The sequence below is a fragment of the Eurosta solidaginis genome, chromosome 4 (genome assembly GCF_040869045.1).
Source record: "Eurosta solidaginis isolate ZX-2024a chromosome 4, ASM4086904v1, whole genome shotgun sequence".
In the NCBI taxonomy this organism is placed as follows: Eukaryota; Metazoa; Arthropoda; class Insecta; order Diptera; family Tephritidae; genus Eurosta; species Eurosta solidaginis.
In genome coordinates, this window is record NC_090322.1 from 13,238,356 (window position 1) to 13,382,534 (window position 144,179).

Consider the following 144,179-nt stretch of genomic DNA (forward strand, 5'->3'; position numbering starts at 1 on the left):
GCCATCTGCTGCTAATTAGTCACAGCACGAATCACAGATTCATTGACTCATGTGATTGAGATTATAATTAAACGTGATTGTGAACGAAGTGCAGATGCTGTCACAGTCGGTCAGTCACGGCTATTCCTCAGAAGCAGTCACAGCGTTCAGCTGTGATCATGTAGTACCTGTGACAAAATCACAGGTACACGGATATTTGCCAACTCTAGTAGTCATATGATAAACCGATTTAATACGATTTTTAAAGTAAAAAGTGAATTAATCTATTTTATGAAACGAATAAAAATAAAAGGAAGAAAATAAACTCTGTGTGGGCCTCCAAAAAGAAGAGAAATCAAAAATTGAGCGCCACTGGTAAACCGTATTGATCTAAGGCACCATAAAACTCGTAAGTTAATTGATATCAAAGAAATATTCACATATTTTAATATATTATCCACATATTATTTGGGGGCAACAAATTCACTGCTGATATTCATTGTAATTACATCAGAAGCTCTGCAACACAATCCAAATGGCTATGGCTGTCGCATCGAATTGCACTACAAGGCAACGCCTGCCACAAGTGGAATTCCCTGAGGTTGCTTACTTCATGGAGAAGTTAATGTATAAAATTCATGATTTTTTTGATGATCAAACACTTATTGATGTAACATTCAAGGTGTCCAATCCAGAAGATCTGTAAGTTACAGATGAATTTTGAACGAGTATATCTATTACCCAATTTTTTCTCTTTATACAATTCTACAGAATTCCTGCACACCGATTAGTATTGTCGGCATCAAGTACATATTTTATGGATCTATTCAACAGCGAGAAAGGTGTTACACCTGTAGTAGAAATAAGTGATATTGATAGTGACACTTTTGAACGCCTCATTGCCTATTGCTATACTGGCAAGGCTCTAATAACTGTGGAGAATGTAGATAAATTGTTGAAAGCTGCCATATATTTGAAATTGGATGAAGCTGTTTCTCAATGCGTCGATTTCATAATGGAAAACATAACCGTATACACACTACGGCGTGTTTATGACTTGGAGCGGGAAACCGAATGTTCTTTACTACAAAATAAAATCGCTGAATATGAAAAGAAACATTTTATGGAAGTAAGTAAACTGAAAAGACCAAAGAGGGGAAAAATTACTTTGAAACCCTGAGGAAAGTTTTTTTTTTGGTGCTGTTTGTATGGAAAAAACACTACCGTCGATTCCCGCGGCAACGATTTGTTTGAGCCACCTAACTTTCAGGTCGGCTCATTCTGCTTAGCGGTTTTCCAAACAGTGTTTGGTGGTAACAATGCCATTCATTGAATGAAATAGGTAATTTATAGCGGGAGGTGATATCCCTATGTCAAAGGATCCAAGGGGTTGACAAGCGCTATACAAAGCTTTATATATTATATTCCCGAGAGGAATCCTGTTACTGGCATAGACAATTTTATCAGGTGAAGCTGTGGCGAACTCATGTACTTCATGGAAGTAGAGGAAGGGACGGGATGACCTAGTTCAATATGGTCATGTTATGTAAATCGTTCCCGGTGGGCTCCAGAGCTTAACCGCTGTGGAACAATATTCTATAAAATCGTGCAATTACTGGCATATGCTGATGCCTTTTATATCATCGGCTCAACACCCGCGCCGTAAGTTCTGATATCTGCTACTTTGGACTAAGTAGGCAATTGAAAAGTGAAGTCCTCTCGGCAAAGGAAAATCATGCTCTACAAGTCACTTATCGTACACGTCCTGCTATATGGTGCAGGAGCATGCACATTGACAGCATCAGGTGGAGAGGCTTTGGGAGTATTTGAGAGAAAAGTTCTTGGAAAGATGTATGGACCTCGATGGCGATATGGTAATGGCGAGTACCGAAGAAGATTAAGCGACAATTAAGTAAGATGGTCGGCTGGTACTTAGTGCTGATTTTTGCTGGAATGTATCTTTCTAAGGACAAATAACAGATAACACCGCCCAAAACCTTCGCGGATGTCTATATCACTACAACAACAACGGGCATATCCATATGTTTGGAGGAGCCAGCACCGTTTTGCCCTATATGATGCGGAACAGGCAAGTTCTGCTGGCAGTCTGACCCCTCTCTTCAGTTAATTTTAGCAGCCCTATTCCCTTACACAGAATTTCGATTAATTTCAAAGTAATTAAGATAATTGCGTTGGGCGTTGGGAAGACAAGCACACGATGAGGAAAGGGGTGCTAGAGCGATTCCAATCCAGCTAACCTAATTCCCAGTCGCTCACTATTTTACAATTACAATGAATTATTTTCCAATGAACTTAAACTAAGTTCTTCCAATCTGTTTCTTTCAGGTATGCCAGAGCATTGAGTTTTTGGATTTTGAATATGAAAAGTTATATAAAATTGTCGAAAGTAATAATTTGAATGTAAGCTGTGAGGAAGACGTATTTGGCGCAGTAAAACGTTGGTATCAACATGATACTTTGACACGTCAACAACATATACCCAATTTAATCAATTGTCTACGACTTACCCAATTCGATATTGATTTCATATTGACACATATTCAATCCTTGCCTGGTTGTGAGTTATTAGCATATAAGGCACTGTCATGGATCGGATTGCCTGCAACACGTCAAAAACTAACAATAAGCTATACGAAACCACGGAAAGGTCTAAGTGAAAATTGGGATGATATACAATTGCTGGCAGTAGTATCCACGGTAAGAAATTTTCTATTTTTGGAGCAGAACTTCCCACGGCTTACGGCCCTTGCCGAATGCAGGTCGAATCTTTGCGCTGTTTCGCCTTAGTTATCCACCTCCAAAATATATTTGGAGTTAACAATGCCATCAACGGAAACACGAAACTGGTATTGGGAAGTCAAACGTATCATATCCATAAATCATTTGTTTAGGAAAGTAATTTTTAGTACATGCCCATTCATCAATAAACTGCATTAAGAGTAAGAAGTCATTAAATTTCCACTGAGGCCCAAAGGGCGTGCAGAATTTATAATGGGGAGTGCTCATTATCTTTCAATATTGCTTAGCCTAGCTTGCACTTTTTACTTATATGTCATTAATCTTTTGATTTATATTTTATAATATCATTAAATAGACAAGTCAGGACAATTCCAGGGGCCCAGGTAACGTTTTTCAATATAATAAAACTGCTGATGAATGGCATAAATATGCTGATATAAATATTGATACCGTATGCTTTGGGGTGATACTCTACGACCAGTCTTTAGTTTTTGTTGGCGGTTTTAAAAACAAAAAACCTGTAAATTTTACGAACTGGTGGAACGTGCGCGTTAAAGCATGGGATCGTGGCCCTTCAATGTTGCAACCACGTTACGATCTAAGTGTTATAGTGCTAGATGAGAAAATATATGCTATAGGTGGCGCAAGATCAGATGATCACTTCTTACAATCAGCAGAAATGTAAGTAAGACATTAAGAATTGCATAGTTCAAAAGTTAATTTATTAAGTTTGTGTAATTTTTCTCACTTAAATTCAACTGTCTTCATATTATAGGTATGCAATACCAGGACAATGGAAATCTATCGCCGATATGAATACAGCACGCTGTAGAGCTGGTGTAGTGTCTTTAAATGGGAAAATTTACGTTATGGGTGGATACAATGGCGTCGACCTAAATTCTGTTGAATGTTTCGATCCCACAACTGCTTGCTGGACTGCATGTGCCAATATGAATGATGCTCATGATGCTCCCGGTGTAAGTGCAGAAATGTTATTGAAAGTAGTTTTTCTTATATATTATATGATCATAAAATTTAAGGCTGCTGTACATAAAGATGAAATATATGTTTTGGGTGGCTGGTGTGAGAACTTCAATACGTCGGTTGAGCGTTACAATCCCAAAGCAAATATATGGACTAAGGTTTGTTTAAAGCACATTTTTTAACATCTTAATTTTCAGAAAATGAAACAGAAATTTCTTTTGTTGCTCTTAGATTTGCTCTTTACCATATGGGCGCTGGGGCACAGGCTGCGTTTCTATACGTAATCAGCTATGGGCTGTAGGAGGATATGATAATGATGAAAAGAATGGCGTAACTGTTTACGACAAGGAATACAATGAATGGTTTGAAAAGAAGCCATTACCAATTTCAGGTGTGCATTCGTGTTATATTGCAACAGCAACAAATTTACTACAAAATGAATAAAAGGTTGGCAGAAGATGTAAATTACACATCAATAAAATAATAATTGAGGTATATACAATCAAGTATATATACGAGTACTTACAACAAGATTCGACTAGCATTCAAAGCAACTATCGCATATAACTTTTTCCCAGAAAAGAATTTGAAGATAGTATTATATATAATAAGAAATTTTAATCCAGACAAAGGTAAAAAACAGATTAACAAACATTCATATTGAATCAGCCACTTTGACTTTGGAAAAGTGAATGTTGGTTTTCTAATTGTTTCGGTTTATATAAATCCCAAAATTAAGATCAACTTATAAGTATTTATACAAAAAACCATTAAGTAACTCCTAAACTCCAAGAAAAATTATGTTTAGATGCTACATGTTATATTATAGTATTTTTTTTACTAAACTTTGCAATGCGTTCCACTTTAATATAAATATAGGCTTAAATGTTAAATTTGTACAATCATTATAGTTTATTTGAAAGTTTTGTAGCAAAGGTAAGTATGTTAATCGATTTTTACAGATACAGATCAGATCTTCATTTAATTTTTACTTTCAGATAGATAGATAATTTATTGAGGATTGCGCTGCGACCATTGGTCTATTATGCCCTCAGCACCTCATCCAAGCCGACTTCCTTGATAAACCCCAGCAGGTATCTTATAACTTTAAACGAGCAATTCTTGTATATTTGTATGTTTGCATAGCCGAACGATCTCGGGAACGGCCCAACCGATTTAAATGAAATTTGGCACAGAGATAATGTATCACCTATCACCAGCTATCATCCCGTGTCAAAATCCTGAGCCAGATAAATCCAGATAGAAGTCTGGTTCAATTTGTGAGCCAGATAATTAGTTAATTACTTCTTTTTAGTTTGGCAACTCTGCCTTTAATAAACCTACCTTTTCGAAAATAGATGTCTCTGCTTAGCCTTTCGCCGTATGAGTTAAATAAAAACAGCGGCGACATCTGCCTATCACATTTCACGTGTGCGAAAATTTCACGACATCTGCTTCTCAAGTCTCTCAATGTCCAGAGCATTCCCGTGAGAATTGAGCGTGAGCCGGAGCTGTAAAACTCACTAAAAGACGGCATAAAGCTGGAGACATTGGTGCTTTATCGGTAACCGTATCGGTAACCTTATAACAGCTGATTCGACCAATCTTATGAGAATCAATGCAATCGATTATTGGTGCCGCTAAGGTCGTAACCGTATCGTAGCCAACCAATTAGGTTTTGGTTTACCGTCGTAACGATAAACAGCTGATTACGTTAGGGATACGGATACAGCGATACGACATACGGCACCAATGACTCCGGCTTAAAGACTTTCTACCAAGGTGTTGCCACTCAGAATGTTTCACAAGGTTGCCACCTATTCGAAAAAAAAATTGCATGATATATGCCGATATGGGTATCAAACGAAAGGTATTTCACTCCGCATTACAATAGGGATATTTTTATTAGGGTTGCCACCTATTCGAAATTAAATAAAATTGCATGAGATATGCCAATATGGTTTCAAACAAAAGGTATTCACTCCGCATTACAATAGGGAAATTTTTGAGTAGGGTTGCCATTTAGGGTTGGGGTAGTTAGACGAAATAGTACTCTACTTACTCATATTCTATCAAAGCTTTAAAGGAGAACATTAAAGTTAAAAATCTTCGTAATAAAGCTTACTCATGATTCGTTTTAATTTTCTTAATTTCACACTCGCTAATAAAATTGAAATGTAATATCAAGGCACCGTGGCAAATTCTAGCAAAATATATCTAAATGCATATTTTTGGCAAATATGAAGTGAATAATTGCAATTTCTCACAAATAACTATTAGAAAGATTTCTCACCATAGCATAAAGATATCTCACCATGGTAATTTGCTACCGCTGAACACTAGAGGCATATGTTCAATTTGAAAACGACTTTTAACCATTTAACTACTTACCAACAGATGGCGCTTAGGAAAGTAAGTTGACATTTAATTAAACTAACCGATAGTTGTCATTCGTGATATTTACAAGTTTTTGGAGTGTAATAAAATTGTGAGACTTTCATAGTGTATAACTAAAAAAAAAATTTTGAAATTAATAATTCGGCGCATGAAGATACTCGACCTAAATAACTTAGTTCTCGATTTCACTAATTGTCATAACAATCCCTTATACTATAGGCTGGAATTAACCATTTCAAATTTTTCATTACAGTTCTGTTCCTTGTTTGATATGTTTTTGAAATCTATTTTTAAGGAAATGAAATATTGGTAAGTAAAAATATATAATATATGTACATATAAAAAAAGTAGAGTTTGATAAACGATGACATGTAGAACAAGGTATGTTATGCGGCATACTCGAACATTGCCGAACAAAGCTCGGTCGCCCAGGTACTTATCATATTATGCAGTATATGTGACCCGGTCTATGAAAAGGTGGCTTACTCAAAAAAGAAATTGCGAGAAACAGCTGTAAACAGCTGTTTTTTTTTTTGAGTCATAAGCCACCTTTTCATAGACCGGGTCACATATAACAATTCCCATCGAGCGGATAGCCCTGGCAACTAATGCTCATTAGACATATTAACTTGTTAATTTATTTTAATAATGATAACAAATAATAATAATAATAACAAATAATAATAATAACAAATAATAATAATAATAACAAATTGACAAACATTTTAATATTTATGTACTTTTAACAGTTAAATCTTTACATAAACTCTTAACAAATTAAAACTTATTACTTAATAAGGCTCTTCAGGAGGTCCCATTGCAAACTTAAAATGAGGCTCCTGTGGCGTTTGTCACTTTTTGTTGATTAAACATATTCATTACAACTATTAAAACACTTGGGTTTTATAATATACATGTATGTACATTCTAAAATGCATACCTCGGAAGTTAAGTACAAGTTCCTGCTATAAATTAGTATGCAGTTAGCCCAAGAGCATAAAAATTATAGTGGACACTAGCACAATATAAATTTGGTATTCGTAAATATAATTACGATCTTCCACGCACATACAATGGGCGCAGTGCTTCATTGGGTCCCGGTATATACTCATTCATATTAAGCGTCATTGTACCAAGAAAATTTTTTCCCTTCACTTCACGATTTATACGATAGCTACTACGATATGGCTGTATAGTATTCGCATACGTTTGTAAGCCATAAGGCTGTGCTGCTGCTGTGTGCGACACATCAATCAATGTCTGTGTCCCACCCGATATTGGATGTTGTTGCTGCTTCAGCTGCTGTTGCACAACACTACTATTGATAGGCTTTGGCGTTAATATCGGCGGGGTACGCGCTGCATAATCCAAGGCACCACTATTAATAGCTGCAGTCAATGGCCGATGAAGCGGCTCATTAGCAACAGTTTGTGCTGCTGTCGGCGGCGCAGCGTTTCCATTCAAATACGAAGTTATCGGTACAATCAACGGACGCGTCGGTATAAGTTGGAAATAGTGTATGCCAGCTTCTTGAACTGCCTGTGGTATATATTGCATTAAGACCGGCGTAGGTTGCTGTATATTATTATTAACTAAACCATTTATATTAGGCGATACAGCTGTTAACGGTGATGCATGTGGCATTATGATAGCGCTACTTTGTGTTTGTATTGGCGTAAAATTATTTTCCAACTCGGGGAGTTTATATGAAGGTTTAAAGTTATTTGTATTGATGCTTTGTGCAGCATTGTTGGAACTTTCAGCTGCCATTTGACCATAATTGATGGCATATGCATTAAGCGAGTTCAATTGCGCATCATGTGCACTAGACTTTATCATTAACGAAGCAGATGAGGATGTGCTCCCAATATTTGCAGATTTGTTAAAAGTATCGGGAGCGGAAATGGGAGTGCTGTTTGTTGGTCCAGCGATATAAAGTAGTAAAAGTATTACGCGGATAAAATGTGTGATGTGTAACCACGTTCGTTGTGGATCAGGCTTTGTCGCCTTAACTGCTGTGAGGCTACGTTGCATCTACATGAAAGAGATAGAACGAATTAGTGATTTTAATAATTTTTATGAAAGTAAATTTTAAATATTATAGCCTATTCACATTAAAAAAAAAAAATCAAAAGTCCTCAGCCGATCTTAGGAACTTTTCACAGCAGATTCATGCGATTGCTCGCTATATTCAAAGAATGTATACAATTTAGAAAAAGTGGGACAGTGCCAGGCTGCCAGGCAAAATAGAATTCATTTTGTTGAATATCGGGGTCTGTTGGGCTTAAATCTGGATATATGAATCCCATATATTACTCGGAACAGAAATGTATAAAATCAGGTGGTATCCGTCACTATTTGAAGCGCCTGTCTAATACTTGGTGTATAAATTCTATATATGAGGGAGTTCCGTTGGAAGTGGCAGTGAGTTTTGGACGGAGCAGGAAAGTGTGGGAGGAAAGAGGCAACAGGAGAAGAGTAGATATAGGAAAGTGAAATGGAAGATAAGGAATTAGAGGAAGGTAAAGAGAGTGATGGGAAGGGGAAAAGATAGTTTATAAAATGTAGGCAAACCAATTTTCGAGCAGTACGACGTCTTTCGGGTATTCTAGTATGTATATAAAGTTTCTGGCATCCATAACTGACAGACTAAGATTCTAGCTGATATAACTTGTTACGTTCGGTGAAACTAGTTGTTCAATAAAGGCCTCACAAAGATTGAATGAGATCATAGTGTGGCCAGAATTCGTTTCACGAGCAAATAGAAAAACCAAATTTAGTACCAGAATTAATGTTATAAAATAATTCATTAATCTTGGCCAAACCTAGAGTCGTTCTATTGATCCGCCGCCCATAGTAACTATAGCCTGGAATTGGTGAGCGCAGGACAAGAACACGGACCCCGATCAACCGTTACTTTCTGCATCCTGCACTTCATACATCTGCTGTTATTGACGAGGCTCAATTTGCAAGCCTGTAACGACAGAACGCAGTGTGCTGTTAGAGATATGAGCAACTTTGTTAGTCTATTATCGGAAGATTTTGCAATATATCATACAGATTTTGAAACTCTCCGCTTCAATCCAGTATTCTTCCTATTGTAGCGATAAACACTCACCGAACGTTTTGGTGAGTGTTATCGATGATTATGGGATGGCCCCTTTTTTGGAAATAGATCCGTTACGTTTCCGGTAATAAGCTTCATTAAGGTACTAACGCGACTGTCTCGGGAGGGATTAAATATGACCCCCTTTTTCATTAAGAACAAGGCCTCGCGTGTTAAATATATGTATTCTACATTCATATTTATAGATACGTTTGGCAGTTGGGTTGGGAAAGCTATGAAGCTATAAAGCTTTGTAATGCGCTTAACACCTCTTGAATCCCTTCAATATACACCCTTTTTGCTTGACTGTCGTGTTCTCGCGAGCCTATTTGTACAGCTACCATATATTTATCGACTACCGTCCCCTTAGAATTTATTTCTGGAGCGGCACAATATATATATACCCCTATTGTGAGCTTGGATCCATCGATTTACACGTGTATGTTCTGTCAATTTCGCACCCTTTCGCCAACCCTCCACCGCTATTGTTGCTCCAGGATCTATTTCGGAGTTGAGGCACAGGACCATGAAGTCTACTCGCCTTATATTACAATCTCACATTAGCCCTTTTCTCAAATAACTTTGCCAATTTTCCAAAATCAAGTAGTAGATATAAGATCCAGAATTGGACTAGGCCCAAGCCTAGAGAAGCACAGCCCGAAGTATATAGAAATTAACCCAGATAGTAAATTTTTGTGGGAGCACGATGCGGAAGGCGAGGAAAGCCTTCACGGCATTGTATGCATACAAGAGATTAAGACTTACGCTTGTTAGGGTCTGCTGCTACGGTCTACGGTTACGGTCCACTTGGGAGCGTATTCGCGCGAACACACCTAGTGATGGGGCGAAAGTTGCGATAAAAAGTAACGAAAAACAAGGAAAAAAAATAGACCGGCCATCACTAGCGAAAATTGCCATGAGTTTCCGGCAAAAAGAAAAAGAGGAAAGGTGGAAAATTGCGTGAGCGAAATTTTGGCGACCCTACAATTATACAAACGGGATATATAACATCTAGGGGCATAACTTCAGCAGCAAATGCGTCAAGTTCCGCTGATATACTGCTTTAGTAACCTTATTGCTCACTTCGCACCCCAACGATACTCAACTATACTGCTTTGGTAACCTTATTGCTCATTGCGCATCCCCAACGATACTCAACTAATCACAAAACATCCTCGCCGGCTGTGCGCGTAAGCAGGTGATTGTCCATAAACTAGGAAAGAGTCTATAGCGCAAAGCACCGAAACCGTTCTTTCCGACAAATCTCGTTTCTATGCGTCTATTTTGGGTGGTAATAAACCTTGCACCGGTTGTGTCGCGTGGACACAAGATCCAGTTGAAGTAGGTCGGCGCTCGCAGTCACACCTAGTGAGATAAACCCCTTCCTCTACGTTTACGAAGAACCCTACCATCTGCGGAAAAGCGTCCGACACCACCTCTGCCTCCAGGGCCAGCAGTACGCTGCCGCGTAATACAATCAACGTCAAAGGGCCAAGTCATCCGGCTCGAAAAGGGTAGCACGAAGCTTTATCGCCACCCGGTTCACTCGGTTACCTCGACCCAAAGCGCCAACCACCACCAACGGCGCCTACTATTATCACGGGCACCACCATAACGGCTACAACAATACTAGCCGCATCCTTATCAGCTACGACTATACCGGCTATGACAATGCTAGCGCAACCCTATCAGCTACGACCACAACGGCTACAACAATACTAGCCGCATCCTTATCAGCTACGACTATACCGGCTATAACAATGCTAGCGCGTATCAGCTACGACCGTACGAGCTACAACAATACCAGCTACAATAACAACCACAGGGCAGCGAACATAGGCCTGCGGCCATCCCAATTGCGACAACGAATATCAGCGGTTAAAGCGGTGAGTTCGTTCCAATACTGAACTAAATATACGTATTTGTAGTCTCAACCTTGTTCTTTAATTTTTTTTTTTGACTGCAACAACATATATTATTAATATACAGACATATTCAAATTCAAGGCTATCACCCTAGTATAGAATCTTAACACGTAATACATACATACATGCATATACATACCTAAGTTAAAGAGAGCAAGCTGCATCCACTTGTAGTAAAATTAACTTATTATACCATGCAAAAAAAAAAGAAAAAGTAGACGTAACGTAAAGTTAAGTAGATAGGTTTAATTAACTTAGAAGCAAGAGAAAAAAAAAAACAAAACAATACCAGCACTGACTGGTAAATGCAAAACAGTTTACGTTTTACCTGAACATGTAAAACGATTTCATTAATTTTACTATAATTTTAAAAGTTCACATTTTGCCTGAACAGGTAAAACGATGTCGTTAGTCTTACTATAAATTTAAAAGTTCACGTTTTACCTGAACATGTAAACGATTTCGTTAATTTTTCTATGAATTTAAAGTACACGTTTTACCTGTACATGTAAAACGATTCCGTTAATTTTCCTATAAATTTAAAAGTTATGTTTTACTTGAATATGTGAAACAATTTCTTCGAGGAGTATGATTTACCCCAAATTTAATCTTAATTGCGTTTATAACAAATTTTCTTAGTACATATTACATATTAGTGTCATTATACTATGCGTTATACCGAATTGATATTTTGTTAAACTCAAAAATAAGTTTTACTACAACAACATATCAATTTTGTAAGGGGGCCCCAATTATCGGAATTTGTATCCAAACTGTATAGCCCTAGAATAGGTTTGTGAATGAAACGAAAACAGGCATTTAACCAAATTTTTACTTTGTATGTAATATATCTACCATTCATAAGCACATTTATTTACATTTTTTTTTTCACACCAAGCGCTTATAACCCTTGTCAAGAAAAAAGGGGGTGACATAAATATAGGTATAGCTTTAAATATTTCTTTTATAGCATACATACGTTAGTAAAAATGAAATTTGAATAAACTTGTAAATAATATGGGAATGCTGTCGTCGCCATTTATTTAGAAGGCACGTAGGGTAAACCAGGTAAGGGGCCACCGAAATATAGGTGCGTCGGTGGCCATGGATTTTGAGGGTGGGTATATGCACCGGGCGTCGCAACAACACCCGCGGCGCCCCAAGATATATTCGGCCGTTTTCTTTTTTATTTTAATTTTCAGCTTTTTTTTTGCAATTTTATTTTTCAGCAGTTTTTTTTTTGAATTTTGATTTTAGAGTTAGTAAACGGTCATGCCCGGTTCGGTAATTTTTGTTGCGTTAGATTTTTTTTTTTTGATTTTTGAGTATAAATTTTGAATGTTTTAACGGTCTGTCCGTGACATCCGGTTCGACCGGATGTTGTTTTGGTCCATTTGAGCGTTTTGAATTAGTTCTGCGCTTTTGTCAGTTTTTTTAAAGGCATGATATGACCTTTTTTTCTGATTATGGCGCAGGAACAGTAAGGTTGGCAAGGACCCGCCCCAACCGACAATGACTAGCCAATGTGCACCACCACATCATGCCGACCGCCTTCCTTACTGCTTCCACTGTAAATGCGAAACCATAACACGCTACCTAGATGGGAGAGTATCTGCCTTGCCAGAGAGACCGCTTGGCAGAGAATATGAACCGGTGTTTCATCCTCCAGTTCACAAAAGTGACCGATTTGTGTATCGGGAAGATTTAACTTACTTAGCTGCGTTGTTGTTGTAGCGATAAGAACACTCCCCGAAGGTCTTGGGGAGTGTTATCGATGTTGATGGTCCTTTGCCGGATGCAGATCCGGTACGTTCCGGTACCAAGCCCGACCATCTCGGCAACGATTTGGTATAACCACATGCGACCTTCTAGGCCATACCGCCCTCCTCCCCCTAGATCCATGAGGAGTTCGGGGTCGCCAGAGTCTCGGTTTTTAATCTAACAGGATTCGCCACGGATAGGTGAGGTTGACAACTGGGTTTGGAGAAGCTATATATTGCGCTGGCAACCTGAAAGGGTTTCGCTACACAACCCCTTGAATCTATTTGGTATTTTGTCGCCTCTTAGGACAGGCATACCTACAGCGGGTTTATTCTTACCCCCTAACCCGCTGGGGGTTGTAGAATAAATCTTTCGCCTTTTACTTAGGTGTGTCATAGACTGCAGTATTCCATATAGTACCAGTGAGGGCTCGAGGAACTTGTATGCTTATATTAATGAGTTTGGCTGATACTCTCGTTGCTGGGAGTGTAAACAGTTTGACCAGTGTTGCATACACTGCTTTGTTTCCCATTTACTTATGTTTTCCGTGGTGTGCGACTCCGTGAATCCACCGAAGGGCCCTACTCTACAGACCATAGAATGCTGCTTAAGCACCCTGCATTTGGCTAGATAGTCTGCCTGTGCATTGCATTCGTGTCCCTGATTTTAACCTTCACATGCCCTTTCATGATGTCGATCTTTAGCTCAGAAATATCTTAAAAGCTTAGTGCAGCATGTGTTGCCCCCTTCTCTATTAGAATAGGGAAGGAAGGTATTCCCACCAAGGCTTTGTTTTGTTAAATTGCTTCTAATCACTATGTTATAATCCGAAACACGAGTCTGACGATCACGCCGGTTGGGATTTGGCCCCAGTTTTTTCTTCAAACACTTAAAGGTATACATTTTTTATTTCTTCATATATTTTTGTCTTTAACAATTTATTTGTTTTCACTTTACATTCACACATATCGTTTTTTATTCATATTTCTCTTACAGTTAAATTTTTTCACTTTAGTCCTTTGGGCGAATATTATCCTTCTTTGTGGCAGGATTAGCTCATGTACCGAGCTATTCGTTGCACTGATACGACCCCCTTCTTTTCACTTATAATTTATAATTAATTAATTTTTATTCATACTGTGAAATATATATTCACGTTTAGCATTGAATTTTCACCGCTTAATGCGCTAGATAACGCTCCTGACGACCTTCATAGCTCATTTAGCAGCAAAAGGCTTTTCACGCGCGACTTTTATATGCCAACCATAAATTTTACTGCAAAAGTCGTGTGACTTTGAGCAACTTTAATCTTTTGAGAAAACAAGAAAAGCGTGCAAGTGAATGTGCATATGTGTATATAAACACATTAGACCGTTTAGAAAAAGTTTTTCTCAAATACGCTCTTCATTGAGATGCGTTTGCAAGGCAGTTTCAACAAAAACGTGTTTCTGGTTACCTTTTTATAACTTTCATGAAAATGAAATAGCATATTAAGTTTGCTTCGAAATCAAAAACTGTAAGTTCTTAAAGGAGAAGAGATAGACCCACCAATAAGCATACCGAAATGATCAGGATGGCGAACTGAGTTGATCTAACCATATCTATTTGAATGCAAACTAGTTCTTCAACTCTGATATAACTTGACTTGTAATTGTAATATTTTGGTGTCCGACTTGACATTTGTCGGAACCGATCGAACCACTATATAATCACCCCTATTCTGCATTTCGATTACGTTCCCTTTCTACGCTCCGCTTTAATCGAAGTTGGGTATTCTGCATTATGACGGAATCGTAACGATAAAAGGAAGAGTAAATGATTTTTCGAAATCAGCTGTTTGTACGAAATGTGTGAAAATTGGAACAAAATAAATTAAAGAAAATTTGTAAAAAACACTGAAAAACGTTTATATTTTATTATCCACGCCATTTTGTAAAAAAAAGGAATATAATATATTAGGATAGGATAGGTTAGGTGGTAGCTGCCCTGATAAGGATAGCCCACTTGGACAACACGAAGGTCCGTTGTGATACCACATACACCAAAAATAACGGTGACTTAGATCTAGCTACTTAGAGAATCGTTGGGTAGCAACGATAAAGCTCCGAATGATACCGATCTCAACTTTGGATATATCCTCGGGAGATCCAAGTAAGTCGCGACCAAAGTACTTTCGCCTAGTTCTGGCAAAAGCTGGACAATCAAGCATAAAGTGATTTGGTGATTCCACCTCATCATCCTCCATACAGCTGCAGCAGGATGGAGTTTCCAGTATATTGAGACGTACCGCATGGATACCCATGGGACAGTGCCCCGTCAAAACCCCAATGACCATTGATAGGTGAGCCTTAGTGAACCCAATTATTTCAGCAGACCTCCTGCCATCCACTTTTGGCCAGAAAGATCTTGCTACCCTGCAAGACGTGGTATCCGCCCAACGTTTGCTGAGCTGATTCGAGGCCCAGCTATGGAGGAGCAATCCACAGGTGGCCAGCGGGATCCCGAAATCCCTACAGCCATCTTCATCCGGTTCAGTTGTACCGATGCGGGCTAAGAGATCCGCTTGACAGTTACCTGGGATATCACTATGGCCCGGGACCCAGATAATCTTAATTGTAAAATAATTCGATGCAATCGCAAGCGAGGTCAGGCGCTCCCAGACCACCCTCGATCGCATTGTAGTTGAGCTCAAGGCCTTGATAGCCGCTTGGCTATCAGAGTAGATGTTAAATTCCCTAACCGTGGTAGCACTGGATAGCATTCCATCCACCGCATCCTTAATCGCAGCAATTTCCGATTGGAATACACTGCAGTGATCAGCCAACTTAAACTTGCAGCTTAAATTTAGCTCTTGACAAAAGATCCCCCCACCAACCTTTCCATCCAGCTTTAACCCATCCGTGAACAAGTTAACCGGTCCCATGCCCCAGATAATTCCACTTCCCCAATCCTCTCTCTCTGGAATAACTGGGGTGAAGGTTGTATAGGGAGCAGTTATCGGCATACAGTAGTCCGTTCTGTCCGGGATGAAGTCGAAACTGGTAAGAAGGCTAGAGTGTCCGCGGTCAGAAAGTCTATATCCCATATCACGAAGCCTGACCAACGACCTTGCCGCGGCCGCCTTTCCCGCAATATCTAGTGGGTATATGTTCAGCATGACGTTCAGTGCCAAGGTAGGTGTTGTTCTGAGAGCGCCACTGATACCGATCAGCGCCGTCCGTTGCACTGACACTAACATTTTGGAGGTGCCCGCCGTGTCCAGTGCTTTCCACCAGACCAGCACCCCATATAGCAGAATCGGTTTGACCACCATCTCATAAAGCCAGTGTACTATTCTTGGCGAGAGTCCCCATCTCTTTCCGATAGCTCCTCTGCAGCAGTACAAGGCAATGGCGGCCTTCCTGGCCCGATCTTCCACATTGGGTCTCCAGGACAGTTTCTTGTCCAAAACAATCCCCAAATATTTAACCCTATCAGAAAGTACCAACGGTACCCCTCCAATCGAGGGCGTTCTGAAATCGGGCATCTTATATCTCCTTGTGAAAAGGACCAATTCCGTTTTTCCCGGGTTGACCGCCAACCCACATGACTCAGCCGACCTAGCCACAGTATCCAGGTAGCCCTGCAGAACATCGCGCAGGGTGCCCAGAAATTTGCCTCTGACTAGGACAGCGAGGTCATCTGCATAGGCAACCACCCGACAACCATTGGCTTCCAGCTCCACAAGAAGCTCGTTGACTACCACAACCCAGAGGAGAGGAGATAGGACACCCCCCGTGGCGTGCCCCTGCACACCTTCCTCTTAATTATGGCCCCTCCCCACTCCGCTGCGACAATTCTGCCGCATAGAAGTTTGCTAATAAATTCAACCAGAGCCGCCTCGACTCCTAAACCCACCAGAGCTCTTGCGATTGCCCCCGGTAAGACATTGTTAAAAGCTCCCTCGATGTCTAGAAAGGCACCCAGAGCATACTCTTTGTGTTCTAGGGACCCCTCTATTTGCTTTACAATCGAATGGAGAGCCGTTTCCGTCGATCTGCCCTTGCAGTACGCATGCTGTGAAGCCGACAGTAACCCCCGAGGTATCCTTTCCCGTAGGTACAGGTCAATCAACCGCTCAAACGTCTTAAGAAGAAACGACGAGAGACTGATTGGCCTGAAATACTTAGGTGACACATGAGAGCTTCTGCCGGCCTTCGGAATGAAAATAACCCTAACCGTGTGCCAAGACTTCGGGATATAGTTAAGCCTAAGGCAGTTAGTATATATGATGGCCAACCAGCGGCAGGAAATCCCTAAAGACCTTTGAAGCTGCGCAGGAATGATTCCATCCGGGCCCGGAGACTTATAGGGCTTGAACGACCCTATAGCCCAGGTTATTTGACTTTCCCGTATTGGAATGGCAGGCACTTCTGCATGGCCAACGACCGCCGACCATGCAGGCGAAGATCCCTGCGCAACTGGGGCATCGGGAAAATGATTGTCCAGTAAAAGCCTTAGGGACTCCTCGCTACTCATCGACCAGTCCCCACCATCATCTCTCAGATACCCCATAGGAGCGGGGTTCCTAGAGAGTATTTTTCTAAATCTCGCGGATTCATTGCAGCCTTCTACGTTTTCGCAGAAGCCTCGCCATGCATCTCGCTTGGCTATCCTTATTTCATATTTATAAATCCCCAGACTCACCTTATAGAGCTCCCAGTCCGAGGGTAATTTACTCCTCCTGGCTCTGTTGAAGAGCCGCCGACTGGACGCTCTTAGGTCGTCAAGAGAATCCGACCACTTGCCCTTCCCCCTGTAAGTTTTCAATGGGCAGGACAGCTGAAAGGCGCTATTGCTTGCCGAGGTGAAGTTTTCCACCAGAACGTCTATCTCAGATTCGGACAGGCCCGAACTAATGATAGGCACCGCAGGCAGTAGCTCTCCCAGCTTCCTACAATACAAGTCCCAGTTAGTACTTTTAGGGTTCCTAAAAGATATTTTACCGGGACGTTCTTCGTTCACTGAGAACTGAATATATCGGTGATCAGAGAAGGAGTGCTCGTTGAGAACCCTCCATCCAGATATCCGACCTTCCAGTTCTCTACTAACTAGGGTGAGGTCCTGGACCTCCTCCCTTACCGCAGTAATAAAAGTCGGGTCATTCCCCCTATTACATATACAAAGTCCCTCATCTACAATAAAAGTAAATAAAGACTCACCTCTAGTGTTGGTATCCGAACTTCCCCAAATGCTATGATGGGCATTAGCATCGGCACCGATGATCACGCCAACACTTCTCCGCCTTGCTTCAGCGGTGATTTCACCCAGTATCGCAGGTGGTGGCCCCTCTACGTCCCCGTAGGGCATGTACGCTGAGACCACCCACATTTCATTACTTCCTCGCTCGAGGCAGACCGTTGTTACGTCAGCATTGCTGAAATTAGAGAGAATAAAAGCTTTAATCTCTTTTTTAACAAGCACACAGGATCTAGGCCTACTTGCCTCCCCATGCACCAAGGTGTTGAATTTTCCAGTCCTTAATCCAGAAATCTTACTGCCGTTACTACTCAGCCACGGCTCCTGGACAAGGACTATATCCACTCCGCCTTTTTCAAGGCAGAGCAACAAATTTGCGGAAGCCACCTTAGAGTGCTGAAGATTGATTTGACGGATTTCCATCAAAAGCGCTCTTCTTCCGCACCCCATCCTTGGCGGATTCGTATTAGTCTTGTCCATTCTAAAAAAATCCCCCTCAAGGCCGCTATCCGGAGCCGATTGTGTAGTCGCCCTTTAACGGTCTCGTGGTTATCTATGCTACGCAGGGAGGCCACGCGAGGGTTGACGCATTACCTTATGAGTAATGCGTTCAGAGCCAGACCGGACACGAAGCGGGAAAATCTTCAACCGCACCTACACCACCAACTTAACGGCGACGGAGCCGGAACGTACCTTGAGGCCCGCCACGGTTTTAACGGGACGTGGGCAGGTGCAGCATTAGCCTACCAGCCATTTCGGTAGGGTTTCACCCCGACCTACTAAAGTGGCAGAATACCGCACCTACCAGCCCAAAGTCATCAAGTCAAAATGTAATGTGAAATCAAAGCCCTAAAAGAGTCCAGTTCGTCACCGTTGTGTACCGATCTTGACTCTTAAAGAGTCCTTCCTCCCCTGAGCTCGGCACAATGACTCAGGGGGTGCGGGTTTTATCGAGTTGTCCTCTCTAGATCCGCCATTATCAGTAGAAGCAGGGGCACCTCGTGCAGGACGTGATAACTAATCACGCGTAACATTCGTCACTATGGCCGGTCTAAGACTGATATCAGTCCCTGATCCAGAGCCTGAAACCACTTATGATATCCAAGCCAAGTATCTTAGCCCCCAATTGAATATATTGCTGCAGTATTATATTTTTTTGAGTGAAGTGCTTTCATAATTGTAAGTGTGCTTTTGTCGTTCTTTTGGCCAATTCCCTGCCGTGGCCACCAAGTTTTGTTAAAACGGATTCCTGCACGAATATAGTTGACATTTTCTGAATTTTAAGGATGCTATTTCATTGCACTGCCCTAAAACACTTTATGAAGATTTATTTATTCTTTCCGCAAGGATTGTTTACGTTTTTGCTTCACCTTCCTCTACTCCGGCAGCTTGCTTTGGCATATATCTGGACCCAACGAACAGACACAAATTATAGCTGTCTATTATAATGGAATCAATAGCCGCGGCATTATTTATGGAGTTGGAAAGCAACGCATACGAAAATTGCCAGGCGAGAATGGAAAGGCAAATATTGCGAGATTTGTGTAATCCATTTGAGATGAGTGACAAATTGTAAGAAATTGAACTTAAAAGTGGTATAGTTTAATGACTTATTTTCTTATTTAGGTTCATAAAAAACTTTCGACTTAACAAGGATGCTTTCAAGTATGTGTTAGATACTTTTGCGGCGCAAATACGTCCAAGGACTTCGACATCGACATGTTGTTTTTGACCTGGAAACATATAAAAAACAATCATCATCAAGCCTTCTACGTTTCTTAACAAGTTTTACTTACATTTTTGTTAAAATTCTGTTATAAATTAATAAATAAATAAAAAGAAAATATTTTTCCGCCAACTAATTTGCAACTTAGAAAAACGGAACTACGATCGAAATGCAGAATACAAAAAATCGAACGACTCGAAGTTGGATCGAAAGAGATTGGAACACAGAATACCAAAATTGCCAAATCGAAAAAATTCCAATCCAAGTCGAAATGCAGAATAGGGCTGATTAAGTCGAAAATTTGTTTAACCTAAATAAGAAAATAAGACATTAAACTTTACCACTTTTAAGTTAAATTTCTTACAACTCGTCACTCATCTCAATTGGATTACACAAATCTCGCAATATTTGCCTTTCCATTCTCGCCTGGCCATTTTCGTATGCGCTGCTTTCCAACTCCACAAATAATGCCGCGGCTATTGATTCCAATATAATAGACAGCTATAATTTGTGTCTGTTCGTCGGGTCCAGTTATATGCCAAAGCAAGCTGCCGGAGTAGAGGAAGTTGAAGCGAAAACGTAAACAATCCTTGCGGAAAGAATAAATAAACCTTTATAAAGTACTTTAGGCCAGTGCAATGAAATTAGCATCCTTAAAATTCAGAAAATGTCCACTATATTCGTGCAGGAATTCGTTTTAACAAAACTAGGTGGCCACGGCAGGGAATTGGCCAAAAGAACGACAAAAACACACTTACAATTATGAAAGCACTTCACTCAAAAAAATATAACACTGCGGCAATATATTCTATTGCTTTTTTGTACAAAATGGCGTGGATAATAAAATATAAACGTTTTTCAGTGTTTTTTACAAATTTTCTTTAATTTATTTTGTTCCAATGTTCACACATTCCGTACCAACAGCTGATTTCGAAAAATCATTTGCCTTCCTCTTCTTTTTACGATTCCGTCGTAAGGCAGAATACCAAACTTCGATTAAAGCGGAGCATAGAACGGGAACGTTATTGAAATGCAGAATAGGGCTGAATAAGGATGCTTTCAAGTATTTGTTAGATACTTTTGCGGGGCAAATACGTCCAAGGACTTCGACATCGACATGTTGTTTTTGACCTGGAAACACATAAAACACAATCATCATCAAGCCTTTTACGTTTCTCAACAAGTTTTACTTACATTTTTGCTGTTATAAATTAATAAAAAATAAAAAAATATTTTCCGCCAACTAATTTGCAACTTAGAAAAACGGAACTACGATCGAAATGCAGAATACACAAAATCGAACGATTCGAAGTTGGATCGAAAGAGATTGGAACACAGAATACCAAAATTGCCAAATCGAAAAAATTCCAATCCAAGTCGAAATGCAGAATAGGGCTGAATATATCTCCCACACATCCGTTTTGTTCAGATAACGAGATAATTTCTTGGTAATTTTAACAACTAGAATTTTACCAGAAGCTAACGTATGTGGTATACATTGTTGTTTGAAAAAATTTGCAAAATCGGTCGTATATATAGTATATATATCCCATACAACCGATTGATAAGAGTGTTTTCGCATTTCTTCTACAGCTAGACGCTTGAAATTTTATGAAATGCTTACGTATGTATGTTATTGTCTGAAAAAATCGTCAAGATCGGTCAAATATACATAAGTTCTATACAGCTGATTGTTCAGATTTTAGGAATTCTTAAAAATTCATTAGATTTTTGTACAGCTGCATTCATGGAAGGTATGAAGTCTTCGGCACAGTCGAAGACAGTCCCGTTCCTATTTGTTTTATTTTACGTAATATCTTCGTTACGGGTACTGAGGGCTTTAAGTATGGTAAACCACTGGTTTGGCTCAAAGTCCCCTCTCATACTGTGGAGAAATTCATAGAACAATCGATCGGTACAGGGAAAAAATTTACGTTTTTCATACTGTCTAATGTGTATACATACATACATGCATAATATGCAATTTTCATACTTTTTTTTCGTTTTTCTACATTTTCCTCTATTTTCTGTTTACTCTTTTGGTTACAAGAAAATGAGTTTGAAAAACGAGTTTAAATGGCAAAACAAATCGAAATTGTTTACAAAAGCCAAAAACAACATTGCATGTATTTGCATTTATTTTTAACTATGTGTAACAAAAGAGTTAATTTCATGGCCAATGTCAGCATTTGTAAACGAAGAAAGTGAAGCAGGAAGGAAGCTTATAAAATTAAAAAAAAAAACAAATGGACTTAAAAAAAAATTATGAAACTGCGAAAGCGGGAAGTAATCCCCAAAATAAAATTTAAAAAAAATTTTGGAAAGTCTAAAACTTAAAAACAAAAAAATGGCTGCTCGTCCGGATGTGCCTTGCAAAAATTTCAGATATTTTTTCAATTTTTTGCTCGTTTTTTTTATCAAAAAAATTTCTACGGTCGAAAAAAAAACAAAAATTAAATAAATAACAAAATAAAACAAAAATTAAATAAATAACAAAATAAAACAAAAATTAAATAAATAAAAAATAAATAAATAAATAAATAAAAGACAAAAATTAAATAAATTTCAAAGGGGTGTATCAAAAATTTATATATTTATTTACATGGAAACGAAATTTAATTCAAACTCGAATCTAAAAACAAAATAATGAACAAATTTTGAAGCTCTAGAAAAAAAGCCAATTGAACACCTCTGGCACTCTAATTTGCTAGCTGTTGAGGGGGCGGCAGGGGAGAGGGTGTCAGAATTAATACATAAAATCCCAATCTGAACAGTGAAGAGAGATGCCACATACGAGTCTTATGAAAATGTGACAGCTTTCCAGGTATCATAGAAAGACTTTGGCACAGTTAAGAACACAACGCTACTTAACACTAGTCTAAAAAAGTGGATTACAAAATATTTGCAAGATAGATAGGCGTCTATGCAACTCACAAACGCAACAGGTATTTCTATTTCTCGAGACTCCCTTCCCCACCAGAAAGAATTGCCACAGTTCCATATGCAGACTTCCTGAAATAAAAAGTCAGCGCTGTATATACTCAAGTTCTCAACCTCGTTTCATTGGACACCGCAACCAAACAGATCCATTGAAATCCAGTGACAGTCTGCCACCCTACTACCTGACTATTCTCATTTCTATATGACGTTTTCGCATTTTCAATTAACTATTATCATCTACATCTGACGCTTTCTCATTTCCAACTGACTACTCTAAAATTTAAGTGACTTCTTCGCATTTTTATATGACGCTCTCTCATTTACAAATGACTTAACATAATGAAGTGACGCTTTCGCATTTGCAATTGACTATTCTCATTTTCATATGACGCTTTGTAATTTACAAATGACTAATCTTATTTACAAGTAACTATTCTCATTTCCATATAACGGTTTCTTATTTACAGTTGCGTATTATTTTTTCAATTGACGCTATCTCACTTACAAATAGAAATAGTGTAGATTTTTGTAATTATGATTTGAATCCAACCAAACTAGAACCCCATACAAATGAACTAGCCCCACGAACTTAATACTACTTTAATACTACTTAACTTTGTTACCATGCCCTCTTACGAGTGAGTCTATTGAAAGAATATAAAGCTTTGTAGGCCTTCTCCTGTCACTACATTATATTATTTATTTCGCAGACTCTAAATTTAATCGAAGCCAACAAAATTTCGATCAAATAAATTTAAATAAAAATTAATAACGAAACATTCATTACTCCACTTCCCGAACTCATACTTTGTGTATTCACCTAGAGTTCAACGCTCGTCGCGCATTGCTGTGTCAGTCATTATTCACACATATGCACATATGTATCTATGTATGTACATGTATTTAAGCCAGTCTAACGGGAGGCAAATTCAATTGCAAGATAACAGTACAAATGTACACATAAACACATAAACAAGTACGCATTGTCAACCCCACGCTGTGTACAGTGGGTCATTTTAAAGAAGGTGCTAACAAAATGAATTAAATCAATAGGGTTAAGATAATTGAAATACCAAATGTTGTTGTTGTTGTAGCGATAATGACACTCCCCCAAGGCCTTGGGAGTGTTATCGGGTTGATGGTCCTTTGCGAGATGCATATCCGGTACGTTTGTTATGACCACGTGCGGCCTAGCCCATACCGCCCTCCCACCACCTAGATCCATGAGGAGTTCGGGGTCGCCAGAGCCTCGGCTGTTAATGGAACAGGATTCGCCACGGATAGGTGAGGTTGACAATTGGGTTTGGAGAAGCTATGTATTGCGCTGGCAACCTGAAAGGGCTGCGCTACAAAAACCCCTTGAATCTGGTATTTTAGTCGCCTCTTGCGACAGGCATACCTACCGCAGGTATATTCTAACGCCCTAACTCGCTGGGGGATGAGATAAAAGATCATTTGGCGCTTTGTACTTCCGAGAATATCTAGGCCATGCTTCTACCTTTAGTTTCATAGCCACGCATCATCTAATTTGCGCATGAAACACATATTCAGCGCACTCTTAATACATGTTTTTTATGATTTTCAAAAGTTTTTAGTATATCATGTTTAAAGCAGCTCTATTCAGCTCATTTTAAGGCCTAAAGCATCTATTCAGCGCACTGGAAATGTTTGTTTTGCACTGTTTTAAGTTATTTTGTCAAATTAATTATCAGGAAAACTGCATTCAGCGTATTGTTTATTTATTCAACGTTTGTACTACGTAGTAACGTTCGTTTTCAGCCAGTTTGGCTGCTCAATTATTGTATAAAAGATATTCAGCTATGGACACGTAACATCCGTGATCGTATAACTCGTCACGTGAAAACATGGTTTTCGGATTATAACATATGTGATCGTACTGCTTGTTCCGTATTCTGTATGATGAAATACGTGAACGGGGGTAATTGACCGAAATCGCTGAATCGATTAATTGTTGGTATTTTTATGACTTTAAAATATGTTCCTAAGTAATTTTGGTCCTCAAAAACTTATTTGCTATCGTATGTTGTAATCCAATTTAACTTAAACGACTGACGTATCACGTAATTTTCTTTCGTAACGGATCGAATATCCGTTATCATATGTTACGATTCGGCACCAGCTCAGATATTTTTGAAAATTGTACTTTATTTAGCTATTTTTGACAATATTCGTATCTTCAAAGAGTTTAAAAAGACTTCAACAAAAATATACTATTTTTTTAATATTTACTTTATTTTATTTTCTTATCTTGTAGATCTTCATTATAATTCATAAGAGCGCTCTTCTTGTTGAACTACTTACAACTCTAGTAAATGAAATAAATAGTTTATAGCTGGGGCTGATTATCTTCGCCTACTTGTTTCTTGCTGGCAGCTGCGCAGGAGCTCACTTAAACTTGGTGAAGTCAATTTTGTCCAAATGCCTCACTGTGCAAGTTATACACATAAATATTTACTATGTAAGTATATCTACTTATATGTACCTATGTATTTACAGCTGTATAATATATTATGTATGTATTTGTACATATGTGAGCGCGCTGTCTGTCGCATGCCACACATTGTTATTAATGAATATGTTTACATGTTAGCTGTTGTTGTACGGCTCGTTTAACTGGTTCAATGACGACTTTTGCTTTTGCCGCCTTTACAAATATGTTGGCGTGTACCTTTAGTATGTACATTTACCCCAGTTGTGTGCGCGCATTTCCCCAAATCTGAGCCTATGTACGAACATGTATTTTTCAAATGAATGTGCACACCTTCATGTGTACAAACATACATATATAGATCTTAAACACGGCTTATTGACCACTTCCTTTTATTTGTATGACTTCAACAAAACATACCTGCACTTAATTCAAAGCTCAGCCTAAAAATATGCAAATAAAAAAGCTAAATCCATAGAAACAAATAACTTAAGAAACGAACTTGAAGCATTTTTTGCAGTTACCACGAATGAATTTGAATGAAAAATTTTTATACATGCTTACATAAAGTATATATGCATTATTTACATGTATGTATATACAATCATATAGAAATTATTTATTAATTTTTTGATACAATTGTGTGGACTATTAGCTTACCAGACGATGAATAAGCATACACATATGCGCTTACTAGTTAAATCAACATAAAAATGCAATATTTACTGCTTTCCTACGCGCTGAATATATGCTTACAAAGTGCTGAGCGAAATTTTTTTGTTATTGGCACAAGGTTTTAATACAATTTTTTAATTTTATGGCCATATAATACCTGCAGCAGATGATGTGAAATGCGTTCAATAAACAAAAAGCACGCGGTATATATTTTCCACACTTAGAATCTTATAGAGTAAATTAGCTATAGGCCTAGAAGCATTTGCGCTAGAACAAACAGATATTGATTACGCTGAATATGTTTCACAACTTAAAATATAAATGTAGAATGTAAAACATTAGTATCTTAAGCACATTGATGTGCATGGAACTTAGCTGAATAAGCAAACAATTAGCTGAATAAGCAAAACATCCGCGAAATGTGTATTTTACTCGAAGGAATTCGCTAAATTTGGTTATCACTAGGAAACAAGCATTTTCTACGCGCTTAATAAACCTGGCGTACTTTAAAGTGCCCCAAAAAATCGAATAGAATAACTTGAAAATCATAAAAAGGCTATCTCTAGCACACTGAGCATTTTTTGTGACAGCGCAGAGCATTTTCTACATTAACTAAGTCTATAACGCGCTGAATACACCTTCTTCTTAAGTGCGCTGAATACGGTTTTCGTGACATAGAATTTGATACAAAAGAATTAGCAAACGAAAAGTAAATGCTGAATAAATTTTTCGAACTTCGAAGTGTGCTGAATACATAAAATATTTATAAGCAAGTAAGAAATACTCACAAATACAATACAAATACATTTTTTTAAATATTTAAATTCGCTGAATAAACAAATAACATCCTGAGTGTGTTTTTTGTGCTTTGTAATTTGTTTAAACATGCTTAGAAGTTTAAAATGAGAGGTATTGATTGCGCTAAATGCATTATTTTAACTTAATGGACAGCTGAATGCGCTGAATATGTGCAACAAAATTTTTTTAGGATGTATGCTTAAGAATTGCAAGCAACATATTTTCAGTGCGCTGAATTAATATTGCATGCATATATTTCGCGTTCTTGAGCTAAATACTGTATAATCTTCTGGAATTACAGCGCTGAATATACTTTGCACATTCGTTGGAGTAATATTTCTAAAAGTAGCTTAGTCATTTCTATATTTGCACAAAAAATGCGCGGAATAACGAATACTACTGAATGTATATATTTAATCAAAAATGTGTACGAATAAAATTGGAAAACAAGAACATGTGATGCGCTGAATAGGCGTCACGTGCGTACTACTGAGCTTAGTATGCGGAATTAACTTTCCTTTATGCATAAAATGTGTGCAAATAACATAAAGTAGCTGCTGAATTTCTAAAAGTAGCTTAGTTATTTTTATACGCGCACAAAAACTGCGCGGAAAGAATGAATACTTCGCTTAGCATATTACTGTGATTAAAAATATGTATAAATAAATTTGTAAACAAGAGTTTTTAATGCGCTGAATAAGTGTTACGTGCCTACTACTGAGCTGAATACGCGGAATTAAGATTCCTTTATACATAAGATGTGTGAAAATAGAATATGCTTTGTTCACCCCCCCCCCTTCCCCCGCCCCCTCCCTAGAGGGTGATGGGGTTAGAATATACCCGCGGTAGGTATGCCTGTCGTAAGAGGCGACTAAAATACCAGATTCAAGGGCTGTGTAGCACGACCCTTCAGCTTGCCAGCGCAATATATAGCTTCTCCAAATCCAATTGTCAACCTCACCCATCCGCGGCGAACCTTGTTTCACTGACAGACGAGGCTCTGGAAACCACAAGCTCCTCACGGAACTTGGGAGTGGGAAGGGAGGGATGGCCTGAAGGTTTAATGTGGCCACATAAATCGTTCCCGAGATGGTCGCTAGCACCCTAATGGTGCTGTGTTACAGGATCGTACCGGATCTGTATCCGGTAAAGGACCATCACATCGATAACACTCCCCAAAGCCTTCGGGGAGCAACCTTACCGCTACAACAACAACAACAACAACTTGCTTTGTTCACACAAATTAAATTCTCCTCAACTCTAACTCATCACAGCGCAGTGATGAGCTTTTAATCAAAAATAAATTTAAGTGCGGTGCCGTTATGTCAGTTCATCAAATGAGTAAGCAAGTGATTATCAGCTAAAATTGTGTCTAACAAAATTGCTTAACGACTTTCATTTGAAATGTTTAGTTTTTTTTTATTATTTTTTTTTTTATTTTATTAAACATTTTATTTCTTCAATTTGTATAAATCGCAAATTTTGTTGACTCAGAAATAAGTATTTTGTTGTTGTTTTTCTTTGAACCTATGTTAAATGCTTTGCAGTTCGGTGTTTTGCTTTTGCAATCGTATATCTATTTAATTTTAAATTTTTTTCTTTTTTTTCTATTTTTATGAAGCGCCTTCATTCTTCAATTTAGACATTCACTTTCACGAAAGCAATTGAGTGTGGCTGTAAATGATACAAAACTTAACTCGTGTTGAAAGAAAAATATATGTGTATGTGTGTGTGAGTATGCCAGTCCGCGGAAGTGCCACTCAAAGTGGTGTGACGTCATCGTTCTCGGTTAATTTGAGTAATTTGAGTGCAAGTAATTTTATTTTCAGATTGAATAGAAATAGCTTCGCTTTTTGTTGTTTTTTTAAATCTTTTAACATTTTTTTATATTTTTTTTTTGCTCCATTAATTGGGATATTGCAATATTTACGTTATATCACATAGTTTGATCAAATATTATAAAAATTTGTTCATAACTTAAACAAATATGCTTGCCTTTGTTGTTGTGCTTATGTCGTATATGTACGTATGTATTCATGTACGTATGGCGTATGGTTTTGCTTCAGCTGCTTTAACAAAAAAGTCAACCATAGCCGATGACAGTGAAAAGTTTGGCAAACGATCAGCGAAAACCATAACAAAGCAGCTACGTGCATGTACTCTTCCATACATACACCCACCCATACGCACACACGCGCACATACATACATATGACATGAATGGCATGCACCAATGGAGTATAAAAATTTAATGAATGGGGTTAGTCAACAAAAATTGAAAACAATAACAAAGAAATTAAGTGTAAATGTCACGATACAAGTGAAAATAATTATAGATACATCAATAAAAAGGAAAATGTATGCATCTGCAATGAAGCTCAAAGCGCAATATTTAGTGTATTGAACGCTAAATTGCGCTGCAAGACATTTGGCGTAGGTGAATTTCGCTGAATAGCACTTAAATTAGGTAAAAAGGTTATGCATTTGCATATTTAAGCTTATGTGTGCGCTGAATTGTGCCGAAAAACAACAAGTTTAGCTGAATTGCACTGTAAAGCACTGCAATTAAAAAAATGTGCTACACTTACTTATTTTCTGTTGTAACTTTATTTCAATTGCTTTGCACCTGCGTATTTATTTCTTTTACTTGAGCTGAATTGTGCTGAATTGCACTTGCGCTGAAAATTAGTGATAGTATTTACGCAGTAGTACAAGTAGAGATACAAAAATGTGTTATACTTACGTATTTTCTGTTGTAACTTTATTTAAAATGCTTTTCCCCTGCATATATATTTGTTTTACTTGAGCTGAATTATGCTGAATCACACTTGCGCAGAAAAGTAGTCATAGTATGTACGCAGTAGTACATGTAGTGATAGTATGTTCGCATATCTGCTGAATTGACCTTAGGGAAGCTGAATATCACTTAGAGCTGCTGAATTATATGTACTAGCATCCATTTGATTTTTCATTGAGCTTAAACGCAGCTGAATATCTCTTAACATAGCTGAATTTAATTAAATAATATTAAAAGTGTCCATAGCTATATTGCAATATAAATTGTTTTTTTTTTATAAGTGCGCTGAATTTGTTCTTAGCTGAATAAAAGCTGCTTTACATGAGTCGATATTCTGATATTTGTGATTTTGGTTGAACCTCGGAAAATCGATAAAAAAATAGGCGCGTGTAAGGCAGCCTTAACACTATGTTTGGTCCTCACGGGCCGGCCAGTTCAACTTACCATTTACAATAACGATTATCTGTGCTGCATATCAGGTTATGTAGCTTGCACTCAAGTTCAATGAAATAACGATGTGCTCACACTTTTTTGTGAGCCTGAATAGCGCTGAATAACTCTTATAGTAGCTGAATTACCAATATCATCACCAATAACAAAGGAAATAACGAAGTTTTTGGCTATTGGCGTGCGCTGAATAGTAATAAGATTAAATTAATTGCTCTCAATAAAATTAACATGAACAAATAACAATGAGTGTTTACAAGAAAAGAAAGCTGAATAGACTATTATTCGAGATTAGCTGTTGCATATTATGTAATTTAAGCTGAGAAGCTTTAAAAAGTGCTTGTTTAAACCATGAGAGAAACGACTTGAATATATTTGTATTGTGCTTAATCTGAGTTGAAATCTGCTGTGTATGTTCATTAAAGAATTTACTACAATTTAAATTTCATAAAAGTCAATAAAATAACTCAAGAAATATTAACAAAAATTTATTTCTAATTAGTTCTACTGCTCTTAGCTTTGAAATTAGTGCATAATTGTAGTCTGATTAAAAAAATTTTACGCTGGCACTATAAAAAGCGTTAATAAAACGTAAGCGCTAAACGGCTATAATTGCCGCAGAAAAGGCCTGACTGATTAGGAATATGCAACAAGAAACATCTTTTTAAAGTGTGTACGCTCACTGATAAATTTGATAAGCTAAGATATGCTGAATGAAGAGCGCAAACTGTGCTGGATATTATATCAATTTTTTAGATGAACAAAAGCGCTAAACTCGCCTCAAGTTCACGCCTTAATCACAAAGCGACCTTCGTGCTGAATTAGCTTAAATCACGCTGAATAGTGTGCAAATGAGGTGACCTGCTTTATTAAGAGTACAATTAAGGTACTTTTGACATCTATATATGTGCTGAACTATTGGATGAGAAGGAATTTTGATTTTTTAATGGTAGTTTTTTATAACAAGATCACGAGCCTTTTCAGTACCACTATCAGTATGCAGCTTAATAGATGCTGAATACAGTTCAGCGGGCTTATTTCAGTTTTCTGTAATGTAAGTTAAAGTAATCTAAAAAACCTAAAATTGACGCTAAATTACTATTAACTGCGCTTATTGAGTGCTAAGTGATCTCATAAGACAACGAATTCTTTGTTGTATACATAAGCTTTTATAAGAGCCTGCTGAATTTGCGCTGAATGCGATTCAATGTGCTAATTTGGGTTTTAGTATAGTTATAAGCAACGAAAAATCATTCTAAAATATGTAAGCTTTCCTAAAGTTCTGCTGAATCAGCGCTGAATATAATTCATTAGTGATGAAATTTTGTGTTTTATAGTTCTTTTAGCAAAATTGTCTACATTACCAGTTCTGAAAAGCAGCACGCAAGTTTAAATTATTTCACTTTGCTATCCACGTATGTAATAAACGCTTTAAGCTAAACTGCATATATAAGACGCGCTCAGCAATCTGTTGAGTACAATTCAGCGCGCACAGTTCTTACACAAATGCAGTTTTATCTAAAAAGTTTGATTCGACTAGAAAAATAAAATTCTTACTTTTTTGTTTGTAGTAATCGGTTAAAGGCTAGTCTAATTTTTAAGACAAGTCGCTTACTTGACGCTGAATACAATTCAGCGCTATTTTTATAGTCATGAGCAACAAAGCAGTTTTACTATGATAATCTATAAACAACTCACTATTTTGAAGCTGAATGAAGTCTTAAATTTAAATTCTCTTTAATACGTCCCAAACGACAAATGTGCTGAATAGACGCTGAATACAATGCGGTAACACTTTCTTAATATCTTCTGTGCGAATTTCGTTTATTGTTTAACTGATGCAACTCACACGTACTGTTAAATATTCAAAAATATAAATTTCCTGTGCATATGCCTAAGCGACAGCGTACACGTTGACATTTAAACACAAGGTCAGAAAATTTAAATTATCAAATAGTGTGACAATGTCTTGCGTAGCGAAGAGGAAAACCATTGGCGCACAGAAGGTTACTGACTTTATAATTTTGACAGATAAGCGAATCACTGCCTTGAACAAAAGAAAAAACTCGTTTGAGTGTTTTATTTCTTAGTTTTGAAATTTTCCAGCCATATGTATGTGCATGCATACAACCATACACACAATTATCTTATTTTTTTTACAATAAATTTATCCGATTACAATTTTTTTTTCTCATTTCCCCCATATCTGCTTGCCAATTTTGTGGCTGACAAATCGCTGACATCAAACCACACCTTCAATTTCGGTTGGCCGCCTCATTGAAATTTTAATGCCTTCGTCTGGACGTTGATAAATTTAAAAAATCGAAGCACGGCTGTGGTGGAAATTTTAAAATTCTCGTACAGACTCAGCTTGATTTGTGTCGCTATTAGATATGCTTGTGTAATCAGACCATTAGGTGATAACTTTCGTTAACCGAAAAATCATTTAACCTTATTAAAATGTGTAACATGCGCTTCCAGTATACACATAAATAATTCGCGGATTTGCGCTGAATTGCTGGCAAATAAGGCAATTAATGTGCTCCTCTTGACATCATTTTATTGAAAAAAAAAAATAATAATAATAATAAACACAGTCGACCCATCTTTTGTAGTTTTTATCTTTTAGCGCTGAAGACATTGTTTTTTGCTATTTTATCACATAACTTAAAAGGATATGCTAATTTAGGCTAGCACATGAAACTCTACATTAGTTGCAGAAATACATACGGTCTTTTCAAGACAGCATTCATTGTTGTTTTATGAATTCAGCACATATTCAGCGGAAAGTGAATCACGATTTTAAGTTGAATTTGCGAAACTTGAAATACGATTTCAAGCTAATCATATAAATTATTGTAATACATTTGCTCGTTTTAACATAATTTAACTACAAATAACATTTTTTAAGTGCCAGTCAGTACGAATTTTATGCGCTGTACCTACCAGTTATCACATAGCAGAAAGAGATTTGTTTATACAGCACAGCATATAAAATTTTAATTGAACTAAAATTAATACAAAATACGGGTTTCGGTCTCTAAGCGCTGTTTTATAAATTCAGCGCGTATTCAGCGAAAAGTTGTTTACTCACTCGAAGTAAAACTGCCACGTATTGCAATAAATTTGCGCCTGTTGATATAATTCAAATATAGAAAAAAATTTAAAACATAGTCAAAGCTATGGTTTATTGAACTTTCGAAGCGTATGTAGAAGATACTTGGCAATTCAGCGCAGGACTTATAACTATCGTAGCGCTCTACCAGGATATCTTAGCTTTCTGCGTATTCTTACCTCCTGATTTAACTATTCAGCACATATTCAGCTACAAGTCGGTAATGATATCCACATAGATTGCAGAAATACCGCAAATTATTTTCTTTTATTGGTATAACTTAGCAATTTTGTGGACAGGACACACATGGTTTGCTAATTCAGCGCAGTGTTTATAACATTAAGGTGGTAAGAAATAGGTCAACAATTTTGTTCCACTTCAAATGTTGATTTATTAATTCAGCTCAGATTTTTCTAAAAGTCGAGCTTAGAAACTGCTCCTTCCTTGAAGCTTTTTTATCGCAAATAAAATAATACTTTCAGCGTATCTCTACTTGTATTCTTTGTTACCTTTATAGAAGTAGAGCTGATTCTTTCCAAAGCTATCACTTCGACAACGTACAAAAGCTAATTCAGCACAATGTTTCAAAATTTGGTTTATTATTTTATTCGTTCAGCTCACTATCCACAATTGCAGGGAGATTACACTCAAAATCAAACTCTTAACTTTATAAATTTTTAATTGCATGATATATTCAGCGCATATTCAGCTACATGCTTCTTTATTCTTCCTACCTCAATAGTTGCATAAACCTGTAATAAAGTGTTGGAACGATTGAATTGCAGAGGTGTACTAGGAATACGACTGAAATAAACAATTCAGCGCATATTCAGCAAGGCAAACGGAACATCTCAGTTTTCTGTGATTTTTCCACGTAGACTCTTCTCAGCAGAATATATTAATTGTTTACCTTCAGCATATATTCAGCTATACAAACCACGTACACACATACATACTTGTTGTTGTTGTTGTTGTAGCAGTGCTTCGCTCTATCTAATAGGTGCGACCGCTCACAAATTTTCATCAATATCCTCTAACAGTAGTCCGAGGAAACTTGCAGTTTCAACAGGGGTATTCCAGAGAGAAAGGGGTGTTAGAGGCGTTGGTTCCACATTGCAATTGAAGAGATGGTTGGTGTCATGTGGGGACACGTTACAATCAGGACATACATTATGTATGTCTGGGTTGATTCTGGATAGGTAAGAGTTTATTCTATTACAGTATCCAGATCGATGCTGAGCTAGAGTAATGTCGTCTCCCTGGGGATTGGTATCCTCTACTGAGAGTTTAGAATATTTGTTTTTAAGAACGCGGTTCGCAGTGCAATTCCTGGCGTAGAGGCCCGACGCCTTTTCCTTGGATATCTCTGAGGACCTCTTTGTGCTTTTTTTTAACACACTGCGGAGTTCTTAGGTTCCGTATTTCCTAATAGTCCCTGGGATGCGCGCCCTCTGCAATGAGATGTCAGCTGGGTATACATACTTGCTCACATTCTGCGTAAATAAAAATAATTTTTTAAACTTTATTTTTAATATTTTTTATTGAGTTCATTTGTATAAAAATTTACAAATATTTGTGAAAAAAAAAATATTTAAATAGAAACTTCAATATAGGAAACTGCTTTTAATAAATAAGAAGCAATAAAGAACTATAAAATAAAATTAGCAATAAATATAGGAAATGAAAATGTTGCGTATCAAGGACGCGTGTTTCTCACTGCTGATGCGGCGGCAAGTAGCTTGTGCCTGGCGCTGATCCCGCACTTCCCGACGTAGCACCGTGCAATACAGAAGCTGATTCATATTGATAACCACCTGAGGTAGGCGGTAAATATTGCGAGCCTCCTTCCGATGATGTCTCGTGTGTACTGCCCAAAAAGGTGGATGGCTTGAAGGGCGCTCTGCCGCTATAAACAGCGTAGCCAGATTTACCTAAAGTAATAAAATTATCGCTCAATGCTTGTGGTTTGCTGGCACTAAAACCAAAATGACCCAATCCTTTTTGTCCCACTGCATAAGAGGGCGCATCTTCACCGCTGTTTTGATAGCTTTCACCTGCACCATCACCGCCATGATCCGTAGTAACAGTTACATCAGCAGTAATACCATAATTCTCTAAAGTAGTGCTTTGCAAGTTTTGCGTGTAGTCATGTCCGTCGTAGCCTGCAAAAGAAGTTGTGCCACCACCACTGCCGGCGCCACCATGTACAATGTTTGCGCCGCCATGAGCGCCTTGACTGCCGCCATGCGCAATGCCACCCAAAACAAGCGCGCCGCCTAAATAACTTTCAAGTGTGCCAGCGCCGTCACCACCGCTACCTAAGTAACCATCGAGTGTGGCAGCACCGCCATGACCGCCATGACTGCCACCGTTAAGTACGTGAACATGCGCGTTGCCAAATTCACCTGCGTTCGATGCATATTGATGACCATGACCACCACCACCTCCACTACTACCGCCACCGCCGTAAGTGCCAACCACATGTATTTTAGGTTCCAGATGCAAATGCCCGCCGTGACTACCGCTTTCACCTTTGTATATATCACTAACCGGTATGACGAATGTTTTTACAAATGGCAGTGATTTGTGATTCGATTTATAGCCGCTATACCCAGCGCCGCCATAGTAGTGCGAAGCGCCGCTACTTAAACGACCTCCTCCACCGCCTCGCTTATACCCACCGCCTGAGCCACCGCTATAACCCGCACCGCTACCACTGCTGCTGTGTGCCGCACCGCTACTGTACCCCCCGCCGGTGGAACTGCTATAACCAGCGCCTCCACTGTATCCTCCACCACTGCTGTTTTGTATCGAGCCTCCGCTATAACTTGCGCCTGCGCTACTACTTTGCCCCTTGCCACTACCATATAACCCACTACCGGTGCTGCTTTGAACCGTACTATGTCCCGTGCCACTACTTTGTCCAACTGCACCGCTGCCACTATGTGAAGCACCATTACTATATCCCACACTGCCACTGTTTCCAGCTCGGTTGCTACTTTGTACCGCACCAGGTGTGTATACCACTCCACCATTGGATGCAGCACCTCCATTATGTCCGGTACCTCCGCTATAGCCAGCACCTCCACTATATCCTGCTCCACTGCTGTACATCGCACCTCCATTATGCCCAGCAGTTCCACTGTATCCTGCGCCGCTGCTATATACCGCACGGTTATTTTGCCCTGCACTACCGCTATATCCAGCGCCATTGTGTCCCGTACTTCCACTATATCCATTGCCACTGCTATAAACTGCGCCACCGCTGTGCCCAATACCTAATTGGTTGCCATTCGCCCCACCATTGTATGCGTTGCCATGCCCAGATTGTGTTTGTACAATATAGGTTTTAATTTTGGGTGTGCCCACGTGCGCAAAGTCATAACCACCACCGCTGCTGCCGCTTAAGCCATAACCCGCTAAGTTACTACCGTGACCGTTGTAATTATTTGCTTGGTTAGTGCCAATCGAAATAGGCGTTGGTGGCAAATATTTCAAAGATGGTGAAAGGTAATTAGTGGCACTATTGCCGCTGCTGATAGACACCAGCGCCTCTCGTTTGACCGCGTCACCTTTAGGAACTTCAGATTTTGTTGTCGTGGCGATGGCGCAGGTGTTGGCCACAAAAAGCGTCGTTATAATGCCCAGGCGAATCTGAAAAAAGAGAATAAAGGAAAGGCGAATTAGGTGAAAGCAAAATTAAAGCACATTTTATTTCTATTTTAACCCTCAATAACCTATGATGCCTTTAAAAGCCTCAGAAAAGGTTTAAATTGATTCTGACATGCTTACGCACCTACCTAAATGCCAACCTCCTCCACTTCACCAGGTATGTCTTTTGCTGGAAGCTTTCACAGCCCTATCTCCATAAGTGCTGTTCTGTCTGCTTTCTAATTAAAGGTTGCATTGAGCCTAGCTCCGATGACCGCCTTAGAAATGCAACTAAATTTGCTTCAATTGACTTTCCGACATGAAATCGACCGAAGACTTAAAAGCGACAGGTATTAAACTTTGGAATGCCCCATGACTGTCGCATTTGAAACCATCCTGGGTGTGTGAGTTACATAAAGAGGAAAAACTATTCTACTAAAGTTTCGAAGCCAGCATAAACCTGCAGTTCTCTTCAATTTGCAGGAGAAGTAAAAATACTCAAATTGGCAGAGAGTTTGCCTAATGTATTAAGACTTGACTTGACCCAATGGGGATCTCATAGCCCTAATATAGAGGTGGAAGGTTGAATAGCGCTCAAATGGCGGACGAAACGATACCCGCATAGGCTGATGGTTAAAAACTAACGGTAGTAGTGTCTGCGGTATACTGTATTGAACCGGTGATAAGCAGATCCTATAAGCTACCAGATCTCTGAAGAGTTTTTCAGGTGGAAGTAGTAGCCGCGACCTAAGCAGTAGAAGCAGTGTAAGAAAATAGCTTAAACTGCAACAGCGTTAATTTTTATATTGACAGCAAAGCAGCAATTAAGGCAATAATATCGAAAAGCACGACATCTAAAAGTGTGTTAGAGTGCAAGCACCAGTGGGAAATAATAGGGATAGGAAGAAATATGGATCTATTTTGGGTCCCTGGGCATATGGAAATAGATGGATATGAAAACGAGGATATGCTAGCTAAAAACGGCGCAACCCTCGAAACTTGCACCACCGACGTTCCAATCAGATTGGGATAAAGTTTACAACAACCAAGGCATGACGTGGCTGAATGCGTTTGTAACACTTCAACCATCGTTGGGGTGTGGGTTCAAATCCCACTCCCGGGAGAAAAGGCTTTGAAGAGATTTACAAGGTATAATCGCTGTCGCCTTGTCCGTCCTGATGTCACGGTTATTAAATTTTTCCCAAATTATTAAATAAATTATAAAATTGCTTCAAATAAATGTTTTCATACATATAATAGCAATGAGGGCAGTCCCTGCTTAATTTATACAGATTGGACAAGATTAAAAGAAGGCAAGAGTTGCACATGATAGACCAAGCAAGAAATGCGTGGAAACAAGCGCGGGGCTACAAAGTGTTGAAGATCATGCTTAGACTTACAAGTGATCGAGCATGTTCTGTGCTCGTGTCCGGCGCTAGCTAGGCTAAGACTCCAGTCATTAGGATTGACTCAACTATAAGATCTAGAAGCACCAAGTAGGATAGGTCCTAAAAAGCTTCTAGTTTTTGTCAAGAGGGCGGTGCTATTTTATAACATAGGTCCTGTTATCGGATAAATAAAAAATAAATAAATGTAAGGCGCGATAACCTCCGAAGAGATCTAAGGCCGAGCTTCCCTTCCAATTTACGTCGTGCTCTTCTTGATTTTCCCTACAAATTGGCCGGACGGGACCTACATGTTTTATGCCGACTCCGAACGGCATCTGCAAGGCAGATGAGTTTTCACTGAGAGCTGTTCATGGCAGAAATACACCCGGAGCGCTTGCCAAACACTGCCGAGGGGCTACCCCGCTTAGAAAAATTTTCTTCTAATTGAAAAACCTTATTTCTAAAATTTTGATGTTGCTTTGCCCGGGGTGTGAACCGAGGGCATACGGTGTGGCAGGCGGAGCACCCTACCATCACACCACGGTGGCCGCCATGTTATCGGATAGCGTTTGGATATTGAAATGATTCCTTTGCCTTACGAAAACAATAAACAATGAAGGATATCTTGTTGAGTTTATGTTTTTGGAGAGCTACTGTTGCTTTCGATCGCCCGTTCAACCAGAAGCTTCTGAAATGCCTTCGTAGGAACGGTTGATACTTCAAACATTTCTGATGATGGCTACGTTGACGCTTACTTAGGGGAGCTCTTAACTTTTAAGGCATATACATAAGTGATGCTACTTTATCTCGTGACCTATCGCATATAATGTAATGGGTCAGGTGTTACACAATCAACGTTCAAATTTCAAATATGGGACACATTCTAACTGCCTCTTGCGACTTCCGACTACAAAGTGTTCTTCAGTTTTCTAACGGCCTCTACGTCAAGAAGATTTGGTAGCGTGTTTGTCTGCTGTGGGACGAACTTGACTTGGACGGGTTTTTATTAGGGCTTGTCAATAAAACATTTTTTCTTCATCTCGTGTTAGACACCTAAGTTTGTTTCAATTGATCATTGATCTATGTACATTGACTCCCAACGGTAGAACATTTGCCACCCCCACTTTTAATGGCAGTTGTCAGTGAAATTGAAAGGTCTACTTTGGGTATGTTAGTCCAGCAATCTATCCTTTTTTCATGACTTTTATGAGCGACTTCTACGTCAGCCGGGTTTCAGCTACTTAACCTTTACTAAAACTTGGTGTTCCTAACCGCACTTGCAAATAGTTTTGCTAGGAAGCTTTTTCCTCAGAGAGGATATACCAACTACAGTTGTGTTGACTACTGAACTGACAGTTCCAGATTTATATTAAATATTTTTTTTAATTTTTATTTTTAGGGACAATAGACACTTAAAATTTTATATACAGTACACACTTATTCTTTCATTTTATACCAACAATTATTTTCACTGTGTTTTATACAAAAATTGATGAACAATTTTTATTTAATTTTTTTTTTCGTAAAAATTCTTATTTTTTTATTCTTTCACTTTAACTTACAAAATATTTCATGACTGAGCAATTTGCGACTTTTGCAAATTTTTTTTTTTAAATCCTTCGCCTTTTATTCCTTAATGCTTTTCGTTTATTTCGTTATTAATCGAATCTTCGTGTTAATCAAACACCAACCGCTCGTTTGCCGTCAAATGCACAACTAATGCTTATCACAGCAATACCGTTAGTTTTTATAGAAGAGTCAAAGTTTAAGCTGCTAAATGCTGTAAGCTCTGTGTTTTGGTGGCATGGTCGCCACGTTGTATGAGCAACTCTATACCGTTATATTAGCGCACATACAAATGGATGCCGGTATCATCTTTTTGAAGTTGAACTTTATGCCACACTCTTGCTCTCACTTCGTCTCCCTCTCTAGCCGCGCTGCCTTTTTAATTTGCGCGAAAGTACAAGTTAAGTAATCTTATTCAATACGCTAATGATTAGATTAACTCAAATTTAATGAAGTACTTTTGGGGGAATTTTCCGATTAACTCTTTATCGACCTAAATTGTTATATGTATAGAGTTACTCAATGGATGGGTATTGATTTAGCTAATTGTAGCATAACTGAATGTTGAAATTTTTGTGATCAAAATGATTCTCTGTTTATTTGGCATTGTACTCGTTATGCCTGTTTTAAAGTTGTAGCGCAAATTTTTTGTTCGCAATATGGTGCGTAAATGATGCAATGTTGCAATGAAGTGCGTAAAAATATGCAAATATAGAATGTCTGTCAGTCAGTGAAAGTCGACGTGGAGCTCCCGCAGTTGGTGAACTATTTACCTCAGGATACTTACATAGCTTGCAATGGATTTCAGATAACTCTCTTTTTTTTTTTTTTTTTTTGCTGACCGCGGAGAGGTATTCAAAAACCATAACCACAAGTAGAAATCCTGCTTTTTTGGTGCATATGATTCACATAATAGACGTATTCTGCTAAACGTCATCCCATCATATCAAATGGCTGTCGCACCTAAATGGTCGCGCCAGCACCTTAATAGTGCTAATTTCCGGAGCATACTGAATCAATATCTGGCAAAGGACCCTCAAAACCCCAAAACCTTCGGCTAGTCTCTGTTTCGCTACAGAAAGAAGCACCAAGCTACTCAGATAAAATATACTAACTTTATATTGGGTAGTGTTATCGATGTTGATGGTCCTTTGCTGTAGTAGGAGCACTTGGGACCTGCTAGTTCGCCCATTTTCGTGATTTTTTTTTGGAGCGGTTCTTCTCAAGAGGGAAGATGCATGCCAAACTTCAACTGTATTGTTTTACCCGTTCTCCAGATATAGCTACCGAAAGTCGACGCAAAGCTTTTTAAAAAGGTTTGAGCTGCATAAGTAGGCATCGCCACGCCCATTTTTTATTTGTGAAATTTTAGCATTAGATATAGCTTTTTAAATTACCGAGATATCACGTCAATGTGTCTAGAAACGTGTTTTTGTATTTTTTTTTTATATAGAAACTGGGCGTGGTCATCAACCGATTTCCACCTTTAAATTATGAATGCGCACATCAAATTTCATCACTGTCTCCTTTACCGTTTTCAAGGTATCGCCACTGTAAGCCGATTCAAACCTCCTCTAATAAGTGGGCATTTCCACGCCCATTTTTAAAATTTGTTATGCAGATCGGGTCAGTTCTACTCAGGGAACCAGATCGGGCCAATTTTACACAAGGAACCAATGTGCCAAATTTATAAATTATAAATATGGGCGTGGTTATATTCCTGTTACTCCCTTTTTTAGTGGTATCATTACTGGTGGTAGGAAGAAGATGTGTGCCGCAAACATGGTACCCAGGTACCTCATTCATCATCATCATTTATTGGCACCCAACCGCCTAGGCGATTTTGGCTGTTTTGTAACAAGCCACGCCAGCTATACCTGTTTCGCGATAACTTAAGCCAATTGAGTATGTTATAAAGCGACACGGGCCCTGTTTTTAAATCTGTGTTCGTAAAAATTTAGTTTTTTTTATACAAAACCGTTCAAACTAAAACTAGCTGATTTTGAGTTGTGACTCTGACGCATATGTTGGCGTATCAAACTGCTCTACTGAAGAAATTAATTGAAAAATGTATTGCCTTAACACTGAACTGTTACTATTTTGCTTGTGCGGTTGCACCACCTCACATCTTTTTGCTCTGATTTTAAGTTGAAAAAATGACATAACCTAAATGGAACACATGCCGCTAGCTTTGCAAAGGGCACCAAACCAGGATAGTTACATAGTTGCTGTTACATCAGCTCTTAAACGTACTATGTACATATGTACATAATGGCATTTTTGGTTAGTAATTTTTATTTTTACCGCCAACTGATTTTTCAAAAATGTAACAATTTCTCAAAGATTAATTAAAAAAAGTGCATTTAATAATTGAAAGGGACCGTTGAAAGTAAGAAAGTGTATATATAGCCTACAGCTACTGTGCCAACATATGTATGTGTGTACATCCATCTATCGGTCATAACTCTATACCTAAAATCACACATACACGTATTATATATGTGTGTATGTGTGTATTATTTAATATTTAACCTTACTAGTTACAACTTCTTTTATTTGAGCGCCAGCTTCCAGCTATTAATAAACATTGTAAGTGGGTAAACTCACTATACAATGAAAACAACAACAACAAGAAATAAATTGCCGTCAATGGCTTCCCATTGCGCGCTTAGCCCAATTTAAACGAAAGACTTAAGACACAAACTCGCTCACCAGTTCGCATGCCTCTGGCATTTAAATGATTCAAATGTATTGTATAACGGGAAACAACAACAAAGCTAATGATAGATACAACATAAAATTAGCGGAAAATAAGCAATGAGGATGTGTATAGCAGCTACAAAGCAAAACAATCAGAAAACATAATAAAAAACTATAAATTGATAAAAGCAAAAACCAAAACAATGTCAAACAATTGTATGTATGTATTTTGAAAACAAAAGTAAGAGTATTTGACCATTTCACTCGTAATTCGGGCGCATTAAACTACTTTTTGTCGGCTGTTGTTGTTATTGTTGATTGCTTGTCAACAACACAGTGAATTTCAGTTAAAGGGTGCTTATTTGATTTATCATGGGTTGGACATATTAAATGCGTTTCGAGTTGTTTTTTTTTTTGTTTTGAGAAACTTAAAGGCAAGACAGGGAATTTAATAAAAAATTAGTAAATTAAGTTATTAAGTTTATTTATTATATACATTTTTCAAATTTATAGAAGCGTAAACATTGAACTTGAATTTGAAAGGCGGTTTATTTATAAAGCAGTTTAATTTCTCTAACTTGCTGACCGTTTTTGTTTGTTTATTTCCCTGATCTCTTCCTTATTCTTTTTATAAACTAGGTATTTATGTATTGCAGTTATTCCGATACAAAAATTTAATCGCCTAAGCGATTTGGGTGTTTCGTTACAAGTCACGTCAGCTATCCCTGTTTCGCGATAACTCAACCCAATTGCGAACATCAAGTCTTACTCTATCTGCCTCTGCCAACTAAATCGAGGTCTCCCCTTTATCTGCTTCCACAATGCGGTGTCGACTGAAATACTTTCTTGGCCGCAGCGTCTTCGTACATTCGCAAGGGCTTTGGGTGTTTATTTGCTGCATTATCTTCATATCTGCGTACAGCTTATACAGCTCATGCATATACCTCCTTCGATACTCGCCGTCGGCACCATGGACAGAACCATAAATCTATCGGAAAACTTTTCTCTTGAATACTCCAAGAGATATCTCATCTTTCCTCGACACCATCCACGATTCTGAACCATACATCAGGAGAGCTTTTATGAGCGGCTGGTAGAGCGTGATCTTTGTTTGTCGAGAGAGGACTTTACTTTTCAATTGCTGACTCATTCCAAAGTAGAACCTATTGGCAATAGTTCTGTTTGCTTTCTAAGCTGACATTTTTTTACTGTTAATAGCCAAGAAAGAACAGTGTTTCCCAGAAAGGAAAAGGAAAATTAAGGACAGGAATGGTAAAATAAAGGAAGAATGGAAACGAAAAATTAAATAAGAAAGGCAAGCAAAAAATTACTATAAAAGAAATTAGAAGAAAGGAAATGATTAGAGAAACAAAAAACGGAAAGGGAACCGGTATAAAACCTGAGGCAGAATCTATACCATCGAATTGAAATCAGAAACGGTATCGAAACCAAAGTTGCAATCGAAACTGAAGCTAAACCCTAACCGACAGTGATCACCTTCCCTTTTCGGTTTCTTACGCTTTTTTTCTTGGCTTATTGATATTTACCCCAACTGCTTCTCAGTCCCTCTGCCTCTTGAAAACGTTCAAGTTTGGTCGCATGGTTTCCAGGCCGCTTGGTCTATAAACTCTTGTTCCTTTTTTCGTTGCTTGATCTATATAATTTTTCTTCTTTTCTCTTTACTCTTGCGATATTTTGATATCTTGATCTCTTGAGCGCTTTGTCTTAGTATCCTGCTCTTTTGATATCTTAGTTTTTTTAGTGACCATATTATTGCGCTAGCCGCCAAAAAGGCACTCCGAAGGCTTTAGGGAGCAATTGTTATCTTGTTTGGGCTCTTGTTGTCGTGATATTTCCGCATGCTACCTCTTGTACTGTTAATTTCGTTGTTTTTGTATTATTTGTCTCCTGGTTATGGGAGCCTGTTTTTTTGATTTGTTGCATTTTTTTCATTTTGATATCTAGGTATGCAGGCTTATTGATCTCTTGGTCTTTAACTCCTTTCCTCCAGTCATTTTCACTAAACTGTTCTTCCTTTTCCTACAATTCGTGGTTTGATACTTCAAATTTTCCCAAAATCATGTCGGCTTCATCTTTCGGCCGAAAAAAAATTGTGTCCAATTTCCGGAAGACTTGCTCTACTAAATAAGCCAAAACCTCGGCAGTACGAAACTCGTAGCAATCTGAATCTTTCGAATTTATTCGTTCTCCCTCTCTCTTTTCCAATATTGGTTTGATGGAGCAATAGATTTCTCACGAAGCAGTAAAATCATCGGGATAGTCTAGCCTCTCTTATGTTTTTACAACTTCCTCTCTGATTTCAGTTAACTCGTTCTCTCATTAGTAGAGTTTTCACCCTACTTTTTGAATGTTATAAAGGCTTTCTACATCTTTATGGCCTCAAAGACTATGCCCAGAACGTATTTATCTTCCTTCCCTTCAGAAACCTCGCCTTTTTGTTCCTCCCATTAGGACAAGGTCTTCTCTTGGGAAGAGATAAAAAGGTGAGAGAAAATATATCGTAGTATTCTCTGGGACGAAGAAAGATCGTTCTACGTATTGTTTCCAAACATGCACTGCTTATTGGACGAGAATACTTAACAATAACAAATGATCTCCGAGGGAGCGTGTCATTATTCTGTATTACAAAAGCAGAATTTTAGAAAGCAGAATTTTAAAAAAGCAGAATTTTAAAAAGCAGAATTTTGTTTTTAGAATTTTGTACATTCAGAATTTCGACCTTTTTACGATGCTATGGTGTAAAGGCTTAAGAATTATAGGTTTATAGTTGGATTAAAAAAAGTAATGGCAGCTGTTAGCATTAGCCATACTTTCACTGGGATCAAAAACATCGACGTTTAGTCGAGCTTACGTATAGATTTAGGGATTTTCACAGTTACAGAACTGTAAAGCTGGCCACAAGAGAAGAAAGCGTTCCTTTAAAATACTTGGCAGAAATCTGCATCCTCCATATTTATTGTATATATCCTACGAAACTGAATACAAGTTCTTTAGTCGAGTGCGTTTATTCTTCAAATAGTGCATAAGTGTAAAAAATACATGTATGTGTAATGTGTGTATATGTGTTAGTATAAAATAATTGTGAAATTCATATTTAATAACTAAAAACTTAACTTAAAATGGAGCCTATGATTTAGTGCTCCGAGCCATTTAGAAGCTTATTTGTGAACACGTCAAAATTTATAAAAACAAAATGCAAATGAACAACCAGCAATACTCTCTGTCTTTTTCAACTTCTTCCATCCTCTGTATCGCTACCTTCACTCTAACGGGCGCGTTATATATGTAGATAGATTGAAGCTTTCTTCATACGTCTTCCCTTCACTGACTGTCTGTTGTCTCTTTTTCCTCCTGCATTCGCTTTCTCTCTCAGCCTGATCTTTTTATCTTTTCTAAAATCTCTCTCTTGCTCTTTATGCCACTCGTGTTTCCTGTGTCCATTTTACGCCGCCTTGAAGAGCGCATACATATTGCTTGGCGCCATATAAATGTAACGGCCATAGCGCGCATGTTGCGTCGTTGCGCCCTGATAATTCTGTTGTGCTCCATCGTTCATATAACTGTCATGCATTCGCTCATAAATTGGTTTATGAGGCGCCATCATCGGATATGCTTCAGTATAGAGTGGTGCGCGCTGATCAGCTCCTCCACCCATATCCTGCATACCGTTGCGTGGATCATCATGCATATAACCAAGAAATTGTGAAGCGCGAAACGGCGCTTGAAAGTTCAATTGTGGTGGTGGCGGCGGCGGTGATAGTGGCCCATGCTGCTGACCATGTGGCAAAGGTGGTAGACGCGGCAGTGGCAATGGAGGTAATGGCGGCGGTAAAGGATGCTGCCCTGTTGGCAGCTGCGGCGAGTGTCGTTGATAAAGCGTTTGTTGTGATGTGGATTGTTGTTGTTCATGAGAGGTGGGTTGCTGCTGTTGATGTGGTTGTGCTTGCGATGGTGGTAGCGGTGGTGGTGGCGGTGGTGGTGGTGGAGGAGGTGGTTGCGGCTGTGGTGCGTATTGTTGATATTGACCTGGTGGCGGCAACGGTGGTGGTAATGTGTTATAAGCTTGTGCTTGTTGTTGTTGCTGTTGATGTTGTTGCTGCTGCAGCTGTTGTTGCTGTTGCTGCAGCTGTTGTTGCTGTTGCTGCTGCTGGTGTTGCTGTTGCTGCTGCTGGTGTTGCTGTTGATGTTGTTGTTGTTGTAGATGCTGTTGTTGTTGGTGTTGTTGCTGCAACTGTCTGTGGGGATGTATGGGATGTTGTTGTGGACCAATATTCGGATGATACAGTACGCTCATGGGCAAAAAATAAGTTGAACTCGTGCTATACGATTGTCCGCTATTGCGCGCCGCCATCGCGGCTGGTGTATCGGCGGGAAAGACATGTGGCGCCGTACGCCCTGGTCCGATTTGTGAGGATGGCGAATAGACGTGTGGAAAGTAAATATGTGAAAATGTTTGTGGCGCCTCAAATTGCAAGCCCGGTAAACCATTTGTCATATCATCTAATTTGCGTGGATCTTGCGAGCGTTGTTGAAAAGGAAGCAGTACATTTGGTGAGTTTATCATAGCGCCGGAAGAGACTGCTGAGTTAGCGCTTCTGCTAGACATTTCCGATGCCATCTCATGCTGTTGCTGCGCATTATAGCCGGGATCATAGAGTAGACGTGACGCATGCATGAAGGCGTTCGAAGGCGCAAAGCTGCCGCTATACTGCAGTTGTCGCTTGTTCACATTGCTGGCATGCGTTATGGTCGACTCCGTGACACCGTTTTGGCTGCGCCATAGCAGCAGCAGTAGCAATAGCGGCGACATTGGCAATTGCATTTCTTTCCTCACAGTGCAAAGCTCGGATCTTGATTGGATAATTTGTGGAATTGTATGAAACTTCTATTCCCAAATTTGTATTAACATTTTTTTCACTCTGCAGCTGTGGAAGTAGAGAACAAAATTTAAAAATAAAATACTTTTTCAGATTTACGTGACTTTTTCTTGTTTATTTCTTCCTTATTTTTAGTTCTTCTCCCTCCCCGTTCCCCAATTTTTGTTCAAAGTCTTTGCATTTACCTTTCTCCATCTTCTACTTTGTGCCCTAGCTCCTTTTCGTTTTCTTGCAGGTTTTTTTGTTTCATCATTCATCGTTCCTCTCTTTACTTGCTACTCATGATGTTTCCTTCCTTCTTCTTCTTTAAAATTCTCCACCTTAACCTGTCTTCCTCTTGTTCACTACAACTGTCTTACCTTTTATCGCGCATTTTTCTTTATTTCATTTTGTTCATCTTCCAATAAATCTCCCCCTTTTCTCTACCACTTTTTCTTTTCCACTTTTACCTGTTTCTCTCATCTTCACCGCCACTTTCTCTTTTTTTTTGTTCACCTACCAGTGATTATCACTTTTTACTCTGGCTCCTTTTGCCATTACTTTTTGTGTTTTTTTCTAATAATTTTTCTTTCTCTTTTTATACCGTTTGTTCTTTTCAATACCTCACTCTTCTAAGAGGAGGAACAGAAAACGAAGAAAACGAAAATGGAAAAGGATATGCTTTCTCTTTTCTATATTCTATCTACTTCATATTTAACTCCTTCCTCTATGCCTTACTCATAACTATTTTAACTTCCTTTTTGCTTTCCATCTTCTTCTTTAGTCTTCCTCTTTCTTCCATAGTTTCTCTATCAGTACCTACCAGTGGAAGCAGAGCGAGTTGGTCGGGTACCGTTCGAAAGGCAAGGGGGAAAAGGTTTCAAAATATTTTTGTTGTTGTTATTGGACTACCAGTGAAAATACTCCCCGAAGTATTCGAGAACTGCTATTGTTGTGAGAGCTTGCCGAATATAGGTCGGGACGTATCCCAAACTTCTAGCACAAGTATATCGGGATCGATATGATATGACCATGCCGGACCTTCAACTTCCTCCTCCAATCCCAACTCAAACGAAATTTAACGTACTCCCTCAAGAATTAGCTATATCTTAGACATCTAAAGAGAAACAGGATGATCTCTGTGTCGCTCTTAAATAGCCTTTTATATACTCCCTTTTTATGATTGTATTCGGCCTACCTCGAAAGCCTGAATACGACCTCGTGAGCAAAGTGAACTGAAAGTGTATCAAAATAATAGGATAGGAACGAATTGGACAGAATGGATCGATGATTCGATCTTCTCCTCTAATACACCTAAAGGACTAAGCTCATTCGCATCAAGTGCCCTTCATCTTCGTATCTGAGTCTCACAGCACTCGCCATCTATAAAATAAAATGTAAGACGCGAAAACCTACGAAGAGATTTTAGGCCGAGCTTCACTTCCAATTTTCGTCGTGCTCTTTTTAATTTTTCCTACAAATTGGTGGACGGGATCTACTTGTTTTATGCCGACTCCGAGCAGATGAGTTTTCAGTGAGAAGCTTTTCATGGCAGAAATACACTCGGAGTGCTTGCCAAACACTGCAGAGCGGTGACCCCGCTTAGACAAATTTTCTTCTAAACTTGTTTCTAAAATTTTGATATTGTTTTGCCCGGGTTGTGAACCCAAGATCTTCGGTGTGGTAGGCGGAGCACGCTACCATCACACCAGGGCGGCCGCCGTGTTGTATTTTAAAAGAAGTGTTTCCGGTGCAAACACAAAATATTTCGCCAGTCTTTAAGCTGAGACGCTTCAAATGTACAGTTGGATCTTCTATGAAGCTGATGCCTTTTTAAGCTTACCTTGCTGATAATCCTTTCAAGACCCGTTTATTTTAGTGCTAATAATACAAAATTTCTTTGGCAACCATCTACTGCGATTAACAACCGTTAACTATTTGGCTTCCTGTCTCTGCTATGAGTTTTTATTAGAAAATGTCACGCTGCGCATTAATTAGTCTTTCATACAGATCTCGAAGAGTCTACAAAAATTGTAAAGTAATATCATACCGGCGCATATGAACTTAATCTACCACGCAGCAGACTTCACTGACTGCATTCATTGCTCTCATCCGCAATCCATTTTGCTCTCGTTTGACGGCGTTGGTGGCTATAGAGGATCGATATCAGTTCCGGAGGAAGTGTAATTCTATCGCTAACCCATGCATGGACTATTTTTTGTTGTTTGTGACGTAATAAAATGTCGCAATTTTTGCTTTGCTACTTCACACATTTGCATGGTCACGGTCATGATTAAATGATGCAATGTAATCGATACCTGTTTTGGCTGGTTTTCCCTTATTAATGAGCTTATGTAAATTAGTCTAGGGCTTTTTCACAAACTATTGTATATAATGGTATACTATAGCTACAAGTACAGAATGGAAAGTGAGCAATTCGCGACTCTTCAATACTCCAGGCCAGGGGTCTGTAAAAAATTGCATGACGGTTTCGTAATAAAGCTCTCAGAAATTGCGTTATTTTATTCTTTGAGGCCGTCCCAGCTACTAAATAAACTAATACTAATTTGTAGTAATTAAAGTAGTCTATGAATAAATATGCGCCTAAAATTATGTTATCCAGGCTTACAAAGCTTTGAGAGGGTTGAAAGTATATTTACATTCATATATACATATATAAGAGCTTAAAGCTCGCTAAAGCACATTAATATGCTGCCTAGTGATCATCCCATCATTTGGTGCTTGCAATCTAACCACTAGAAGGGCACACCATAAGTTATATGAGGTCGTCTGAGCTGCGTTGCATCTGAACTGAAATAGACATTCAAATTGGAGCTAGGCTGAGTTGGTACACTCGTTAGCTGAGTGGCTTCAGGACTTATTGGCGGCGTAGTTGCCTCCAGCGTTTGTTTCAACAAATGTGAATAAAGTAATGGTTGTTCTTGAGACAGTTGGCGGTGTTGTTGTTGTGACAAATGATCTCTTAACGACGGTTGCGAAAAAACACCATCGGCATGCTGGATGAACAGCTTTTGTGTTTTCGTTTCATGCGTTGGCTCATTTGCAGATTTGTGTATGGGTTGTGGTAATGAATGAACTTGCTGTAGTTGTTGTTGGGATAATTGTTGTGCGTGCAGTGGTGTATTTTGAGGCCAACGCTGTTTTTGTACGAGCAATTCATCACGAGATCGAGTTGCCTGCTGTTGCGATATAACTGGGCATGGGTAACCTTGTGTTTGTTGTAATCTTTGAGGACGTTGTTGTTGTTGCTGTGGATGACTACCCTCCTGTTGTACATGGTTTTCTTGTTGTAAATGATATTTTTGTTGTGTTTGTTGTATAAGCTGCTCCTGTTGTTGTTGCTGCTGCTGTTGTTGTGCTGTATAATATTGTTGTGATTGGTAATTTTGCTGAGTTTTTTGTAGTTGTTTTTGTTGTAAATGCTGTTGTTGTTGTTGCGACAAATATTGCGAAAGTTGTAATTTTTGATATTGTAGTTTTTTTTCTTCTAATGGTTGTTGTCGCTGTAAATTTAACTGTTGTTGGAATTGTTGTAGTTTTTGTTCTTGTTTTTCGTTCTGCAGTTGTTGTTGTTGACGTTTTTGTTCCTCCAAGAGCTGTTCTTGTTGTTTCCTATCAAATGATAGCGATTGCTGTCCGCCACCCGCATTCTCCGATGAAATGCGAGCGTCTTGGTATTTCGTTTGGCCGCCACCTTCATATTGAGCTCGATTTTGTTCACCATTGTAAGGTCGTTGTGTCACTTCTTCGCTAAAAATTGCTTGCAGCTGGTTATCCGCGATTTCAGATTCCACAGCATTATAAGTCGGCAACGCCCAGGACTCTGAAGGCTTTGACAAATAAGCTACATGATTCTCACTTGATACATACCGTTCGCCCTTAAGCACAGCTTCATTACCTATTGAAGGGCGCTGAGCCGCTAGCGGTCTTTGTAGCATATGTACATTTCTTGGTGTTGCTTCTGTACTTTGTGACGAATTCACGTTCAGCTGTGACAGTTGATAAGGTGTGGTGCTACCTTGTGCAGTTTCAGTTGATGACGCTGTAAAGTCCAATTGAGTTTGAGCGCCAGAGAAGTCGACGTGCGTTGGAGCGTCACCAAATTTTTTTTCCTGTTGACTATTTTGTATTTGTTGTTGTTGTTTCGCTTGCGCTCTTTTCCATAGCAAATAGTCGGCAAACTCACGAAAAATGCGTTGATATGGTGTTAATGTTTGCGTTTGTTGTAGATTGTTGTTGTTAATAGTATTCACTTGCTGTGATGTTGACCCTTCTTTGAGTTGTTGCACTTCTCGCCGCATTGACTGTGGCGCTTCAAGCACTTCAGTCTTATTTGGCACCTGATTTGGTGCATAAAATTTAGACGCAGCATCCACATTTTGTTCACTATTGGCTGCCTCTGCTTGTGGCACATGGTAATTAGGTGTGAAATTCAATGAGGGCTGGTCGACGTCACTGTCAGCTGTCAAAGCGGCTGTTTGATAATTGGGCTGACTATATGGTGTATAGTAGGCGTGGTGATTATAGCCTTCGGGTAAAGGCGCGCTGTAAATATAGCCGGAATTATATGTGTGGACCGGCGCTGCGGTGGCAGTTGGCACAATTGTAGTAGTTAGTGGTGTTGTTGGTGGTCTAATTTTAATTTTTGCTGCGGGCGTCGTAAAGCCATAGTCAGTGAGGAAGTACGGTGACATAGCTGGGCTCGTTGGACTCACTGGTGACGCTATTAAATTGTTGTTGTTATAAGGAAGAGATTGTTGGCCTGGAAAGTGCAGCTGTTGCTGTTGTTGTTGCTGTGAATGCTGTTGTTGAAACTGTTCCACGGCTGGCGCAATGGTGTACCGAGACGCCTCGCCTTTGTTCAACACACCCAAAGCTGCACCAATACAAAGTGTCAAACAACAAATGTACTGTGGGGCGGACAAATAAAAATGCAGGGAAAATTTTTATTATTTTTATGGTGATAAAGACTAATTAATATTTATTTAATATTGCGCAATGTCTTACGTTCTTGAAAAATTTTTAATTTTAATAATCGCTTAAACTTGAAAAGTGTTCGAACAAAAACGCATCAAATCTCTGTCATTAAAGTTTTTAAGCAATCGACTTGTTTGAAGCTTAGATATACATACGCGAGTGTAAATATTGAGTCTCGAAAACATGCGTTTTGTGCTCTTAATTTTGCACCGAGGATCCCTTGAGAATTAAAATTTTTTAATAAGCAAAATAAAATTGAAAATCTTAAAAAGGCTTCTACCTAAGGCTCTGCCGCTCATTACAACTTGGCACACACCAAAGAAGTTGCACTTTTTTTTGAAAGGTTGCAGGTCAGACGCCGTTCTGAAGAGGTACTGTGCTAACTCAACTTAAGGTCCCCGACTAAGGTGACATCAACTTTTATTTCAAGCCCAGGTACTGTTAGTCAAGCATACCCAAAAAGACGGCCAAGTTTCACGCTTCACCGATTCGCCAGAAAGTGCACGGATTTAAATTCGTATATTTGAACCAATTCCGCCCGTATTTGGAACAAAAAATAGCCATGGAAAAAGGAAGAATTGGCATTAAAGGAGAAAAATGTAAAAAATTATTATGCCAACACTGATTATGTTGCTACTGGAAACGTTTATCGATCATGAAAAAGATAGAAAGTTAGGTTAGGTTGAACTGGACAGTCAATAAAGACCTCACATAGACTGAGTGTGTCCATCAGTGAGCTGCAATTATTCATCTTTTAAGGTTATTAGTGGACTAACCAAAAAATGAGTATTAGTGCGTACACAAACAAAGAATATCAAGCCCTTATATCCACTAAAACACATTTACATAGTCATGCTTCGTAAAATGAATAACCGCTCATAAGCCACGAAGCTGTTCAGTACTCGATCGTCTTATTGAGCAAGAAAGTCAACTGTGTTATACGAAAACACTAATTGGAATCAGTAAGACTAATAGTGCAATAAAATGAATATAGTCATATAAGCCTTCTGACGCTAGCAACACAACGATGTACACGAAACTAAACTGAATACAGCGCTAAAGAAAAGCCGATAGTAAACGAAGTATACAGTGTATTACACACGAAACCAACATGCTACTGAGTTAAAGCGACTATGATTTCAGTTTATACTTAACAATGTCATATATGTATGAGACATATGTGTTACGGAGCACTCGTATGTATTTTCTATTTTATGTGCTAATCACTCATAGTATTTGTCTGTACTTGACTAAGTACATACACATTTAGACACAATTTTTTGGCTCATAACTAAGTGCACTAATTTTATTAGTACTCAAAGCAGATAACTGGTGTCCGTAGTCTTACCAGAATTTGTTTTCACGACCAAGCGAAAACCCCCTAATTATGTACCAGAACTTATGTTATAGAATAACTCCTTCCTCTTGGCAAATACTATAAGTTTTCTAGGATCTAGCTTGAATTCTTGCCTCTAGCCTTGACCTCGAGAGCCCAGGACACGAGCACAAAATGTGCTCAATCTCCAGAAGGCAAATATAAGTTAGTATGCTCATCGTGCGCCTTAAACTTTTCTCTTTAGAGATAGGAGCCACTTTATGAGTCTGTCGTAGGATTTGGAGACGACCTTGGAAATTTTGCAGCTACGCGCTTTTGTCCTTCCTCGCCTTTCCTGCTATAGATGTAAGGTCCGGCCTGAGCGAAGCGTCTTCAACGCTTCTTTGCATTCCAAGACTGTTTGAGATTATTGCCTTGATCGCCACTTGAATATTAATATATATATATTGAGGCGACTGCGACTTAAGCACGCTTCCTCCAGAGCTTCTGCTGCTTTCTCCACGGTTACAATTTTTGTCTTAAAGACACTGCACTGGTATCGCAGCCTGTACGATGTACTTATTTCTGGATGGAAAAAGTAAACAGCAGACCCGACGCCTTCCACAAATTTGCAACCATCAGTGTATACGTGTATAGTTTGTTCTGTCATTTCCGCGCCCTTGAACCCTCCCGCTCTATTGTAGCCCAAAGATCTTTTTTGAAACTTAAACCAAAACTACGCTTTCTTGTTGGTGGTTCATTTTAAAAACTGGTTTGCTTTATTCCATTTATCGAACCTAACCAAAATTTTTGAAAAAGCCATATTATCTTTTGCTGCAAATGCGAAAATAAATCTTTTAATTTTTTTGGCGTTTTTAAATTTTTCGCAAATTATTGAAAATAATTTATTTTTGATTGTCATTTGTTACATTGAGAATAAAATCTGAACCTTCAAGCAAACGTATTAGATTTTTGAATCCATTAGGCATTCAATAAAGCAATAATGAGATAATTGAGAATTTGTATATTCGTATGGAAGACTGAGTGCAAACAGGGCTTTAATGTAGAAAAATTTACTAATTATTTCATTAACCCCCTATGTGATATTGGTATTGCGCATGTATATTTGTATTATTAAGCGGGGATTGACCTCATTGCTTTTAATGTGTTTTTGAAGCAATTTTTTAATTTATTTAAAAAATTTATATCATCATATTAATATTTTTTCTAGAAATTTGTTATAGTTGCATATTTTTTTGAACGTCACTTTTTTATAAAATTATTTTTTTTTTCAGTTTTTTTTGTTTCACTGCTACATATTAATCTCAGCTCACCCACATAATTTTTGTTATAAATATTATTTCTTAAAGTTAATAATAAAAATTTTCTTTTTATGTATTCAATTCAAAATTGCTTGAATTCTTTCTTTACATTTTTTTACTGCTTATTTTGAAATGTCAATTCCCACGCTTACCGAACAATGCATTCTTTTAATTTTTCCAACAATCCCGTAATCCTTTTTTAAGTTTAATCAAGCGCCTGCGTACTGCTAATACCTAAAATCACCTGTCGAGTGTTGCGTGCGTAACAAAGCCCAAACGTTTTTATACAAACTTTACTCAATAGCTCGATCTCTTATCTATCACCTCATACTTTTTTCTATATGCGCTATAAAAAACTATTTATTTTTACCATAAATTTAAAAAAAGTGAAAATTAAATTTATTGTGTAAATAACAAAAAAAAATACTATAATAAATTCGGCTGATATATTACTAAGCTTTACGCCTGCGCAATGACTTCAAAATGTCTACTTTTAAGTTGGAATATATGCAAAAGAAATTACAATTACTGTTACCATTACGCCTGCTACTGATTTCCACATAAGTTTTATTAAATTTATATATTTTTTTTTTGCTTCATTTTTTTACTATTTTTAATTGTTTATTTATTTGTTGCATTTTATAAAATTTTTTTTTTTTTGTTTTTTTCATTCATAATTTTCACAACTTAGTTTTGACAGTTGTCATATTCAAAAGATTTGTTTATTATGTAATCGTATTCATCATACATATTTAAGTGTAATCGCTCCCACGCGTGATCGAATCATATTTTTGTTACCAAGTCAATTGCTTCTTTTTTTGTACTGCAAGGGCTGACTAACGCTAACATGCGTCACGTTATAGTGCTGATGAAATGTTTTCTGCTAGCAACAAGCATCATCTGGTGGCAAAGATCCTGAGCCAGATAAATAGTGTTGCATGTAAGTGTAACAATATAGATTTGAGCTAGATAAATCAATTTGTGAGCCAGATAATTTGTTAGTTTCTTATTTTAGTTTGGCCACACTGCTTTAAATAAACTTGCTTTTTCCAAAATAAATGTGGCCTTTAGCCTTATGTATTAAATGAAACGCAACTGCGACGTCTGTCGTCACAATTCATGTGCACAAAAATATCACGAACTCTGCTTCTCTAGTCTTCCAGTGCTCCAGAGTATTCCCTTGAGAATTGATCGTGATACGGAGCTAGAAAACTCACCGGATGATGGCTAATAACTCAGTAGCGATAGTTTTAACTTTTGTTTAAGGATTTTATTTACTTATACATCGCACACCTGCATCTAAGGGGAATGAACTTAAAGATTTATTTAACTAATTCAGTACCGAGAGGTTTCCACAATCGATTCAATACAAGCTCCACTAATCGATAAACGGCTTGGTAAGCAGTGTTAGCTTTTCTTTGGCGCATATGAGAGGTCATTTTTTGGGCCCTAATCAAATTGTCCAGCAAATATTAAAAATGGTCTTAGCCGCTCACCAGCAATCTTCATTTCATTTTACTCTGACTACTATCCTCGAGACTACATAGTTCTTTCCGGAATATGCTTAAAGGTTAAAATGTTTCATAAAACTATGGATTTTTATAAAAAAGATTTCATTTCCCACTTACAAATTGTCCCGAAGTACAAATGTCGTTTTCGAAAAAAATCATTTTCAAAATATTTGGATATAAACAAATTTGAAGACTGCAAAATTTACATATTCGCGAAAAGTTGTGCCATGCTTCAACGCATGAAAAAACTATGGCGTTACCCAGCCCTTATTTAGAGTTTTATTATTCATGCTTTGTGCTGCTTCGCACAATTTACACGTTTATGATTTGTGTGACAAAAGTTGTAGGCGTGACCTTGAAAATGAAAGAAAAAATACTCTGCATACTTACATATGGTGGCGCTTTATATAACCAACACTTTAAAAAATTGTGTTGATTTAAAAAAAAAAGCGGGCGCGATAAATTGAAAATAAATAAAAACAATTAAGGAAGGCTAAGTTCGGGTGTAACCGAACATTATATACTCAGCGTGAGCTTCAATTGTACATTTCATTTCAGATAAATTACTTTTCTACATAACACGTGGCACCGCCCATTAAAAAAAAAAAATGTTTCCCCATTTCCTCTTACAATAAACCTTGATAAGTGAAATATCATTGATTCAAAACTATTTTTTACTAAGTTATAGCTTATTATTCTAGTCTAAATTTGTTTTATATAAAAGTGGGCGGGGTCTTTAACCGATCCCGTCCATTTTTACTAGAAATATTTTCTGCTATAAGGAAAATATGTGTACACAATTTCATTACGATATGTTAATTTTTCTCGAGTTATGGCTCCCGAAACATAGAACATTGCTTTGTCATAAGAGGGGCGGTGCCACACCCATTTTTAAAAATTTGAAGTTTTTCTTATTTAATGTTATAATTCATTTTAGAAAGTAAAATTCTATTGATACAAAGCTCTTTTTCGCTAAGATATAGCTAATTATTTTCGTCTACGACCCTTTTAAAAATCTTGTATATAAAAGTGGGCGGGGTCTTTAACCGATCCCGTCCATTTTTACTAGAAATATTTTCTGCTATAAGGAAAATATGTGTACACAATTTCATTACGATATGTTAATTTTTCTCGAGTTATGGCTCCGGAAACATAGAAAATTGCTTAGTCATAAAAGGGGCGGTGTCACGCCCATTTTTAAAAATTTGAAGTTTGAAATGAAATACCATTGATATATAGCTCTGTTCGAGCGCAAGGTTTTTCGTAATAAAACAATATAATTTGCCACATGGTATAATCGTTACAATTTTCGCACTTTAATGTCGTCGCTATTGTTACACCCATTTTCATCGTTGGTCAACCATCTACACCATCATCTACAAATTCTCGCATATTCGTCATTATCTCACACTCACTCTCTTGGATTGGAGTTCCAATCGCACTCTTTCATCGCCACCGTGAAATGCACCCACAACACACTCTTGTGCGTGACATCCACCTCGCCTCCACATAAAAAATAAAAATCATGCCTTTTGGGCCCAACAACAATCACTTACATTTACTAATAATGTCCCGCTAGGTCAACTTGTAAAATATAGCTGGCTACGTTTCTACATATGTACATGCATACATACATACTTACAAGTGTACAACAAACTAATATCTTCTTCCTACTCACATTCTCTACCTTTTGTAATAATTACAGTCCAACTCTTGATACGGTCACACGTATGTAACCGCGAATTTAAGTAATAAATAAATTTAATATTGCAAAATAAAGGTCGTACTTTTCATTTCATCGAAGGGCATTAAAAAAGGCTTTGTGCCCCACCAAAAAGGTCTTTCGAGCCGGATTCTAAATACCGGCTCAGCATTGAAAATAAGGTTTAACAATGTCGGAACACGGAGATGGAGATGACGAATCAACGCCACGGCCAGCTGCGTCGAACAAGATCCGCGTTAAGGTTCGCCAGCGATAACTTACGTTGGAGCGCATGGAAAATTCTCGAGCGAATTTAGCAGAGTTAAATACAATGCCTGAGTCGATGCTCAAGGTCAAACTCGAAATGTTGCAGCGCCAACTTGATAATGTCGAAGCGATTCAGTCTCACTTAGAAGAACTGGATGAATCCAAGTTAGAAGGTGCGCATCGCAACACGTGCGAAACAGCGTATTTTGTTTTTAAATCAGCCATTATGGAACGGCTCGCTCTTCTTCGTGCTGCTGAACTTGAAACATTAAGTACCACCCGTATTTTACCGTCAACATCACATTCAAGGTCCCATCTACCAAAGCTGCAATTACCAAAATTTTCTGGCTTACATGCAGACTGGTTAGACTTTTTCGATATGTTTTCAGTACTCGTTCACACCAATAACGAATTATCAGAGATCGAAAAATTTCAATATCTTCGATCATGCTTAACCGATAAGGCGGCCCTGGTGCAGGCCTTGGAGGTTACAGCCGTCAATTATCGCAAGGCTATCGAGCTACTCACTGCGCGGTATGACAACAAACGTTTAATATTTCAATCACACTTGAGGAGAATTTTCGAAATTCAACGTGTTACGAAGCCATCATCCTCCTCCACTCTTCGAGAATTTAGCGATACTGTCAACGGCAGCCTACGTGCAATGCAATCATTAGCATCAACCCCACAAATAGCGGATGTTCTATATATGCTTACGGCCAAGCTTGACGAAACCACTCAACCCAAGTGGAAAGACGAAGTTGCTACGAAATGGAGCAATACAACTGCGTCATTTAAAATGCCTTCTTGGGACGATCTAGCTAGATTTCTAGAGCGTCGCTGTCAGAGTTTCAATATCATCGAAGTCAGCCCAACTCCCTCACATACATCAGCAAAGGGAACACTCTTTTTTGCAAAGATATGGCTTATTTTATTTGCCCACGGCCCTTTTAAATATCTTTTATATAAAAGTAGGCGTGGCCCTTAACCGATTTCGTTAATTTTTCTTCAAAGCATTCCTTATAGCGAAAGCAACCTCTCTGCCGAATTTTGTTACGATAGGTTTAACGATTTTTTATTTATGATTAATAATATTTGTAAAATTGATTTTATCACAAGCACGCTGAGTATAAAGAAGAAGAATCTGAGTTCGTCTAAAGCCCAACACTGGCTACTTTGTAGGTTCTACTTATAATATCTTAAGAGCGAGTTGCAGTTGTACCCCTTCGTCTCCACATTCAAGCAAAGCCCTTCAATGTGATATTCACTTGCGTCCACACCTCGATGCATTAGAAGATAACGCTTCCTTTTTACGAGCGCCTATAAAATACCCCTGATGCATCAATATATAGTAAACTGAGAACTATAGCCCTCTCTCGACAAACGAACAGAAGCTCTACGGTTAGTAAATACCCTATTTAGGTATCAGGACTTATGGTTTAGAATAACTCCGTCCTTATATCAAATCCTAGAAGTTTTCTATGACCTAACTTAACTGCTGCCTCAAGATCTGGAAACTCTGCCGCCTCTAGTAGCTAGAGCCTTGACCTCGCGAGCGCAGGACTCGAACACAGAACCGGTTCATGACCTTAGGAATTTTGCAGAGTTTTACAAATGATTTACGCATTGGCGACTGCGATTACCGAAGATTTGACGACGAGCTGTATGAGCCTAATGCACACATCAACATACTTCAGCGAATTAAGGCTGGGCCACGTTATGCGAATCAAATAATATGCTCCGACCCCGACGGTTTTCTATTGGAAACCCGCCTATTTAAGCAAAATGATATCGAGGCCCCACTCCGCTGCAACGGCCATGTGCAAAACGATTTAAGTTCGCTTGATGAGTCCAATTTACGCCACTAAGCACAAAAAAGAAGAAACTTGCGCGATTCGTTGGGCGGCCAAAGCCGATTAAACGGTTAAGCGTCGATGAAGTAATGTAAGTTAGTGTTTTAAGGCCAAAGGTTAGTTTATGATATGAGAATGAAAGCTCAGAAAATAATTCTATCGGCTCCCGTATTTCGAAGCAAGAGTAGCGGGATACCCCAATTGAGCCCGGAGGGACAGGTGGGGGGAGATTTGGTCTGATTTAGTGCTCAAATTCAAGGGATTCTTTCATATTTTATCCTACCTCATTCTACTTCTATTGGATGTGCTTTCTTATGCGGCTAGGAGACGGGTCAGGTTCAAGTTAATCTCAGGTGGGAGGCAATGTCCTAACACACCTGCGATTTTGCCCAGTTCGGCTATGTATTCTCGGTAGTATACGCGATGCACAGTTAATTATCGCTTCAATGATGGCTCAGACTCTGTGGTTTGATCGCAGTCGTGATTTGGGTGCAAGTATAACTCCTGCACCTTATATATTTGGGGTTTGATAGCTGGCACCAGACTGAAATCGATATGGATACCTAATGATAGTCTTATCTGGTTTTTACATATCAACGGTCGTGAGCTTAGGCGTTGATAAAGTTGAGTTCATGAAGTGAAAAAAACGAGGGAGATCAAAGGTATAGCAGATTATTTTGCAACAAAGCTAAATGTTGATTGTCTATCCCAATTTTCGAGCAGTCCTAACTTCTGTTAACTACTTCTTGTGGAGAAGTAAAAGTTAAAAGTGTGGTTGGAACACCACTCCGTGTTTAACTATTTTTGGTTTATAGCCACCGCTACGATATTTCACGGGCCATCTCTTGAAGGTCCGATAATCGTTCTTTTAATGACAAGTGCTAGTGCTAATCTGTATTGCCAGATCTTTAGCTCGTTGGTTCATGGTCAAGAGGGGTATTAAAGGGACATAAAGCTTGAAGGCTAATCTTTATGACCGCAAACGTTCCACCACCAACCTAAATGGGCTAAATAGCTTTGGGCTTTTTGTTAGCTACCAGAATTTTTGTAATGGAGAGTGAACGGGATACGTCGCTCTCTTTGTTCTGAAAGGGGGACAAACGCTCACATGACTCGTTGTTTTATTTTTCTTAACACGTCCTTATTTCTTGAAATGGCGACCACATCAATGCGTTCCAGAAATAGTCGTATGAATTAAAAAAAAAAAATACTTCTGAAAATCCTTGAAACTCATTTAGATAAAGACGGCAGCAGGCGTTGAACTTAAGGTGACTCGAATACCTTACGTGCATTTTTCTAATGTACAAAAATGCCTTGCTGCTTGGTAAGCGGGCCAACTCAGTTCTAAGATATAGCCTGACAAAATAACCGTTATATGCCGTTATTCTATTATCATCAATTTTTTTTTTTTTTTGTTTATTATCTAAAAATAGATATTTGGTTGTACATATGTATGTATGTGCAGCTATTCTTTGATAAGGCATGACAAATGGGGGGAACAACTGAAAGCTTCTTATCAATTCGAATTCGCTATCATGAATAAGAAGAGATAGTGTACCTATTATTTGATTAGATAGCCAAATATAAGGGCGTATCGAGTTTGGAGAAAAAAATTTATTTTCTGAAGGTCTTACCTATTAGAGGACAGTCATACATAACGGACAGCTGGCGCATACTCCACTTGAACCACACACTTTCTTCCTGAGAGCAATATTCGACAGCATCGTATAATCGTCGTCATCAAGACCCCTTAAGCAGTTGATCTACCACAATTTTCTATCTTTTCCACCATCTCTTACCCTTAGGACGTCCGCTTAAGTAAGTCGTATTTATAGGACCGCTATAGACGCTTCTTTTTTCGTTTTTGTTGTTGTTGAAGCCGTGAAAACATATCTCAACGGTTTAAGGGAATGTGGACAGTCCTTTGCTGATATTAATCTGGCTCGCTGCGGTATTTACAAGGTTGTACTAGCCCAACTGATGCGGGAACGATTTGTTTCACCCCTCGCGCCTTCATATATGTCGCTGTCGCCGTCGCCAAGAGGGCCGTCTGTGCATGGAAGAACGGGTAAAAGAAATGACCAGAGCTTGGCTTTCATTTGCCGAGAGATGATTTTATTTCTCAGAAAAAGAGCGTAAATTCCAGTGTTTTCGATTGTTGGCTCAGGCTTATCATTCTCCCGAAATATTTCATCGCTCCCTCCAATTAAGGAAACAGATAAGTGTTCCGTCAATTTAAGAACTCTCGTGGTATAAACTACACTACAGATATGATCTAAATTATTGCGATTGCAGCCTTTCAATCTTTGTATATTTGTGAGCATTTTGCCGATCAGATTGGGGTTGCGAATGTTGGTTGTGATTAGGCTGTGATCCAAGTATTTCAGGAGCCGGGGATCAGCCTCAATACATGAGGCGGGTTTCTTAGCGCACGCTAAATTGTCTTACTGTTGGTCCAAATACACCTGCTTTTCCTATCCTGCCATTGAAGTCGACAATGACGACTTTTATATCATGACGGGAGCAGCGTCCGTATATACACTTCAGGCGCCTTCTCGCAGTTTTCCTTGGCCGTTACATGAAGGCAAATGTATGATATTCAAGAATTTTGCCTATTTGCGGATGGTAGCCGCAGATGGTAGTCTTACTCCCAAGCACGAATCCAACAACGAAACTGCACTAAGCTGCTAAGTGTTACATATTTTAATGGCTTCTTCCCATGCTCCGTCCATCACATCTCTTGGATGCCTTCAGGAGGACATCGACCAGCCGGGTAGCGGCCTTATGATCCCCATTAAGAATACAAACAATCCAGATGCATGCGTAAAAAGGATTTTTTTGCTTTACATGGCGGGACCAAACTTAGCGGACAAATTGTATACGGAGTCGCTTGATCCAAGAAAGACACCCGCTTGTAGCCGCACTTCATTTAGATCACACGCTACCGATGAAATCCCCCAGCTAAACATAAAATAGATTATCTCAAAGTGAGCTTTTTAGGTTGCTGCTATTATTATTAGCTCAAAACCAAAATGAGCTCTGTTGCTACCAGAGTATATGAGGAATCTCCCAGCTTACCCTAAAACCTACTATATGGCAGTGAGCTTGCTAGGTTCCCGACTTTTTATATTAACTCAAAACCAATGGAATGTTTAGTAGCTAGTCATAGGATATTTTTGAGTGCAAGCTTCCGGTAGTCGTGAGATGCTTGAACCGCCTGCGAAGCAATCGCATTGGTGCACTGACGAAAAAATGCAGCCCGATATCTGAGAAATCTGGTTATTTTACTGCATAAATGAGATTTCTGGAACGATATGAAATTCTACAACGCCTGAAATGTCCTTGGTGAAAGCTACCAAGCTCTTACACGACTTTGCGACCGTGAACGTGTTTTTTTTCGTTTGTCTAATATCTTTGCTATTACTGTTATTTTACAGAATATTGCGCTCACTCGTAGTGAAAGTAGTGCTTGTTTTTTTAACCGCTAGAACGCTCCCCGGATGTTTAAGGAAGTGTTGTGAATTTGGGTAGTCCTTTCCAGGATATGAATCCGGTCCTAGCACCTTCTGCTACTGATCCGGCTGCCGTCTGAGTCTTACGACAGACATGCATTGCTGCGGGTATATTAAACATTTCTTAGCCTTAAGGGATGACGGAGATGTATGACAGGTATGGCCAAACGAATTTAAAATACTACTCTGTGAGCATTTTTTCAGACTTTGCGGTATACGCAACTTTTAGTTCGCTGAAATAGCTGACGAATAATATTAAAAGCTGTTTTGCCTGTAGCGCACGAGAGGTAGTTATAGAGTTCTTCTTAAGTTTTGTATTTTATTTTTTAACTGTCCTTGTTTCCGGCAAATCCAGTACGAAAATTACCAAATTTTTTTTTTTTTTCTTTTTTTGCTTATTTTCTTTACTTTATTTTGGATGATAAAAAAGTTGTTTTAGTGAAAGTCTAGTTGAGGAGTCGACTGCTGATACACTACCAAAAATATCGAGAGAGGTGTCAAACGACGCGTATTGACATCAGTATTAATAATCCGAAGGCGTAAAATAAAAATGTTAACTCATTCAAAAGATACTAACGAAAAACTGAAAAATGACCCGCTGGTCCCTCCGAAACGGGGGGTGTATCCAAAGTATTTTTGCGCAGAACACTTTTCTGCGTTGGCGGCCTTCGCCCGAGATTATAAAAAATTACCCTGGGTGGGTCCAACACCGGTTTCGAGACCAAAACTATATCCGCGCAAAACACTTAGGATCACAGTTTCTTTTGTGGGTACAACATTACAACAACCACATGAAAATCGCCAACTTCAACTGCAAATATTTCCGCCTTCGTATTATTATTCTCGAGATTAATACGCGTCTTTTGACACCTCTCTCGATATTTTTGGTAGCGTATTAGCAGTCGACCCCTCAACTAGACTTCTACGAAAATTATCTATTTCCGCTTTCGGGTTCGTGATCCTGGGTCCAAAGCGCGTCTTTTGACACCTCACCCGATATTTTTGGACCAGTTTTAGCAGTTGTGAGATAAAGTAAAAAAATACCTACAAAAAATAGATGTGCAGAAGGTCTGCACAGAAATTTTGAACGCACAACGAAAACTCTGCTCCTACTGCGCGGTCCCACAACACCATTGTGAATAATGACTAAGTGTGATATCTTATCTGTCTACTGCCTGACAGGATGTTCAATATGGCTACTTTTTAGCGTTTTGACAGGTGCAGAAGGTCTGCACAGAAATTTTGAACACACAACGAAAACTCTGCTCCTACTGCGCGGTCCCACAACACCATTGTGAATGATGACTAAGTGTGATACCTTATCTGTCTACTGCCTGACAGGATGTTCAATATGGCTACTTTTTAGCGTTTTGACAGGTTGTTCAATATGGCGGCGCCTATCTTCAGCGGGTGATAGAATGAGACAGCGATAGTAAATTAAAAATCAGGTGATCCAATCACTTTGGAATTTTGGCGTCTATGCAGAAGATATCACACTTAGTTATCATTCACAATGCACAACACTGGTGATAACCAGTTTGCGTGTTATCACACAAGCAAGATTGCGCATGTAAACAAAAGATCAGCTGTTTTTATGGGCAATTTTTACGTCATTTTCCTTTAGCTCTTTTTTTTCTCTCTTTCATTCGCTTAAGCAGTCAAGTGTGACGTAGATGCGCAATCTTCTGTGTGTGATTTGTGGCGTGCTATCATGATGGAATTATTTTTATTATTATTCTGTGGGTCAAAGATGACTTGATACGAAACTTTCTCATTTTTTGCGCTCTCACGAGGGATTTATCTCAAATTTGGGCTGGCAACAATCACAGAAAAATCCCTCGCGCCAGCTGAAGCGGGTGCCAGAACAAAAAATGTGCCAACTAAAACGAAAAACGGGCCAAAAATTTTGGTAAACTTTAGTTTGACCTACAACTGTAGAGTAGCGTTAATTATGGGAAAAACGATAAAAATACTTTTTTCAGTGTAAATATTATTAGTTCGAAGGCCTAGGGTACATATTATTTCTCGTTCAAAAGTTATCACTAAAAACAGGTTTTGTAAATATGAAGTCCCGATGCAACCAGTCGATTTTGATCACAGAACCTGGAACGTCAGACATGTAGGATAAGCCTATCCATTAAATTATGTTAACTATTATATCATAGGTCCGATTTACTGAAATTTCAAAAGAGTATATGGTTTTCACTGCGAGTTAAATGCGTTACAATATTTGACTAATTAATTTAATCAAAATGTAAATTTTACTTAAATTTGTTTATATTTAACTCTACTAGTCGTATTATTGTAAAATAAGTTTAAAGAAATAAATATTTTACGACTATCATTTTATTAAATGATTGAAACTATAATCGCCGAAATGTATGTCAAAAATCCCCATATTCAGATCTATTCATTTTTGTTCGGAGTGGCATCATTGATAAATGTTATAAGAGCCTCCTGCGATCATTGTGAATGATGACAAAGTGCGATCTCTTATCTGTCAACTGCCTGACAGGCTGTTCAATATGGCTACTTTTCAGCATTTTGACAGGCTGTTCAATATGGCGGCGCCTATCTTCAGCGGGTGATAGAAAGAGATACAGAATGAGACAGCGATAGTCAAATACGAATCAGGTGATCCAATCACTTTGAAATTTTGACGTTTATGCATAAGAGATCACACTTTGTCATCATTCACAATGCCTGCGATTTACAACCAGATTGACTGAATTTTTGCATTTGTGCGTGTCGGGTATTTGACACTTGCCCCGCGACCAAAGAGTATCCGCGACTATCAAATAAAAAGCCATCAATCAACATTTGCATGGAGAAAAGCCCCCATTACTGATACTTAGCATAGACTTGACTTGCCTTGGCGTAAACTTGGCAACTTAGCCACGATTATACTCCACTTGGCGCATAAAATCTGGCATCATAATCAGCGTTGAAATTTATTTTTAAATAAATGTCAATTTGTATGACAAAATGTCAAAATGAAATGGAAACAAACAAATGACATCTCAAAATGTAAACGTCACTTAGAACTTACATAGAAAATCAAAATTCAACAGACTTCTAAAGGCTCCATTACTGATACTTAACATAGACTTGACTTGGCTTGCGAACTGTCACTTACAGTTCTGTTAAATGAACATTGCATGTTACTGATTACTCAAAACTTAACTTGACTTAGAAGTCTGTTGAATTTTGATTTTCTATGTAAGTTCTAAGTGACGTTTACATTTTGAGATGCCATTTGTTTGTTTCCATTTCATTTTGACATTTTGTCATACAAATTGACATTTATTTAAAAATAAATTTCAACGCTGATTATGATGCCAGATTTTATGCGCCAAGTGGAGTATAATCGTGGCTAAGTTGCCAAGTTTACGCCAAGTCAAGTCAAGTCTATGCTAAGTATCAGTAATGGGGGCTTAAGCCAAGTCAAGTCTATGCTAAGTATCAGTAATGGAGACTAAACCGTAGCGCTCGGACGTGAGAATATGTCGTCATCGGATGATGACTTTTTTTTACTTGCAACTACAGCAGTTTTATTAAATAATAAAAAAATTTTATGAAATAATAATAAAAGCTTTACATTCCATAAAGCTGGTAACCATTGATAATTTTCAATAAATTTTAATATGAATTGCTGTTCTTCCGCGCAGTTGTTCATTTTGAATGTCGACACAAACTAAATACAACATTGCTGTTTTGTTAATCACACCCCGCGACTATCAAATAAGCAAGCGTCAAATGAAAAAATCAAAAATTTTTGATTTTCATCAACGTATAGCCGACAACAAATACATGTGTCACGAAGCCACCCGACTGCACTAACACACACAAAATTCAGTCAATCTGGTTGCAGTGTTGTCACTTCTAAAATCTATTTAGTGGTAGTATTTCAAAAAAAGGGTGGTAGATCTCCTAAAAATAGTGGTAGAATTTTCAATAACATTAAAACCAATTTTTTTCAAATTATTATTATTCAACGATTAAAACGAACATAACAACTTCAAGTGCATTAACAACATACATATAAACATCTGTATGAAGAGTATGTGTATACTGTATAGGCCTTACACCATCAAATAAAAATATATATAATTAAATAATAGTGGGACTCTCACCTATTTTTTAATTACGAAGTTAGTAGTCAGTAGTTTTTAGGCTTTTTTTTTTTTTAATAAACTATTTGAATAAGTATCAAAGAACTAGTCTTAAAAGTTTGAAAATTTGTTTACTACAAAAACCTTAACAGCTGAAATTGATAATGAAATGCGAACTACCGACCAAGAACTTTAACAAACCATGTGTGGATACGACTAAAGTTAATTTGCAATCTCCAAATATTCCATTTTTCATAACACATAGTTCAAACATATAATAATACTACTAAGAAACCTTAAAATATCAAATTACTTCAATGGTATCCAACGAATACCAATAGCCCGAATCTAAATAAATAGACTTGTGCAATAAAACAATTTATTTTTTAAATCTTACAACTTACATCCGTGACATCGAAGGCATCCATCGGATACTGCAATCGACGGCTGAGTGAAATATCGCTCGTATCTCGGCTGCCAGTTCGAGAACGCCCTATCTCAGAATGTTTTTCAAAAATACCATATTTCAGTTTTTCTTTTGAAAACGACCTATCTCAGAACTCAATTGAAGAACGCCCAAAATGTTTTTCATAAACGTCCCAGCTTATGTCACAAATTTATTAAATTTAAGCTGAGATAGAGCGTTTTTGAAACAAAGTCTGAAATAGGGCGTTATTCCAAAATTTTCTGGGATAGGGCGTTTTCGAAACGCCGGCAGAGATACGCTGGTATTCCACTCAGCAGTCGAAAAATCAAATTATTACAAAGTTTTTGGCACGAATTTCCCATCAATAAAGTTAAATTTTATTTTTATATTTTTTGTTATAAAAATCACACATTTCTTTGGTGAAAATTTGAAAAGCTTATACAATGTGTGCTTTACATTTAATTTTCAACATACTTAAAAGCCTTAATTTTAGGTAATTTTGAACAACTTAAAGAACATAGTCAAATTCAGGCAAATAAAAAAGTGGTAGATTAAAAAAAAAAAGTGGTAGGAGTGGTAGATCCGGATTTTAGCCTAAATAGTGGTAGATCTACCACTATAGTGGTAGAGTGACAACACTGTCTGGTTGTAAATCGCAGGGGACTTTGATTGTCGCGGGGCGTCAAATACCCCACACGCACACGTACAAAAATTCATCAATCTGGTTGTAAATCGCAGGAGGCTCTAAAAGATGTGCATTTTGACAGCGCTCTCTCGAAACAAAAGCAATCATCCGGTGGCAAAATGCTGAACCACAAATAGTTTTGCATGTAAATGCAACAACTATTTGAGCCAGATAAATCCAGATAGAAGTCTGGTTCAATTTGTGAGCCAGATAATTTGTTAATTACTTCTTTTTAGGTTGGCAACGCGGCCTTTAATATACCTACTTTTTCAAAAATATATGGCGCTGCTTAGCCTTTCGCCGAATGAGTTAAATGAAAAACAGCGGCGACATCTGCCTATCACATTTCACGTGTGCGAAAATTTCACGACATCTGCTTCTCAAGTCTCTCAAAGATCCAGAGCATTCCCGTGCGAATTGATCGTGAGCCGGAGCTGTAAAACTCACTGAAAGACGGCAAAAGAGTTGCAAATCCATTCACCTATGCTGTGAGTGATTTGTGGCATGCTATCGATTATGTTTTAACAGCTGTGCATATAACTCGAGCCACATCGAGTAATTATGAAGGCTGTGTAATCTGTGTCACCAAATTAAAAAAAAAATACACATTTTTTTTAAAGGCTGTAGCTTGAAATTTTCATTCTTTTCTTTACAAATTATAATCCGACAAAATTGGCCGCGATTGACAGAAAATATTTGCAATTTTGTCAAATTTCACGTTAAAATGGTGGAAGCGGCGTGACATTAAACAAAACCAACAAGAAATGCAGTAAAAAGTTACATGAAAATCAGAAACTGCAGTGCAATTGCATGTCTGCAGTGAATTGGAGCAAAGAAATCTGCAAAAGTGGGATTACATATGAGGTTAGTATAAAGAATTAACTGGCGCGTTTAGACATAACGGGGACTTAGGAATACATACAAAAAAAAGAGAAATCAAGTGATGTAACTTCGCTAGGTCATTAGAGGCTTATCATGAAAACAATGATATTTATATAGGCGTTCAGCTCATGTCGACAGCCCTCCGGCAAATAGTCTGAGAACGATTTTTTCGCTAAAATACTAGCACCAACAACTAACATTGAAGGCATTGCTACAACAACAACATTGAAGGCATTCTTAAAAAAAAAAAAGATTTTAAAACTACGTGATGCTAGTGTGTCATAATTTATCTAATCTGAATAATAGCGTTGAAGTACATACCTATATAATTTATCTAGATTTAAGCTTCAAGATTATCAAGCGTACTTGGATGAATTGAGATCTATTTGCAAGATTTCATTTATAACAGACAGCAGAGAACGATTAGCTTTAAGAGTAAGTTGAAGTGTCTTCTAAGTAGGGCTTAATTCCTGTGAAGCATAATTGGCCTTGTGCCTCAAGATCTAGATTTTGTATGGTCGAAGTATTCTAAGCAAGCGCAAAGTCAACCTAACGTAAACAAAGTAGGACTTTTGGTCACATTGAAAACGATGCTCTTGCCGTTTTGTGAAGCATACTCCTAAACCCACACATGTTTGTGCAATATCTCTGAGTTATTACTTGGATGTCGCCCTTACAATTATAACAATGCCACTGTCGCTTAGTTCTTAATGCGCAATACATTGAGCATAAGGAATCTTATTCGTACATCCTCCACTAGTCTGTCGTTATTGATGTATTAACGTTAAAAAAAAATCCACTTTCCACTGTGGGCTTAAGCATATCAATCCGCCCCTTTATTTCGACTGTTGCACTTAACGGTCGCTGCAGTAGATCACCCGATCTCGGTTCCCGAATCCAGGTCTACCTGTCGAAGAACAGGTTTGAAAAACAAAATTTTTGAGAATTTGGTTATTTTCAGATAACTAATTGCTGCCTTAATCAAAATAAGATAAAAACTCCTGAAATGACGCAAGAAATTACTAATATCGGTGGTTTGCTACACTGTGTGTCCAAGCAAATTCAACGAGCACAACATGAAGCTGCCATAACTGCACTGTTAGCCACTGCGACCGAGTCCGAAAATGTCAAGCCAGATCATTGCGCTGAAAAGCGCGTTGAAAAGTTGGAAAAGGCAGTATTTGAGGTATGTAGATGTTTGTGGACTCAAAGAAATATGTATGAAAAGTAACAGCTTTTGTAATCATCAATTCACTTTTACAGCTGTTCGCAGAAGTTCTACATCTCTATCGGGCCGATGAACTTATGATAGCATTTAATGGCGGCAAAGATTGCACAGTTTTATTGCACTTAATATATACATATTTTAAACGCAACAAATGTATAAGTCACGTACGTTTGCCAGTACTGTATATTGAGCCGGATAATGGTTTTGAAGAAGTTGAAGCGGTGGTACTTGATTGCGAACGATGTTATAATATGAATTTAATTAGGCGTAAAGGTTGTATAAAAGATGTATTGGTAGAGGTACTCGAAGAGATGCCCGAATTACGTGCTGTATTTATGGGTACAAGACGTACCGATCCCTACTCGGAGCATCTTAGTATTATGCAAGTAAGTGTATATAAACTGTACTATACAAATATTATATAGCTGCTTAAAACAAGTTCATTTGGTGGTGCGAAAAATGTATAAAGATAAAAAAGCATATGTATGCATCTGACGAAATAACACAAATATTCTAGATTGAGAGATAAAGCTTTTGGGCCCATAACGAAATATCTATGGAAAAGTTTGGACCACAAACTCTAGTCTTACCTTTATATAATTCTTTCAATTGCAAAATGTATTAAATTTTCTTTTATAGGCAACCGATGTTGGTTGGCCGAGTTTGATGCGAATCAGCCCGCTTATCGATTGGACGTATAGAGATATTTGGTATTATACATTTGTCAGACAAGTACCATACTGTCGTCTGTATGAGAATGGTTATACTTCTTTGGGACAAAAGCATGACACCATACCGAATCCACATTTACGCATATTTGATCCAATAACCAAAGCTGTTACATATAAGCATGCGGCCGAGCTACATGATGAAAAATATGAACGCGCTGGTCGTGGCAAAAACTATATATTGGAAAATTGCGAGTTTAAAGAAAAGGATAGTGAAACGAAGGAAGCTGACTCAAAAGAAAATCAGAATAAAACATGAACAAAAAAAATATATATGATTAATATAAATATAAAAGACGAACTTGCCGCTTAATCATGTATGTCAAATTTATGTTTTGTAGGTACGAATATTTTAATATCAGTTTGAGCTATTCTTATATACGCATAAAAATCGTGTAGTAGGAGCAGCCTATAAAATCATTGCCTACATGTATTCAGCATTACAAAAATAACTTATTGATATTTAGATGTTCGGAAATTGGAAGTGTACTTAAACAGAAGACTAGTAATGTAACTGATTCAAAAAAAAAATTGTTTTGCATACTTATAGGATTACTTTTCACTTTTTAAAACTATTATCGAAGAGCAGAACTTTTGTGGGATTCAAGGGGTTGTGTAGCGCAATATATAGCTTCTCCAACCTAATTGTCAACCTCACCTTCGAGCGGCGAATCCCGTTTCACTAACAGACGAGGCTCTGGCGACCCCAAGCTCCTCATGGAACTTGGGGGTGGGGAGGGAGGGATGGCCTGAAGGTTTAATGTGGCCATATAAATCGTTCCCGAGATGGTCGGGCCAGCACCTTAATGGTGCTGTGTTACCGGAGCGTATCGGATCTGTATCCGACAAAGGACCAACACATCGATAACACTCCCCAAAGCCTTCGGGGAGTAACCTAATCGCTACAACAACAACAACAACAAGCAGAACTTTTAATACGAACATGTGAGTCGTATACTAAATTCGATTGAATGAAATTATTAAAATGATTCCAATTCTAGTGTAGTAAGCTTTACATGCAGATACCAATACATTTTGTTAGAGCTTAACTAGAGAGATAAAGCTGCTTATAAAACAAAATGCAGCTCTAGAAAAAATTTTACTTAAAAAAAGTATACAAATAGCAAAAAAATTGAGAATTTATAACCAAATTGTATGCATTAAAATTTTGCAGTAAACCATTGTACAAATGTAAATAAATTGTATGCCTTTACATATAGCCGAAATTGATTACTATTTACTACTTTTTCTAGTACATTAGAGTGGGTCGATTTATTAACCGATATCGCGCCATCGATTTTTCGATAGGATTTGGGCTCAGGCAAAAAAGTTCCACTGCGCATACCCAAAAAAATAAATGTTTTAACCTAACTTAAATTTTAAATATGGAGGGTTTAGACCCTAAAAATATCTCGTTATGAACTCGAATGTTTTGGTGAGCTCCTATATAACCCTAAATAACACGAAAGGGTTGGTAAACCGTGTTAACTATTGAAAATAAAAATTTAAACAGCAGCAAATAAAAAGCACCTTGTCAAGTCGTCAATAACTGCGAGAATGATGCATCTCTGTTATTTTGTCATGAATGTTCTTTGTGTTGGGTTGACGCATTGTGAGATTCTGAGGTATATTCTGCACTTCTTCAGACTTCCGAGTAATAAGTTAGATAGTACCTTTTCATGTTGTTGTTGTTGTAGCAATGCTCGCCCCACCTAATAGCCGCGACCGATCACAAATTGTCATCAATATCCTCTAACGGGAGTCCAAGGAAACTTGCCGTTTCAACAGGGGTGGACCTAAGGAAAGGGGTGTTAGAGGCGTTGGTTCCACATTACAATTAAAGAGATGGTTGGTGTCATGTGGGGACACATTGCAAGCACGGCATACATTTTGTATGTCGGGGTTGATTCTGGATAGGTAAGAGTTTAACCTGTTACAGTATCCAGAACGAAGTTGAGCAAGAGTGACACGCGTTTCCCTGGGGAGTATGCGTTCCTCTTCTGCGAGTTCTGGATATTTTTCTTCAAGTACTGGATTCACCGGGCAATTCCCGACATAAAGGTCCGACGCCTGTCTATGGAGTTCACCAAGGACCTGCTTGTGTTTTTCCGCTTCATACGGCTGGGTTCTCAGGTGCCGTATTTCTTCAAAATGCTTACGGAGATGACTCCTTAGACCCCTAGGCGGTGCTGGTTCGTCAATCAGATGTCTGTTGGGATGCCCAGGTTTCTGGGTATTCAACAGAAACTGTTTGGTCAGCATCTCATTTCTCTCCCTGATGGGGAGTATTCTCGCCTCATTATGCAGATGGTGTTCTGGGGACATAAGAAGACAGCCCGTGGCGATTCTGAGAGTAGTATTTTGGCAGGCCTGTAGTTTCTTCCAGTGGGTGGTTTTTAGGCTTGGCGACCATATGGATGACGCGAAGCACGTAATCGGCTGGCTAATTGCTTTGTATGTGGTCAAGAGCGTTTCTTTATCTTTTCCCCAGGTACTGCCAGCAAGGGATTTGAGGATTTTATTACGGCTCTGAATTCTTGGAACAATTGCGGTTGCGTGCGCACCAAAATGTAGATCCTGATCAAACGTCACACCCAAGATTTTGGGGAGTAGGACAGTCGGTAGTGTAGTGCCATCGACGTGGATGTTCAATATGGTCGACATTTGGGGCGTCCATGTTGTAAATAAGGTCGCGGAAGATTTAGTCGGTGACAATGCCAGGTTTCGCGAGGCGAAAAAACTGGAGAGATCAGGGAGATAGCCGTTTATTTTATTGCATAGCTCATCGATCTTTGGGCCTGGGCCTGTGGCCATTATTGTGCAGTCATCGGCGTAGGAAACGATTGTGACTCCTTCCGGTGGTGAAGGTAGCTTAGATATGTAGAAATTAAACAAAAGCAGGGATAGGACACCACCCTGTGGCACCCCTTGTTTAATTCTCCTTTGTTTTGATGTTTCGTTTCTGAATTGCACCGATGCCTGCCGACCACCCAGATAATTTGCGGTCCACCTTTTAAGACATGGGGGGAGGGTGGACCCTTCCAGGTCTTGCAGTAACGAGCCATGGTTGACCGTATCAAAAGCTTTTGATAGGTCTAACGCTACGAGTACTGTTCTATGGTGGGGATATTGATTCAAACCGCAATTTATCTGGGTGCTAATGACATTTAGCGCGGAGGTAGTGTTATGGAGTTTTCTGAAGCCATGCTGATGAGGGGCTAGCTGCAAATGTGCTTGGAAATAAGGGAGAAAAATGGCTTCAAGCTTCTTTGCCACTGGCGATAGGAGAGATATCGGACGATATGACTCACCTACGTTAGCTGGTTTCCCAGGCTTTAGTAGCGGGACCACCTTGGCCATTTTCCATTTCTCGGGTATGACAAAGGTGGAAAGAGACAGGTTGAAGACATGCGCTAAATATTTGAAACCCTCTTTCCCTAGGTTTTTAAGCATCGGCATGGCTATGCCGTCTGGGCCCACTGCTTTGGATGGTTTAGCGCGACCAATGGCGTCCTCAACCTCTCTAGCGGTGATGGTAATTGGTGACGCGCTGAGTTTGTGTTTATGTTTATGTGCGTGTCTATTGGCTCTCCGTCTATCTTTGTCGACCGTAGGATGCATTATATATTGTCGGCAGAAAGCGCTCGCGCATCCGACAGCACCTTATCGCCAAAGGCGATGGAAACTTTGTCTTTGTGCTTAGTCGGATTCGATAGGGACTTTACGGTGGACCAAAGTTTACCTACACCGGTAGAGAGGTTACAACCTCTTAGGTGCTCTTCCCATTTCGCCCCCTTGTGTTCGTCCACAAGCAATCTGATGCGTTGGTTTATATCCCTTATTTGGGGGTCGCCTGGATCAAGCTGTCTTATAAAGTCGGTTTCCCTCGCTAAGCTCATCATTAGTTTATGTACTTAATATACTACTCTAATCTTTATTAGAACACTACAAATGCGAAGATAAGCTTGGGATCAACCTCGAAGATGTACCACACCAAGTTATTAAAACAAATAGATCCTGTGGGTTTGCTATCAAAAGACTAAAGTCGAATCGTTGCTTAACCGGACGTCATTATTTTTTTTTTCTGTTTTGGGAATTGAATCTTCCAATTCAAATAAATGGCAAGAGGACCCTTAAATTGCCTCTTAAATCGCCAGGTTAACAAACGTATAAGGGTAATATACTTTTTTCCTTGTAATTGTTAAATATATGGCTTGTTGCCATGTGCTTTTTCAAGATTTGTAATTCATCATGAATTATATTTTTATGTCGGTATTATAATTTCACTCCCATCCAGCAAGTGGTACCCCCATCATGTCCAAGCCAGTGGCATAGATGAATGGATTTGCAACTCTTTGTTTCGAGAGAGCGCTGTCAAAATGCACATTTTTTATAACATTTATCAATGATCCCACTCCAAACAAAAATTAATAGATCTGAAAATGGGGATTTTTGACATACATTTCGGCGATTATAGTTTCAATCATTTAATAAAATGATAGTCGTCAAATATTAATTTCTTTGAACTTATTTTACAATAATACGACTAGTTAGAGTTAAATATAAACAAATCTAAGTAAAACTAACATTTCGATTAAATTAATTAGTCAAATATTGTAACTGCATTTAACTCGCAGTGAAAACCATATATCCTTTTGAAATTTCAGTAAATCGGACCTATGATATAATAATTAACATTATTTAATGGATAGGGCTTATCCTACATGTCTGGCGTTCCAGGTTCTGTGATCAAAATGGACTGGTTGCATCGGGAGTTCATATTTACAGAACCTGTTTTTAGTGATAACTTTTGAATGGTAAATAATATTTACCCTCCGCCTTCGAACTAATAATACTTACACTAAAACAAGTATTTTTATCCTTTTTCCCATAATTTTTGAACGCTATTCTACAGTTATAGGTCAAACTAAAGTTTACCAAAATTTTTGGAACGTTTTTCGTTTTGGCTGGCACATTTTTTGTTCTGGCACCCGCTTCAGCTGGCGCGAGGGATTTATCTGTGATTGTTGCCAGCAACAACTAGAAGATAAATCCCTCGTGAGAGCGAAAATATGAGAGCATAAACAAAAGATTCGTATCAATCTGATCTATGCCAGTGGCCTCAGACATCCTCCAGACATCCTCCCATTGTTATAAGCTGGAGACATTAGTGCTTTATCGGTAACCGTATCGGTAACCTTTTAACAGCTGATTCGACCAACCTTATGAGAATCAATGCAATCGATTATTGGTGCCGCTAAGGTCGTAACCGTATCGTAGCCAACCAATTGGGTTTTGGTTTACCGTCGTAACGATAAACAGCTGATTACGTTAGGGATACGGATACAGCGATACGACATACGGCACCAATGACTCCAGGGTGCCGTATGTCGTATCGCTGTATCCGTATCCCTAACGTATAGAAATATTAATTTAGTCATCATGTGTCGTGTTGATTTGTTAAATAATTCAGCGTTTTGGGTAATTCCTAGTGGTGACTTGTTTTTCTTATGTAGATTATTAATTTTTTAATTGTAAAGTTGTAATTCCAATTGTAGAAATTTGTTTAATTGTGAGGTTGAAACCAGGTTAGACAAGGTATTGCAATGCGCCTGTTATAGTTGTTATGTTATGCTTATTTGCTAATATTTACATAATTTTATTATTTTTTAAATGTATTTTCATCGTTTAATGAATTTATATTCATTTTTTGTCCCAATATTTACATAATCTTAATTAATTTTTATACAATGTTTCATGTATTTGTATTAAATGTTTATTATTAAATTATGTTGAAACCAGGTTAAACAAGGTACTGTAATGCACTTGTTATATTTGTTATGTTATGCTTTTTTGCTTTGTAACTCCATTTTATCATACAATTATGATAGTAGCAATTATGTTTGTTTGTATTTTTATCCAGTTCAATTTGTTAATATTTTTCATAGATATAATGTCTTTTAATTAATCATTTAGCTTCATGCAAAGACTGGGAAGTTGAAATAGATTTTGTATTCATGTCATGTTGCTATGTCTATAATTTTGTTTCAATAATAGCATAGATTTTAGTTTAGTAATTTTAGCTTACATAGTCACATGTTAATTTCATTTTTTGTTAAACTAAGTATACTGCATGTGTATGTAGCCATATGTATATCAGCTCGTTTGTGATTACAAATATGTCATTTTTATTTGTTAAATACTCTAGCTGGTGCAATATTTATGTCGATTAATAATTTTTATAAAATATTTTATGTATTTATTTAAAATATAGTATTAAATGTTGCATATAATTAATCACTTAATTTATTTTTCTATTTTGATTGTTCCGTTAGTCATCCAATAATTTTCATTTTACAGTTTTATAGCTCCGTTATATCATGTACTTATGATAATGTTAGCGCTTTGTATCTCCATTTTATCATACGATTATGATAATAGCTTTAGAGTAAATTTGATTTTAATATTTCACATAATTACAACATTTTTTTATTCTTACACGAAAGTTTATTTATCTAAAACATAATTCTTTTAAGTTCCACAAAACATATTTTCTTAGCACGACAATACTACATCAAACGAAAATGTAATAATTATAAATAAATAAAAAATAAATGTAAGGCGCGATAACCTCCGAAGAGATCTAAAGCCGAGCTTTTCTTCCAATTTGCGTCGTGCTCCTCTTGATTTTCCCTACAAATTGACCGGACGGGACCTACATGTTTTTTATGCCGACTCCGAACGGCACCTGCAAGGCAGATGAGTTTTCACTGAGAGATTTTCATGGCACAAATACACTCGGAGCGCTTGCCAAACACTGCCGAGGGGCGACCCCGCTTAGAAAACTTTTCTTTTTTTACTTGAAAAACCTTATTTCTAAAATTTTGATGTTGATTCGCCCGGGGTTCGAACCCAGGGCATACGGTGTGGTAGGCGGAGCACGCTACCATCACACCACGGTGGCCGCCATGTAATAATTACACGGACATTTTTAAAAACACGATGTTGCTTCTTCGGCGATATAATTGCGATGGACGTCATTATTGGCATACAAAAAGAGAAAGTGGTTGTAAAAAAGTCTTAACAGAGCGCAACTTGGCTAACAAACCCCTACATCAAACAGTCAGCTAGTTCGCTAACCAAATGTTCGCCTATATAACAGCGCCATTATTTCGTTTTTAGAAATCAGCTGTTCGACGTATTGTCACTCTCATTTACATAACCACAATTTGCCAGCTGCGACTGTTTTGATGAAATTCATATTTATTTCGCAACCGCTGGAGGAAATTTTAAAAGCATTAATTTAAAAAATTACGTGAAAAGTTGTAAATTTCATCAAAAGTACTACATAAATGTTCAACAAACTTAAGACAAGCGAAAACATAATTCCACCGACGGCTGTGAATCAATACAAAAAACAAGTTTGCCAATTGTAGTTGCGAGGGAAGTGGACATATATGGCACGCTCAGCGCAAGATGCGCTCGCTGTGTTGCGGGGCATACAAATTGTAGCAGAAGCATTATATCGCGAACAAAGTACACAGTGCAAACACCTATGGAGTCACTCAAGTTTACGTGAAATTTTACAGCGTAGTCTTCAACAGAGCGCAACTCATATGCAACAAATTGCCGCACAACCTACGGAAGAATTAAAAAAATTGCAACAAATATTGCAGGAAAGTGGCGAACGTAGTTGTGTTGTTTTAGAGGGTTTACGTCAATTGGCCAAAGCAAAGTTGCCCAACGAATTACGTATGAGTCAGCCAGCAATGAGTGACGCAATGAATAGTAGTGGTACAAGTGGCAGCAGCCCACAACAATGTGGCAGTGACGTAAAAGCAAGTCATGGAAGCGCCAATGCAGCTGATGGTACTAGTGTGGCCTTTGGCACAAGTAAATCTAAAAAAAGTAATCAAATGGATGCAGCGCAACTTGACATATCTTCAATTACATTGAATGAATTAGAGGAAATATTGTCGAAACGTAATAAGAATCGTGATATTAGCTTACGTACACCCACAACGGAACATAAACAAGTAAAAGATACAACAGTGCAAAAAACGGAGGTAGTGAACGCTATGCAAGTAAAGGAAGTAGTAACAAGTGCAGCACAACCTACTACATCAGCACCAAGCACTGATGCACTCAAAGCAGACACTGTCTATGTGGAGAATATGCTAAAAGTAATTGCCGGTCATACGTCTGCGGCAGCAGACACCAGTAATCCAACAAATTCAATTGAATTGCCCACTCTAAGCAAAGTGGCTAAACAACGCCGTGTACCTTCAAGCCGTTTTGGACGTATGGTATCATTTGGTAGTCTCTTTGCTGGTTTAGGTGTTGGTACTATAAATGAGTTAACTAAAGGTGCGCTAGGTATGGGTGGTTCGAAAAATGTGAAAGAAGCACTACTTAGTCCAGCTAATGCCGAACGTATTGTTGATACACTTTGTAAAGTGCGCGGCGCAGCGTTAAAAATTGGTCAAATTTTAAGTATACAAGATGCAAATGTTGTATCACCACAACTTGCAAAAGCTTTTGAACGTGTACGTCAAGCCGCGGATTATATGCCCGATTGGCAAGTAGAACGTGTTATGATTACACAATTGGGTGCCGATTGGCGTAATCTTTTGAAAACTTTCGATGAGAAACCATTTGCGGCAGCATCGATTGGTCAGGTAAATTTATGTGTTGTTTTAACTAAAAATTTCAAGAAAATAGGCCCTAAGAATCAAGCCATAACCGTTTAAACCCGTTCCAGTTTTCAATTCCGACATTGCAATAGTATATTATCCAGTCGTTCTGATGCTTTGACTCGCCAATCCTCATGCAGCCCTTAAATGCGCAAACGAATCCCACGCATCTTCAATTTGTTTAAATTTAAACAAATTATTTCGAATTTCCTCAGACTGTCCGAAAAGAAATAACCCGCAAGGTTCTCGTGCTTCGAAAAACCCCTAATTGTTTGAGCTGTTGGATGTTCTTGCTACATTAGCAACATAGAAAATCCCATTGGATGTAAAACCTGTTCTATTTTTGTACCTGATACACAATAGTATGAAGACAGATTGAACACAAACATACCTAGTATCTACGTATGTTTAGAGCATCAGCACGATGCAAACCAAAACTTCGTCAGCCTTCCAGATCAGATAAGGAAGTGCGATGTTCATTTCAACACCCTTAGCGCACACACTCCCTCTTATTCCACAAAATATCGAAACACTTTCGTATGTCCGAAAATTTGATTTAAAACCTATTTATATTTACCTTAAAGTGTTATTACAATTTTTTCAGGTACATCGCGCTACATTGAAAAATGGCATGGAAGTGGCTATAAAAATTCAATATCCTGGCGTGGCACAAAGTATTGAAAGTGATATTGATAATTTAGTAGGCATGCTAAAAGTATGGGATGTTTTTCCACAAGGTTTCTTCATTGATAATGTTGTGAAGGTAATAATTGAAATAAATCGGGCTTTTAATATAGAATCCGTCGTAAATGCGCCAAGTAATTGTATTCGATAATTACCCCAGCGGGTAAGGGGGTAAGAATATACCCGCGGTAGGTATGCCTGTCGTAAGAGGCGACTAAAATACCAGATTCAAGGGGTGTGTATCGCAACCCCTCAGGTTGCCAGCGCAATATATAGCTTCTCCAAACCTAATTGTCAACCTCACCTATCCGCGGCGAATCCTTTTTCACTAACAGACGAGGCTCTGGCGACCCCAAGCTCCTCATGGAACTTGGGGGTGGGGAGGGAGGGAATGGCCTGAAGGTTTAATGTGGCCACATAAATCGTTCCCGAGATGGTCGGGCTATCACCTTAATGGTGCTGTGGTACCGGAGCGTGCCGGATCTGTATCCGACAAAGGACCATCACATCGATAACACTCCCCAAAGCCTTCGGGGAGCAACCTTATCACTATAACAACAACAACAACATAATGGATTCACTTAAAATAAAAAACATCACTTCAAATATTGCAAATTTTTATAAATATAATTTTAGGTGGCGAAACGTGAGCTCAACTGGGAAGTCGATTACACACGTGAAGCTGAATACACTGATAAATTTAAGCAAATGATTGCATCCTATCCAGAGTACTATGTGCCTTTAGTAATCAAGGAATTGACCACAAGTAGTGTGCTTACAACAGAATTGGTGCCAGGTGTGCCTTTAGATAAATGTTTCGATTTAAGGTGAGTTCGAAAAACTTATGAAGTCTATTTTATTTAATCGCAATCAGCTTAAACCAAACAAAAATAAAAAAACATGTACCTATTTACTTGAAAATCGCATGTGCTTTATCAATGATCTATTAAATATGGCATAACTTACCGATTTGCTGTTGTCTGTATGAATACTTCCATTGTTTTTTGTATTGCTATGCAGACCTGTTAAATTTTAATTAGCATTAGTAATCAGTTAATTAGATGCCTATTTTAATTGCCAATGATTATTTCAATTGTTTTCCGAAAAAAGCAATTACTAATTGATTACCATTAGAAAAAACGCAAAAAAAAAATCATGATTTTTTCCGATTCTTGAAAAAAATAAAAAATAATCAAAAGTAATCAAATTTTTTCGATTATTTTTGATTTTTTTTTTTTTTTTTGATTATTTTTCCGCTTTGTTGAAAGAAAAATTCTCGTTTGTTGCATGCACGGGATAATTTCTACATACAAGTACATACATTTTTGGATGCAATAGTAAATCGTAAGCGCTTATCGAGGCGAATATATACATTGGGTCGGGTTGATTTGTGTGGACGAAAGTTAACCGATATCGCGCCATCGATTTTTCGATAGGATTTGGGCTCAGGAAAAAAAGTTCCACTACGCATTTTTTTTTCGAAAAACTGTTTTCGCCAAAGTTTTTACATTTTTTTGAAAAAAAAAAAACATATTTTTTGGGTTTTAGGGAGTGTTTTGGTCGAAAAATTTACCCTTTCGGCATTTTTTTTTGCAGGCTCGAAAATTATTTTTTGGGTATGCGTAGTGGAACTTTTTTTCCTGAGCCCAAATCCTATGGAAAAATCGATGGCGCCATATCGGTTAACTTTCGTCCATACAAATCGACCCGACCCAATGTATATATTCGCCTCGATAAGCGCTTACGATTTACTATTGCATCCTAAAATGTACTTGTATGTAGAAATTATCCCGTGCATGCAACAAACGAGAATTTTTCTTTCAACAAAGCGAAAAAGTAATCAAAAAAAAAATAAAAAATAAAAAAAAAAAATTAAAACAAATAAAAAAATTTTTTTATTACATTATTGATGATTTTTGATAGCCTTGTAAGTATTTGTTATTTTAAAAAATTGATAGGCCTTAGTTAAATAAAACACAATATTTAAAGTTGTATTTTAGTTTTACTTCGTCGATATTTCGATTTCAGTCTGAAATCATCTTCAGGACTGTCAAACACAAATAGAAAATTTTTTGATAACTTTTGATTTTTTTCGATAATCGTATCAATTGAAAAGTAATCATTAAAAATAGAAAATCAATGGAACGGCTAATCATTACCATTAGTAATCATTATTTAACAGGTCTGTTGCTATGCATATTTCATTTCAGCTATGAACATCGTTATCAAATTGCTTCATCTGTATTGAAATTGTGCCTGCGCGAACTTTTCGAATTGGAATGTATGCAAACCGATCCCAATTGGTCCAATTTCCTCTACGATGCTGATACGAAAAGACTAATGTTGATTGATTTTGGTTCAACGCGTTTCTATCAAAAGAAATTTATTAAAAACTATCGGCAGGTAAGGTGACGGTTCTAAAAATTGCTGAAACAAGACTTTATTGACACTTACTCTTACTTGACATCTTCTTTATTCTTTTCCCCACCCCACATTTTAGGTAATAATACACGCAGCTGAAAATAATCGCGATGGTGTTTTGCATATGTCACGCGAAATGGGTTTTCTCACGGGCTATGAAACTAAACAAATGGAAGAGGCGCATGTGGATGCAGTTATGATACTTGGTGAAATGTTTCGTTTTGATGGTGAATTCAATTTTGGTCGTCAGGTTGGCTTGGAATAAATATATTTTAAATAAAAAATAAATAATTAATATGCTTATTTTTTTTAGAACATCACTGAGCGCATTGCACATTTAGTACCAACAATGGTCGCTCATCGACTTTGCCCACCGCCAGAAGAAATATATTCAATACATCGTAAATTATCAGGCATATTTTTGTTGTGTGCTCGCCTTAATGTACAACTCTATTGTCGACCGTACTACGAAGAAATTGTTATTAAGAAATTTAAGGAATAAAGCAGGGAACAAAAACAAAAATAAATGTATTTAAGGCAATTATGTAGCTTCGTTTTGTTCTTGCTTATTTAAATGTAATTGAAGTTTTTTGCAAAATATTATAAAAATTAAGCTTAGCGTTAATTTGGATAAAATATGGACAAATAATTTGATAAATAATAAAAATCAGCATAATCAAAAATATCTCAAACGTGTGGACAAACAAACGTTGCAGTCGAAAACTAGCTTTACTTCTTAAGTATTTTAGGAAGCACTTCTTGTTCGTTATGTCGTTGAGGTACACCATTCGGACACACATCAAACTCCAAATATAGGTTTTTTTAAATACGTTCGACTTTTCTAAACTATGATTGGAAAATATTTAGTTGATTATTTACTTATAGTATGTTCGATATAACGGAAAAATGGTGAACACAAAGCACGTTCATTCTCCTTTCATGTAAGAATTTGCAAAACCTCCAAATATATAGATGTAAAATACTACTGCCGGCCACCGTGGTGTGATGGTAGCGTGCTCCGCCTACCACACCGTATGCCCTGGGTTCACACCCTGGGCAAAGCAACATCAAAATTTTAGAAATAAGGTTTTTCAATTAGAAGAACATTTTTCTAAGCGGGGTCGCCCCTCGGCAATGTTTGGCAAGCGCTCCGAGTGTATTTCTGCCATGAAAAGCTCCCAGTGAAAAATCATCTGCCTTGCAGATGCCGTTCGGAGTCGACATAAAACATGTAGGTCCCGTCCGGCCAATTTGTAGAGAAAATCCTCTTGACGACGCAAATTGGAAGAGAAGCTCGCCCTTAGATCTCTTCGGAGGTTATCGCGCCTTACATATATATTTTTTTTTAAATACTAATTTTTATGGTGAAATTCTACAAATAGTTTATCAAAAGTATTTTATCGTTTTTTAATCTTTTAATTTATTTATTCATTTTTTTTTTTCAGATTGATAACTTTCAAATAAAGCTTTCGGTACAGTAAAACAATAGTAGCTACTGCTCAAAGGCAATGATTTCTTGTTGATCCATTTGTCATTTTGATCATCGTATACAGAAACAAAATCTCTATAATGTCTATCACCACCACCAAAAACCCACAGTTGATTGTCAATTGAAATGCAAGCAGTCAATTGAAGTGCATTATCCAAAGAGTGAATCTACAAAGGTAATGATGATTTTGGTTTACAACAAAAAGCTTATATTTTAGTCGATACTTATCAAGCTTGCCTAAGCCCATCATAACCAAATTTTGGTCGTTTGGTTCTTGGCTGTTCATTTGATATATTTGAACGTATTTGTATTTGTATTTATTAGGCAATTCATCCCAGCACAACAATTTGACAAAAATTATTTTACAGTGCTAGTCGGTAAAAGGCATAAAATAGGAACAATCTAATCTTGAAACTTAAAGCTAATGACTATGGCTAAGAAAAGGTTACAACAAATAATATATTTAATAAATAGTAAATAGATAAATAAAGGAATGATAGAGTACATTTGCTTAGAAGGAATCAGTATTTTAATTGTCTAGGTTATTATAGAAACTTGTTAATTCTTTATTGAAGAGCAGAGCATTGCTTATAAGCCTAAGTCTAGAAGGGAGCGAGTTCCAAAGACGTATGGAATTAATGAAGAACTGGCGATCAGATATTAGCATACGATGTCTGAAGTGGGTAAGGAGAACAGATCTAGACGACTGGAGAAAATTTAGCCTCCGATACAGATAGTCAGGTTCCTTCATATATATTAATTTATGTAGCGTAGTGAGCGTTTTAAGTTTAATAAGGTTATCGAAAGAAATGTTTAGCAACCTGTAAGCATGTTGAGAGACGTGGTCAAGTCTTTTCAACCCATAGACGTATCTAGCAATGTTGTTATACACAACATTAAGTTTCCTCTTACATACATAGTCACAATTGGAGTAAACCTCACAACCATAAAGGAGTGTAGGTATTAAGTACGCTTTTGCTATTAGTAGACGAATATGTAACGGAGTAAAATATTGTGTAAGCCAGAGTGTACGAAGCATCCCATACACTTTTCCCACTGTGCGGAAGATGTGATCTTTCCATGTCAGGGTTTTGTTAAAAACTATACCTAGATTTTTTGCCCTGTCAACGTATTCTATAATAGTGTTGTCTAAAATTTAATTTTCCATTCCACTTTTATCTAGTGACCTTCTATGAATGACTATACATTTCGACTTCTTAGGGTTAAGACATAAGCCGTTCATAGAAGCCCACGTACCAATTTGACACAAATCGTAATTTAAGTTATTAATACATGAACTGGTACGATCACTAGGACAGCACATATACAATTGTACGTCGTCAGCATAAATGTGAATATTACAGTACTTGAGAACACCAGGCAAATCGTTTATATACAAAACAAATAACAGGGGACCAAGGATTGAGCCTTGTGGGACTCCTCTTAAAACACTGACGAAGTCAGACTTTCTGCTACCAACACTTACTGCCTGAGTTCGGTCGGCCAAATACGATCTGATTAGGGCTGTTGCACAGTTGGAGAAATTAAATAGGTTGTCCAGCTTCTTGCAGAGAACGGTGTGGTCGACCGAGTCAAACGCTTTTGAATGGTCGAGAAGAGTCAGGAAAGCAGTAAAATTTTTGTCAACTTGTTCTCGAATATCCTCTATCACCGATAGGAGCGCCGTTTTACAGCTACGATTTGACCTGAATCCAGACTGGGAATCTGTGAGAAGGTTATTATTCTGCACATAAGTATTTATCTGGCAGTGCAAAATTCGTTCGACGACCTTGGAAAGGAAAGGCAGAATAGCTATAGGCCTATACTCCTTGTTTTGCTTGGGGATTGGGATTACCTTAGCAACTTTCCAACATTTGGGAAATACACAGGACGTCAGCACAGAGTTAACCAAGTAGGTTAAGTGAGGAAGGATTTTAGGAAGAATTATTTTTAAAAATTTCGGACATATACCATCGAACCCCATAGCATTAGACTTTACTGAAAGAATGGCTTGAACGACATCACACTCATCGACACTAGCAAACTCAAGAGGACCAAAATCAACATTAGCGCGAATACAATGATTATCAGCACATATATTGTCAGTTGAGATTGGCAGATTTACAAAATTTATATTTATCTCATTAATGTCTACATCAGGGAGGACAGAAATATCACATTTGGATTTTCCGATACCAATATGTTTAATCGACTTCCAGGTTTCCTTCGAACTCAAAGCAGCACTAAACTTGTTATTATAAAATTTCTGCTTAGCTGACCTAATGGCTTTGTTTGCAGCGATCCTAGCTGTTTTGAAGCAGTTGTGAGCCTCCAGGGTTTTGTATCTTTTCCATCGTGAGTAAGCAAGGTTACGCTGGTGAATTAAGTGTTTTAGATTGGCACTAAACCAAGGGGTATTATTGTGTGTAGCAGCTTTGAGTTTCACTGGCACATAGTTGTCGAAAAGCCTAATGATATGGTTCTGTAGGAATGATGCCTGATCATCGACCGATGTCAGTGTACGAATCAAGCTCCACTCAACCGACTCCACCGCTGCATTAAGGGAACTGTAATCTATGCTTCTAAAATCACGATATGTAAAGGAACATTGTATGTGTGACGTTTGGAAGTTGTAACTAAGAAATATTAGATCGTGTTTTGAAAAGCAAGATGCCGACAATTGATCGTAGTGGAGCAATTTCAGGGGATCATTCACAAAAAATAAATCCAGCAAAGAAGAATTTGAGTCAGTAAAGTGTGTAGGTGAAGTTAAATTGGTGGGAAAAAGTCCAAGAGACTCCATACTTAGCTTTAGAGTTGAGTCGACGAGAAGGTTGGAGTTGAAATCCCCAGCGATGATTATATTATCATAGCTTATAAGTAGAGGCTCGAGAAATTCAATAAAGCCAGTGAAGTCAACTCCACGATTAGGTCTGTATGCACAGCCGATAAGAAGCCTTTCATTATTTACAGAGAACACGTCTACGAACACATATTCGACAAGATCACTTGGACTAGCACTGCAGCAAAGTTTACAGGATAAACTACTTTTAACATATATAGCAACACCACCACCATGACCACGTCTATCAGCCCTGAACAGTTGATATCCATTTAGTTGCACCAAATCATTTTTGTGACATGAAGAAAACCAGGTTTCGGAAATACATATAACATCTATATCAGAACCCTCAGATATGAATCTCAATTCATCCAGCTTTTTATATAGGCTTTGCGCATTAAGATGGATGACTTTGAGCCCTTTAGTACGTTTGTTGAATACGCGCAACAGTGTATGTAAGCAGTCTTTGGAACTAGACAACCTATAGTCTAGGACCATCACTATATATGGGATATAAAGAATGCTCTGCGATGCGTAACAATAAAGACAACATAAGTGATTGTTTACAAGTATGATAGGGAGAGATAAAGACAGAAACGAACAGACTCAAGAACTTAAGTAATATACCATACATAGAAATTAATTTATTGATCATTATTCGTTGGCGCATCATCAACTCGAAAGGAACTCGTGCTTTCTTCGCCGGTATTCTCAAGACGCTCTAGAAAATCCAAGCTATGTATTGCTTCAGGGCTGGCGTTGGCTGTTCGTCTGATATGTACCAGACCCTTCTTAGAAAAAACCGCCACCACCTTCCTTTTCTTCTTTAGACGGATCGCTGCCTTGAAGATCGCATAGTTTTGCCTAGACAGCGAAGCATTTACATAAATCGGAGCATTTGAATTTATGCCCACATGAACTAATTGCAGACCTTTGATGTTTGGATTGTTTTGGCGCCTAAAGGTGCCTATACTTTTTAGCAATTTGTTTCTGTCTGTCGGCGACTGAAATTTGATTATTACGGCCGGATCTGTCACGCTGTTGTCTATTTTCCGTAGCCGAAAAATGCTCATTATAGGTATTGGTTGCAATCTAAGAGTGGAACAGAGGTGATGAAAGACACTTGCTAAGTTTTCTCCTTCCTTAAAGGGAATTCCGTGTACATATCTGTTGCAAAACTCTAAAGATGTTTGCAAACTTTGAAGCACATTGCAAAGAAAAATTTTTATAAGTTATGTATTGTATTTATGCTGGTCTTAGTCATATGGAAACTATGTGGACTAAGACTTATCAAGTTGTGATACATTTTATCAGTAATAACTAGTTCTTAGAAGCTTTTTGCGAGGATAAACAAATTGTTCTAACTGGGCGGTTACGGTACAATCGTGAAAGTGGTTCGATATACAGTAAAAGATTGCAATCCGATTGCATGCACGTAAGCAATTTTGATAAATATATGGTAATTTTTTAACCTTATTGACATTATTGATATTAGAGAAAAATTGCAAGGTTTACAAACGTCGATTTTTACTAGGACATGTTTCTGAATTTCACTTCTTCATCAGCTAGCTTTCAGGAGCTGAGTATTGAACTCGTTTGGATTTTACAGAATTTGTTCTTCCACTGTTACTATTATATCAATGATATCGTATGTATGTAATTAGCGAGCAGAGGGGCATTCATATGGCTGAGTGGTAAATGGCATCTGCCTTTACACTGGTATGAATGTTGGAGATTCGAGTTCAATACTCAGCTCCCGAAAAGCTAGCTGATAAAGAAGTGAAATTCAGAAACTTTTCCTAGTAACCATCGCCGTTTGTAAACCTTGTAATTTTTCTATATCAATAACAAAAACCATTGTATAAAGCAATTTGAGCAAGTCTAACTAATTACATAGATATGATATTTTGGCATTATTTTAGGTATATTTTTTGTTTCAAACTATATATTTGGGCAACTAGTCTGCAAAGCATACGAAATCTGAAAAAATGCTATCTGTAGGCTTAGGCACTTTTGATATGTATCGACTTATGTATTTCATACAACCTGAGTCCATTTATCACTTTGTGCAGTTGACTGCAATATAAAATGTTTACTATTTATTACAAACTAGAATCTTATTTATTGATTTTGTTTCAGTACTTACACCATTACTTGCACGTGCTTTATGCATATCAGCGCATTGACTCCTGGAGTTTTTTGTAGGATCATAGCATTCAACACATTTTAAACCAACTGCATCTCTATAGCCGCCCATAACATAAATTTTTCCATTGAGAACAACTGCGCTGAAGAAAGAGCGAGGTGTGATCATCTTTTTAATTTGCATCCATCCATGCGAAACGGAACACCTAAATATGTACGTACATTAGTGTATAAGGTAATAGTGCAGTTTACGGTACCCACCGAAATTTGGGCCAAAATTTTCGAGCGAGGTATCAGAAGACGCGTATTCACGTCTAGATCAAGAATCCAAGTTAACTTTTTTCACCCGTTCAAAAGATATTAACGAAAAACCGAAAAAAGACCCAGGGTCCCTCCGAAACCGGGGGTGGGATCCATAGTATTTTTGCGCAGAACACCTTTCTGCGTTGGCGGCCTTCGGCCGCGCTTATAAAAAATTACCCTGGGCTCCGCCATGCCAAGTCCGGGTGTGTGGTATAACCGTGGCTACCACGGTGATGCACAATTTTTTTTGTGGGTATAACCACAACAACAACCACATTAAAATCGCCAACTTCAACTGCAAATATCTCCGGACAGAGATACAATTTTTCTTTGCCGCCTTCGGATTATTGTTTTCGAGACTAATACGCGTCTTTTGATACCTCACTCGAAAATCTTGGCCCAACTTTAGGGTGGGTACCGTAAACTGCACTACTACCGTGTATAATTATAAATTTGAAAACATGTTGTTGTTGTTCTAGCGATAAGGACAACAACAATTTGAATATATCGTTAGTTAATCCAATACTATCAATATCTTCAGGTGCGTTTGGTGAGCAGACAGTGCGTGTACACATAGCATAGTGTGTAGAATACACAACCCGCACGCCTAAGGTCCCAGGTTCGAAACCCAAATAAACCTGTTGTTTGTCCATTTTTCAGCCGGAACACAATTACGAGCTGACCAATTTTTACTTCCTTTATATAAGGTCAGTTGAATGTTTGTCCGCTTTTCATACAAATCTTGCAATCGATTTTAAGTAACTTCTCATTGAGCTACAAACGTGAAACTTTTAGAACACCTTGACAATGCACCAAAAGGAAAAAAAATTGTTAGCTGGCTCACGGATCGAAATAATTAGATAAGAATTTGAAAATTTTCAGACCAGCTTTTAAGTAACTTCTCGATGAGCTAGAGACTTGAAATTTCAAACTCAATTCAGAGGTCATTGACAGCCGATAACACAATACAAAAAGATTCGCTAGGGGGCGCACGGGATGAGATATTTCGAAAAATGGTACGAAACGGAGGGACTTTTGGGATTGATTTTTATGTAAGTTCTCATTGAGCTACAACTGTAAAACTTCACAGATAGGATATGACGTCGAGAAAATTTAAGAAACGGAGAAAAAATTCCGTTAGGTGGCGCAGGGAGCGAAATATTTAGATAAGAGTTGGAAATTTGGTGTTTTGAGATCGATTTTAAAGTAACTTCTCATTGAGCTACAAACATGAAACCTCAGAGACAGGTTAAGACACCGTGAAAAAGGAACAAAAGGAGAAAAATTCCGTTAGGTGGCGCACGGATCGAAATAATTAGATAATAATTTGGAAGTTTGAAACCGGGCTTTAAGTAACTTCTCGATGAGCTAGAGGCTAAAAATTTAGAGCTTAATGCAGAGGTCGATGACAGCCTATGACACAATACAAAGAGTTTCGCTAGGGGGTGCACGAACTGAGATATTTAGAAAAATCAAACGGAACGGAGGGAATTTCGGGATTTATTTTTATGTAAGTTCTCATTGAGCCACAAGCATAAAACTTAACCGATGGGTTAGAAAAGGAGAAAAAATTCCGTTAGATGGCGCACAGATTGAAATGTTTAGATATGAATTTTGAGTTTTGAGATCGAATTTAAAGTAACTTATCATTTAGCTACACCGTGGCAAAGGAACAAAAGGAGACAAAAATTCCGTTAGATGGCGCACGAATGAAAAAATTAGATAATAATTTGGAAATTAGAAACCAGGTTTTAAGTAATTTCTCGATGAGCCAGAGGCTAAAAATTTAGAGCTTAATGCAGAGGTCGATGACAGCCGATGATACAATACAAAAAGTTTCGCTAGGGGGTGCACGGACTGAGATATTTAGAAAAATCAAACGGAACAGAGGGAATTTCGGGATTGATTTTTATGTAAGTTCTCACTGAGCCACAAGCGTAAAACTTAACCGATAGGTCAAGACACCGAGAAAATGTCAGAAAAGGAGAAAAAATTCCGTTAGATGGCGCACAGATTGAAATGTTTAGATAAGAATTTTGAGTTTTGAGATCGATTTTTAAGTAACTTCTCGTTGAGCTACAAACATGAAACTTCACAGATAGGTTAAGACGCCGTGACAAAGGAACAAAGCAAGAAAATAAAAGTAAAATAAAAACATTTTAAGCACTTCCTTTATATAAATGGACAAAAATCAGCGAAAAATTTCTCCTTACATAAACACATATTCTTCTGCAGTTCTGCAGGTCTACGTCGAGCCATGAGAATTTGTATACCTGTATAATTATAATAGTGGCACAAGTACAAAAGCAACAACATCACAGCGCTACATCAGCGCCAAAAACAAAAGAAAATTCAAAGTTCTGCTTAACAATACCCAACAGAGCAAATAGCAATAAATTTTTTTTTGTGCTCTCGCTTCACTACAAATAGCATTTCGTTTGGAGTTTTTATTCTGTTTTTGCTCCGCTCTAAAACACGACGTAGCTCATAGCACATCGTAAGAAATGCTACTACTTTTTTATGCTACGACTATGTTCTATGCTCTGTTCATGTTCAGAGCCGGAGCAGAGCAAACCCGTTTTTTGTGATGCTGCTACTCTGGAGTAGTAAATCCAAACACTGATAAAACCCTACACTCAGTTATGTATTTAAAAACTAAAATAGGAAAAACTTATCAAACTCTGGGAAAATATGTCTCGTTGTTTATGAAAACATATATCTGGTAGCGCTTTGCTTAGATTAGTATTTAACAAACTTTTTTTCGGGAAGTGGAGCAGGGACCGACTGGGACTTGCGGTGGGAATGGAAAAGAGATAGAGAAGAACAATAAGAACTACAGAAGAGAAAAGGAGAAAGAGATAGAGTTAGACTAAGAGAGATAGGATAGATGGAGCTGAAAAGAATTAAGGGGAAAAAGAGACGCAAAAAATGAGAAAGGTAGAGAGAAAAGAGTGAATAAAAAGATAAGGAAAAGGGGAGAGAGGGGAAGGGAGAGTAAGAGGTAAATACTGTTTTAAAGTTAAGCAGATAGACCAAAGCAAGGGCAGCGTAACGTCTTCCGGTACTGCTAGTATACATATATTTTTTACTTTATTATCTATCCATAAATCTTATAAAATAAAGTCGCTAAATGCCATGTATGCACATAACTTCACACAGAATGCTCCGATTTTAAAACGGTTTTTTGCATTTGAAAGCTTAGCTACGTGAGATGGTACAGTTAATATAATTTGAAGATATGTATTATAGGGGAGTGGCAAATTGCCAAAATGTAGTAAAAAATCATAAAATTTTTGTTTCCACAGCTATAACTTATAAACGGATGGATGGATTTAAAAAATTCTACTTTTCAGTAAAACTTTGAACTATTTACCTTCGATCTGCATCAAAAAGAATACTCGATTCCTTTCTTATATCAGCCAAATTGTTTAAACAAAAGTAACATTTTTACCAAAAAATGTGTTTGTGTGGTTGTTCGCTGTGAACTGTTCGAGCTAATTGCTTTTGAGTGAGGATGATGCGACACATACATACGTACATACACAGCATTCGATGCGTTATTTAACTTCGGGCGTAGGTTTATAGGTATGTATGGATGTACATCACTACATAGTATAAAACAAAGTCGGGTTTTCTGTCCCTATGTCCCTTTGAATGCTTAAACCTTTAAAAATACGCAACGGATTTTGATGCGCTTTTTTTTTTAATATATAAAGAGTGATTGAAGAGGAAGGAACGGATGAACATATTTGGCTGAAAATTGGTGGAGGGGTAGCTTAGAACCAGGAGACAGACATAGAAGAATTTGTATCCCGTTCTGGCTAGGGTCTTGAGATCAAAACGTGGACCTGGGTAATCCTAGGATATGTTTGTACAATATGGGTATCAAATGGAAGCTGTTTATGAGTACTTTGATACGGGGTATTTTTCGTACCCGCGGGTAACTAAGGTCTCGAGATATAAGCGAAAACGTGGACGCTGGTACCCCTAGAATATGTTTATAGAATATGGATATCAAATGAAAGCTGTTGAGTGCTTTAGTAAAGGGTAGTTTTCATACCTATTGGTGACTAGGGTCTCGAGATATAGGCCAAAACGTGAACCCGGGTACCCCTAGAATGTGTTTATATAATATGGATGACAAATGAAAGCTGTTGATGACTGCTATAGTACAAGATAATTTTCATAAACTGGGAGGCTAGGGTCTCGAGATATAGCCCAAAACGTGGACCCGGGTACCCCTAGAATGTGGTAATACAATATGGATATCAAATGAAAGCTGTTGATGAGAGCTATAGTACAGGATAATTTTCATACCGCTGGGTGACTAGGGTCTCGAGATATAGGCCAAAACGTGGACCCGGGTACCACTGGAATGTGTTTATAGAATATGGATAACAAATGAAAGCTGTTGATGAGTGCTTTAGTAGAGGGTAATTTGCATACCCCTGGGTGACTAGAGTCTCGAGATCTAAGCCAAAACGTGGATTCGGGTACCCCTAGAATGTGTTTATAGGATATGGATATCAAATAAAAGCTGTTGGTTAGTGCTTTAGTAGAGGGTAATTTTCATACACCTGGGCAGGCATGCTTAACCAACGAAACGATATCATTTCGTTACGATAATCAACGTTAATAAACGAAACGAAGTCATTTCGTTTCGTTTATTAACGTTAAGATCGTCAAATTAACGAAATGATTTCGTTTCGTTTTCTGCCATATCAAAACGAAATCAAATCGTTTATGTTGATTATTAATTTCAAACTATGCTGGCAAAGCTGATTGATGGCGGAGTCATTAAAGGTGAAAGCATTAGCCAAGCTGATTGCAACTTTTCTCATGAATTTTGACAGTACGAACATTTCTCAAAGTATTTTTGACATTACCACCAACGAATTACACAAACAAATTACATAGAGTATGTGTGTGTATGTGCGCTCGTTGTTGCCACCTTACGGCTTCACCATTGCTATAGCATTGCCAGCACAATTCAAACATAAAGTATCACGTTTTTGTTAACGTTTTTAACGTTAACGAAAGCTTTTCGTTTCAGTTAAAAACGAGATACAATTTATTTTGATAATTTCTTTATCGATAATATTTCGAAGTGTTTCAACGGAAACGGTGGAAATTTTTTGATAAACGATTAGCTTAACGTTAAGGTGCATCCCTGCACCTGGGTGACTAGGGTGTCGAGATATAAGCCAAAACGTGGACCCGGGTACCCCTAGAATGTGTTTATAGAATATGGATAACAAATGAAAGCTGTTGATGAGTGTTTTAGTGGAGGGTAATTTTCATACCCCTGGGTGACTAGGATCTCGAGATATAGGCCAAAACGTGGACCCGGATACACCTAGAATGTGTGTATATTATGGATATCAAATGAATGCTGTTGCTGTATGCTTTAGTGCAAAGTAAGTCCGGTTCGGCCGGATGTTGTTTTAATTTGAATTTCAAGCGTTTGAATGCATTCTGCGCTTTTTGTCAGTTTTTTTTAAACGCATGATAGGAACTTTTTTTGTTATGGCGCAGGAACAGTAAGGTTGGCAAGGACCCCGCCCAGCCGACATGACTAGCCACTGAGCACCCCCAGATCATGCCGACTGCCTTCCTTACTGTTCCCTTAGAAGATGCGTAATCCATAACAATATCACACTTAGTTATCATTCAAAATGCACTAAACTGTCAAAGTAATAACCTCAAATGTTTGGTATTTGAAATGGTCTCTATTCACAACCTACCATGGCGCAACGATACAAGGTGGCAGCATGGTGACATACCTACAAATATAAATAAAAATTCCATGTACTTTGTTTTTGTAAATTCAATGGACAAATGTCAAAATGGTACTGCGCCGGAGGTTGATGTCATTGTGAATGATAACTAAGTGTGATATCTTATCTGTCAAATACCTGACAGGATGTTCAATATGGCTACTTTTTAGCGTTTTGACAGGGTGTTCAATATGGCGGCGCCTATCTTCAGCGGGTGAGACAGCGATAGTCAAATACAAATCAGGTGATCCAATCACTTTGGAATTTTGACGTCTATGCAGAAGATATCACACTTAGTTATTATTCACAATGGTTGATGTATCAAATCAATTAAAAAAAGTTTATAACCAGCTGTCCCATGCTGCCACCTTGTATTGTTCCGCCATGCAGCCTACTATAGTAATATATATTCACGATTCTTCTGTGTATATGTGTGTGTAATGTTTATTGTGTTATCTGCGTTGCTGAAAACTTATAGCAATGATGGTTAACACATGAACTGTTGTTATCTGATGCTCACTCCCTTCAAAAAACGGGAGTACTCCATAAATAATGTAAGGAATACTCCTTTGGGAGTATAGGACTGCTCCAAATCTAATCTGTATTCATACAAAAAATGTGCTCCAATTAACATTGCGATGTCCTAAGAGAGGTGATCCCACTCTCGCTTTGTTTGTGAGTATTCCATAGAGTACATACGTGAGAGTACTTTCCAAAGTACTTTCACTGTTGTACTCCATGGAGCACCCACAGAGGATCATATGCCAAAGTACTAAAGAGGAATTGTGTCGGAAAGAATTATCGAAGCGAATTTAATTTAAAATGAGAGTTAATGAAGAGGGGCAATAAAACTTTTTTATATTTTATACTACGAATATTCTTATGTTATTTAGCATACCCATACGTGAATAAAGCCGGAGTCATTGGTGCCGTATGTCGTATCGCTTTATCCGTATCCTAACGTAATCAGCTGTTTATCGTTACGACGGTAAACCAAAACCCAATTGGTTGGCTACGATACGGTTACGACTTTAGCGGCACCAATTATCGATTGCATTGATTCTCATAAGGTTGGTCGAATCAGCTGTTATAAGGTTACCGATACGGTTACCGATAAAGCACCAATGTCTCCAGCTTAAAGAAACTAATAAAATATGTATACATAAAACCAGTGCGCTGTTGCATTTTATCAGAGTTGCCAAAATAAAATTTTATTATTAGTTATTTGCATGCAATATTTTACTTTTGGCAACTCTGTTCGATCGTCATCGTGTTGTTGTTGTTGTTGTTGTAGCAATGCTCGCCCCACCTAATAGCCGCGACCAATCACAAATTGTCATCAATATCCTCTAACGGGAGTCCAAGGAAACTTGCCGTTTCAACAGGGGTGGACCATAAGGAAAGGGGTGTTAGAGGCGTTGGTTCCACATTACAATTGAAGAGATGGTTGGTGTCATGTGGGGACACATTGCAAGCGGGGCATACATTTTGTATGTCGGGGTTGATTCTGGATAGGTAAGAGTGTAACCTGTTACAGCATCGAGAACGAAGTTGAGCAAGAGTGACACGCATTTCCCTGGGGAGTATGCGTTCCTCTTCCGCGAGTTTTGGATAATTTTCGTTAAGCACTGGATTCACCGGGCAATTCCCGGCATAAAGGTCCGACGCCTGTTTATGGAGTTCACCAAGGACCTGCTTGTGTTTTTTCACTTCATACGGCTGGGTTCTCAGGTGCCGTATTTCCTCAAAATGCTTACGGAGGTGACTCCTTAAGCCCCTAGGCGGTGCTGGTTCATCAATCAGATCTGTTGGGATGCCCAGGTTTCTGGGTATTCAACAGGAACTGTTTGGTCAGCATCTCATTTCTCTCCCTGATGGGGAGTATTCTCGCCTCATTATGCAGATGGTGTTCTGGGGACATAAGAAGACAGCCCGTGGCGATTCTGATAGCAGTATTTTGGCAGGCCTGTAGTTTCTTCCAGTGGGTGATATCGTCATCGTGTCGTGATCACTGTCGTTAAAAAACGAGCAATGATCGGCTGATGGTGGTCCGCAAACGCATTGCAAAGGAGTATTGTTAGAGTACTCCAACATGAAGAAAATGGAACACGTAATCCAACAATTTTTGCATGGCGGTTGCATTATATCAGAGTTGCCATAGTAAAATTTTATTATCAGTTATTTGTATGCCAAAAGTAAAGGCAACTCTGTTCGATCGTCATCGTGTCGTGATCACGGTCGTTAAAAAACGAGCAATGACCGGCTGATGATGGTCCACAAACGCATTGCAAAGGAGTATTGTTAGCATTGTAAATTGTAATTGTAGTAAACAATGATTGTTAGGTACTCCAACATGAAGAAAATGGAATACGTAATCCAGTAATTTGTAGGGGTGTCTCGCAGGGAATACGATTCAAAAGTATCGGTAACAAATTTTCTTGGTATCGCACTAAAAGTACCGTATTGCTAGTATTGTTTCATCCCTATGACTAACCATATAAAGTTTTCAGCATTCCGGTTTTAGCACACATTTAACTTATCAAAAATCGGTAAATCGTACCTTATTTCGCGGCCCGATAGCGAAAAATTATTTGGATTAGATTTTCACTGTTTTGATTCTTCAGAAAACAACTCACAAACCTACGAAAAGTAAAATAGATTTAGTCAGAGTACGTTTTATTAATTCGACTAGCAATGGCTATGGCACTATGTAATCCAACAATAACAACACCAACACGTCAACGCCTCTCCGAAATGAATCCCGATGGAGTTAAATACTTTATGGAAAAACTTTTGTTTCAAATATACCAACACTTTGACGACCAGGAATTAATCGACGTATCATTCAAGTTATCAAGTCCAGCTGCCTTGTAAGCCTCTGAAAATAGACTTCCCAATAAATATGCAACCAAGCAAATATATTGTTTTTACCATTCACAGAGTTACCGCACATCGCCTGATTCTATCGGCCGCAAGTCCATATTTCAGAGAACTATTTGAAAGTGATAAAGGTATTTGTCCCCTGATAGAAATCAACGACATCGACAGTGAAACTTTTGAGCGTTTAATAACCTTTTGTTACACGGGCAAAACGATCGCAACAATCGATAATGTGGACCGCATGCTTAAGACGGCTTTGCTTTTTAAACTAGAGGATGCTGTTATCAGCTGTGTTGATTTTCTAATCGACCATATAACCGATTATACATTAGAGCGGGTGTATTCTTTACAGAATGAGACTCAGTGTACTATACTAAATGAAAGAATTTTGGAATATGAAATTATGAATTTTAATACCGTAGGTTATATAGATAATGCAATATGTTGGTGATTCTTTTTAATTTAAAATTCTTATTTCCTCTTTTAGATAATCGAAAGTGCTGAATACTTAAATTTCGACGCTAGCAAACTGCAGACGATCTTAGAAAGTGATGATTTGAATGTGCCGACTGAAAAAGTGGTGTTTGATGCAGTAAAGCTGTGGTATGAACATGATGCCGCTACGCGTCAACAATACCTGCCCGATATTATTGCGTGCCTTCGACTAACGTACTTTGATACAAATTACTTATTGGAAAATATTCAGCCATTACCAGGCTGTGAATTTATCGTTCTGAAAGCATTATCTTGGGCCAACATTCCCTTAACTCGTGCAACTAATACGTTAAGGTTCACAAATCCTAGAACGAGATGGTCAAAAGAACCATTATTTTTGGCATTAAACTTATCGGTAGGTGGTGAACAAAGATATTTGGCAACTTTGTAGTAAACCCTAAAAGCTTTTGGTTGAACGTTTATTGACAAAATTCGTTTTATCGTTTCCAATCCATTTGAATGACAAAAAACACAATACCAGTTATTATATTAAATTAAAAATGAGATGCTGAATTCGAGTTTGCAAAGTAAAATGGAAGTGTCAAAACCAAATCTTTTTTTTTTGAAAAAGAGTTAAAATTATTTGAAAGAATCTCTGAGTTTCGAAGAAGTTCTGAAACTGCAACTTTCGCAAAAATAATTTTTTTTTTAAATTAATTGCTTGAGACAAACTCTTCGTAAAAAAAAATTGCGATTCATCTCATAATTGGGTTTAAATTTGGTTGAAGCTATCAATTTTATATGTTGCATGGTATAAGTCGTTTAGCACTCTAAAATTAAAATTGTTTAACTATTAATTGCGATATGGCGTTTTAAAATCAAGTTTTGACTTATTTTACCGAGTCCGTTTAAACCGAACTCTGAAATATCTCGATCTTCGACTCATTTTTGGGAAGAACGCGTTTTTCAATAATCTGTTTAGATAAAATCCACTTAGGTGTATTTTATTAAAATATACAAAAATTACAGAGTCCTGCTGGAAATTCTAAAAACATTGTCCAATACAACCAAAGTCAAGACTCTTGGCAGATGTTGATTGAACTAGAAATAGATGTACAAGATTTTCGAGCTATTATTATGGATGAAAGTTTATATTTTATTGGTGGTAAACGAAACGACGAAACACTTAACGAAGTTAGAAGCTGGAATTTGAAAACTAAAGCATTAGAGCAGTTGCCTTCAATGAATCAGCCACGATACAGGCATAGTGTAGCTGTCCTAAATGGGAATATTTATGCAATCGGTGGAGAGGATGACTTGGGACCTCTGGCTTCGTGTTACAAAATTCTGTCATCAGTAGAAATGTAAGCATCCATTTTTTAAATTATTAATATGATGAAAAAGTACAAAAAATCCGATAATTCTTTAATTCCACCGTTAAGCGTCCGTTTCGTCGTTAAAATATCAATTGCATTGTAATTTTTGTTGGATTTCCTAAAGTTGATTAGAAAATCGACTTGCAAATTGAATGAGATATTAATTAGCATAAATTGAAATTACTAAGTTTTTTGAATTTAGTATATAATTTGTTAGTGATTGTGCTATAAAATATATCTGACGTATTCATACCATAGTATTAAGTAAGTCGGTCCCATATCGAGTCAAAGATTTGTTAAACCAAACGGAAACCGCATTACTTTTACTTTTTCAATCTGTTGACTTTTTAGCCTTTTAAGATTACACTAGAAGACCCGGCAGACGTTGTCCTGCCCTAAATTTGGCCAATCTGCATACATTTAAATAAGCTTTTTCCGTCTGACTCTGTCCTCTCCCCTCTTCACTTTTTCCTTATCCTTTTATTCACTCCTTCCTCCGTCTTTTTCGCTTTATCTATCTCAATCTTCGTCTCATTCTATCTCTTTCTCAATTTCCTTCTCTCTTTTCTCTTCTCTCAATTTATTCTCATTCTTCTGCATCCCTTGTTGTCTGTCCAAGAAAGTGGCATGTATTTTATTCCAGTCCCAGTCCTAGTTCTAATCCCAGTCCCAGTCCGTCTCTGGATAACATATTACTCTGTACTAAAGCACTCATCAACAGCTTTCATTTGATATCCATATTGAATAAACACTGCCTAGGCATTCACTGGCCCACGTTTTGGCCTATAGCTCGAGACCCTAGTCACCCAGGGGTATGAAAATTACCCTCTACTGAAGCACTCATCAACAGCTTTCATTTGATATCAATTATCTATACACACATTCTAGGGGTACCCAGGTCCACGTTTTGGTCCATATCTCGAGACCCTAGTAACCCAGGGGTATGAAAATTACCCTGTAATAAAGCACTCATCAACAGCTTTCATTTGATATCCCCATTCTATAAACACATTATAGGGGTACCCGGGTCCACGTTTTGGCCTATATCTCGAGACCCTAGTCACCCAGGGGTATGACAATTACCCTCTACTAAAGCACTCATCAACAGCTTTCATTTCATATCAATATTCTATAAACACATTCTAGGGGTACCCGGGTCCACTTTTTGGCCTATATCTCGAGACCCGAGTCACCCAGGGGTATGAAAATTACCCTCTACTAAAGCACTCATCAACAGCTTTCTTTTGATATCCATATCCTATAAACACACTCTAGGAGTACCCGGGTCCACGTTTTGGCCTATATCTCGAGACCCTAGTCCCCAGGGGTATGAAAATTACCCGCTACTAAAGCACTCATCAACAGCTTTCATTTGATATCCATATTCTATAAACACACTCTAGGGGTACCCGGGTCCACGTTTTGGCCAATATCTCGAGACCCTAGTCACCCAGTCACCTATCCTATATTTCAAGTTAGATCAAACTACACACGGGGTGCAAAACAAATTCAAAATCGGTTCAGTAGTTTAGGAGTCCATTGGCCTCAATTGTGTGACACGTGTTTTTTATATATTAAGATAAGTAATAAATTACACTCATCAATTTTTACACGTTTAGGTATTCGGCTTCCAATGGGTGGAAATTTATAAGTAATATGACAGTACCACGCTCCGGAGCATCTGCAGTAACTCTTAACGGAAAAATTTATGTAATGGGCGGTAGAGCTGGATTCATAAACCCCTTGAAATCCGTTGAACGTTACGATCCTACAACGAATTGCTGGACTAAATGTGCAGACATGATTGAATCGCATAATTATCCTTGTGTAAGTACTAAAATGAGTTGAAACACGTTAAAGGTCAGTTAAACTTACATAACTTAAGTCACACATTAGAAATGTCGCAGCACACATTGGAAGCCACATATATTTAAATTCTAAATTGATTCAGCTTCCCAGTCAACCCGATCACCTTGTTTTTGCGTTTTATCAAATATGTCGAAATCTCAATGACTCGATCCGGATTAGTTTTTGAAAGTTGGTAGCACGATGCGAACAAGTTTTTTTATATGCCCGCTTAATTTGTACACCCAGTTGTAGCTACTCACAGGGTATTAAAACTTTGATCAGTTGACGTTGCGTTGCATTGAAATAAGGTAATCAAAATAGACATAAGGGCCGTTCCATTGGTTTATCGAGCTCTGGCTCTGGCTCAAATCTCATTGGAACGATCTGGACAAGGCGAATTCATTACAGGTGGTGTTATCCCATCAGCTGATTGCTTCTTCTTGATAATTTTCCATACAACGCCTTGTACTGCAACATGTCAGTTAATCGAAATCAATGAAAATTTTCTTTTGACTTGACATTCTTCTGTACGGCGAATTGGTTGAATTCGCTTTGCCACCACCTAGTATGGATTCGCCTTGGATCTGGATCAACTTTATGAGAACTGGCAGCACTAATATAAAACATCTGTTTTATTGAAAATAACAAGAAACGTACACAAAATTTTAAGATACTGATAGAATTATTAACATTTAAATAGTTTCGCACGTAAGCAAACTATTTATTTTCCTTACATCATCTTCAAATTGTTTACTCTTTCAGTGTTTTTGCTTTTAAATATGGCGAATTCTTTTATGTATACACATATTTAGTTCAGTGCTACAATGGCTCAACTATATGGTTGGCTCATATCACCAGCTGATTTGATTTTTTTTTATTTCACTGTAGTAGGGATTGTCAGAAGGAGATGGCAAACTTAAAATGAAACCAACGAATTTACAACATTTTCTTACCACATAAAAATGCTGCTAAGTTTTATGTTTTCATTCCGTTCCATTCGGCTAACAGCAACACTCTGATTTTGGAAATTTGAACAAATGTATGTTGTTGCTGTAGAGATGAACCAACCATATAGTTGAGCCATGAGTGCTACCAACTCAAAAGTGGTTAGCTGTCAAAAAATCTACTACAGAAAACGAAACGAACAGAACTGCTATACGGATCAGAAGTTGAACCAGATAAATATCAGGATCACAACGTTGTTGTTGCATTTGCATGTTTAATTTCTATCCGTATCTCGCTCAAGTCTCAATGGAACGCAACATAGACTTCTTTATATTAAAATTTAAAGTTTTTAAAACTGTTCGATTATTCAAATATTCGACATTAACTACTCGCATAGTTGGTTTGTTTCGATTATTCCCAAATTAACGCTTATTCGAATACCTCACCAAAATCGAATATTCGATTTTATCTAGTCATTTGTCACAAAAAAAAAAAAAAAAAAATTTGTATTTTGAGAAAGTTAGGTCAAAAAATAGAAGTTGGGTTAAGAGGTGAAAGCATAAACAAACATAGAGTCCAAAACCCTCCGGATATGCGCCTTAGTGATACCCACATTACCCCGGGAGAACCCCCACGTCATGACGAAATTACAACAAATTGACCCCGAAATGACCACGCAAGAACAACCAAATGTTCTAGAAATAGCCACAAAACTATTCCGAAATATAACCCCAAACCATCCTCATGTGGATCCGAAATGACCTCAAAATAATCCCTAAAACCAATCCGAATCAAATAATACTTATGTTATAACGAAATGGCCCGAAATTGACCCCGGAAGAATAGCGAAACTGTCCTCAAATGATCTAAAAAAACCTCGAAATAGTCCTCATGTGGCCCCGAAATAGTCCCTACAACCAACCCAATGTGACTCCGAATGGTTCCTTAAACCATCCGGAAATGAAAAAAAAGTACTAAAATACTATTATTCACCCTTATCGCGAGTTTTATTTTCACCCGAAAATATTCACAGTTTTTGTTCACCCTATCGCAGAGGGTGGCGGAACAATTTTTCGTATTCGAAAAAGATTTCACCTTATCGGCAACTCTTTGTTCGGGTGAAATGAACAGCGGGGAAACCCAAATTTGTTCACTTATATTTTACAGGCGAACGAGAGGAAAACAAAATGTAAATAATTTTTTGTTTTGAAATTTGGTACTCTTTTATTGTTAGAAATAAATCAATGAATAAAGCACAATCGGAAGCTGAGTGGAAAAAGTGAAATTCCTGTATTGCTAAGTGTAGACAAAAATGCCCACAAAGAAAACTAACCAAATAAAAAGTTATTGATCAATTTATTCAATTTGATTTCCGTGTGCGTGTTAAAGAAATTTGATGTTCTCTTCTATGAAATTTTTCCGCGAATGGACATTTCGTTTCATAGAATGTTCGTTTCAGTTGATACATATGTATAATTTGAATTTCATTTATGTGTTGGTACATGTATTGTAAGTATATAAAGATTAATTGCAAGTATTGGAAGTTGACATATAAATTGGGAGGATTTGAACATACATTTTATTATTTGATCAAATAGAAAATTCGAATAAGAATACTCAAATTTGTGCAGGGTTGTATTTCATTTTTACATTTGGGGATTAATAGTATTGCGACAACATTCCACCTCCAGGTGAATCATTATGGAGATTCACAAACGTTTAAAGCGGCTAGCTTGCTGGCTGGTCTTCGTAACTCACCGTGACTAGTTTTGACTACTGCAGATCGCACTTGTCCATCTTTTGCTGTTATTACTTCTTTGATTCGCCCTTTTATCCATTGACTACGAGGTAGACTAGCGTCGCATATTATTACTAAATCGCCACACTTAAATGGCTCGACTGGTTCCTTCCATTTGGAACGACACAATAATGTTGGCAAATATTCGCAGGTCCATCTTTTCCAAAGGCGGTCTTTTAGTGCTTGCGCTATTCGATATTGTTTTCTCAAACAAACGTTTTCTTCGTCATTAGTCGGCGTTTGGGTTGAATTTAGGCAACCAAATAAAAAGTGGTTTGGTGTTATGGGCTCTTCATCCGTGGGTGAAATTGGGACGTCTGTGAGTGGTCGACTGTTAATTATGTTTTCGGCCTCAATCAATGTGCTTCTAAAGGTTTCGAGACGTGGAGCTTCCTCTTTTAAGACTCTCTGCAAAAGCCGTTTCACACACTGGACCAATCTTTCCCAGCACCCTCCAGCGGACGGATGTGCAGGACAATTAAAAATCCATTCGATGCCACGTTTTGCACATTCTTTCTCAATCTGGGTAAAGTCCCATAAACGTTCTTCATCTTTTAACATTTTCTGCGCACCAATAAAGTTTGTCCCATTGTCGCTACGTAGTCGAATTGGTATACCTCGGCGGTTGACGAAATTTCGTAGGCAAATTAAAAACGCATCTGTTGATAAGTCTTCTGCCACCTCCAGATGAACGGCTCTGACTGTTAAACACGTGAAAAGTGCGACCCAACGTTTTTCACGACGACGACCAATTGTTATTTGAAATGGACCACAATAGTCGACACCTACGTAGCTAAACGGACGGACGAAAGGCGTCAAACGATCAGCTGGCAGCTGACCCATCATTGGCGTGTTTGGCTTGGCGACATTGGCTTGGCATATAAGGTACGATCGCTTGACGGAACTCAATACTGAACGAACATGTGGTACCCAGAACTTTTGGCGAACTTCATTTATCGTAAGACTTTCATTTTGATGGTGAAATTTCTCATGCAAATATGTGACGACTAAACGTGTAAAATAGTGATGTTGTGGCAAAATGATGGGGCGACGTGCTGAAACAGGAAGGCAGTATGCTGCGTCGATTCTACCATTAACCTTTAGAAGACCATCATCATCGACGAAAGGCGTTAATGCATATATGTGACTGGACTTAGATACGTTTTGTTTTGAGCGTAGTTCGGCGAATTCGCTGGCGAAGCATTCCTCCTGTACGCGGCGACACAGTGTTTTTTCTGCTTCTGCTATTTCTGAGGCTTTGAGTTCTCCGATACGTCGGCACCGGTGTCTGCCGTTGGAAATGAAGCGTTGTACCCAGCTCATGACTCTGAGAACCTTCAAATAAGAAGAAAATTTTTTAAAATTAATTATATACTCATCCTTTGGCGATGTCAGGACTAGGCAGGTCCTCTTCTCCTCTGCGGCACAATCATTTGGTACGAAATCTGCTAGTTCTTGTGGCCATTCTTCTTCTTCCAATTGTAGAAACGCTGGACCCTTTAGCCATCTGTGATTTGGATCAAACTGTGGTACTAGTTTACCTCGAGTAGCATCATCTGCTACATTAAGCGCTGTTGACAACCACCTCCATTGAGACGACATAGTGGTGGACAAAATCTCTGCGATTCTGCTGGCGACGAACTGTTTATACTCTCTAGTGGTGGACTTAATCCAGAGTAAAACAGTTTTGGAATCACTCCAGAAAACAACACGATCAATGTTTACGTCATGGCATTCAATTATGGATTTATGCAAACGGCCTCCAAGAACTGCCGCCTGTAATTCCAAACGAGGGACTGTCATACCCTTTACAGGAGCGCATCTTGACTCAGCTGCGACGAAGACGACATCCACATTGCTACCTGTTTTTATTCGCCAATATGCTACAGCTGCGTAGGCGCTGAAACTCGCGTCGACAAACACATGCAGTTGAATCTCATTGGCTGACATTAATCTTTCAGAATAGCAGCGTGGGACAGAGAAACTCGATACCTTTTGGAAAAACTCCCACCATGACGTCCATTTAATGTTAAGTTGTTGTGGCAGTGGCTCATCCCATTCGATTTGATATCTCCAGAGTGACTGTTGCAAAAGTTTGATGTATATTGTTATATTTGCGAGAAATCCAAACGGATCGTAAATGGCCATAACAATACCGAGAAGTTCTCTTTTCGTATGCGGTCGTTTGCAATTTAGTACATCACGTGAAATTTTGTGAAATTTAACATGGAATTCGAAGGTGTCGTTAAGGGTATTCCAAAACATGCCCAAAACTTTATCGGCAGCTGATTTATGTTCCATATCAACATATGTTACGGATGTGTCACCTTCTCTCCCCAGTTTGATTTGTAAAGATTTGTCATTTGACACGAAGTTCCGCAATTTGAAACCTGCTGCTGAGTTGATATATATAACTTCTCTTACGACTTCCTCAGCTTCGACTGAGTTCGCAAAACTGACTACCAAATCGTCGACATACATATTATTAACAACGACGGTGGCTCCTCGTGGCATAACAGACTCATATTTCATGGCGTTAAAATTTTTAATATATTCTGCACAGCATGGCGAGCACACGGCTCCGAAAATCATGGATTGCATTACGTATACTCGAACGGGCTCTGACGAATCCCCATCACGCCACAAAAATCGCTGTGAGTTCTGATCGACATCCCTTATGGCTACTTGGGAAAACATCTCTTGTATATCGGCCGCTACTGCTACAGAGCCTTGACGGAATTTGTATATTACGGCGATAAGTGACTGTGCATGTTCCGGCCCTTTGAGCAAAGCCGAATTAAGTGAAACATTGGATGTGGCAGCGGCTGCGTCAAACACAATTCGAAGCTTGTTGGGCTTATGTGGATTTACTACCCCAAAATGTGGCAAATACCATGTGGTTGGACTTGTTTGTGCAACCTCATCTCGCGACAATAACCTAGCATACCCTTTTTGAACATACTTCTCAATTTCGCTTCTATATCTTGTGTTGAAATTACTATCTTTTGACATACGCGACTCTAGGTTTCTCAAGCGCTGATATGCCATGTCAAAACTAAATGGAAGTGTTGTGTGATCACTGCGCCACAACAATCCAACTTCGTATTTTTGATCCAACTCTTTCGTTGTTTCTTCTAAAATCACTCTGGCACGTCGATTGTCATCGGACTCCAATATAATGTTAGTGCTACGTACACCAAAACTATCAACTGAGTAGTACTCACTCACCAGTTTATGCAACTCTTGTAATGACTGTTTCTTGTGGACATGCAACACGCGTGGATGCATTTCTCTTGGCTTTGCTTGAGTGGTCCATATACTACCCACCCCAACTGAGTTGCTATTGCGATAGGCTTGTTTGGTCCTGCATCGACCGTTTTATTGGAAATACCCAAATAACTATTGTCGAGACCCAGTAAAACTACAGGTTTGGCATTATAATAGCTTGTTACGGGCAACGACTGAAGGTGAGCAAACTTTTCTTTTTCAAACGACTGGATTGGTAAATTAAGCGACCTTACCGTGTGAACATTTTTAATATTATATTCGGCATAACTACCCTTAATTGTGACTGAAACCTTTCTAGAATTTTCTTTAACCTGACTCTCACCATACCATTGCAAAGTCAGAGGTATGGTTTGACCACGTAGACCTAATGTGTTAGCGACGTTCTCTTCTAAAAGAGTGATAGATGAACCCTCATCAAACATTGCATATACAGATATACTTCCGTTTGGCCCAGACAATGTTATTGGCAATATCTTAAAAAGCGTTGATTGTTTATCATCATGACAATTTAATACACGTTGCACTTCTTCAGGGGTTGGAGCTAATTGAGATGCATCCAAATGCAACAACTTATGATGCATCCGTTTACAACCATTATATGAACATTCTTTACGTTGGCGACAATTACCCAGACTATGCCCTTTACGAAGACACCCAAAGCATAATCTGTTGTTTTTGACAAAACTCCATTTTGTTGGTATATCACCCGATAGAAACTGACGACAATCTTCTAGTTTGTGTGACTGTCCACACTTTATGCATGTACCTTTCGTTTCAGACTGTACCTCGTTATTATACAGGACTCTGCGTGTAGAATTTGTAGCAGATCCATTGTGACGTGTTACTGTGCGTGACTGCGCAGTCGACGTTGACTGCGATACGTTGGCTTGAATAGTCCGAAGCGAGACATCTGACACTCCTGGCAATAAAGAAACGACTTTAGCTATTTCACTTAACCACTCACCAAAGTTTTCCACTGTTGGAAAAGGTACAATAGTTGCTGCTCTTTGGCTCCATTCATACTGCTTGGATGGCGGTAACTTCCCAACTAAACATTCGAGTAGCGTAGGGTTCATTAAATGATGTGAACACCTAGCTGATTTAAAAAACGCAATAATATTTCTGACGCGATTCGAGAAATCCAATATTTGATCTAAGTGATTCTCGTTTATAGGCTGAAATCGTTGTACTTTTTGCAGTTGTGCTTTAATTAGTAATTCCGGACGACCGAAGTTGAATTCCAACTCCTGAATGACCCGTGGAACATCTTCGGGGTAGATAAGCAACGACGTGACGGCTCTCTTAGCAGCACCTTGCAGCGCTTTGTGAAGGCGCATTAGGTTCTGCCTGTTGCTATAATGGAATTCATTTGTTGTATCATTATAATTGGCCAAAAACAAAGGCCAATCTTCTGGATTGCCATCGAAATTTGGCAATGGAAATAGCTTGACGGCAGAATTATCCATGAAAGTTAAGGCGGCGCTGTTCATGGTAGGCGTTTGCGTTGGCGTTAGCGGCATATGTGTTGATGATGGTGTCGGCTGAATTCTTTCTTGTTGTTGTATTGACGGCTGATTTTGCGATAATAAATGCGCATGACTTGACGTTGACATTTGCGATTGATTTTGCGCTGACTGCGCTTGCATAGACGCTGGCATTTGTGACTGATTTTGCGCTGACTGCGCTTGCATATACGCTGGCATTTGTGACTGATTTTGCGCTGACTGCGCTTGCATATACGCTGGCATTTGTGACTGATTTTGCGCTGACTGCGCTTGTATATACGCTGGCATTTGTGACTGATTTTGCGCTGACTGCGCTTGCATATACGCTGGCATTTGTGACTGATTTTGGGCTGACTGCGCTTGCATATACGCTGGCATTTGTGACTGATTTTGCGCTGACTGCGCTTGCATATACGCTGGCATTTGTGACTGATTTTGCGCTGACTGCGCTTGCATATATGCTGGCATTTGTGATTGATTTTGCGCTGACTGCGCTTGCATATACGTTGACGTTTGCGTTGGCGACTTCATGGTTTCGGGAGTTGCAGCGTTGACAAAGCTGACTCCGATTTCTTGCCTGTTACCAATTGCATCACTTCGCAGCGCTTCTACACATGCTTGCAATGACGCAATGCCAGAAACCAACAATGCGATTTGGTCACTGGCAATGGCAACGACTGAAGCACCCGCTAAATTCTCCGCACCTCCTGACTGGTCAGCTTGCTGTTCTTCCATCTCGCTTGATGAATCGTACTGCGACTTGTCACTCAATGACTCCTGGCTTTTTGTAATTTTCCTTTTTTGTAATCTCGTAAACATTTAAACTTTAGTACGCGATATAGAGAACAAATTTCTTTAAACAAATGTAGACAAAAATGCCCACAAAGAAAACTAACCAAATAAAAAGTTATTGATCAATTTATTCAATTTGATTTCCGTGTGCGTGTTAAAGAAATTTGATGTTCTCTTCTATGAAATTTTTCCGCGAATGGACATTTCGTTTCATAGAATGTTCGTTTCAGTTGATACATATGTATAATTTGAATTTCATTTATGTGTTGGTACATGTATTGTAAGTATATAAAGATTAATTGCAAGTATTGGAAGTTGACATATAAATTGAGAGGATTTGAACATACATTTTATTATTTGATCAAATAGAAAATTCGAATAAGAATACTCAAATTTGTGCAGGGTTGTATTTCATTTTTACATTTGGGGATTAATAGTATTGCGACAACACTAAGTATGTAAATTCTATTTTCTATGACAACGTATCAGTCAGCCAAGTTATCCATTGTGCAGAAAGCAACGGTTCCAAAATGTTGAGCACCTCTGAAAGAACCTCACTGAAACAAGATTGGCTAAGACCCACCTCATGGTCCTTTCCAACGCCTTTTTGGTGTCTTCCCTCTGCGATAAAATGAACACATGCGCTCAACTTTACAATTGGTGGAACTCCAAATTTTTGCTTCAATGGTGGCAAGGAGTTGGTAAGAATATCTAACAAATATTTGAATGGCGGCTTGTTTAGCCTGTAACATTGCCGAAAACTAGTTGAAAAGAAGTTAATTTGTTATTCAAAAGTGCTGAAAATATTAATTTTTAACTTACAGAGAATCACTTAGCTCCAAAGAGTTAGAACTGTCTCTTAATTGCCTCCGGATTAATAAATTCACATTTATATTCTCCTCGCGCTCAATCAATACCAACCTAAGTGCGATACTAAACATTTTTTTATAAATTTTTTATCTCTATTTTTGCGATATTTTAATGAAATATATGCTTGTTTACAAAATTTACACAATTGCAAATAAATTATTTGTTTATCGCAATAGAGCATCAGCTGTTTCGAAGTGAACTTTTGTTCGCCCGAAATTGCCGATAGGCGAAAAAAGTTCACCCAAACAAAAAAAGTGAAGGCGAACACTTTTCCGCGTGAACTTCGCGATAAGGGTGATTACTATTAAATTTTTATGCATATACTTATGTATATGAATTTCAACAATCGAATAATCTTTCAACAGCGATTATTCGAATAATCGTTAAAAAGCAAATAATCGAATAATCGACGATAAACGATTACTGCGGCCGCCGTGGTGTGGAAGCGTACTTTTCCGTTTTTCTGCCATTAATAGCTTCTCAGTAGAAAACTTTTCTGCCTTGCAGATGCCGTTCCTAGTTGGCATAAAGCATGCAGAACCTCTCCCGCCGATTTGTAGGAAAAATTAAAAGGGGAACGACACAAATTGGAAGAGAAGCTCGGCCCAAAATGTCTTCGTAGGTTATGGCGCCTTACATTTTTTTATACGATTATTTAATTTTAACTATTCGAATTCTTAAAATCGGTTATTAAAGCATTCGAATATTCGATTAAACGAATATCACAAGTTCTATCAAAACGAACTTCAAAATTGACATATTTCAAATCAAAATATTCCTATAGGCGGCCTCCGTGGTGTGGTGGAAGCGATCTCGACCCACCATGGGTTCAAGTCCTGGACAAGTCAACAAAAATTTAGAAAAAAGTTTGTCTAAGCTGTGTCGGCGCTTGGCAATGGTTTGATAAACACTCCGAGCGTATTTCTACCATTGAAAGCTTCTCGGTGAAACTTCATTTGCCTTACAGATGCCATTCAGAGTCGGCATAAAACATGTAGGTCCTGTCCCGCCAATTTGTAGGAAAAATTAAAAAGAAGTACGACTCAAATTGAAAGAGGTAAGGAAGATACGTCCTTGGAGGTAAATAGCTTCAACTATTTATTTGATTTTTATTCACATTGGTATTAAAAATGAACGAAATCGATTATAACCACGCCCACTTTTTCGGTATCGAAATTTTATTAAAATTATATAACTCATTGACAAATACTGATAAAGTACAGAAACTTAGCGAGTGAGTTGATTTTATAATGCAAAACTCAAAATTACATAGCAAAATTTTGGAAAACGATTGGTAAATATTGGCATTCGGTTTTTTACTTTTTCTAAACAAAATGCTTATTTTATATATTTTTATAGTGTAATGGAGTGCTTTAAAAAATTAATGGTTCAGCAAACCTTTCGACCACATTCAGAATCATCTAAATAATCAATTTATACATACATACATACGTATTACATTACAGGCAGCTGTGCACAATGGACAAATATTTGTTGTTGGTGGCTGGGATTTAAAATATTTTACAACGGTGGAACGTTACAATCCTCAGAATGATGAGTGGACTCTGGTTTGTTGAAATACTTATTGTTTCTAAAAACCTTAACTCAAGTTATTATTTTTGAAGATTTCCCCGTTGAGCATTGTCTGTGGAGGGGTGGGTTGCATTTCAATCCAAAATCAATTTTGGGCTGTTTGTGGATCTGCCATTGGATATAAGAATTCTGTTTCAGTTTACGATGAACAAAATGATAAATGGATGGATAAGGCACCAATACCTTTGGCTGGCAATTACTATTGTTTTACTGTACCGCATGATTTACTTAACCTTAAAGCGATCGAGCAGCCTTTGAGAATCAAAGCAGTCCCGGGTACTATATTTGGCGGTTCTGGGGAAGTGCGTTTCAGTTTCAAATTTGTATTTGTTTTTGTATTTGTATTTGTATCTGTATCTTATTTAATTTTTCTTTTAATTTTATTTAATTATCCCAGTACACCAGTTCCAAAGAGTTCTTATTTGTCAAGAGCCGACACTCGATACTTTGGCAAATTACTTGATGTTATAGGTATATATTTATAAAAATGCCTTCTATACATTTTTATGGCGCATTTGTGTTTATTTTAATGATTGCGTTAAATTAAATATTTAATTCTCTTTCCGAAAATCGCAATTATGCAGAGACACTTCACCGCATAAATATATAGGATGCAGTTTAAGAAAACTAACCAAAACTTCCTTGAGAAAACATTCGGCATGAATTGGTTGCTTTGTTGTTGCAAAGTATCGAGTGACTGCCTTAACAAATAAAAACTTTGACAATTTGACAAAATTATTTTAAAGTGCTAGTCAAAACAGAAAAAAAAAAAAAAATAAATAAAAAATTTATATTTAAAAATATGACAATGAATTAACTAATTAATTAACAACGGGTAATAGATAACTGATAAGGCATTTTCATTCAAATATATTTTAATGGAGCTTATCCTAGGGATGAAGAACAGAAATTAAGGTTAAAGGAGAACTTGCAGTAGTAGTACGGTAATAAGTTTAATCCTTAGAGAAGGTTCAAGGTGGTGAGAAAAGCAGGATAAGAAATCAGTAAAGTACATAAGTTATGGAAGGAAATGTGAGTCAGTTATAAAAACCTAACTTATTTGCCGTATTCTAGTTGGAAGGGAGTTCCAAAGACGGATCGAAGTGACGGATCATTCCGTACTCTTTTCCTACCGTAGTAAAGATATGGTCTTTCCATGTCAATGTTTTGTTAAAAACTATACCAAGATTTCTTGCGTCAACATATTCTATAACAGAGTTTTCGAACATAATATTATCTAATGCATTTGTAGCTAGCGGTTTTCTACGAATGACGATACATTTCGACTTTCGAGGATTTAGACATAGGCCGTTCATAGTAGCCCATGCACCATTTAGCCCAGATCGTGACTGCAGCTACTTATACACAAACTGGTACAATCGACAGGACAGCACGTATACAATTGAACATCGTCAGCGTAGATGTGGACGTCGCAATACTTGAGAACACTAGGCATGTCATTAATGTACAATACAAATAACAAAGGACCCGAGATTGAACCTTGGGGACCACCTCGCAAAACGTCTAACAAGTTTGACTTTCTACTATCTATACATACCGCCTGGGTGCTGCCGTCTAGATAAGAACTGATTAGATTGGTTGCGTGACTCAAGAAATTAAACATGATTTTTAGCTTCTCACATAGTAGGGTATGGTCGACAGAGTCGAAGGCTTTGGAGTTGTTGTTGTTGTTGTAGCGGTGCTTCGCCCCATCCAATAGGTCCGACCGATCACAAATTTCATCAATATCCTCTAACGGGAGTCCAAGGAAACTTACTGTTTCAACAGAGGTGGACCATAATGAGAGGGGTGTTACAGCAGTTGGTTCCACATTACAATTAAATAGATGGTTGGTGTCATGTGGGGACATATTGCAAGCAGGGAATACATTTTGTATGTCCGGGTTGATTCTGGATAGGTAAGAGTTTAACCTGTTACAGTATCCCGATCAAAGTTGAGCTAGAGTGACTCGCGTTTCCCTGGGAAGTGTGCGTTCCTCTTCCGCAAGTTTTGGGTACTGTTCTTTGAGTACTGGATTCACCGGGCAATTCCTGTCATAAAGGTCTGACGCCTGTTATTAGTGTTCACTGAGGACCTGCTTGTGTTTTCTGGCTTCATACGGCTGAGTTCTCAGGTGCCGTGTTTCCTCATAATGCTTCGGAGATGACTCCTTAATCCCCTAGGCGGTGTTGGCTCATCAATCAGATACCTGTTGGGATGCCCAGGTTTCTGGGTATTCAACAGGAACTGTTTGGTCAGCATCTCATTTCTCTCCCTGATGGGTAGTATTCTCGCCTCATTATGCAGATGGTGTTCTGGGACATAAGAAGACAGCCCGTGGCGATTCTGAGAGCAGTATTTTGGCAGGCCTGTAGTTTCTTCCAGTGGGTGATTTTTAGGCTTGGCGACCATATGGGGGACGCGTAGCACCTAATCGGCTGGCTAATTGTTTTGTATGTAGTCATGAGCGTTTCTTTATCTTTTCCCCAAGTACTGCCAGCGAGGGATTTGAGGATTTTGTTACGGCTCTGGATGTTCGGTACAATTGCGGCTGCGTGATCACCAAAATCTAGATCCTGATTAAACGTCACACCCAAGATTTTGGGGTGTAGGACAGTCGGTAGCGTAGTGCCATCGACGTGGATGTTGAAAATGGTCGACATTTGGGACGCCCAAGTTGTAAATAGGTTTGCGGATGATTTAGTCGGTGCCAGGGGTGGCTTTCCGTAATTCGATATCGATCAAGAACGACTATAAAATAATCGTTTTCGCTTTCCGTAACACAAATTGTCGACTCGTCGTATCGAACGTTCGATACAAACTGTTCGATACCAAATTAGGTGTCGAATTGCCTTTTTGAAAGTTATAATTTTATGCTTTGGTGATTATTTAGGGAATGATTTTTTCTTCAGAGATTAAGAAACAAACGCTATTTATAAAAGAAAATATTTTGATAGCTCCAAAAAATTTCTAAACACCCTTTGAAATCTGCAAACGAAAGAGATCATACCAAGATACGGGAACTAAAATGGCATCATCGAGCGTTCGATATCGACTTGAAGTATCGAATCAACGAGTGTCGACTATCGAATTACGGAAAGCCACCCCAGGTTTCGCGAGGCGAAAAAACTGGAGAGATCAGGGAGGTAGCCGTTTATTCTGTTGCAAAGCCCATCGATCTGTGGGCCCGGGCCTGTGGTCATTATTGTGCAGTCATCGGCGTAAGAAACGATAGTAACTTCTTCCGGTGGCGAAGATATTTTTGATATTAGAAATTAGAAATTAAACAAAAGTGAGGATAGGACACCACCCTGTGGCATCCCTTGTTTAATTCTTCTTGGCTTTGATGTTTCGTTTCTCAATTGCACCGATGCCTGCCGACCATGCAGATAATTTGCGGTCGACCTTTTAAGACATGGGGGAAGGGTAGACCCTTCCAGGTCTTGCAGTAACGTGCCATGGTTGACCGTATCAAAAGCTTTTAATAGGTCTAGCGCAACGAGTACTGTTCTATGGTGGGACTTTTGATTTAACCACAATTTATCTGGGTGCTAATGGCATTTAGCGCGGTGGTGGTGCTATGGAGTTTTCTGAAGCCATGCTGATGACAGCCTAGCTACAAATTTGCTTTGAAGTAGAGGAGCAAAATGGCTTCAAGCGTCTTGGCTACTGGCGATAGGAGAGATATCGGGCGATATGACTCTCCTATGTTAGCTGGTTTACCAGGCTTTAGTAGCGGGACCACCTTTGCCATTTTCCATTTTTCGGGAATGACAAAGGTGGAAAAAAGACAGTATAGCAGTGCCCACTGTACGGCAAGGTCTTGCTTTACTGGCGTGTACTGTATTCGGAACGCGCAGCACTCTTTATATATATGTGGTAGCGTCATAAATATATGCAACAGCCAATTTGGCTCGTGCCATGTTTGTTCGCGCATATTCATAATCGGAGTAGTATAACTTGTAAGTACTGTATTCGGTATACATATGTATATGTAGGCGTCTCAGATTGTTGCATCAGTCAAGTTGGTTCATGCTATTGGCGTACATTCTTATTCCCGTTAGTATATAGTGTCAAATACTGCATTCGTAATTAATTCACAATGTTCGTTATATATGTCCGTTGGCGTCAGATTTTTGCATCGTCCAATTCGGCTCGTGTCTAGTCTGTTTGCGCATAAAGCTGGAGCCATTGGTGCTTTATCGGTAACCGTATCGGTAACCTTATAACAGCTGATTCGATCAACCTTATGGGAATCAATGCAATCGATTATTGGTGCCGCTAAGGTCGTAACCGTATCGTAGCCAACCAATTGGTTTTTGGTTTGCCGTCGTAACGATAAACAGCTGATTACGTTAGGGGTACGACTACAGCGATACGACAAACGGCACCAATGACTCCCGCTTAAAGCCGGAGTCATTGGTGCCGTATGTCGTATCGCTGTATCCGTATCCCTAACGTAATCAGCTGTTTATCGTTACGACGGTAAAGCTGGAGTCATTGGTGCCGTATGTCGTATCGCTGTATCCGTATCCCTAACGTAATCAGCTGTTTATCGTTACGACGGCAACCAAAACCTAATTGGTTGGCTACGATACGGTTACGACCTTAGCGGCACCAATAATCGATTGCATTGATTCTCATAAGATTGGTCGAATCAGCTGTTATAAGGTTACCGATACGGTTACCGATAAAGCACCAATGTCTCCAGCTTAAACCAAAACCCAATTGGTTGGCTACGATACGGTTACGACCTTAGCGGCACCAATAATCGATTGCATTGCTTCTCATAAGGTTGGTCGAATCAGCTGTTATAAGGTTACCGATACGGTTACCGATAAAGCACCAATGTCTCCAGCTTAAGCTCGTCGCCTTAGTACGTAAATATCATTTTAAACAACCCTTATTTATGTATTTGCACATATGCATCTCGGTCCCACGTACATATAATTATATAAATCGCAGTAGGCTTTGTCAATTTCTATGCGACGACGCTAATGACGCGCCACAATATACAACACACATACATACAAATGATCTCATATCGCTTATCTTATAGGCTGACTAGCAACCATTTGTAAAAACCAGGCATGCTTAACCAACGAACCGATATCATTTCGTTACGATAATTAACGTTAATAAACGAAACAAAGTCATTTCGACACTGATGATGGCACAACGCCGAAACCGGTTTGTCTCAAAACCAAATTTGACTAGGGATGACGGAAAATCGTTCCAATATACATCATTTATCCACCCTGTCGGAAAATCAACCAAACAAGATAAGTCATTTCGTTTCGTTTATTAACGTTATACTGTTTTCACACAGAAACTTAATGATCTCATTTCACCTGCTAATGAAATCGTAAATTTTTTGCTTTCACACAGAAGTAATTGCTCGATTAGTATGAACGATGAGACAGACAATCATGGCGGAACGATACAAGGTGGGAGCATGGCGACATACCTACAAACAAACAAAATTCCATGTACTTGTAAATTCGATGGACAAATGTCAAAATCGTAGTTGATGTATCAAATCAAATAAAAAAGGTTATAATCAGCTGTTCGATGCGGCCACCTTGTATCGTTCCACCATGCAGACAATGACATTTACTTTGACAAATGACATTTTTAAGCACTGAACACACCAAAAACTAAGAAGCGGAACGCGGCCAACAGTTGCATTGTGCTTTTGACTTCATTAGGCATTCGATTAGCTACTAATGAAATAATTATAGATTCGAATTTTGTAGGGAAGATTGAGCTCAATAAGCGTCTTAATGTAGAAAACTGCCTTTATTATTCAATAAGCCGTCTGTGTGAAATTAGTATAAAGAACGTCAAATTAACGTAACGGTTCGTTGGTTAAGCATGCCCGGCATTGTGAATGATGACAAAGTGTGATCTCTTATCTGTCAACTGCCTAACAGGCTGTTCAATATGGCTACTTTTCAGAGTTTTGACAGGCTGTTCAATATGGCGGCGCCCATCTTCAGCGGGTGATAGAAAGAGATACAGAATGAGACAGCGATAGTCAAATACGAATCAGGTGATCCAATCACTTTGGAATTTTGACGTTTATGCAGAAGAGATCACACTTTGTCAACATTCACAATGATGCCTGGTAAAAACATGCATGAATGTTCTATTTTTCTCTACTGCGTAAAATATAGATCACACATGTACATATATATATGTATACGTACGAATAAACAATAATGTAAACAAGTGTTCGTATTTCCAAACTTGAGTTCGTTATAAATATGTAAATCATGAGTTGTCATACACATATAAGCATTTATACATATAAAAACATACACACACCATACAATTTAGAAGATAAGACAAAATATGCACTTCGTTTTTTAACGTCGTTGCGTCAATTTCGTTTCCCCACAGCTCAACCGCGTGTTATAAAAGGACGCTATTCATGCGGTTGAGAACAAAATGGCGGATAGTGAGGGAATCGACATGACAAAAAATTAATTAAAACAGTTGAAAAACTTAAAATTTATCGTACTTGGAGTAAACCATTAAATCATTTAATCTGAATAATTTATCTTAGAGGAAATACCTGGCATGTGGAGACAAGTTCTCTGGCCAACAAACACCAAACTCCAAAAAAAAAAAAAAAAAAGACAAAATATGTATCACCGCTTCAGCGGAACAAGAAAACTTTTGAAAAAGACCTAATAAATGTAACCGTTGATCACTCAACAACGTTTTAGTTTTACTCGGCATTCGATACTATAACAGGTTGAAGACATGCGCTAAATATTTGAAACCCTCTTTCCCTAAGGCTTTAAGCATCGGCATGGCTATGCCGTCTGGACCCACTGCTTTGGATGGTTTAGCATGACCGATGGCGTCCTCAACCTCTTTGGCGGTGATGGTAATTGGAGACGCGCTGAATTTATGTTTATGTGCACGTCTGTTGGCCCTCCGTCTATCTTTGTCGATCGTAGAATGCATTATATATTGTCGGCAGAAAGCGCTCACGCATTTTTTCGCATCCTACAGCAGTTTATCGTCAAAGGCGATGGAAATTTTGTCATTGTGCTTAGACGGATTCGATAGGGACTTTACGGTGGACCAAAGTTTACCTACACCGGCAGAGAGGTTACAACCGCTTAGGTGCTCCTCCCATTTCGCCCGCTTGTGTTCATCCACAAGCAATCTGATGCGTTGCTTTTTATCCCTTATTTGGAGGTCGCCGGGATCGATCTGTCTTATAAGGTCACGTTCTCTCGCTAAATTTGCGGCCTCCGACGGAAATTGAGGCCGAATTTCGGGAATTCTACCGGCGGGAATGAAGCGAGCCGAGGCGGATTCAATGACCCTGCGGAAAGCACGCTCCCCTTGGCGAGCATCAGTCGGGATTGGGAGGGCAGCAAAGCGGTTGTCTGTAAAGGATTTGTATTCGTCCCACTTTCCTTTTTTAAAGTTTATCAAAGTGAGTTTTTCTGTGACAATGAAGTCGGCGGTACGCTTGAGCGAAATAAGTACAGGCAGGGGGTCGGATGCCAATGTTACCATCGGCTGCCAGTTGACGCAGTTTACGAGTCCTGCGCTCACGATAGATATATCCGGCGAACTGTGACAGCTTCCTACCATATGTGAGGGGGCATCTCCGTTTATAGTGCAGAAAGTCGTTTCTTCTATTTGATCCGCCAACATCTCACCCCTACTGTGCCTGCAAGTTTGAATGCCATAGATCGTGGTGGGCATTTGAAGTCGCCTAAAATAATACTATTATTGCCAGTGAGTAAGGCGCTGATGTTAGGGCGGTATCCACTGGGGCAACAGGTGGCAGGAGGGATGTAGATGTTGATGATTTCTAGGTTTGCATCGCCTGTCCGGACAGATAAGCCTTGACGTTCTAAGGCACTGTCCCTGCGGCCGATGTCGGTATCAAGTAAATGATATTGCACTGACTGGTGTGAGATAAAGCCGTGGCCGCCTCCATATCCGCTCTCACGATCTTTTCTGTGGACATCATACCCAGAACAGGTCTGCAGAGCAGATCTTTCCGTGAGTTCAGTCTCTTGAATCGCAGCGATGCGGATGTTGTGCCGCTTCATCAAATCGACTATCTCCGTAATCTTCCCAGTTAATCCATGACAGTTTAACTGCAGAATTCTGAAGTGCAACGGGGGAGACGTCGTCACTCTAGGAGTAAGTGATGGGTGACTACGCCTGGGCTGTGAAAGGATAGGACGCAACTACTGTTGTGGCCCTGGGACTGGAAGTCCTTGGGTAAGCATTGGGCTACCCGGGGGGTTGCCGTCGCGGAGACCAGAACATATAGGAAAGTGGCACCGTCCAAGGTAGGACCTGCATTGGGCGGATGTCGCAAACATATATATTCTGTGCTGGCAAACGGTGCACACGGAGGTAGGGACTAAGAGTCTGTTTCCCTGGCCCACACGATTGCTGCAGGAAAAGAGGGAGGAAGAAAAGGGGGCAGGGACTGATGTTCAGCATTGCTACCGACTCTACTACGGAGATAGTAGTTATGAGTGGTAGCAGCCGTTTGAGTTGTTGGCGCCGTGGGGCGCGAGCAGCAGCGGGTACTTGTTGTGGCTTGATGAGCAGCGGGGTTGCTGGAAGGTACCGGGGGGGGGGGAGGGGGGGCGCTAAGGCGTAGACTACGGGACGCCTTTGGGCGTGAACAGCAAGGAGCCACAAAAGATTTATAAAAGGTACGTGGACGTCGGGTTTGGCGATCAAGCCCAGAACAACCTGTCCGATGCAACCAGCCCTTACACGAGACACACTGAACAGAGTATGACCGTCCTAGAAAGATTCTTTTGCGGCAGATGCAGTAAAACCATTTCTCAGGACCGGGGTCAGGAGACGGACCCGGATTGGGTTCGATACCTTCCCGGAGCAAGAGAATATGGAGCAGTCCCGCTTCAAGGAGCTGCTGGCATGATGACAATTTGTGGGAGGGACGCAGCAAATTAAATGGGGCTACACTGAAATGACAGTCCTTGGTCGGGAAAAATCCCGAGTCTCCGGTATATAGAACCGACTGCCTTGGGAAAATTATCATTGATATCGCTGACATTGACATCGGGGGAAACTGAGAGAGCGGCTATGGATTTGACAATTCCAATCCCCTTTATTGTATTCCAAGTTTCCTTCGAATTTAAAGCGGAACTAAACTTATTTTTCTAGAAATCTACCTTAGCCGATGTTTTTGTTAGTTGACCTAATCATGTGAAAACGGCTTCATAGCTTAAAAGGACACTAAACGGAAATGTGAAGATTCTCAGGGCCAAAATGATTTTTCCTGAGCCCAAATCCTATCGAAAAATCGATGGCGCCTATCCTGTCGAAAAATATATTCGCCTCGATAAGCGCTTACGATTTACTATTGCATCCTAAAATGTACTTGTATGTAGAAATTATCCCGTGCATGCAACAAAGGAGAATTTTTCTTTCAACAAAGCGGAAAAATAATCAAAAAAAAATTAAAACAAAAAAAAATTTTATTACTTTGATTTTTTTCGATAATCGTAAAAAATTATGATTTGTTTTTGATTATTTTTTTAATCAACTGAAAAGTAATCATTAAAAATAGAAAATAATGGCATGTAATCATTAAATGGCGTTTAAAGAAAATAATCAATGGAACGGCTAATCATTACCATTAGTAATCATTATTTAACAGGTCTGTTGCTATGCATTTTCATTTCAGCTATGAACATCGTTATCAAATTGCTTCATCTGTATTGAAATTGTGCCTGCGCGAACTTTTCGAATTGGAATGTATGCAAACCGACCCCAATTGGTCCAATTTCCTCCCACACAGCATTTAAATGATACATTTTTGAACTTTCCTTCATATCAACACAATTTGATTACTCCTTGCGACTAAATTCTGAGTTTTCATACAGTTGAACAAAATAAATAATAAAATAAGATTCTTTTTAATGATCAAAAACTGAAAATCATTTTTCGATCAGTTTTTGAAATCATTTTCGAAGAACTTTGATGAATAAATTTTAAGATTTTATATTAAACCTTATTGACATTAGCTGTGTTTTTTTCACGTCTATATACGTTTACGCTTAAACTTTATATGGACTGCTAAGCGACAAACTTTAAATACACCTCTTAAATTGCTACGCATAAAATTAGTACTACTAAATTTCAATACGCATTATACTCAGACGTAACTGAAATTCCATGTATTCTATACGCGTCCACTATCTATCACAACTGATTCAGCTATATTACACAGAAATGCAACAGAGGGTTGTGTCTCCGCTTTTCGGTACACCCTGTAGCTGTAGCTAGTTGTTTAACCACTGCCGCTAGATGGGTCTCCTAAGCATTATCTAAGCGAGGATAGGAGTTTTTTTCACGCGGAAACGAAACGTATACGCGTGTAAAAAAAACGGCTATTATTTTAGGTGAATTTTTTTGTTTCAAACTACATATATATTTGGGTACCTAGTCTGTTATGCAAATGATATCTGTAGACTTTGGCAAATTTGATATGTATCGACTCATTTCATACAACCTTAGTCCATTCATCACTTTGTGGATCGTAATGTTCCACAGTTGGAATGATGTTTGGTTCCTCCCAGCCCCCTACAACAAATATTTGTTTCTTATGTACAGTTGACTGCAATATAAAATGTTTACTATTTATTACAGACTAGAATCTTATTTATTGATTTCCTTTCAGAACTTACACCACTCCATACACGTGCTTCATGCATATCGGCGCATTGACTCCAGGAGTCTGTCGTGGGATCATAGCATTCAACACATTATAACTAACTCCATCTCTACAGCCGCCCATAACATAAATTATTCCATTGAGAACAACTGCGCTGAAGAAAGAGCGAGGTGTGATCATCTTTATACCTTTCATGAAAATGAAATGATATATTAATTTCGTCACGAAACCGAAAATTGTAAGTCCTTAAAGGAAAATAGATAGACCCACCATTAAGTATACCGAAATAATCAGGTTGAAGAGCTGAGTTGATTTAGCCATGTCCGTCTGTCCGTCTGTCTGTTTGTATGCAAACTAGTCCCTCAATTTTTGAGATATCTGGATAAAATTTGGTGAGCGGGTGTATTTGGGTGTCCGATTAGACATTTGTCGGAACCGACCGGATCGGACCACTATAGCATATATCATCCATACAACCGATTTTTCAGAAAGAGGATTTTTGTAATATCTTACCCAATTTAACAGATTGAAGCTTCAAACTTCACCATATACTTTCGTATATTGCACATATTGTTGCCTGAAAAAATTGATGAAATCGGTCGTATATATAGTATATATCCCCCACAACCGATTGTTCAGATAAGGAACTTTTCGTAATTACTGCCCTATTTTAAGAGCTAGAGGCTTCAAATTTCAACGAATGCTTACGTATATAGCATATATTGTTGTCTGAAGAAATCATAAAGATCGGTGGTATATATAGTATATATATGGTGGTATATATAGTATACATATATATATATTTTCGCAATTTTTAGCCCTATTTTAACAGCTAGAAGCTTCAAATTTCACCGAATACTTACGTATATAGCATATATTGTTGTCTGAAAAAATCATAGAGATCGGTTGTATATATAGTATACATATATCTCATACAACCGATTGTTCAGATAAGAAACTTCTCGCAATTTCTACCCCATTTTAACAGCTATAAGCTTCAAATTTCACCGATTGCTTACGTATATAGCATATATTGTTGGCTGAAAAAATCATAGAGATCGGTGGTATATATATTATATACTTCATATAAACTGTCATTTTTGCCCCTTTTTTACGGCTAGAAGCTTCAAAATTCATCAAATTTCATCAAATAGTTACGTTTACGTCATATATTGTTGAAATACGTGATTCGTAGTCATAGTTTTTACACGGAGACCACAAAAAACCGAAACTTTGCATCCTCACACAAAGTACCTATCTATTTTTATACTCAGTTGAGCAGAGCTCACAGAGTATATTAAGTTTGATTGGATAACGGTTGGTTGTACATATATAAAGGAATCGAGATAGATATAGACTTCCATATATCAAAATAATCAGGATCGAAAAAAAATTTGATTGAGCCATGTCCGTCCGTCCGTCCGTCCGTTAACACGATAACTTGAGTCAATTTTGAGGTATCTTGATGAAATTTGGTATGTAGATTCCTGGGCACTCATCTCAGATCGCTATTTAAAATGAACGATATCGGACTATAACCACACCCACTTTTTCGATATCGAAAATTTCGAAAAACCGAAAAAATGCGATAATTCATTGCCAAAGGCGGTTAAAGCGATGAAACTTGGTAGATGGGTTGACGTTATGACGCAGAATAGTAAATTAGTAAGATTTTGGACAATGGGCGTGGCACGGCCCACTTTTACAAGAAGGTAATTTAAAAGTTTTGCAAGCTGTAATTTGGCAGTCGTTGAAGATATCATGATGAAATTTGGCAGGAACGTTACTACTATTACTGTATATGTGCTAAATAAAAATTAGCAAAATTGGATGAAGAACACGCCCACTTTTAAAAAAATTTTTTTTTTAAATTCAAATTTTAACAAAAAATTTAATATCTTTACTGTATATAAGTAAATTAAGTCAAAATTCAACTCCAGTAATGATATGATGCAACAAAATACAAAAATAAAAGAAAATTTCAAAATGGGCGTGGCTCCGCCCATTTTCATTTAGTTTGTCTAGAATACTTTTAATGTCATAAGTCGAACAAAAATTTACCAATCCTTCTCAAATTTGGTAGGGGCATAGATTCTATGACGGTAACTGTTCTCTGTGGAAATGGGCGAAATCGGTGGAAGCCACGCCCAGTTTTTATACACAGTCCACCGTCTGTCCTTCCGCTCGGCCGTTAACACAATAACTTGAGCAAAAACCGATATATCTTTACTAAACTTAGCCCACGTACTTATCTGAACTCACTTTATCTTGGTATAAAAAATGGCCGAAATCCGACCATAACCACGTCCACTTTATCGATATCGAAAATTACGAAAAATGAAAAAAATGCCATAATTCTATACCAAATACGAAAAAAGGGATGAAACATGGTAACTGGATTGGTTTATTGACGCAAAATATAACTTTGGAAAAAACTTTGTAAAATGGGTGTGACACCTACCATATTAAGTAGAAGAAAATGAAAAAGTTCTACAAGGCGAAATCAACAGCCCTTGGAATCTTGGCAGGAATACTGTTAGTGGTATTGCATATATAAATAAATTAACAGTACCCGACAGATGATTTTCTGGATCACCTGGTCCACATTTTGGTCGATATCGCGAGAACGCCTTCACATATACATCTAAGGGCCACTCGCTTTTAAAACCTTCATTAATACCTTTAATTTGATATCCATATCGTACAAACACATTCTAGAGTCACCCCTTGCCCACCCTAATGGCGATATTCCGAAAAGGCGTCCACCTATAGACCTAATGCCTACTCCCTCTTAAAATGCTCAGTAACACCTTTCGTTTGATACCCATATCGTACAAACATTCTAGAGTCACCCCTGGCCCACCCCAATGGCGATATCTCGAAAAGGCGTCCACCTGTAGACCTAATGTCCACTCCCTCTTAAAATACTCAGTAACACCTTTCGTTTGATACCCATATCGTACAAACATTCTAGAGTCACCCCTGGCCCACCCTAATGGCGATATCTCGAAAATGCGTCCACCTATAGACCTAATGCCCACTCCCTCTGAAAATGCTCAGTAACACCTTTCGTTTGATACCCATATCGTACAAACATTCTAGAGTCACCCCTGGCCCACCCTAATGGCGATATCTCGAAAAAGCGTCCACCTATAGACCTAATGCCCACTCCCTCTTAAAATGCTCAGTAACACCTTTCGTTTGATACCCATATCGTACAAACATTCTAGAGTCACCCTTGGTCCACCTTTATGGCGATATCTCGAAAAGGCGTCCACCTATAGAAGAACTAAGGATTACTCCCTTTTAATGGCGATATCTCGAAAAAGCGTCCACCTATAGACCTAATGCCCACTCCCTCTTAAAATGCTCAGTAACACCTTTCGTTTGATACCCATATCGTACAAACATTCTAGTCACTCTTGGTGCACCTTTATGGCGATATCTCGAAAAGGCGTCCACCTATAGAAGAACTAAGGATTACTCCCTTTTAAAATACTCATTACCACCTTTCATTTGATACCCATATCGTACAAACACATTCTAGAGTCACCCTGGCCCACCCTAATGGCGATATCTCGAAAAGGCGTCCACCTATAGACCTAATGCCCACTTCCTCTTAAAATGCTCAGTAACACCTTTCGTTTGATACCCATATCGTACAAACATTCTAGAGTCACCTTTGGTCCACCTTTATGGCGATATCTCGAAAAGGCATCCACCTATAGAACTAAGGATTACTCCCTTTTAAAATACTCATTACCACCTTTCATTTGATACCCATATCGTACAACCACATTCTAGAGTCACCCTGGCCCACCGTAATGGCGATATCTCGAAAAGGCGTCCACCTATAGACCTAATGCCCACTCCCTCTTAAAATGATCAGTAACACCTTTCGTTTGATACCCATATCGTACAAACATTCTAGAGTCACCCCTGGCCCACCCTAATGGCGATATCTCGAAAAGGCGTCCACCTATAGACCTAATGCCCACTCCCTCTTAAAATGCTCAGTAACACCTTTCGTTTGATTCCCATATCGTACAAACACATTCTAGAGTCACCCCTGGCCCACCCTAATGACGATATCTCGAAAAGACGTCCACCTATAGACCTCATGCCCCCTCCCTCTTAAAATGTTCAGTAACACCTTTCGTTTGATACCCATATCGTACAAACATTCTAGAGTCACCCTTGGTCCACCTTTATGGCGATATCTCGAAAAGGCGTCCACCTATAGAACTAAGGATTACTCCCTTTTAAAATACTCATTACCATCTTTCATTTGATACCCATATCATACAAACACATTCTAGAGTCACCCCTGGCCCACCCTAATGGCGACTTTTCGAAAAGGCGTCCACCTATAGACCTAATGCCCACTCCCTCTTAAAATGCTCAGTAACACTTTTCGTTTGATACCCATATCGTACAAACATTCTAGAGTCACCCCTGGCCCACCCTAGTGGCGATATCTCGAAAAGGCGTCAACCTATAGACCTAATGCCCACTCCCTCTTAAAATGCTCAGTAACACCTTTCATTTGATTCCCATATCGTACAGACACATTCTAGAGAAACCCCTGGTCCACCTTTATGGCGATATCTCGAAACGGCGTCCACCTATGGAACTAAGGATCACTCCTTTTCAAAATACTCATTAACAGCTTTCATTTGATACCCATATCGTACAAACATATTCTAGAGTCACCCCTGGTCCACCTTTATGGCGATTTCTCGAAAATGCGTTCACCTATAGAACTAAAGCCCATTCCCTTTTAAAATACTCATTACCACCTTTCATTTGATACCCATATCGTACAAACACATTCTAGAGTCACCCCTGTTCCACCTTAATGGCGATATCTCGAAAATGCGTCCACCGATAGACCTAAGGCCCACTCCCTCTTAAAATGCTCAGTAACACCTTTCATTTGATACCCATATCGTACAAACAAATTCTAGAGTCAGCCCTGGTCCACCTTTATGGCGATATCCCTAAATGGCGTCCATCCATAGAACTATGGCCTACTCTCTCTTAAAATACTCTTTAATACCTTCCATTTGATACACATGTCATACAACCACATTCCAGGGTTACCCTAGCTTCATTTTCCTACATGGTGATTTTCCTTATTTTGTCTCCATAGCTCTCAACTGAGTATGTAATGTTCGGTTACACCCGAACTTAGCCTTCCTTACTTGTTTATTTTATATTTATCTTAAAAATCGTTTAGGTATGTAGATCTGTTCACTAGATATTTCTTATCTTATACATCCGATTATTCGGAGATTACGAACGGGATAAGATTATTGTTCAGCCCCATTCATGAAAGGTATGAAGTCTTCGGCATAGCCGAAGACAGTCCCGTCCTTACTTGTTTTAATTTGCCTCCATCCATGAGAAACGGAACACCTAAATATGTACGTACATTAGTGTATAATTATAGATTTGAATACATCGTTAGTTATTCCAATACATCAATATATTGAGCTGTGTTTGGCGGGCATAAAGTGTGTGTACACATAGCATAGTGTATAGAATACCAACCCACACGTCTAAGGTCCCAGGTTCGAAACCCAAGTAAACCTGCTGTTTGTTCACTATTACGAGCTGACCAATTTTTACCCTGTAGTTCTGCAGGTCTGCATCGAGGCATGAGAATTTGTATACCTGTTGAATCAGGGGCAATCCCGCTTATACAAATTATATGCCAATTTAATATGGGCACAAGCACAAAAGCAACAACATAACAGCGCTAAAGCAAGAGAAAATTCAAAGTTCTGCATAACAATACCCAACAGAGCAAATAGCAATACATTTTTCTTTTGCTCTCGCTTCACTACTGCTTTTGCTCCGTCTTAAACACGACGTAGCTCATAGCACATCGTAAGAATTGCTACCACTTTTTTATGCTACAACTCTGCTTTATGCTCTGTTCATGTTCAGAGCCGGAGCAGAGCAAAACCGTTGTTTGTGATGATGCTACTCTGGAATAGTGAATCCAAACATTGACAAAACCCCGCTTATGTATTTAAAAACTAAAATGGGAAAAAATTATCAAACTCTGGGAAAATATGTCCCGTTGTTTATGAAAACATATATCTGAGGTGCCCAGAGCAAATCCATTGTTTCATTAATCTCCCAAAACTTATTTGCTGATTTGCTGTTGTCTTAGTTTATCAAAAAAAAAAAAACAAAAAACTACTGGGCATCTATCTTAATATATATACATTTCGTGTCACATTGTTTGTCCGCGATGGACTCCTGAGCAATTAAGTACCGATTCCAAACACTTTCCAGGAAGTGGCCCAGTGACCGATCTATTCTAACAAATTTTATTTATGGTTCGATTTGCCTGAATTTTGGATATGGTAGCCCTTTGCCTAGATTAGTATTTACGATACTTTTTTTCCAGGAAGAGGACCAGGGACCGAAATTTTCGAACAAATTCTGTTCTTGGTTCGATTTACCTGAAATTTCGCATATGGGTAGCTCTTTGCCTAGATTATTATTTAATACACTTTTTTTCGGGAAATGGAGCAGGGACCGACTGGGACTGCGACTTGTAACAGAACTGGGACTTGGGTGGAAATGGAAAAAAGAGATGAAGAAGAACTAGAGAGAAAAGAAAAGAGGGAAGGAGAAAGAGATAGAGTTAGGCTAAGATAGAGAGATATGGATACAGGGTGCTGAAAGAAAGGTGAAGGGAAGAGTGAATAAAAAAGATAAAGAAAAGAGGAGAGAGGGGAAGGGAGAGTAAGAGGTAAACACTGCTTTAAAGTTATGCAGATATACCAAAGCTAGGGCAGAGCAACGTGTTCCGGGTCTGCTAGTTTACATATATTTTTTACTTTATTATATTTTATAAATACAAATCTTATTTAGTTTTTACTAGGATAATACCTACTTACATTTCAACCGTTTTTAAATCTGTATTATTCGTCCCTTTTCCCCGATCGCTTAAATTGTATCATTTAAATTGACAATACAGTGCTCACATCGTGCCTCATTCATTGGGCAAAATTGTTGAAATGTTTTTGTTTTGAAATTCCAGCTTCGAACTTTGTTAATAACTTTTTGGTCTTGAAGACCACCACTGAAAATCAAATTATCTTCCATAAAAACTACTGCGAATCGTTCCACATTTACATTCATTTTAATATCAGTCCATTTCGCCCATAAATCTTCAGATTTGTTATATTTCAAAATGACCTTGACCCTACAGGATCCTAAAATGTATAAATGTAATACCTTTTTATATACCAAGTATGGAAAAAAATTTGAAAATGTGCCTCGTGTTCGTACATTTTGTGAGGAATTTAAGAAATAAAAATATTGTAACGAATTTACTGCAAATCCTCTTATTCGCAACCTTCTACTAACGTTCGTATCGCTAAACTGTTGAATAAATAACTCCAATATTGAACAATGCAAAAATGGCCTTTATTAATGTACTTCACAATAACATTTATACTTTGCAACCAATAGCTTGCTTAAACCAAACTGATTCTCGCGCCTCTACTATTGCTGCTTTTATACAGTGTGATTTCCTCGTTGCATCTTCCAGGCGCTTCCAGAATTTACTTAGTTACTGGTATATAATTATAACTACAGATGCACGTGTGTAGCTCTCATATGCGCGTGTATTTGTGAGCGACACTTCCACAATTATAATTGCATACTTTAGGGAGCATCCAGATAAGATATCTGCATCTGTTTGTGCGTTGTTGTTGTTGTTGTTGTAGCAATGCTTGCCCCACCTAATAGCCGCGACCGATCAAAAATTGTCATCAATATCCTCTAACGGGAGTCCAAGGAAACTTGCCGTTTCAACAGGGGTGTACCATAAGGAAAGGGGTGTTAGAGGCGTTGGTTCCACATTACAATTGAAGAGATGCTTGGTGTCATGTGGGGAGACATTGCAAGCGGGGCATACATTTTGTATGTCGGGGTTGATTCTGGATAGGTAAGAGTTTAACCTGTTACAGTATCCAGAACGAAGTTGAGCAAGAGTGACACGCGTTTCCCTGGGGAATATGCGTTCCTCTTCCGCGAGTTTTGGATAATTTTCGTTAAGTACTGGATTCACCGGGCAATTCCCGGCATAAAGGTCCGACGCCTGTTTATGGAGTTCGCCAAGGACCTGCTTGTGTTTTTTCACTTCATACCGCTGGGTTCTCAGGTGCCGTATTTCCTCAAAATGCTTACGGAGATGACTCCTTAAGCCCCTAGGCGGTGCTGGTTCATCAATCAGATGTCTGTTGGGATGCCCAGGTTTCTGGGTATTCAACAGGAACTGTTTGGTCAGCATCTCATTTCTCTCCCTGATTGGGAGTATTCTCGCCTCATTATGCAGATGGTGTTCTGGGGACATAAGAAGACAGCCCGTGGCGATTCTGAGAGCAGTATGTTGGCAGGCCTGTAGTTTCTTCCAGTGGGTGATTTTTAGGCTTGGCGACCATATGGGTGACGCGTAGCACGTAATCGGCTGGCTAATTGCTTTGTATGTAGTCATGAGCGTTTCTTTATCTTTTCCCCAAGTACTGCCAGCGAGGGATTTGAGGATTTTGTTACGGCTCTGAATTACGGAACAATTGCGGCTGCGTGCTCACCAAAATGTAGATCCTGATCAAACGTCACACCCAAGATTTTGGGGTGTAGGACAGTCGGTAGCGTAGTGCCATCGACGTGGATGTTCAAAATGGTCGACATTTGGGACGCCCATGTTGTAAATAAGGTCGCGGAAGATTTAGTCGGTGATAATGCCAGGTTTCGCGAGGCGAAAAAACTGGAGAGATCAGCGAGGTAGCCGTTTATTTTATTGCATAGCGCATCGATCTTTGAGCCTGGGCCTGTGGCCATTATTGTGCAGTCATCGGCGTAGGAAACGATTGTGACTCCTTCCGGTGGTGAAGGTAGCTTATATATGTAGAAATTAAACAAAAGTTGGGATAGGACACCATCCTGTGGCACCCCTTGTTTAATTCTCCTTGGTTTTGATGTTTCGTTTCTAAATTGCACCGATGCCTGCCGACCACCCAGATAATTTGCGGTCCACCTTTTAAGACATGGGGGAAGGGTAAACCCTTCCAGGTCTTGCAGTAACGACCGTTGACCGTATCAAAAGCTTTTGATAGGTCTAGCGCTACGAGTACTGTTCTATGGTGGGGGTATTGATTTAAACCGCAACTTATCTGGGTGCTAATGGCATTTAGCGCGGTGTTAGTGCTATGGAGTTTTCTGAAGCCATGCTGATGAGGGGCTAGCTGCAAATTTGCTTGGAAATAAGGGAGCAAAATAGCTTCAAGCGTCTTTGCCACTGGCGATAGGAGAGATATCGGACGATACGACTCACCTATGTTAGCTGGTTTCCCAGGCTTTAGTAGCGGGACCACCTTAGCCATTTTCCATTTCTCAGGTATGACAAAGGTGGAAAGAGACAGGTTGAAGACATGCGCTAAATATTTGAAACCCTCTTTCCCTAGGCTTTTAAGCATCGGCATGGCTATGCCGTCTGGACCCACTGCTTTGGATGGTTTAGCACGACCAATGGCGTCCTCAACCTCTTTAGCGGTGATGGTGATTGGTGACGCGCTGAATTTGTGTTTATGTGCGTGTCTATTGGCTCCGTCTATCTTTTTCGACCGTAGGATGCATTATATATTGTCGGCAGAAAGTGCTCGCGCATTTTTTCGCGTCCGACAGCACTTTGTCGCCAAAGGCGATGGAAACTTTGTCTTTGTGCTTAGTCGGATTCGATAGGGACTTTACGGTGGACCAAAGTTTACCCACACCGGTAGAGAGGTTACAACCTCTTAGGTGCTCCTCCCATTTCGCCCGCTTGTGTTCATCCACAAGCAATCTGATGCGTTTGTTTATATCCCTTATTTGGGAGTCGCCTGGATCAAGCTGTCACGTTCTCTCGCTAAGTTTGCGGTCTCCGCCGGGAAGTGGGGCCGAATTTCGGGAATTCTCCCGGCGGGAATGAAATGTGCCGAGGCGGATTTAATGACCTTACGGAAGGCACGCTCCCCTTGGCGGGCATCAGTGGGGATAGGGAGGGCAGCAAAGCGGTTGTCTGTAAAGGATTTATATTCTTCCCACTTTCCTTTCTTGAAGTTTATGAAAGTGCGTTTTTGAGTGACGATGAAGTCGGCGGTACGCTCAAGCGAAATAAGTATGGGCAGGTGGTCGGATGCCAATGTTACCATCGGCTGCCAGTTGACGCAGTTTACGAGTTCTGCGCTCACGATTGAGATATCTGGCGAGCTGTGACAGCTTCCTACCATACGTGGGGGGGCGTCTCCGTGTATTGTGCTATTTGATCCGCCAACATCTCACCCCTACTGTCCGCCCGCAAGTTTGAATGCCATAGATCATGATGGGCATTGAAATCGCCTAAGATAATGCGATTGTTGACAGTGAGTAAGGCCCTGATATTAGGGCGGTATCCACTGGTGCAACAGGTGGCAGGAGGGATGTAGACGTTGATGATTTCTAGGTTTGCATCGCCTGACCGGTCAGATAGGCCTTGACGTTCTAAGACATTGTCCCTGCGGTCGATGCCAGGATCAAATATATAATATTGCACAGAGTGGTGTATGATAAACGCGAGACCGCCTCCATTTCCGCTCTCGCAGTCTTTTCTGTGGACATTATACCCAGAGCAGTTCTGCAATGCAGATCTTGCTGTGAGTTTAGTCTCTTGAATCGCAGCAATGCGGATGTTGTGCCGCTTCATGAAATCGACTATCTCCGTAATCTTCCCAGTTAGTCCATTACAGTTTAACTGCAGAATTCTGAAGTGCATAAGGGGAGACGTCGCCACTCTGGGGGTAAGTGACGGGTGACTACGCCTGGGTTGTGGAAGGCCAGGACGCAATTACTGTTGTGGCCCTGGGACTGGGCGTCCTTGGGCAAGCATTGGGGTACCCGGATGATTTGGGTTTGCGACCTGGCAACATGGCGCGATGAAACCCGTCGGGGGGTTGCCGTCGCGGAGACCAGAACATCTAGGAAAGTGGCACCACCCAAGGCAGGAGCTGCATTGGGCGGATGTCGCAAACCTATATATTCTGTGCTGGCAGACGGTGCAAACGGAGGTAGGGACTAAGAGTCTGTTTCCCTGACCTGTACGATTGCTGCCGGAAAAGAGGGGGGAGAAGACGGGGGCAGGGGCTGCTCAGCATTGCTACCAACTCTGCTACGAAGGTAGTAGTTATGAGTGGTATCAGCTGTTTGAGTTGTTGGCGCCGTGGGGCGCGAGCAGCAGCGGGTACTTGTTGTGGCTTGCTGAGCAGCGGGCTGCTAGAAGGTAGTGGGGGCGCTTAGGCGTAGACTACGGGACGCCCTTGGGCGTGAACAGCAAGGAGCCAAAAAAGATTTATAAAAGTTACGTGGACGTAGGGTTTTGGGATCAAGCCCAGAACAACATGTCCGATGCAACCATCCCTTGCACGAGACACACTGAACAGAGTATGACCGTCCTAAAAAGATTCTTTTCCGGCAGATGCAGCAAAACCATTTCTCAGGACCGGGGTCAGGAGACGGACCCGGATTGGATTCGATGCCTTCCCGGAGTAAGAGAATATGGAGCAGTCCTGCTGCAAGGAGCTGCTGGGAGGATGACAATTTGTGGGAGGGACGAAACAAATTAGATGGGGTCACACTGAAATGACAGTCCTTGGTCGGGAAAAATCCCGAGTCGCTCCGGTACATAGAACCGACTGCCTTGGGAAGCGTGTTTGTGCGTTGCTTCTCCGCTGCGTGCACGTACATATGTGTAGACATAATGACTGAATTAGTGATGTGCATCAAGTCACTGCTTAGCATCGGTTTAGAGATGACAGTACCCCTTAGAGTGGCTAATATTCGTAACAATATGTCTGCACCGTATAAGAGCAGCTAATTTGAACTTCTAGCCTATTCTTGTTCTTCACTTTTGCACTGTGGCAAATACTAATAAGTTCGTTATTTATTTACTCGGATAATGACAAGCGAATGATATCTGATTTTTTTTTTTTTTTTTTGTTGCTGTTTAATGAATATAGTTCGAATTAAGGATGGAGACGTGACCAGGCGCGCATACTTTTTCAACAACATATCACTGATTGAAATCAATAGTCAAATAGATATGTAATAAACAAAAAAATTTACTTTTCCCAAAAAAGCGTGTCCGGTGCGAATCCTTAATAATAATAAATCACCCATTGAAATAAATATCTTATAAAGAAGAAACTACTTTCTCTGTTTTCACAGTATTTGGAAACAATTTCGAGCTCGGATGGCACGTTTTCCTTTTTTTGTACACTCTCGAATGCACATATCGTCGACTTCAAGAAATATTGTTTACCTTCCTGTTTAACGCCAAAAACTGCATGTCTTCTTCAGTTTGACGCCTCCGTGAATTTGTGAATCTCAATGATATAGATCCACGACTTGAAGGAATATTGACCCAAGATAATGTTTCCAATGCAACAAAGTAACAACCCGGCAATGGTTGAACATTTGATAACAAGAAATTCGTATCGAACTGCGTTAGCCGTAGACACGAAATTATATCCGGAAGTTCGTCTTCACGAGCGGGAACGTCGTGTTCGTACCAACGTTTCACTGCCTCAAAAGCAAGTGTCTCATCTGGCACATTCAAATCATCATTTTCTAGAATTGTTTGCAGATTGTCTGCGTCGAAGTTTAAAGAATCAGCGTTTTCAATTATCTGCAAATTCGAGAAAAAATTAAGAAGATAGAAGGTATGTGAAATAATTAAAACTTACATTTATAAAATTTTCCAGTTCATAATTCAAGATTTTTTCAGTTAGTAAAGCACACTGTGTCTCACTCTCCAAGGCATATGCTCGCGTTGGTGTATATTCGGTTATATGCTCCATTAGAAAGTTAACACAATCGCTAATAGCGTCATTTAACTTCAACATCATGGCGGCCTTCAGCATTCGGTCCACATTGTTCATGGTAATAATCGTAGTGCCTGTGTAGCAAAAGGTAATCAAACATTCGAAAGTTTCACTGTCTATTTCTTACTTACTTACTTAATTGGCGCTTAACCGTCTAAACGGCTATGGCCGTCCAACAAGGCGCGCCAGTCGCTCCTTCGCTCCGCCAACCGGCGCCAATTGGTCACACCAAGGGAGTTTAAATCGTTTTCCACCTGGTCCTTCCAACGGAGTGGGGGCCGCCCTCTACCTCTGCTTCCATAGGCGGGTTCCGATAGAAACACTTTCTTGGCCGGAGCATCATCTTTCATTCGCACAACATGGCCTAGCCAGCGCAGCCGCTGCGTTTTAATTCGCTGGACTATGTTGATGTCTGCGTATAGCTCGTACAGCTCATCATTAAATCTTCTTCAGTAGGTATTCCTAAAATCCATAGCCGTAATAAAATCCTCAAATCTCTTGCCGGCATCACTTCGGGTAATGATAAAGAAACGCTCATTACCACTTACAAAGCAATTGGCCAGCCGATTGCATGCTACGCGTCTCCGATATGGTCGCCAAGATAAAGACTACTGACTGGAACAAGCTACAGGTCTGCCAAAATACTGCCCTCAGAACCGCCACGGGCTGTCTTCTTATGTCCCCAGAACACCATTTACATAATGAGGCGGGAATACTCCCCATCTGGGAGAGAAATGAGATGCTAAACAAACAGTTCCTGTTGAATACCCAGAAACCTGGGCATCCCAACAGACATCTGATTGATGAACCAACACCGCCCAGGGGCTTAAGGAGTCATCTCCGTACGCATTATGAGGAAAAACAGCACCTGAGAACACAGCCGTATGAAGCCAAAAAACACAAGCAGGTCCTCAGTGAACTCCACAAACAGGCGTCGGACTTTTATGCCAGGAATTTCCCGGTGATTCCAGTACTCAAAGAACAATACCCAAAACTTTCAGAAGAAGAACGCACACTACCCATGGAAACGCGAGTCACTCTAGCTCAACTTCGATCTGGATACTGTAACAGGTTAAACTATAACCTATTCAGAATCAACCCCGACATACAAAACATATGTCCATCTTGTAACGTGTCCCCACATGATCTCTTCAACTGTATTGTGGAACCAAGTCCTCTAACACTCCTCTAATTATGATCCACCCCTGTTGAAACAGCAAGTTTCCCTGGACTTCCGTTAGAGGATATTGATGAAAATTTGTGATCGGTCACACCTATTGGTTGGGGCGAAGCACTGCTACGACAACAACAAAATCAGTTCGCAGCCCCGTTTGCCTATGCAAAGTATTCCTTTTTTCGATAGTGCAAAGAAGAACATCTTTGATTGCTAAAACAATGTTGATGTTTTAGCAGCTATTTGTCAAGACTGTATTATCGAAGAAGTACATGTTACGCGGTGGTGACGCCCTATTTGCCTGAAGTATCCACATGGTTAAAACCCAACAGGAACTACAAGCTAAGCATTTCGTTGCAGTTTTTAATTTAAAAATCAGATATACTGCAACCTTACCCCTGTGCTTTCAAGAGTCTTTTGCGTTACCATACATCACCTTAAAAGTCTCAAAAAAAAAAAACGTTACAGTATTAGTTTAAGAGCTTTACACTTTCAGTTAGCCTAATATCTAGTCTGATTAAAAATGATGTAACCACGTCAGCTCTTGAACTATTTCACAACTTACAAAACACATCTCCCACTTACCCGCCATCACAGATCTCATCAAATGCCAACATAATATTTTCCAAATTTTTCAATACCAAACGTTTTTCGACATACAGTTGGAAGGACGTTTTTGTCATAGTACTTGATGAAAATGCGATTGCCATCATTGTCCATGATGCACATGCCTTTGATGACATTCAATGTCGGCTCCTGGACCTCTATGCCAGAAATTGCCCTGCGAACCCCGTTCTTAAAGTTAAATAACCCAAACTCGCAGAGAAGGAAAGCAGAAGGTAGACGCGAGTCACTCTAGCTCAACTCCAATCTGGATACCTGTTACATGTTAAATTCTTACTTATCCAGAATCAACCCCGACATACAATTTAAAGGAACATTGAAGCAATTTTATAATGAAGTTCGAACAAGAAATCTTGAAACAAAATTTGGTTGAAGGAGGCTAAAGTGATACACTCAGGCATATGTTTGTTTTCTTTTATAAATTTTTCTTTACATGTTCACAAAAAGTCAATAATAACAATTATAAACACTTCACATAAAAATATTACCAAACAATATTAATAATCTATTGATATATTGCTTTTTTTTTTTTGGGGTTTGGTTGAATGGCACGGACGCTAGTCCATAACGCCAGGTTGTATGTCGGATTGTTCTTTTTTAAGATTGTTGTATATGTAATTTTAGCTCCACTAATACACAATGGTAGTACCAAGATGGCCAGAACCATGTTTAGCAGCTTGCAATTTGGTATTAATTATTATAATTGTTCGTATTTTCAATTAGGGTTGGTTTTTACTTGGCACCACGCCATGTTATATTCAATTTGATTTAATGGTTTACTCCAAGTACGATAAATTTTAAGTTTTTCAACTATTTTTAATAATTTTTTGCCATTTCGATTCCCTCACTATCCGCCATTTTGTTCTCAACCGCATGAATAGCGTCCTTTTATAGCACGCGGTTGAGATGTGGGGAAACGAACTTGACGCGACGACGTTACAACACGAAGTGGATATATTGCTTTACACTGTTTTCTCCATAGATGAAGTTTTCTCCATTGTTTACAATTGTTTGTAACATTTGTAAGGTGTTTCCCTGTAATATTGCCAGCTCGTTAAAACGATGTTATTCCGAAAAAATTGCACTGCAAACTTTTCCGAAATAACAAAAGTAATAAGTGGCTATACTGGCTACGTATTGGGCTTGACAGTCTCAGTGAATACGCAGTGAATACGTAGTGACTACGTAAGAGAACGAACGCGAATACGTAAGAAGTTATATAATACGAATTCTGGGTGAATGTGAGTGAATGCGACGCAAACATTCACGGTGACATACATAATAAGGGCCTTAAAGTAATAAAGTAAAACATGAATTTAAAAATGTAGGACTAGTAATTGAGTCAGACTTATTATTGTTCTAAATCTAATCATTCAAGCAATAATTCCGCAACCCTTAGCAGGAGTATTGATTGGTTTCAAATCTAATTCCGACAGCAATCGTATCACGACATACCTTATTATATATGTATATGAAATTGTAACTTAAATTAATACAGTTGATATAAAGAAAAGTAAGTATTTTAATAATAAATAAACTCGCCTTATTGGTTTTTATTTTCCAATTGAAATCTTTTCCAAGCGAACAGAAAATAATTTTAAGCTTTAGAAAAAACTCCAATTATTTGAATCAATTTAAATCAACAACAGATTAGATTTACTCTTTTTTTCAGATCAAGAATAATCAAAGCTGTCATGGAATCGGATTGCTGTCGTAACTGAATTTGAAAGTAATAAAGTAAAATATGAATTAAAAAATGTAGGACTAGTAATTGAGTCAGACTTATTATTGTTCTAAATCGAATCATTCAAGCAATAATTCTGAAACCCTAGCAGGAGTATTGATTGGTTTCAAATCTAATTCCAACAGCAATCGTATCACGGCATACCTTATTATATATGTACATGAAATTGTAACTTAAATTAATACAGTTGATAAAAAAGAAAAGTAAGAATTTTAATAATAAATAAACTCGCCTTATTGGTTTTTATTTTCCAATTGAAATCTTTTCCAAGCGAACAGAAAATAATTTTAAGCTTCAGAAAAAACTCCAATTATTTAAATAATCTACAACTTAAAGCTTAGTAGAAATTCAGATTAGGTTTACTCTTTTTTCAGATCAAGAATATTCAAAGGTGTCGTGGAATCCGATTGCTGTAGTAATTGATGAACTTAAAAATGTACGAATTGTAATTGAGTCAGACTTATTATTGTTCTAAATGTAATTATTCAAGCAATAATTCTGCAACCCTTAGCAGGAGTATTGATTGGTTTCAAATCCAATTCCGACAGCAATCGTATCACATCCCTTATTATATATGTATGTGATATTGCAACTTAAATTAATACTGTTGATATAAAGAAAAGTAAATACTTTAATAATAAATAAACTCGATTAATTGGTTTTTGTTTTCCAATTGAAATCTTTTCCTGTGCAAGCACATCGCTAACCTGTGTTGGCAAAAGATATGATTATACTGTCTTCGATAGATAGTCGGACGCGCCGCTACTCGGCGAAGTAGAGATGACCGTTGTGTCGGTGGCAGCTGTTACAACAGCAGTTTCTAACTTTACCCCATCCGTACAGTGTAATGAATGCTTCACTGCCTTTTCCAATTGCTTGGCGCCAGCAATTTTTGCTGTTTGTAAAGCTTTAGCTGTAATGCAAATATATAGATGGGTTAAATTGGTTTTCGTATGTTATTCAACAACTCACCCTATACCATCATCACTGCCTCCTCATCGATTTTGAATATGTGTACTGTTTTAGTATTCAGACCCAGTTCGTTTGGTGCAATATTTTCGATTTGATGAATATGTATACTATCCGTTAGGCAGACAATTAGGTGCAATCGATTCATTCATATACTGTGGGTATTTGAGCCGTAGACGCAATGGCAGATATTTTGATTCTTTTTGAAGTGTAACATTTATAAACAGTTGGGTTTCTCTGCTGTCACCATCACCACTAGAGAGCTATTGAAGAAGCGCTCGACCAAGATAATATGTGAGATTTACACGTATAGATTTCTTCCACCTTTTCACAGTTATTGATGGAGAAAATGCGAAAGCCATATTTACCATCCAATACCGAAATGGAACTGTAGAGGAAGAAACATTTTATAAAATTTAATAAAATCAAAAAAAAAAAAAAAAGCTTTTTTTGCTATAACTTAAAAAAACTCATATTCAAACTTCTGCTTAACTTCTACATATCAATAGCTACCTTTACCACCAGGAGTCACTATTGCTTCTACGCCTATGCTATTGTTTCCTACATCGATGAGCTTTGTAATAAAATAAACAGCTATCTCCCCAATCTCTCCAGTTTTGTCGTCTCGCGAAACCTGATATTGTCACCAACCAAATCATCAGTGACCCTATTTAAAACATGACCGCGCCAAATTTCGATCATATGGCATTACCCTACCGACTGTCTTACACCCTAAAATTTTGGGTGTGACTTTCGATCAGGATCTACATCTTGGAGAGCATGAACTAGCAATTGAAACGAAAATCGTCGTTGGTGTGAGGGCTTAGCCGATCTCCATAGCGCCCGACTATGAGGAGGAGCTGTTTAGGACTGGCATCTACGCCGTTTCGCTTCATAGGAGGGCGGCGGGATGTTGGTGACCAAGAACTGTCAACCCCCTAATCCAGGGTGTTATGCGGACCGTGCCTATTGGACGATTTGTAGCCAGGGGATAAATTCGGCTGTATTCGAACGGAGCCTTCCCGATACCGGACCACCTCGGGAAGTATTGATGGCCTTACCACAGTAAGGGGCGCTGCTGTGGCTGACGGTTCTTTCCCCGTATATAATACTGGACCGCTGAGCCCGCCTTGTCGGGCTGGTGGTCGTACGACCAAGATGAACGACTCATTACCTAATTTTCATAAGGACGATGATAAGAAGAGGACTGAGCCGCAAGCCAAGGACGACAAATACGCATTAAGCGATGCGTCGGACTCGGGGAGCGAGAGTAGTGCTGATTCAATGAAATCCGTGTTGGAGAAGCACACAAATGAAAAAGGAGTAGAAGAGTGGAGAAGGGTACGGAGCAAAGAGCACTCTCGAAGTACCGTGCAGTACTAAGAATTGTACAACCCTTGGGAGCAGTGGTGGACCCAACAGAAGAGGAGATCGAGCGCTTGGCATGGGCTCATGAGGCGGTAGAAGTAGGTCGAAGGCAGTTCAAAAGGTTTGCTGCGAGAAACCCTCGGTTCTGCAACCGGTATGAGGAGGAAGAAGCGTCTAATGGCAGAATGAAAAGGCAACGTTCGGCGGAAGGCGACAAGCCTGCTTTCAAGAGGCAGAAAGGGCCCAGTCCCAGAGCCGCGACGCAGGGCAGTCCCATAGACAAGACAAGTAGGCCCAAAGCTGTAAGACAGATGGGCCCCAAAAGCGAGGTAGCAACTACCTCGAAGGCTGCGAGTCAGAGGGAAGTTCCAACTATGGAAGTAGGAGATAAGCCAAAGGGAGATAACGCTAAGACTCCGACTTTCTCGGAGGTGCCAAAGGGAAATAACACTAAGACGCCGGCTTTTCCCGAGAAGAGGAGTGATGTGGCAAAGCAGTCACTGACTGTGGCGCTGGTTGATCGTAGCAGTCCTTTCGAACAGATGACTAGTGAAAGGTGGAGATCTGTAGAAAAGGAGCTTATTAGCTTAATGCTTAAGATGATGCGGGAATAACCAAGTAAGCTCCTTCCAACCTTTGATTCGGGTGATGGTATAATGGTATGAAGATGATAGCGTGCGACAACATCGCGAGCTTGCGCTGGCTGGAGGAAGAGGTTCCAAACCTCCAAAGGCAGGGCACGAACGCGCGTTTTGAGATGGTGGATAAAGCGCAAATCCCCAAGGTACCAAAAGTTAAGGTATGGATACCATGCGTGATGAAGTCGGAGGATACACTGCGACTTTTGCAGAATCAGAATCCGAACATACCGACACAGGATTGGAAGATACTTACTGTATCTCGGCCTACGGAGGAAGGTCAGTTATACATCTTCCAAATAAACAAGCAGGCGGAGGATATATTGTACGCGCAGCTTGGAAAAATGTCCTTAGGTACAGGCAAATTTTATATGCGACTCAGGAAAAGAAGTCGCGGGTATTAAAGTCCTAACACGCTGGACGTGGGCGAAGTCGAAAAGGACCTCAAAAGCCTAAGGGAAAAAAGACAGGTGGAGGTAGCCCACGTCACTCCGAATGTGTTAGAAGGGGACCAACAGCCAGATGGTGCTGTGAGTCGCACA

At 38.8% G+C, this 144,179-nt stretch overlaps 7 protein-coding genes across 24 annotated transcripts in view; 4 read left to right on the forward strand and 3 right to left on the reverse strand.

Moving 5' to 3' along the window:
• The first annotated feature begins 209 nt into the window (after nucleotides 1–209).
• On the forward strand, nucleotides 210–4,625 carry LOC137249081 (kelch-like protein 5). 2 transcript variants are annotated; one of them, XM_067780246.1, is made up of 8 exons: nucleotides 210–388; nucleotides 494–681; nucleotides 751–1,108; nucleotides 2,326–2,697; nucleotides 3,095–3,420; nucleotides 3,515–3,716; nucleotides 3,780–3,881; nucleotides 3,955–4,625. In XM_067780246.1, the coding sequence occupies exons 2-8, from the start codon at nucleotides 515–517 to the stop codon at nucleotides 4,165–4,167; spliced, it is 1,740 nt and encodes a 579-aa protein (XP_067636347.1). In that variant the 5' UTR covers nucleotides 210–388; nucleotides 494–514; the 3' UTR covers nucleotides 4,168–4,625. The 2 variants fall into 2 exon arrangements, with proteins under 2 accessions (XP_067636347.1, XP_067636348.1); XM_067780247.1 differs by having other exon boundaries at nucleotides 497–681.
• Nucleotides 4,626–6,744: 2,119 nt separating this feature from the next.
• On the reverse strand, nucleotides 6,745–14,158 carry LOC137247641 (uncharacterized). Of its 2 annotated transcripts, none has more exons than XM_067778614.1 (2): nucleotides 14,051–14,158; nucleotides 6,745–8,154 (listed from the first exon to the last, which is right to left on the reverse strand). In XM_067778614.1, exons 1-2 carry the CDS (start codon nucleotides 14,075–14,077, stop codon nucleotides 7,171–7,173), a joined length of 1,011 nt encoding a protein of 336 aa, XP_067634715.1. In that variant the 5' UTR covers nucleotides 14,078–14,158; the 3' UTR covers nucleotides 6,745–7,170. The 2 variants fall into 2 exon arrangements, with proteins under 2 accessions (XP_067634715.1, XP_067634716.1); XM_067778615.1 differs by having other exon boundaries at nucleotides 13,907–14,114.
• Nucleotides 14,159–25,142: 10,984 nt separating this feature from the next.
• Flad1 (Flavin adenine dinucleotide synthetase 1) lies at nucleotides 25,143–73,664 on the forward strand. Of its 3 annotated transcripts, none has more exons than XM_067780251.1 (4): nucleotides 25,143–25,295; nucleotides 70,826–71,050; nucleotides 71,128–71,478; nucleotides 71,732–73,664. In XM_067780251.1, the coding sequence occupies exons 2-4, from the start codon at nucleotides 70,871–70,873 to the stop codon at nucleotides 72,077–72,079; spliced, it is 879 nt and encodes a 292-aa protein (XP_067636352.1). In that variant the 5' UTR covers nucleotides 25,143–25,295; nucleotides 70,826–70,870; the 3' UTR covers nucleotides 72,080–73,664. The 3 variants fall into 3 exon arrangements, with proteins under 3 accessions (XP_067636352.1, XP_067636351.1, XP_067636353.1); XM_067780250.1 differs by lacking the exon at nucleotides 25,143–25,295 and adding an exon at nucleotides 69,489–69,846 and having other exon boundaries at nucleotides 71,732–73,658; XM_067780252.1 differs by lacking the exon at nucleotides 25,143–25,295 and adding an exon at nucleotides 69,943–70,299.
• On the reverse strand, nucleotides 34,608–39,850 carry LOC137247642 (loricrin). The gene is made up of 2 exons (XM_067778616.1): nucleotides 39,698–39,850; nucleotides 34,608–36,750 (listed from the first exon to the last, which is right to left on the reverse strand). The coding sequence occupies exons 1-2, from the start codon at nucleotides 39,707–39,709 to the stop codon at nucleotides 34,810–34,812; spliced, it is 1,953 nt and encodes a 650-aa protein (XP_067634717.1). The 5' UTR covers nucleotides 39,710–39,850; the 3' UTR covers nucleotides 34,608–34,809.
• A 5,360-nt stretch (nucleotides 73,665–79,024) lies between the features above and the next one.
• Nucleotides 79,025–84,310, forward strand: Coq8 (ubiquinone biosynthesis protein COQ8, mitochondrial). Of its 2 annotated transcripts, XM_067778617.1 has the most exons (6): nucleotides 79,027–80,498; nucleotides 81,118–81,276; nucleotides 81,834–82,024; nucleotides 83,408–83,600; nucleotides 83,698–83,868; nucleotides 83,932–84,310. In XM_067778617.1, exons 1-6 carry the CDS (start codon nucleotides 79,278–79,280, stop codon nucleotides 84,118–84,120), a joined length of 2,124 nt encoding a protein of 707 aa, XP_067634718.1. In that variant the 5' UTR covers nucleotides 79,027–79,277; the 3' UTR covers nucleotides 84,121–84,310. The 2 variants fall into 2 exon arrangements, with proteins under 2 accessions (XP_067634720.1, XP_067634718.1); XM_067778619.1 differs by lacking the exon at nucleotides 81,118–81,276 and having other exon boundaries at nucleotides 79,025–80,498.
• Nucleotides 84,311–85,042: 732 nt separating this feature from the next.
• LOC137249084 (kelch-like protein 4) overlaps nucleotides 85,043–144,179 on the reverse strand; it is an 84,866-nt gene continuing 25,729 nt past the window's right edge. For 2 of the 10 annotated variants that reach the window (XM_067780258.1, XM_067780260.1), the window contains exons 2-4: nucleotides 90,096–90,300; nucleotides 89,996–90,025; nucleotides 85,043–85,274 (exon numbers count right to left, since the gene is read on the reverse strand). In XM_067780258.1, coding sequence (XP_067636359.1) covers nucleotides 85,047–85,274; nucleotides 89,996–90,025; nucleotides 90,096–90,278 — 441 coding nt within the window. In that variant the 5' untranslated portion in view covers nucleotides 90,279–90,300 and the 3' untranslated portion in view covers nucleotides 85,043–85,046. Of the gene's footprint in view, nucleotides 85,275–89,995; nucleotides 90,026–90,095; nucleotides 90,301–91,035; nucleotides 91,486–118,855; nucleotides 119,047–140,249; nucleotides 141,576–141,634; nucleotides 142,020–144,179 lie in introns of those variants that run through there. The other 8 variants (XR_010952248.1, XR_010952249.1, XM_067780257.1 and 5 more) reach the window with 7 other exon arrangements.
• LOC137249078 (kelch-like protein 5) lies at nucleotides 90,291–139,883 on the forward strand. Of its 4 annotated transcripts, XM_067780236.1 has the most exons (8): nucleotides 90,291–90,308; nucleotides 98,685–99,044; nucleotides 99,115–99,472; nucleotides 99,542–99,904; nucleotides 100,519–100,853; nucleotides 102,485–102,692; nucleotides 113,378–113,479; nucleotides 113,537–114,307. In XM_067780236.1, exons 2-8 carry the CDS (start codon nucleotides 98,869–98,871, stop codon nucleotides 113,987–113,989), a joined length of 1,995 nt encoding a protein of 664 aa, XP_067636337.1. In that variant the 5' UTR covers nucleotides 90,291–90,308; nucleotides 98,685–98,868; the 3' UTR covers nucleotides 113,990–114,307. The 4 variants fall into 4 exon arrangements, 3 of the variants coding, with proteins under 3 accessions (XP_067636337.1, XP_067636338.1, XP_067636339.1); XR_010952247.1 differs by lacking the exons at nucleotides 90,291–90,308; nucleotides 113,378–113,479; nucleotides 113,537–114,307 and adding exons at nucleotides 136,465–136,958; nucleotides 137,024–139,883 and having other exon boundaries at nucleotides 98,651–99,044; XM_067780237.1 differs by lacking the exons at nucleotides 90,291–90,308; nucleotides 113,378–113,479; nucleotides 113,537–114,307 and adding exons at nucleotides 124,207–124,438; nucleotides 136,465–136,602 and having other exon boundaries at nucleotides 98,651–99,044.

What these genes read in the sequence shown, in the direction of transcription:
- LOC137249081 (XM_067780246.1), top strand. Translation starts at nt 515, where the DNA reads ATGGCTATGGCTGTCGCATCGAATTGCACTACAAGGCAACGCCTGCCA. An exon ending in GTGTCCAATCCAGAAGATCT is followed by an intron (nt 682 to 750) that starts GTAAGTTACAGA and finishes ACAATTCTACAG; the next exon opens with AATTCCTGCACACCGATTAG. An exon ending in AAGCAAATATATGGACTAAG is followed by an intron (nt 3,882 to 3,954) that starts GTTTGTTTAAAG and finishes TGTTGCTCTTAG; the next exon opens with ATTTGCTCTTTACCATATGG.
- LOC137247641 (XM_067778614.1), bottom strand. Translation starts at nt 14,077, where the DNA reads ATGCTAAACGTGAATATATATTTCACA. An exon ending in ACGTGAATATATATTTCACA is followed by an intron (nt 8,155 to 14,050) that starts GTATGAATAAAA and finishes TCTTTCATGTAG; the next exon opens with ATGCAACGTAGCCTCACAGC.
- Flad1 (XM_067780250.1), top strand. Translation starts at nt 69,793, where the DNA reads ATGTCTGCAGTGAATTGGAGCAAAGAAATCTGCAAAAGTGGGATTACA. An exon ending in AAAGTGGGATTACATATGAG is followed by an intron (nt 69,847 to 70,825) that starts GTTAGTATAAAG and finishes GGTTATTTTCAG; the next exon opens with ATAACTAATTGCTGCCTTAA. An exon ending in TGGAAAAGGCAGTATTTGAG is followed by an intron (nt 71,051 to 71,127) that starts GTATGTAGATGT and finishes TCACTTTTACAG; the next exon opens with CTGTTCGCAGAAGTTCTACA.
- Coq8 (XM_067778617.1), top strand. Translation starts at nt 79,278, where the DNA reads ATGGCACGCTCAGCGCAAGATGCGCTCGCTGTGTTGCGGGGCATACAA. An exon ending in GATAAATGTTTCGATTTAAG is followed by an intron (nt 82,025 to 83,407) that starts GTGAGTTCGAAA and finishes ATTTCATTTCAG; the next exon opens with CTATGAACATCGTTATCAAA. An exon ending in AATTCAATTTTGGTCGTCAG is followed by an intron (nt 83,869 to 83,931) that starts GTTGGCTTGGAA and finishes TATTTTTTTTAG; the next exon opens with AACATCACTGAGCGCATTGC.
- LOC137249078 (XM_067780236.1), top strand. Translation starts at nt 98,869, where the DNA reads ATGGCTATGGCACTATGTAATCCAACAATAACAACACCAACACGTCAA. An exon ending in TTATCAAGTCCAGCTGCCTT is followed by an intron (nt 99,045 to 99,114) that starts GTAAGCCTCTGA and finishes TACCATTCACAG; the next exon opens with AGTTACCGCACATCGCCTGA. An exon ending in AGAATGATGAGTGGACTCTG is followed by an intron (nt 113,480 to 113,536) that starts GTTTGTTGAAAT and finishes TTATTTTTGAAG; the next exon opens with ATTTCCCCGTTGAGCATTGT.